This window comes from Perissodus microlepis, chromosome 4 (genome assembly GCF_051167445.1).
Source record: "Perissodus microlepis isolate ML-2025 ecotype Zambia chromosome 4, ASM5116744v1, whole genome shotgun sequence".
Taxonomy (NCBI): Eukaryota; Metazoa; Chordata; class Actinopteri; order Cichliformes; family Cichlidae; genus Perissodus; species Perissodus microlepis.
Window position 1 is genome coordinate 25,794,641 of NC_140464.1, and position 116,476 is coordinate 25,911,116.

General features: G+C 42.2%; 7 protein-coding genes, 1 long non-coding RNA gene, 1 other non-coding gene and 1 pseudogene across 17 annotated transcripts; 4 read left to right on the top strand and 6 right to left on the bottom strand.

Annotated features, from left to right (window-relative positions):
• Nucleotides 1-1,664: 1,664 nt before the first annotated feature.
• LOC146389085 (dynein axonemal heavy chain 6-like) lies at nt 1,665-5,098 on the top strand (annotated as a pseudogene).
• Nucleotides 5,099-15,762: 10,664 nt separating this feature from the next.
• Nucleotides 15,763-32,779, top strand: hook2 (hook microtubule-tethering protein 2). Of its 2 annotated transcripts, XM_084926743.1 has the most exons (23): nt 15,763-16,012; nt 18,025-18,107; nt 18,596-18,668; nt 18,804-18,854; nt 18,941-19,073; nt 21,455-21,522; nt 21,845-21,910; nt 22,042-22,122; nt 24,590-24,756; nt 24,984-25,124; nt 26,018-26,219; nt 26,373-26,483; nt 26,941-27,028; nt 28,167-28,233; nt 28,588-28,725; nt 29,463-29,550; nt 29,976-29,981; nt 30,172-30,206; nt 30,305-30,387; nt 30,469-30,572; nt 30,693-30,794; nt 30,884-30,955; nt 31,063-32,779. In XM_084926743.1, exons 1-23 carry the CDS (start codon nt 15,968-15,970, stop codon nt 31,189-31,191), a joined length of 2,133 nt encoding a protein of 710 aa, XP_084782869.1. In that variant the 5' UTR covers nt 15,763-15,967; the 3' UTR covers nt 31,192-32,779. The 2 variants fall into 2 exon arrangements, with proteins under 2 accessions (XP_084782869.1, XP_084782870.1); XM_084926744.1 differs by lacking the exon at nt 29,976-29,981.
• A 1,181-nt stretch (nt 32,780-33,960) lies between these two features.
• Nucleotides 33,961-35,952, top strand: trir (telomerase RNA component interacting RNase). The gene is made up of 3 exons (XM_084926749.1): nt 33,961-34,829; nt 35,200-35,271; nt 35,346-35,952. Exons 1-3 carry the CDS (start codon nt 34,536-34,538, stop codon nt 35,451-35,453), a joined length of 474 nt encoding a protein of 157 aa, XP_084782875.1. The 5' UTR covers nt 33,961-34,535; the 3' UTR covers nt 35,454-35,952.
• A 1,044-nt stretch (nt 35,953-36,996) lies between these two features.
• Nucleotides 36,997-50,337, bottom strand: ubn2b (ubinuclein 2b). Of its 3 annotated transcripts, none has more exons than XM_084926746.1 (17): nt 49,681-50,337; nt 49,004-49,132; nt 46,959-47,060; nt 46,374-46,505; nt 46,150-46,253; nt 45,151-45,640; nt 44,948-45,018; nt 44,728-44,857; nt 43,614-43,720; nt 43,422-43,532; nt 42,558-42,701; nt 42,367-42,417; nt 42,243-42,285; nt 39,972-41,258; nt 38,423-38,630; nt 37,859-37,927; nt 36,997-37,604 (listed from the first exon to the last, which is right to left on the bottom strand). In XM_084926746.1, the coding sequence occupies exons 1-17, from the start codon at nt 49,990-49,992 to the stop codon at nt 37,558-37,560; spliced, it is 3,537 nt and encodes a 1,178-aa protein (XP_084782872.1). In that variant the 5' UTR covers nt 49,993-50,337; the 3' UTR covers nt 36,997-37,557. The 3 variants fall into 3 exon arrangements, with proteins under 3 accessions (XP_084782872.1, XP_084782871.1, XP_084782873.1); XM_084926745.1 differs by having other exon boundaries at nt 46,150-46,256; nt 49,681-50,336; XM_084926747.1 differs by lacking the exon at nt 37,859-37,927 and having other exon boundaries at nt 46,150-46,256; nt 49,681-50,336.
• A 25-nt stretch (nt 50,338-50,362) lies between these two features.
• LOC146389089 (uncharacterized) lies at nt 50,363-53,849 on the top strand. 2 transcript variants are annotated; one of them, XR_014800115.1, is made up of 3 exons: nt 50,363-50,453; nt 51,567-51,611; nt 52,107-53,849. It is a non-coding gene; the product is annotated as an uncharacterized LOC146389089 (long non-coding RNA). The 2 variants fall into 2 exon arrangements; XR_014800116.1 differs by having other exon boundaries at nt 52,319-53,849.
• Nucleotides 53,850-55,198: 1,349 nt separating this feature from the next.
• rpsa (ribosomal protein SA) lies at nt 55,199-57,970 on the bottom strand. The gene is made up of 8 exons (XM_084926748.1): nt 57,894-57,970; nt 56,957-57,127; nt 56,728-56,846; nt 56,241-56,486; nt 55,845-55,973; nt 55,573-55,735; nt 55,432-55,467; nt 55,199-55,339 (listed from the first exon to the last, which is right to left on the bottom strand). Exons 2-8 carry the CDS (start codon nt 57,087-57,089, stop codon nt 55,242-55,244), a joined length of 924 nt encoding a protein of 307 aa, XP_084782874.1. The 5' UTR covers nt 57,090-57,127; nt 57,894-57,970; the 3' UTR covers nt 55,199-55,241.
• LOC146389091 (small nucleolar RNA SNORA62/SNORA6 family) lies at nt 56,555-56,693 on the bottom strand. Its single transcript, XR_014800153.1, has one exon. It is a non-coding gene; the product is annotated as a small nucleolar RNA SNORA62/SNORA6 family (small nucleolar RNA).
• A 2,023-nt stretch (nt 57,971-59,993) lies between the features above and the next one.
• Nucleotides 59,994-65,409, bottom strand: LOC146389092 (mitochondrial glycine transporter A-like). Of its 3 annotated transcripts, none has more exons than XM_084926752.1 (8): nt 65,314-65,409; nt 63,626-63,735; nt 63,034-63,158; nt 62,751-62,835; nt 62,460-62,639; nt 61,474-61,642; nt 61,202-61,362; nt 59,994-61,083 (listed from the first exon to the last, which is right to left on the bottom strand). In XM_084926752.1, exons 2-8 carry the CDS (start codon nt 63,638-63,640, stop codon nt 60,961-60,963), a joined length of 858 nt encoding a protein of 285 aa, XP_084782878.1. In that variant the 5' UTR covers nt 63,641-63,735; nt 65,314-65,409; the 3' UTR covers nt 59,994-60,960. The 3 variants fall into 3 exon arrangements, with proteins under 3 accessions (XP_084782878.1, XP_084782876.1, XP_084782877.1); XM_084926750.1 differs by having other exon boundaries at nt 65,147-65,393; XM_084926751.1 differs by lacking the exon at nt 65,314-65,409 and adding an exon at nt 64,992-65,138.
• Nucleotides 65,410-66,134: 725 nt separating this feature from the next.
• Nucleotides 66,135-95,346, bottom strand: LOC146389093 (myosin-9-like). Of its 3 annotated transcripts, none has more exons than XM_084926754.1 (41): nt 95,151-95,346; nt 84,545-84,876; nt 82,569-82,725; nt 81,533-81,560; nt 81,330-81,423; nt 80,707-80,727; nt 79,484-79,576; nt 79,336-79,399; nt 79,117-79,215; nt 78,766-78,909; nt 78,568-78,663; nt 78,211-78,482; nt 77,836-78,009; nt 77,580-77,753; nt 77,351-77,465; nt 76,033-76,220; nt 75,538-75,659; nt 75,362-75,431; nt 75,109-75,269; nt 74,884-74,992; nt 74,617-74,748; nt 74,061-74,267; nt 73,830-73,967; nt 73,602-73,725; nt 73,313-73,484; nt 72,986-73,198; nt 72,740-72,884; nt 72,454-72,660; nt 72,182-72,286; nt 71,550-71,702; nt 71,159-71,407; nt 70,827-71,039; nt 70,489-70,701; nt 69,955-70,116; nt 69,736-69,864; nt 69,553-69,641; nt 69,330-69,453; nt 69,009-69,217; nt 68,713-68,821; nt 68,258-68,430; nt 66,135-67,759 (listed from the first exon to the last, which is right to left on the bottom strand). In XM_084926754.1, exons 2-41 carry the CDS (start codon nt 84,869-84,871, stop codon nt 67,642-67,644), a joined length of 5,892 nt encoding a protein of 1,963 aa, XP_084782880.1. In that variant the 5' UTR covers nt 84,872-84,876; nt 95,151-95,346; the 3' UTR covers nt 66,135-67,641. The 3 variants fall into 3 exon arrangements, with proteins under 3 accessions (XP_084782880.1, XP_084782881.1, XP_084782882.1); XM_084926755.1 differs by lacking the exon at nt 95,151-95,346 and adding an exon at nt 94,398-95,106; XM_084926756.1 differs by lacking the exon at nt 80,707-80,727.
• An 8,286-nt stretch (nt 95,347-103,632) lies between these two features.
• txn2 (thioredoxin 2) lies at nt 103,633-109,722 on the bottom strand. The gene is made up of 4 exons (XM_084926759.1): nt 109,615-109,722; nt 106,668-106,945; nt 104,650-104,773; nt 103,633-104,485 (listed from the first exon to the last, which is right to left on the bottom strand). Exons 2-4 carry the CDS (start codon nt 106,943-106,945, stop codon nt 104,369-104,371), a joined length of 519 nt encoding a protein of 172 aa, XP_084782885.1. The 5' UTR covers nt 109,615-109,722; the 3' UTR covers nt 103,633-104,368.
• Between the last annotated feature and the right edge of the window lie 6,754 nt (nt 109,723-116,476).

Genomic DNA, 116,476 nt, shown 5'->3' on the forward strand with positions numbered 1-116,476 from the left:
GAGACCTTAGTTTTCACTGGAGCTACAGTATCCAGAGTCGTACGTAGTGAGGAGGTGAAATTATTAACAAATATGCAAGTTTCATTTTATATATGCAAGTTTCATTTTATATATGCAAGTTTCATTTTATATATTTAGGTTTCATGCTATATCTGCAAACATTGCCACTTTTTGTTTCCCGCCCGCCACCGTGATGCCTTTAAAAGCTTCACACTGTCGTATTAATTGACCGAGAGGTTCAATATAGGGCAAAAAGGAAGGAAGGGAGAGATCGGGCAGCCCTCTCCAGGATGAAAGAATCCGAAAGATCCACATTTATCTTTATGCAGGCCCTTGTCTTGTTGTACAGAGTCTTTATTAAAATTATAAAATTGGGCTTGAAACCAAATTTTTCCAGTGCTTTGTAAAGAAATAACCATCTAACTGAGTCGAAAGCCTTCTCAGCATCTAATCCCACAATCATAGCCTTGATTTTGTCCCTAGCTGTTTGTTCTAGTGCATGTAGTGATCTTCTTATATTCTCAAAAGTTTGTCTTTGCTGAATAAAACCAGTTTGGTCTTTGCTTGCCTTTAATGTAGGCAGTGCCAAAGAGACTTGTAAAACCAAAGAAACCAAGTCTCCAAAGCCTGAAAGCCTGTGAGCAGTCATTCAAAGCAAAGATCTGAAGCAACGGCACCATGAAGCTATCCACCTACCTCCTCTGCCATCCACTAAAAATGTCGGTGACCAACAGGTATGAGATGAGGTATGATTTTAGAAAAGCTTGCCATTAAAAATTGTGTACTCTAGTCTGGCATTTATAAGTTAAAGTTATTTAAAGTAACTAGTGTGTCATACTTTGAAAAAAAGAGGCTGCTAGAAAGAATTTGAGGAATTTGTAACCAGATCTTTGAAATTTTGTGATCATGGTATTTATTTTACAATAAAAAAGAATATAGTGCTGTAGTGCATCAGTAAACAATATATATAGTCTACAGTGATAAGGTAGTTCCAAGTATGTCTAAAGCAAATTTCTGTCATAATTGCCACTATAACTTTAACGTTCTCCCTTCCTTTCTCAGCCCTTAAAGGATGTGATGTCAACCCCTCCTCTCCCCAGATGGCTGTTTCCCATACAGCGGGACCCTACCTTCAAATGTCAACTTCACGAGTACATCAGTACTGACCTCGATAGTCAAGCTGTGATTTTGCAGTGTGATGATGATGCAGTATTTCTAACTGTGAAGCAGTGGGAAAATATCCAGTGCAAGTTGCTATGCATCCCCTTCTTTGCACGCTACAGACTATGGAAACCCTTCGATGTCTGGCACAAAAATGTTTGTGCCAATAAGATAACTTTGGCCATGGAGTCACTATAAAAAAATTTGTGTTTTGTATTTCTATTTTCAGATGCATTGAAAAATTGTCAGATTTTTGGATATGATTGAACTATTCTGGTTATGTTGAATTTTAATTTGAAATTAACATGGGATTTTATTTGTATATTTGTATGTTTTTATATGTGTCTGGAAGGCACATATAAATAGGCAATAAATATAAAAACACACCCTCTTTGAAAGTCAACCTAAAAAATGACGTCTACCTGCAAAGTATCAAGCAAAGCATCCAGGTGGTTTTACTGCATTGTTTTCCTTAGATGCCTGACAGCTTTGAATTGCCCTGATGTATTTTTCTCCTTCAAAAGCCATTCCAGATTGTATTTGCTGCAGCAAACGTGTACTCACACATGTTTGAGCACTTTCTGAGAATCTATAAGGAGAATGAAAGTTTGGATTTGGATGCAGTGCTTATTAACTTATTACTTATTCCATTTTTTGTCATTATTGTTTTGTTTTTTGTTGTTTTTTTTCCTACATTTTACTGTGGATTGTTTTTGGAAATTTGGAAAGTTTTTGACCATAAAATGTGATTTAAGGTCATCAGTCACACACTCACCCAACTCGCTAAGAGGAAAGGTGAGGCCATAATCACTGAAGTTCATGAGACCAAAGTTGAAGGACAGATCAGTCCCTCTACTACAGCTCAGCTGGCTGACTTTCTCACATTTCTGGATGAGATTGAGGAGACGGTGAGATGTTCCTGTTTAATAATTAAATGTGATAAACCAACAAAACACAGCAGCTTGTTTTCTTTTTTCTCAGCTTTCTTTTTCTGATTTACTCGACTCCATATTTCCATTTCTCGTTTTGCTAACAAAGAGCTGAAATCAGTATCCAAAATGTACGATCTGATCAACGTGCACTTAGTCCCCACACCACCAGAAAATCTTGCCATGCTTAAACTCTGTGATGACTCGTTAGATGATATCATGTGAAAGGAAGCGGAAGAATGGGATGCTACTATGAAAAGGTTTTGCAGCTCCCTGAAGAAGGATATAAAGGAACTCAAACAGGAGAACATGGAAATCCGGTTTAAATTGCAGGTATGAGAAGATGATTGTTTTATTTTTAATTTTGTTGTTCTTTTTCTATTTAGTAATTTTAACTAATGCATAATTAAAAACTACATTTGGTATAATTAAAAGCTTGTGCATTTTAATGTGCAGGATCCACAAATTCTTGACATCAGTGCTGATTCATCACAAGTGCATCTGCTGTTGGGGGAGATCCAGATTTCCATAGAAAAGCTACAGGCCAAAGTTTCCTCCTGCACATCCTACCAGAAGAAACTCAAAGTACTCTAATTCTTTCAATGTAAACATATTTCATAGAAACTAGATCAAGCCATAAAAGTTTCAATGACCAACCTACTCTCACATCCTGTTTTTAATTAATAAATGGTAAATGGCCTGTATTTGTATAGCGCTTTACTAGTCCCTAAGGACCCCAAAGCGCTTTATACACTCAGTCATCCACCCATTCACACACACATTGGTGATGGCTACATTGTAGCCACAGCCACCCTGGGGCGCACCGACAGAGGCGAGGCTGCCGAACACTGGCGCCACCGGGCCCTCTGACCACCACCAGTAGGCAACCGGTGAAGTGTCTTGCCCAAGGACACAACGACCAAGACTGTCCAAGCCGGGGCTCGAACCGGCAACCTTCCGATTACAAGGCAAACTCCCAACTCTTGAGCCACAATCGGGGGGAATCACATCCGAGTCATTGGAGGAGCGAACGGCAATGTTAAAGCTAAGGCAGTTGCTCAGGTCCCATTGCTTCAGGATCTGGTGCAATGGGACCTTTTACAGAACGGATGGCAGCAGGTGAGGTGCAAACATTGAATTCTGTACCTACAGCGGTGAAAGCGATTATTTCACCCACCTGCTAAATTTCTACATTTCCTCACTTACAAAGGAATTATCAGTCTAAAAATTTTTATGGTACTTTCATTTAATTGAGAGACAGAATTAAATATCAAAAATTGCAATTCGATTTGCATGCCATTTGGTGAAATAAATATTTGATCCCCTACAACCCAGCCAAACTACTGGTTTCTATTGATTGACTGTGTCCACTAAGATTGCAATCAATCACAGATACTCCTAATCTCAACTCGTAATGTGCATAAAGCCCACCTGTCCACAGAATCAATTTCTTCCATTCAAACCTCTCCATCACCACTGCAGCTATCAAGGGAGATCAGGGAAAAGACTGTAGACCTGCACAAGACTGGAAGAAGCTTGGTGAGAAGATGGAAGAAATATCAAATGACCATGTGTGGAGCTCCATGAGAGCTCTTGCCTCATGGAGTGATGATGATCATGAGAAAGCTATTATCCCAAAACTACATGGGAGGAGTTTACTAATGATCTGAAGGCAGATGGGACCACCGTCACCAAGAACAGCACTGGTAACACACTACACCATAACGGATAGAAATCTTGCAGGTCCCCCTGATCAAGAAGGTCTTAAGCTTGTCTCTGAACATATAAATAATTCAGAGAAGACCTGGAAGAAATTGTTGTGGTCAGATAAAAGTAACATCAAGCACTGGCATTAACTCGACCTGCCATGTTTGGAGGAAGTGAAATTCTGAGTATGACCCAAAGAACACCAACCCCAGGTAGAAACATTAAGCTTTGGGCTGTTTTTCTGTAAAGACAAGATGACATCACCGCATTGAGATGCCAAGGACAGGGGCATTTACACAAAATCTCTGGAATCTTTTTCCCTCAGCCATAACACTGAACAACACTGTGGATGGATCATCCACCATGACAATGACCCAAAACATACCGCCAAGGCAACAATGGAGTGGCTAAATAGGAAGCACATTAAGTTTACTGAGTGGCCTATCCAGCCTCCAAACCTTAATCCCAATAGAAACTTTATGGAAGGACCTGAAACTTTTAGTTCTCATGCAACAGTCAAGAAACCTCTAAATCTCTAGAGGATTAGAGAGTTTCTGTAAAGAGAAGTGAGCCAAATTCTCTCCTGTGTGCAAACCTGTCAACCAATTACAAGAAAAAAACATTTCATGGATATTTGGATGATATTCTGTCTCTCTCCATTAAAATGAAACTACCATAAAAACAAGAGACTGTTCATCTCTTTGTAAGTGAGCCAATTTACAAATTCAACAGGGAATTAAATTATTATTTCCTCCACTGTATAGCAAGTATATCCATACTATAAACTACAGAAATATGTATGAATGTCATCAACTCTACTGTGTACTTTCATTTTACCCATCGCTAGAGCACACTTCAGCAACTGGACATGGAGCAGTTTAGTGCACAAGTCAACAAATGCAGCAAGTATTACAACCAGCTTGAGAAGGGCCTGCCACGTAACAACATAGTTCCCTGTCTGAAGAACAAGGTGCACGTGATGATGCACAGAGTGGGTAGAAAAAAGTGTTATGAAATATCTGATATTTTTTGTGGCATAGATAATGTTGTCAGCAGTCTCTTTTTAAAATTATTACCTGAAAGTAATTCATTATTTTTGTGACTGCCCAAGTGGTATTTATGTGTTCTTTCTTTAGCTGCCTGTGATCGCTGATCTTCATTACCCATGTCTGAAACCAAAACATTGGAAGACCTTGGAGTCTTTGGTGGGGACTTCCCTCAATGTGGATAAACTTACCATAGCTGGTTTAGAGGAGCTCAGTTTTTCATACGGCAAAGAGGATAAGGGTACTACTGACTGAATACACAACACATCCTAACACCTAATAAAAGTTACAGATTGATTAGAGGTCCAAAATCATATTTATCGGCTCATCATTAAATTGCAACTAGAGTTATTAAAATGCAAACTCCTTAGGAAAAAAAAACAAACAAAAAAACATCTAACACAATAAATAACTTTTAGGTTTCAGGACAAGCTTCAGAAGAGGCTTCAGTGGAGACCACATCTCAAAGGTATATGGATTACATATAAATATTTATACAGATATTATATCTCAGTAAAAGTACTACAATAAAAATTACATTCACATATCTCTCTATTTAATATTCTATCCCTCATTTTATACCCAAATATGAGTCAAAGTCACTCCAATGTTACTTGATTTCAGAGAAAACAAAGATAATCTATTCGTGTAAAAGGCAAGACACAGTTAGCTACATGTGCTTAAGCATCAGTGTGACATCAGATCAGATTTGCTGGGTGTAGGTGTTGGGCGTGGCTCGACACGCCAGGGTGCGAGGGCTTTAATTGTGTTTGTAATTCAGCTGTAATGCTGTAACTTCTAATATCTTGCCCATATGTTTCCATGAGCTGGGCTAAAGATCCAGCTGAATTTTCACCTCTTTAACACCTCTTACACCTTTGCACTTAAATCTTTGCAAAGACAGATTTTATGACCAACCACTGAGACTTCAGTACTAAACAAACAGGTAGTACAAGACAGTGTTACCAAGAAAGCACTTTTTCCTTCGTCTGTAATCGAATATTGAATTTTAATTTGATTTGCTGTATATCAGGTGCCGGCACCAAGTGCTGAAAATTACGCTGCTTTCAATTTAACATTTTCATCTGGGTAATTTATGTGGATGCTTGTGCCGTGCATGTCTGTGCATGTGTGCAGCCTAATTTGTTGCCTTGCTTGTATGACTGAATCCGCTCTGATGTGGAGGAGGAAGGACAAAGCTTGGGGGATAAGCTTCCCTTCTTCTCTGCTCCCCCCTCCCCCAGTTCTCTGTCTCTCTCAGCAGTGATGAGGTTTACGGTGGAGTTACAGTCAGCCCGTACGCAGCAGTGTTGATTGTGGTGGACAGGTCCAGTAAACATCGCCTGCATGATGCTGAGTCAAGTAAATTGTCACTGTGGGTGAGGAGCCAGGGCTTCACTCAAGCCGCACTTGTTGACAACCTCTATCTCTCTGCCCTCGAAGGCCGGCTGTGTAATTTAGGCTGGCAGGGCAGGGCATCAATTAAGTTAGGCTGGCTGCAGAACACAGAGTGAGGGACAGAAGGGTGAGGATCGTTTGGGCGTGTTTGCTGGGAGTGTGTGCAGCAGAAGAATAGGGAAGTTGTGCAAGGTCGAAGGTGTGGTTGACATTTTTGGCGTGCAGTCACAACCCATTAGGATCTTGTCTCACACCCAGCAAAAGGTCAAGAATCGTGGTTTTTGAGATCAGTGCTAATAAAGTTGATAGGTTCTTATTTATTGTGGTCAATACTAAAACGGTGCTAACATGCAATTTAAAACATTTGTTGTTCCTGCTGTCTGTACTGCAAGTGGAGTGCACAACTTGATCTGCAACTAAGCAGTCTGCAAATTGAAGGATCACCACTTGATTTGAGCATTAAATTCAGTCAATTGTGCTGTCACTTAAACTAAAATTGCATTCATTCTGTTTTATTTTTTTCAGGAAATGATGGAGAGGAGAAACAACTTTTGGTGCACGTGAGGGTGTGTGAGCGTTTTTCTGTTTTCATTTTATTTAAGGAAATTAAAAAAAATGCAAGCCAGACCTTAAATCCTGATCTTGCAAAGCACTCGATCCAAACACAAATAAACCTGACTACCTTGGCAATAACTTCTCTAATTCTCTGGATTATTGACACTGATTGTCAGCTTTACTGGCATAACAGGACTTGTAGCAGGCGCAGTCTTGTTAACCACACACCCTTCCAATGTCAGTCCAGACAGCCTCCACCTGCATGACCGCTCCACCGAGTCCACACGCAGCATCCCTGTAGGACACACTATTTTGCTAAAGGGTGTGTGAATTATGTTTGTAAAAAGCAAACAGGGTGTAGGAAAGGCTTGGCTGGTGTCAAAGAGGTGAAGAGTACTGCACGTTCTGCTATTGTTACAGTTCATCGTGGGTATACGAGGTGTGTTGGCAGGTTTGTGATCATGTGATGGGAGGAGCAGGCTTAAGAAGTGTTCCTCTAACCTGTTATTAGTCCAGGATGGTTATTATTGCACTTACGACCGCAAAATAACACCGTATTCAAACTCCTTTTAGCCACACTCCAAGATGGAATAATAGCTGTTTTTATATAGAACACATCTGATGACAGCAATGTGATGTTGGTCCTTGTAAGCAGTGAAATAGACGTGCAAATTTGCTGGCCTAAAAATATATGTATATATATATATATGTATAAGAACAGCTGATGTTTAAAAGTGAGCAAAGCAGCTGTCGTCTGTAATTGAAACAGTAATGCAACACAGACTTTGACAAATACAACAACAGGGACTCATCACAGCTACAAGTGTATATTTCCAACACAGCTCAAAACCAAACTCAGACTATACGGTCGTTTATTTTTATCCATGCTAGTACTATGAATGAATGAAATTCCCAGGAAATGGTGTATTGCCATTTGTGTTCCCCAGAGGATGAACCCTAATGACTTTGGTACCTTCCTAGCTTTAACACTTCTGCCTAGACAGATTGATTTTTTTTTTTTTTATTGCCTTTCTGACCTTCCATTTTATACATTTTGGCTATTCTAAAGTATCAAAACACTTGAAGGACTTCTGACTCACAAGTCATAAGTTTTACAGTCAGATCCCGCTTTTATACTGTCTATGGTTCTAACTAGCAGATATTAGCATGCTAATGCTACAAATTAGCAAATTATAGTTGCTGATTCACAACAGTGTTAGCATTTTGGCCAATGCAATGTTGGTTTTCTGGTGCAAGAACAGATCATATGCAGAAGAGCTGAAGCCTTGGTTAGTAAGCTGTATTCATAAATATATTTATGTGTCTTCAGAGACTAGAGACTTGCAAATTAGTGCAAGTGTAAGCAAAAACTACATTTTCAAACCAAATCTAGACAACCACATCTTATTTACTATACGCCAGGCCATATTATCTATTATTTATCAAATCATATCATTAAAAAACACACAATGCAACAAATAGTGTGATACAAATAATGTAGCAAGGTAAGGCTTAATAGACAGCAGCTAGCTACAGCTGCTGGTGTTTATCACTCAGGCTGTCATCCTTTAGTAAAAACCAAACAAGTGCTTAAAAAATCCCCTTATATTTTTATTATAGGGGAAATTATCTACAGAGGCTAAATCAACGTTTGGTTTTTAAAACACACAAGTTACAAAGTTGAAGTTGGGTATTTTAATGTGGTGGTTTATGGGGACTTTAAAGGAGAAGGAGGAAGAGGAGGGAAGGTGTTTGGCACTTTTGCAATGGCTTCATTTTTCAGGTTGCCACTGGGGTAAAGATCACACCTGCTAAAGCCACGGAACATTTTCATTGTAATAGTGAGAATATCAACATCTGTCTATGTCTGTGAGCTCACAGAGCTGGAGGTCCACAACTGCACCCAGTATGTTTTAGTGTGTGCTAATACTAGTGCTAGACACAGATTTTAAGAACCCACTAACCCACTATCCGTTTCTGCTGGTTTCGATGGAGTGCAAGTTGCTGTCTCATCCTTCAAGTGCATTGTGAACTTGCAAACAATGGAACCAGGTCTCACGTTGCCCAGGAGGAGCTGCGCACCTGATCCCCTCCAGGGGATTGGCCCTAATCACAGGGACACATGGAGGGACTCTCCCTGTGAGGAGGCACTTGTTGCCAGTCCACTATGACTCACTCACGCTGGCCATGTGCTGCCTGTTCGTGTGTGCGTGTGTATGTGTGTGTGAGGGAGAGGGTGAGGCTTGGAAACAGAAAGCGAGACTGAGAGAGGGACTTTTCAGAAACACAAGAAGGGAGTAAATCAAAAATTAATAGCACAGGCAGAGCAAAAGCAAGCAGAGCACACCTGTTTTACAGATACAGTGCAGGACTGCGAAGGGTCTCTGCTACCACACCACTGCTGATGCCTCCTCCTCCTCCTCGGACTCTAGCTTGACATTTACAGTGGGGCAAACTTGAAAAGAACAGAGTGGGGTTGCAGTCCCTGCAGTTGTAATGAGTCATGTTAACATTCAAGTGTGGAGGTCATTTTAGAGGCTGTTGCATAACATGAGTGAAAATTAGCTGCTTTTAAGCGGCACCAGCATAACAATCACTCAATCACCTGAGAGCTGAGCTGACAAGCTGTGTATTTTGGAGAAATGTGTTATTTCAAGAGTGGCTTATCAAAGCAGACACATTTTAATGGTTCAACAGCCAGAGTTTATTCCCATGCAAGTGTTTTGAAATTTACACTCCCTACCGTGCTCCTGAGGCGAGTCTATTATTGAGTGGCTGCCTTTACCAAAGACATAAATCTGTGGTTAAAGACCGAGGGAGGAGACAGCTGATAAAGCAGGGAGGGATATAAATCTCTATTTTTTCCTTCTCTCTCTCTCCTCCAGTTTTACATGTTCTGGCAGCACGTACCTATATGGGTGACCTCATGTCTAGAGAGGGGCTTTTCTAGTCAAACTCTGCACACCCTCTGTTATATCCGAGGCCTGTCCATCTGTGTTCCGTGGTTTTGTTGTTTTCCTCTCCATGTAGCACCTGGAAAAGCTGCAGGGGAAATCAAGTGCTGCCAACACATTCCAACACATTCCTGCTCTAAATGCCTGGGCACAGCCGCAAATTGCTGGCATTCTCCGATTTAAAGGTGCAGCAGTTTTCTTTGTCTCGCCACACACCATACAACGTGTTCTCATGTAGGCATGGGTGTTCACAATTTATCAGTAACTTAATGGCTAATGTATGACATGGAAGTGTATCCCAATGTTAGGTCCTTATATTTGCCTTCACTTTATGATTTACAACACATGTGACACTTCCAGTTGTAATTTTACATTTTTTTCCTTATGTACAAGGTCTTGAATAATCAGACCCTATATTATCTTAGATGCGGCATATCACATCAATAAAGAGGAAAACTAGAATGGGAGATAAAGCCTTATGCTTTCAGGCCACAATTCTGTACAACCAGCTTCCAGTTTGAATTTAGGAGACAGACATCCTCTCTGCTTTTAAGTTTAGGCTTAAAACTTATCTTTTGGATAAAGCTTGTAGTTGGGGCGTGACCATGAACCCTCACTTTGGTTGCAATGCAATAGACCGGGGCTGCTGGGGGGTTTCCCATGATGCACAGAGTTTTTCTTCTTCACTCACCTTTTTCACTCTCTGTGTTTATACACCACTCTGCAATTAATCATTAGTTATCAATACTCTTTGGCTTTCTTCAACAGTGTGTCTTTTGTCCTGCCTCCCTCCAGTTACCCCAGACTAGTCACAGCAGATGGCTGACCCCTTCCTGAGCCTGGTTCTGTCAGAGGTTTCTTCCTGTTAAAAGGGAGTTTTTCCTTCCCATTGTTGCCAAGCGCTTACTCGTAGGGGGGTCATCTGATTTTGGAGGTTTTCTCCCTAATGTTTTCTCCTTATATATAAGGATTTCTCCTTACATTTGAAGCACCTTGACACAAGTAAAATTGAATGTAAGTGAATTAAATGAAATGCAGCTTTTCCACAAATATTTGAATTACAATCTCAGTATAGTACACCCTTTTGTTTATTTTACATGATGAGTATTTTAATCTCAGCTGTCAAAAAACTGTCAAAAATTGTTTTGGCTTCGATATTCCTTAGCATTTCTGAACATAACAAAACCATCAGAAAGATGTCCATTATTTCAGCTGGACATGGGGTTTACCGTCAATGAGTCATCGGCACTAAGCCTGTAAGGTTGTTATTAATTGGGGAAAGAGGAAGAAGAATTTCTTGAAAAAAAAAGGCCTGTCAGATACACAATCTATTTGATATGAGGAGAGTATTGGGACTACTCTGGGGGATTAATTAAAGAACTGTTGCTGGGGCTTTTGTTGGGGGGGGTGTTTACAGAAGGGTGTACTCCTTATGGAGCCACTTTGTTCAACTACTCATTAGCATAAATGTGTAATCATCCAATCACTTTCCAGCAACGCAATGTGGCATCCTGATGAAGTTAAAAGTGAGCATCTGAATGGGAAAGAAATGTCATTTAAGTGACTTTGAGTATGGCATGGCTGTTGTTCTCTAGGTGGTCTGATCTGAGTATTTCAAAATAACTGCTGATCTGCTGGGATTTTCCCACACAACCATCTCCAGGGTTTATAGAGAATGGTCTGAAAAAGAGAAAATATCCTCTGAGCAACTGGTCTCTGGGTGAAAATGCATTATTGGTGCCAGAGATCAGAGGAGAATGGCCAGATAGGAAGGCAACAGTAACTTAAACAACCCTCATTAAAACCAGTCCATGCAGAAGCATCTCTAAAACCACAATACATCAAGCCTTGAAACACATGGGCTACAGCAGCAGAAGACCACATCTGATGCCACTCTTGTCAGCTAAAAAAAAGGAAACCGAGACTATGATTTGCACAGTTGCAGTAAAATTGAACAATAGAAGATTGCAAAAATGTTGTCTGGTCTGATGAGTCTCAATTATCTCAAACTGGTTTCTTGAACAATCGCCAGATCTCGATCCAGTAGAGCGTCTTTGAGATTTGATGAAACAGGAGATTCATACATATGCAGCCAAAACTCAGCACCAGCTATGTTATGCTACGTGTTAATATGGACCAAAATCTCTGAGGAATAGTTGCATTAATGAGACAAAACAATATTTCTTCACATGACAAAAATATATTTTTACTACTATAGCGATTCCTGTTCTAAGACTTAACTGTAACAACTTATTATTTGCAGGTGATAAACTATTTGACCATATTTTTTGTTATGACAGAGATGTGCCATATATTTCATTATGATGTATATTTTTGTTCCTGTTTTTTCATTGTTGATTGTCAATTGGCTGATTAGACTCCTTAGCGGGTTGTTTACTACTAGCAGGGTCCTGGTGTTGATTTGTTGGGGGTCACACCCATAAATGTCTCAGACATGCATCTGTTTCTGCTGCTATGCAACAATAAATTTCCTATACACAATTTAATTATGTTCTGCTGCTGATTTGGTGATAAATGTGCTATTGTAGAGAACTGCTGAACAGAGTAGGTTTAGGGGCTCTAGAAATGTGTATTTTGTTAACCTGAATATTAATATATTTTTTTCTCATATTTGCATTTTAACGATTTAATATCAAGATAAACTTTTCCATACACATTGTCCACTCTGTGTTTTGAGCACTGGCGCTTGATTTGCAGTGCTAAATTAAGTTGGACATGTTGTCAGTTGAATTTGGAAAATAACCTTCTCGTGCAAACTCTCCCCACACACACACACACGTATACATCATTCTGAACGAAACAGGCAAAAGATCAAACCATCAAACAATAAGCAATAACTGACAGCGGAAATATGAAACAACTGTTGTTTCGATCTGCAATTCATAAGAAATTGAGATAACTGTCTTAGCAACGTCGTAAATTGTTTAATCATTGCACTTTAAGACTTTTTTTCTTTTTCTTTTTTTTTAAAAGAGGAACTATCCTCATTTTTTTTTCCAAACAACAAAACCACAAACTTCAAAAAAAGAAATAATTACTCAATCTTAGCTGCTGGTCCTCCCACCTCCACCCTCCCAGTTCCCCCCAGAGGGAAGCAAGTGCGTCAGTGGAGGGTTGGAAAAGAAGAGAAGTAAAGCCTTTTGACTTTCAGGAAGGAAACACATCTGGGGAATAAGGAAAGAGAGAACGGGTGAAAAGAGGAATTAGCATGGAGGAAGAGCAGCTGGCCAAAAATAGTCAGCCTCTGTTTGAGCCTTGCTTTGCCAGAGCCCCTACCACACCTCCTGCCACTTAAGCATTAGTCAGCCCTGAACGAGCCTTCGGTGGGTGACTAACTTCTCCACTGAACCCCCCTCAAGTCATGGACTGCACTTCCTCCCAGGTGTCTTAATCCAGCCCAGGGTTGCTCAACTTGAGACCCCCAGTCCTGTCTTTTTTGTCTTCTTCTTCCTTTGAAGTTAAAACACAAGTGCTCTTATAGGACTCCACTGAAGGGTGTGTGGGACTGGAGATACAGATCACTGTGGGCGGCCGGGGAATAAGGTAAACAGTGATGGAAACCAGTGACATGATGCTTTACAAAATACATAAACAAAACAAAACCATGAAAAACTGAGATAACAGGATTTAATATGATTGAGATATAAGTTATTTTAAGAGAAGCCAGGGGAAGGGAATGAGCAAACATGTGCATTCCTATGGGCAGAAACCCATCTATAAAAACAGGAACTCTGGTCAAGCAAATATGGTAAAGCCAGATGTAAGGCGGTGTTGTGACCAGACTGGTTTTGGATGGGAAGGACCGGATGTTTGACAGACGTTTCATCTCGTCGCAGGTGTTCAAGTATCACGGTGGACTTATTACACAGTAACTCACTGAGTTTGCCAAAGCAAACAGGAAGCAGTGGCAGAGTTTCACTGTGATTGGTCACTTAGGTTTGATTTGTGACGATGACTAAGAATGCAGGAAGGAGACGGGAAGGGACTGGGTGAATTTCAGAGTACCAAGGAGAGGGTGTACGTGAGTGACAGCATGGTAATGATACCAGAAGGAGACTTCACCTGCTTATGAACGACTAGAAACAATCATGACATTCCCACTCTTTAGCAAAACAAAAACAGAGGAATATCTGTACACATTCCCAAAGGCTGGATCAAAAGTCAACAGGCTATATATAAAGAATTGAGCTACCATTATCCTGCTATTTTAAAATATGTGTGTTCATTACTTAGAAAGCATGTCTTATTGGATACATTTTGTATTAGAGCAGTCATGCAGCGTGGATTGTAGGCTGTGGCGTTGCCAGTTGGGCAACAAGCTGTTCTCTATGGCTATTTGTCAACTAGAGCCATCCAGTGGTGCTTTGAGGTAATCTGAATAGTACAATAAAAAAATCAGCAGGGCTTTCAGCAGAGACGCTGGACAGCCACTGCTGGAATTTTTTTTTTTTAATGAAATGCAGCAGCTAACAATGAATAAATAAGCTGTTGCTAGTAAAATATGCCAACATATTGCTAATTAGTGCACCAGATAACTTCACATTACAGGTAAACTTGTTTACAAGTGGATACAAGTACTAAAGTTTCAGCATTACATCCTAAGACAAAGTCAACAACACTTGGCCTTGTCTGACCCTGTAAAAGTTGACTTTAGACATCTGAAATTAACCAGGAGCTTCTTTGTACAATAATAGTAGTAATACATTTATGTGGTTGCCAATGTGGATGGACCCACATGTTTGATTTGGCACATAGGATGCCCTTCCTCCCCCTCCCGTTTATCTGGGCTCAGGGCCAGCACTAGGAGTATATTAGCTTTTCTTGAATTGGCGATCTTTCATATGTAAGACCAATGTGTTAACAACAATAGAAGTAGTAGGAGATGTAGTGCTTTTGCATCAGCCTCAGTCCTTGGATGGACTCCTGCCACCCATCCTCACTTCTCAACAAACTCTTTGCCTTGGCTTTTAGAAGCTGCTTGCCAACAGCAGTAGCCATAACTGGGATGCACTGGTTGGATCACAAGTTAAACTAGTTGAGAGTAAAGCACTGAGACTCTGGGGCTTATGTATTAGATGAAAGAATGTGGTTATGTTGATTATATGGGACAACTAATTTATTTATATAGTTAAATAGCGGTGCCTGAAATTACAGGTGTGCTAGCATGTGAGTGCCAAGCCAAGGATAAAGAGCCGTCATGGAAAGGCTCTGAAGACATTGTGGCCATCTATGGCCCTAAATTTGCAAATTTGAGATCCCTTCTATAGCAGTTTGATGGGATCCAACACAGTTTTCCATGTGCAACCAATTGAAAACAATTGGTTAATGGAATTTCTTAAATTAAAAGCTCCAGAAGGACAAACACATTTTGGTGCTTGTAAATAAAATAATACAAATAATATGCATAAATCTCAAAATGCAAAATGCATTCTTGCCTTTAAGTGCTTGTGAATCTCAGTCCAAATAGTAAAGGGGTGATCTCTTTCTATTTTTAAAATGTTTAAAATGTTAAGATACACACTAATATCAGAAAGAAGGGGGAAAGCGCTCATTTAGAAAAATAGGAGTTTGGTTATATAGAAAACAGAAAACAGTGTAAAAAAATCAATGAAGTAAAATTGAAATGGAGAGCATAATAAGTAAATTCTTGCAAATTAAGTAAGTTTGAGGGTACTGAAATATTTTTTGACACAGTTGGAAATTATGAGTCTTAACATCACTAGTACACTAGTGACTTAAAAAAAATTCTGATATATTTTCTGTATCATGTCTATCTAGCTACCTTGACCTGAACCCTACTTTAAAAGCTAATTCGTCAGCTCACTAGCATCCCCCGGCTGAATAAAGGGTAAATAAATTACACTCGGAGATGGTCAGCATTTAAGCAACATCATTATGGGAGATTAAAAGAAAAACAGCGTATTATCGCGATAATTACTATTTTTGACTGCGACTAGACAAGCTGACCCAAAGTATAATCCATCGTCTTGGAAACGCTCTAATACGGAAGATCGCGAGGCCCATAGGAGCCGAAACGCGAAGGTTGTCAGGAGCAGCAGTAGGAGGCCACGGCTGGACAGTGTCTGACGTGGAAAGTGTCAGCACTGAGTAAGAAACTTCGGGCCAAAACAAGCCTCGAGAACAAAATCCCCGCAGTTCTCTGTAAGCTCCTGTGGGTTTCACAGAGGACAGCACAATGAGTCTGGATAAGGCGAAGCTGTGTGATTCACTGTTAACCTGGGTAAGTTTGACAGTAGCAACATTTCGAGCAAGGCTAACCGCCGGCTAAGAGGTGTCAGCAGGTGTTAGCAAATGTGGAGAATTACGGCTTTACTTTTGGAAGTTGTGGGCTCACGTAATTGATAAGGGGCATCTTTACCGACTTGGTCAATTAAACGCTTGGTGTTTTAAGTTGTAAGCTAACTGTCACTAGCCAGCCGAGCTAATTGGCTTTGTAAACACATTGGAGGTTTGCTCCTGGTGGTCTGCTTTATCTGTTATCCATGTTAGCAAACTGACTGCGTTGTCAGCAAATTAACTGCCAGAAAAACAAACCCAAATAGCTTAGTGTAAGCTGAGAGGCCTAAGGAGTAATGTTAGGCTATCCAACACAGCCACGTTATTTTCAAAGCTCAGAGCAAATCCACCTGTTTGGCTCCTTTCTACAAAGAGGTGTGAAGACTTGGACTGAACTAAGACACCAACTAATAATAGCATGCTAAGCAGGGCTGTAATCCCCCATTGCTGCTTAGTTTTTTTTTTTTTTATTTAAGTTATGTTTAGAAAGCTTGAGCAGCTTTACACAAAATACCCAAATACATAAATCCCCCTTCTTTCTTTAAATTTGGGTTCCAAGGAGCCAGGCTTTCTTGGAAGTTTTTAAAAATGATCTTGAGCAATTGTTCTTTAGACTTTCTGAAGGTCTTTCAAAGTTTCTTTTAACATCGGCTACTTTTTTACTCATTGTCCAGTCCAGTCCTCGTATCTGACCATTCTCAAAGAAATGTTTTTGTGTTTTTAAGCCACTCAACACTGACCTATGAATTATTCAAGCATAAAAAGACACCCAACTCAACGGATGAGCTAGTGTTGTCTACACAGACAAAATAGAGAACCAGTTTTAAATTGTATCTTTAGGCTTTACTAGCAGCAATATAACTTGTTCCTATTCCCAGTGATAACACAGGTTGACAGGCATAAAATGGTATTTATATAAAGAAGGTGATTCACAAAGAGCTGTTGGCTGAAAACTTCACATCTCAGCATGGTGTGCAGTGTTCCTTAAAAATGTAAGGAAACTGAACAGGTCGTGGATGAAAGATGTACCAAGGATCAAAGACTATATACAGCAGAGGAGCAGAATATAAAATCGTGGCCTTTAACAATGGAAAAAATTAGATGCATCAAGTTCCTCAGTTGACCCATCTACTGATTACTGATCAGAAATAGTCTCAGTGGAAATGTGGAGGTCAATAAGCCATTCTTAAGGGAAGAAGGCAAGGACAGAAGGCTGAGCTATGCCAAAGTGGAACTGAATTTAAAATGGGTGGTAACAGATCTGGTGGAGTGATGAATCCAAATTTGAAAATGTTGTTCAGATTTAGGCTGCTCTACAGAGGAGATCAGGAGAGAGTACAACAGTGAGACTCTACAGCCTTCTGTAAAACACAGGGAAGGCTCTGTATGGTATGGTGTTGGCTTTCAGTCAATATTTTTGGGATCTTTTCAAAATTGATGGAACTATGAATGCAGAAAAGTGTAATACCATCTGGGAACCATCTAATTGGTAATCATTCTATTTATCAGTATGACAGTGATCTCAAACACCCTGGCAATGCAATGAAAGCATACCCAAATAGAAAAACACACAAGACAACACCATCAGTCATGGATTGGCTTCCCTAGAGTCCAGTCACCAAACATTAAAGCATTGTTCTGTTCAAGATGATTCCACAAACGGCAAATACCAAATATGTATTTTCAAGTTTGTTAGAATTGTATAAATCACGTTTTCCCTAACTTACATTTATGTTTGTCGATGTTTCAATAAATCACTGCACCCATTTCCCATTTTCCTAATGATTCAAGATTTTTGCACAGTGCTGTTTAGAATGGGGATATTAGATTCATTTATTTAATGTAGTAATGTTTTCACCCTGGTTTAGTTTAATGTAATGTTGCTGTACATTAAATGTCAAAACATTGAAAGGTTTCTTTCTTTAATAACCAGCTCTTTAATGTCTTCACTCTCAGTTACAGACATTTCAGGTGCCATCGTGCAACAGCAAGCACGACCTGACAAGCGGAGTGGCCATTGCACATGTACTGCACAGAATGTAAGCACAAGCAGTATGTCACCAGTGTTGTTTCCACTAACTGCACGATTGTCTTCTGGAGATTTATTCAGAACTTACTCACTGAAATTTGCTTATCTGTATAATTTTGAATTGCCATTAAGTCCATTATCTATGCAAAATGTAGCCAGTTAAACAGTAAATGTTACCCAGACATGGCTCTGAATACCTCAGGCATCGGTGTGATTTTGTTTTTTTTAAATAAATAAAGTGATGTGTGCAGGCTTAATCACATCAACCAATTATTGGAAAATACACATTTGGAAAACAGATTTTTAATCAACCTATTTTAGCTGTAGCTTCTTCTTTATCATTATTCCCATGCTGTGTAGCTTTTAATGAATAGTTTTACTCTGTCATTGTGCCTGAAGGGACAGAAACACAGGGTCTCACTGCCCTGTGGCCTTGTGTTATCAATCTCAGTATCCAGAGATGTCGTCGTTACAATTCTCTTGTGCTCTCATTAACAGAGACCCTTCTTGGTTTAATGAGACATGGCTAGGCAGGATCAAGGAGGAGAGCGGGGCGAACTGGCGCCTCAAGGTAATTTGTGAAACGGCATGATATGACAGAACACCCTGTAGTTATCTAGAATGACTAAAATCAAAGATCTTTTTTTAAATTCTTCTGCTTGATTAATGAAAGTGTTATGATTGTAACCCCATTTCATTCTTTCAGGTCAGCAATTTGAAAAAGATTCTGAAAAGCATGATGGAATATTATCACGATGTAAGAAACTTTTGCTGATTTCGCCTTCATTTTTCATGTGCTGCTTGACTCGAGCCTACCAGCTCACTTTTCTGTTTCGTGAACAGGTGCTCGGTCACCAGGTGTCTGATGAGCATATGCCAGACGTGAACCTGATAGGAGAGATGGGAGATGTCACAGAACTGGGAAAGCTGGTACAGCTCGTGTTGGGTTGTGCAGTCAGCTGCGAGAAGAAACAAGGTAGGCCTGTACACAAGTACATTTCTTCTGCTTTCATTTAGGAATAAATGCCTCATAATCACTGCTGAGAAGATATTTGTCAGCATGAAAACACAAAAATGCAATTCAGTGATCTCAAGTCATTTAGAAATGCTCACACGGATGGCAACTTTATTTGGACTACAGCTGTATTTAGCAGCTGGCCACTCACTTTATACCCAACTGCTTGCAAAGCATAATATGACATGACATACTATCATGGTGGCCAGATGGCCTTGTTTTCCTCCTCCATCCTTGAATAGACACTTTCTGGATTTTTTTTTTTTTTTTTTTTATATTTTTTTGTAAATGTTTTAAAAAAATGGACTGACCTCTTGCCAACATAAACATTCATTAGGGGATTAGGAGTAACATTAGGAGACGAGGCTGCTGGTTAACTGCTATATATGGCAACTGTGTTGAAGCACAAGATTAAAAGGTGCTAGAATCAGCATTCTTGTTATTATAGTAAATACATTTTTATTCTGCTGAGTCGTAGAAGTAAAGAAGATGTCTCACACTTGTGGGTTTGCTTTTCAATAGCTGGGAAAGGCAGTGACTAAACTGCTATGAGATCTAGAAGGAGGGGGAAACAAATTTTTCAAATGTGGAAATTAATTGCTGCACAACTATACCAGTAATTGGCACAGAGTGTGCAAGTGTGAGCACCTCCTGAAAGTTTTCTGGTCTGCAGCATTCGGGTGTGTGTTAACACAATACCACAGTCTTTCCAGTGTGAACATCCTATCAAATTCACCCCAAGGACAGACTGTTCAGCACTCAGAGAAACAGCAAATAACCCAAGATCTACATCTCAGACACTACAGAACTCAGTCAACATGTTAAATGTTGATGTTCAAGACAGCGCAATTAGAAAAAGACTAAAGGAGTATGGCCTGTTTGCAAGGGTTGCAGCAGAGAGCCTCCTTCATCTAAAAAGAACATGGCAACACAGCTCAGGTTTCCAAAGCTGCATCTGAAAAAGCCTTAACGATGTCCTTTGGACAGATGAGACCAAAGTGGAAATGTTTGGCTATAATGCACAACACCACATTTGGCGAATAGCAACAACCGCCTCATACCAGCTGATAGCACGGTGGTGGAGGGGAAAATGTTTGGACGTGTTTTACAGCCACAAGACGTGGTTAACTCAGTCATTGAGCTGACCATGAATTCCTCTGTATACCAAAATATTCTAGAGTCAAATGTGAAGCTTTTGACAGCTAAAGCTTCGCTGAAATTAGGTCATGCAACAGGACTCTGATCCCAGACAATCTACAACAGAATGACTGAAAAGGCAACAACAACAAAAAAATCAAGGTGCTGCAATGATCCAAAGTCCAGAGTTCAACCTGATTGAAATTCTGTGGCAGGACCTTAAGAGCTGTGCATAAATGAAATGCTCAATGAAATGCAACACTATAAAGAAGAGTAGGACAAAATTCATCCACAGTGATGAGAGAGTCATACCAGAACTGATTGCTTCAAATTATTGATGTTAAAGGCTATTCAAGCTACTGCAGGATGGAGTGTATTAAGTGTTTGGCATAGACTGCTGCATAGAGTACTAACATAAGAAGACTCATTTAATCATACATGCATATACTGCAGGTGTGGGGGAACTCCAGGCCTCAAGGGTAAATTCTAGATCTGTCCTTGATCCAAAACAGCTTGTTTAAATGGCTAAATAACCTCCTCCTCATGTCTTAAAGTTCTCCAGAGGCCTGGTAATGAACTATTCATTTGATTCAGGTGTGTTGACTCAGGGTGAGATCTAAAACCTGCTAGACCCTCGAGGCCTGGAGTTCCCAACCCCTGGTATACTGGATAGTTGGCTTAAGGTGGTTCATTAGTTATCAACTTTCCTTTGAAAATGAATATTTTTTTTATTCCTCATTTCACAAATGGCAGAAAGATTGACCCATCCAGATGTGCACTCTTTTTACTTCCTGTGTTCTTCCTGTGAAATAAGCAGTGTTGGACATTTTGCATCTTGCATACAGAAATACACATTTATTAAATTGGTGATAATGATGGAGACATGTTGGCATTCTCAAAAAAATAAGGTGTATGCGGTGCTCTTTCTTCTTTGGAGAGGTAAATGTTGGTGGCTTGACACAGAAAAAGTTGGAACAGTTGTTTTTCTCTCAGTTATGGTCTGATCAATTTGTTGACAAGCTGTTTTCCCGTTACTGATAACAGCTCATGAGACAAAAAATGGTCAGGTCAGTTTCACAGAAAATTGACTGTGAAGCTGAGTCGATTTTTACAGCAGTGGTTTGACTTTCATGGGAGCGTGCGTGTGTGTTAATCTGTATTTGGCTGAGACTTCACTGGTCTTTGTTGTCTTCTCCTAAACACAGAGCAAATCCAGCAGATAATGACACTCGAGGAATCTGTCCAGCATGTTGTGATGACTGCCATTCAGGAAGTGAGTGAGCCTCTTTTTCTTTCCTCTTGGTTTACCCTGATTTGCATTAATCTAATTCTTAGTCACGGTTAATTCAAAATCAAAGAAGTCTGGATAAACATAAGACTAAAGAGCATCCCACAGACCCCTACTCTATGCTATTTACAAAGATGCGTTTAGTGTTTATCACCACCAAAGGGACTGTAAAAACCTGGATCATCTTCCAAGGTTTTTACCAAACAAGGTTATTCAGAGAACCAGATAAATCTGCCTTTGGCAAAAGACTGTTATTTTATTTTCCCTGTGGTTGCATTCATTGACTCACTTTCCTGTTTTGTTTTAGCTCTTATCGAAGGAGCCGTCATCTGAACCGGGAAGCCCAGAGACCTACGGGGATTTTGACTATCAGGTAAAAACCCACAACATATTCATTCCCCTACTTGTTTTTTACTTAGATTTGCTACATCCTCTGTTTGTGTTTACTCTCCACTGCTTTGATCAGTGTCAAATCTCCTCTGTCTGCACATCTTTTATTCGCAGTCCAGAAAGTATTATTTTCTGAGTGAGGAGGCAGACGAGAAGGAGGACCTGAGCCAGCGCTGTCGACACCTTGAACATCAGGTTGGTTTACTAAACACGGTTTTGATCATACTTGGCAAACATTTCCTGAGACTTTAAAGATACAATCCTAAGATTTCACTTCAGGTCAATTTGGCAATCAAGTCGGTGGAAACTGAAGAGAAACTCTTTGAGCACACATTGGTTCAACAAATGGTTTTGTTGCACAAGCATCATCTGATTAAGGCCAGTGCTTTTCACACAAGACACAGTAGAGTTACAGCAGTATGTCAGCAGTGCTGGCAAGTTTAAGGTGGATGTTCTGTGCAACCCTGCTAAAAGTGCTTTAAATCTATCATTTTGGTCCTTCACGTCTTTTTCCTGTGAGTACTTGAGTATAAATTCCACTTTTGTTTAGTTTGAACTCGTTTAACAGGAGTTGGAGCAATAAGCATGATTGAGTACAGAAGTACGCTATAAAAACACTGAGACAAAAACCATATAACACTAATGTTGCAGTCCCCCTGTACATGTTGGCCTACATTTATTGGTTAAATTTGATGGGTGTACCAAGTTTGGATGGTTCCCACCTTGGCCGGAGGGGTGTACTATAAAGCAAGATTATTGGATTATTCAGGTTAAAATCAGCGTTTTCAGTGTCTGGAAAGTGGCTCCCTTTTCCCTGGCTACAATACTCTGGTAACTTATGTTAAACATACAACCTGGTCCAGAGCACATTATGTTCCTAGTTGAAAGCGCCACATTTTTACTTATTCCAGCATGCTTTAAGTGGGATAGAAAATGGTATGTTACAGGTTGACAAATTGCATCTATAAACCCTAACACAGTGGTGTCCAAACCTTTACTGTTTAAATGTATAAGGTTTACGGTTTCAGAGTTGTGTGCAGCTCTCACATTAGAAATAAACAGCGGAACGCAGCTATAGAATGAATTCAGTAAATATGAATTTACTTCAAGATGATATATTTACTACGTTGCATGCTTGTGATGATATCGAGTTTGTAATATTAACAATAATGTGTTTAATTGTAGTAGTAGAAGTAGTATAACATTTCATGTCAGACAAGAGAAAGTCTGACTTAACAAAGAAAGTTGATTGTCACTTTCTGGGGTTTTAGGTTTAGGCTTTAACAGAAAGCCGGGCTTTTTTTGACTTGCCTCATAGGACACCCCTCAGTTCTCACTTGTAAAGAAGATTTTGAGCTCAGTGTGTAAGAATATAAAGAGTGGATAGCAGAATAGCTGTTGCTGGGGAGAAATGGTTTGATTGCATGGAAATCTTGAGGATTATAACTTTAAGATGAGTCTCGGGTTTGTTTTATCAATCTTTGAGCTGTTGACTTGAAATTTGAAAAAATAATGCCATTTCATCTCTGCCTACCAGATTTACAGACTCTCAGAGGTTTAGTTTTGCTGTATTTTTTTAGAGAAGCATGTTGTGTGTGTCTGTGCCTGCAATTTTTTTGTGCTCTGGCCTTTTATTGATTAGCCAGCCAAAGGCTTTGTTTGTGTTCCCTTGACTTGTTTTTGCACCACTGAATGTGAGCAGACTAATTCAGACTTTTTTCTTTTTTTTGAAAAAGAGGATCCCAGTCGATAGTTGCATAACATCAAGATAAAACTGACACGTTGCCTTGGGATGGAGCAGTAGCCAACTATAATTTGTACTGCTCCCAGCCCACCTGTTTGTTTACTTACTCAGCCCACGCGTTAGGGATTAGTCATTTGTGTTGTTTTGAAAGCTATTTACTGTTACTGGTTTGGTGCTAAAGCATGCAATCTGTCCTTAAAGTTCAGTGTAGGGTTTTGCTGTATTCAGACTGGAAAGATATCCTGCAGGTAAGTATGCGCTCCCCTCTCTTAATATTGGAATGCAAGCTTGTTTAACTATGAGCGCCGTTCAGTCTGACACAAACATTTAAAAGTAATGCAGCTCTAAACCACAGCCGGCCCTTTCCTCAAACCAACCACCGTCATCGATGTAGATCTATTCTCCTGCCTACTATTAATGTTACACATGTATTACTTACGGTCCTCAATGAGCTCTGCATACTCGTCTGCTCATATCACGAGGATCTGCTTTGAACCCTGGGGGTAAAGCTAACAACTGCACTACTGAGAATGTTCCATCTGCTTGAGATCATTGCACACCAGCTGACTAACACACATTTTACAAAAGAGCTTGTGATATTACAGCAAAGCATGTGTTTAAGGTCCTCTTTGCACTGAAAGCGGTGAGTTATCGCTGTTTATCTTGTTTTCTTTCATGAATCTGTCGTGTCCTTGCACTGTGGCTTTTTTGTATATAGGCTGTTTTTTTGCTTCTTTTTGTTATGCTTCAATCTCGACCTTTCCTCTATTGTGTCTCCTTGTCCTGTTTTTCACCCCTTTTTAAAGCTGTAGCTCACCTTCCATCTCTTCTCTCTCAGCAGTCCACTGCACACTCAGTCTTTACACCTCTTTTTGCAATGTTTGTGCTCCGTTTCTCTCTCCCACCCCCCTCCGACAGCTGTCAGTGGCTCTGGAGGAGAAGATGTCCCTGCAGGCAGAGACACGCTCCCTGAAAGAGAAGCTCAGCCTATGCGAATCTCTGGACGCCTCCACCACTGCCATCACTGGCAAGAAGCTGCTGCTGCTGCAGAGTCAGATGGAGCAGCTTCAGGAGGAAAACTACAGGTGCAAGTGGTACATAAGTACTTAGGAAAACAACACGGGGTTTATAATGAGTGTCTCAGTCATCAACTCTTTAAACAGATGTGGTAGTGATAGTATAAAATTTCAGCCCTCGTTCATAACATATGAGTCAAATTTATAAAGACATGCAAATCAGATGCCGTTGAGTCAGCTGTTCCTTTGAGTGTCTTTCAAAGTCATCCAGTTATATTAACCACTGTATATCTCAGACTGGAGAACGGCAGAGACGACATGCGTGTGCGGGCAGAGATACTGGAGCGCGAGTTGGCCGAGCTGCAGCTACGGAACGAAGACCTGACCAGCCTGGCGCAGGAGGCCCAGGCCCTCAAAGACGAGATGGACATCCTCAGGTGAGAGCAGCTCGAACAGATCGAGTTCAGTTGATCATGAAAATGTAAACAAGTCAGTTATACAGTGGTTATTATGTAAGGAGTGGTGCAGGCCTTTTTGCAAGCTCACAAGTTTGTAGTGAAAGAAACTGCAGAAAGTTGCGCTTTGTGGGCGTTTGGTCACATGGACACTAAGTGTTTGTGTTCATGCTTTGCAGGCTTTTTTGAATGCATTACATTCACAGTTTACAAGTGTTTTACATATAAAGGTTTTCCTTGTGTCAAAACGGGAAATTGTAAACATTTGCTAACAACTTCTGCTGAGCTACTACTTCAGGAACTGTGAATAAAACAACTGCTAAAGCCAACAATCAGAAGGTCCTGCTAGTAAATATTGTATGTGTATTACAGGGTGCAATGCTTCTTTTATTATACAAAGATTGTTTTAAATATATTTGCTTCTGTCCAACAAATTCAGTGTTTCCTTCTGTTTGAGTAGTAGTTGCAAAAAACAGTGGATGAGTTGAAGTTTCTTGGCATATTTGAAGATTGATCTCTGTAGAAGAGGCAAAAACTTTAAACAGTCTTGATCCTGAGTCCAAAAGTATCGATACACATACTAATACAGTGTTGGTAAATTCTTAATATCAAGAATGTTGATAATGACGAGCCTTTTCCTTTAAGTAGTAGTTCAAACTGATAATAGATGAACTCACAGAAGCAACCCCCATGCTGCCCACACACAGATGTCCATTCAGCTCTCTCTGACATCTGTGTTGATAATACAAATTTTCATGCATTGACACCGGCTTGCGTCAGAGTACACATCTACATGGACGCATTGTGTTAAGTATAACTCATATTCCTCTGCTGGTGCTCGATGCCTCCCACGCTATGCTTTCCTTCCCCCTCAGGCACTCGTCTGACCGGGTGAACCAGCTCGAGGCGATGGTGGAGACGTACAAGAGGAAGCTGGAGGACCTGGGAGACCTGCGCAGACAGGTGCGCCTCCTGGAAGAGCACAACACTGTGTACATGCAACGCACATGCGAGCTGGAGGAGGAGCTTCGCAGGGCCAACGCTGTCCGCAGTCAGCTGGACACCTACAAGAGACAGGCAAGCTGTGCTTTTGCCTGTTCCTGTGCTGGGACATCCAAGAGATGTGAAACACATTCTGGCTCGTACACGTGTTTGGAAACCCTTTTCATTTATTCATTTATTTATTTTAAATAGAGCACTCTGGCTGACTGTATGCTCTCTGACTTGCAGGCTCATGAGCTTCACACCAAGCACTCAGCAGAGGCCATGAAAGCTGAGAAGTGGCAGTTTGAGTACAAGAACCTTCACGACAAGTACGACGCACTGCTGAAGGAGAAAGAAGTGAGTCGGAGAGCATTTTTGAGAAATTAAAAAAAACAGTTTTTATATGGGGGGAAATGTGCACATCGTCTACAGAGTGTTTTTGTACACTGAGGCCCTCTCATTTCCCTCTCGGTCTAGTAATAGTTTTGATTTCAGTGATGACAAATGATGTTTAGATTGGCGTTTGTTGTGATCATTACAGAAAGCGCTTCCCTACATGGAGAATTGTGTCCTGGTAGATACTGTACTATTCTTCAGCGGACTCCTACATCCTGTGTCAATTCTAGTAGCTTCTGCAGTCAAGGAGTGATTAATTTTCTCGCTTACTTGTGGGTGTAATTAGGAAACGTGCTAATATGACGTGGATACTTGCATTTGCTCTGTCTCTGTCTGGACTGCATTGCATCCAAGTCCAGATATAGAAAACCTGACGCTACATGGATCTTAAGGTGTTTTGCTGTCCTTTGTTTTCCAGCGTCTGATCGCAGAAAGAGACACACTGCGGGAGACAAACGATGAGCTCAGGTGTGCACAAGTCCAGCAGAGGTATCTCAGTGGAGCAGGTGAGTTGAAAGCATAGGTATGGCTAGAAAACACCTAAAACAATGGGCTTTACTGAGAAATATGTCACACACTGTTGAAGAAAAAAAAAAACATAAGGAAACTTGGAAGTTGGACCCTTAAATCTCTGTGGCACAGATTCAGGAAAGTGTTGGAAACATTTCTCAGAGATTTGACATGATAGCATCACACAGCTACTGCAGATTTGTCAGCTGCACATCCACGATGTTAATCTCCCGTTCCACCAAATCCTAAAGGTGCTCTAGATCTGGTGACTGGACACTACTTGAGTACAGTAAACTCGGTGTTAAGGAATGGTGTGTCATCCTGCTGTAAGCAGCCATCAGAAGATGGTCATAAAGGGGTGGACATGGTCAGTGAGACACATGAGGAGACTACACAGATCACTCCTAATTAAACTAAAATCACTTTTCTTTCCCATTCAGATGTTCAGTCCACATCTACATACATAGATGCTTTTTGTTGCTGTCATGTGATTGGCTGATTAGATATTTTTGTAACTGAGCAATTAAACTGGTGTACCTAATAAAGTGGCCAGTGAGTGTAATTGTAATACTAAAGAGTTTTGGGGGGGGATTGTAAACATTTACAGTGGAAAAATTTCTCAGGCTGAAATCGGCCTTTTTAGTAAACTTGGTCAAGTGTCCAGCTGACAGTGTGTGCGAGTCCTTCATCCAAATGCAGTCAGATAACAGTGGTTCTGGTTCAGAGGTCATCATCCTCTGCACCGCTTACTAGAAAGGAAGCCAAGAACCTTCTCTAAAGAGTGATTCAGCTCCACAGCCATAATTCAGTTTAATTCAGTTTAATTTCTCTATCACAACAGTCGCCTCAAAGTGCCTCATATCATATATCATATTTTTCATTATTGAGCTCCTTATTTTATTCTGTTAATCGTTTTAAATGTAGTTCAGTTCTATTGAATTTGGGATCTTCAGTGTGATTTCTGTGCAACTATTTTGTTTTAAGGGGGGGGTTGTTTGTTTGTGCTGTTTCACTTTATCAAACTGTTTTGGGGTTGGGGTATTTTGTTTGGTTTTGTTGTTTTTTTTGGGGGTAACACAGGAATTACTCGACTTTTGCGATGATTTGTTTATCTGACTGTCTTTCTCTCTGCAGGAGGCTTGTGTGACAGCGGTGACGCGGTTGAAAACCTGGCTGCAGAGATCATGCCAACTGAGATCAAGTATGTCTGTTTGCACATTTCAATGTTTTCTTTTGTTTGGTGTTTTTTAACCATAATAAGAAGGCCGTTTTATTTTAAGTCTACACAAACATGCCTCGGTGTAACTTTCACTCACGCACTCACTCGTGCCATGTGTACATTCTTGCTAACACAACCACAAAAGTTTATTTTTAGAAAGTGGACATTGCGTGCCAAATAGCGACACATGGCGCGTTTGGCCTGGGCGTTGGTGGATAGAAGTTTCGTTCATGCTTCCATTTGCAGCCGCCATTCTCTAACCCATTTATTTTATCCCCACCCCTCTTTTTCCCTTCACCTCCTGTCGCCCCGCTCTTATCATTGCTGCTTTGACAGGGAGACAGTTGTTCGTCTCCAAAGTGAAAACAAGATGCTGTGCGTCCAAGAGGAGACCTACCGACAGAAACTTGTGGAAGTTCAGGCTGAGCTGGAGGAGGCTCAACGCAGCAAGAATGGGCTAGAAACTCAGAACAGGTAGGGGTGTGTGTGTGTGTGTGTGTGTGTGTGTGTGTGTGCGCACACTCTTCTTTCAGCAGTGTTAAATAACCAGTCTGCTTCTAGGCCACCATACTGTGCGTTCCTGGACATTAAGCTGGTTGTTTGGCTGATAGGAGGAGTTATATCTGCCTAAATGTCAACTCACCCTCTGGACTGTGTGTTTAACTGAACTGTGTGGGCTGGACTGGAGGACAGACAAGCAGAAAGCCAGATTGTCCCTCGACTCAGTGTGTGTGTTTGTGTGTGTGTGTGTGTGTGTGTGTTTACATGCCTGTGGGCATGTGGACATGTGGGTGGACTGTGTGTGTGTGTGTGTGTGTGTGTACGTTTGTGTGTGTGTGTCCATTGCAACACCAGGCCCAGGGTGTGGGAAGCATCCTCAGCAACAGTACCAGGAGGAGAGGAGTGGAGTGAGCATGCTCAGTAGAGCAGAGCAGTGAATGGCCAGGCGGCACAGTCGGTGCCTGCAGCAGATGTACAAGGACCTACTTGATACTTTGCAAACATCTTCCACCCACAGTAGCAGCAGCTTAATAAGTTTGTGTTGCATCTTTCACGTCTTTTACCATCTGCCTCTCTATAAACCCTTTTCCTTCTCTAGTCATGCCCTCTCCCCCCACACACCTCCCTCCTTTTTGTTTTTTTTCCTCCTTCTCTTCCCAACCTTTCCTCTCATTCTTACCCCGTGTTTCCCTTATTTTCCTCTTTCCAAGGCTGAACCAGCAGCAGATCTCAGAGCTGCGTTCTCAAGTCGAGGAGCTCCAGAAAGCACTCCAGGAGCAGGACAGCAAGAACGAGGACGTGAGTAGAAAGACCGGTTTGCTTCTCATCTGCCCACTTCTGCTATTACATAACTCAACACAATCAAGCTGACAGAATATTGGCAGCATATACACAGTGTGCAACTGACTTTTTTTTTTCTTATCAGTTTTACCTTGAAGAAGTGAAATATAAGATGCGAGATTAAATTTTAACCAACAAAGTCATTTATTATGTATATGCTCAAGTTATTAAAGGCATGGTATTTATATGGCACACTGAGTATATTGAAACGATTAGTTCTGAAATCACTCTGCCTTTGAGGACCGCATTGTTTGTTCTCCTACTTTGATACATGTTGTGTGGGAATTTAACCCGTGTTTGCTGTGGTGATTCACCGGTAACGCCTGCCCCTCTGTGTCTGTCTCTCTCCGCCTGCCCCCACCGATCAACTCTGCCAAAATCAGGCCATCGTAAGTACGGCCCGCCCTCTCTCCAACTGGCCTATGATTTGACTCTGACACCTTGACTTTCACAGCTTATTGTGTGTGTGTGTGTGTGTGTGTGTGTGTGTGTGTGTGTGTGTGTGTGTGTGTTTGTGTTTAAATGTGCCATTTTAAGTACAATGGATTTTAAGTTTCTTTCTTTTCTTCTTCTTTGAAGTCGTCCTTATTGAAGAAAAAGCTTGAGGAGCACCTGTGAGTATTATTTTTCTGCTGCTTACTGATGTCTGTCTGCCTTCTGTGCTGCAAACAAAAGTGAACTCACACAAGTATCGATGTGTGTACTGTTCCAGGGAGAAGCTCCAGGAGGCCCAGTCAGAACTGCAAAAGAAAAAAGAGGTCATTGATGACCTGGAGCCCAAAGTAGACAGCAACAGTAAGAAATGTCATGTAGATGGTATTCAGAAGAAGTTCAGCTTTGTTCCTTTCCAAAACACAAATTTGTTGTTCCTTCTAGTGGCTAAGAAGATTGATGAACTCCAGGAGATCCTGCGGAAGAAGGACGAGGACATGAAGCAGATGGAGCAGCGATACAAACGCTACGTGGAGAAGGCGAGAACGGTCAGTGGTTATAGGAGTACTGCACCTTTTATTTCACACATTTTTAAAGACTTCTACCTTTTTAAATATCAGAAAAAATTATGTTCTAAGCGCTTTAAATGAATATCCTGTTGTGTGCAGGTGATCAAAACCCTGGATCCTAAGCAGCAGCCAGTGGTTCCTGACATTCAGGCCCTGAAAAACCAGCTGACAGAGAAGGAGAGAAGAATCCAGCATCTGGAGGTATGAACCTCTGACTCTGAGAGACAAGTGTGCTTCCATCAGCGCTGTAAATCTCACTTATGCATGATGATGGTGTTCCTTTTATACAGCATGATTATGAGAAGAGCAGGGCCAGGCATGACCAGGAGGAGAAACTCATCATCAGTGCCTGGTACAACATGGTGAGCGAGCGTGTAAATACACAAAAGCTCAAACAGGAACTACATCCACACCACCCAATCCCTCACTCCTTCATCTTTCTCTTTCCTCTGCTCTCTTTACCTGTCAGGGAATGGCGCTGCATCAGAAAGTGTCTGGTGAGCAGCTGGGCTCCTCCAACCAGGCCATGTCCTTCCTCGCTCAGCAGAGACAACTCACCAACGCAAGGAGGGGCCTGACACGACACCACCCGAGATGAGACACTGAGGCGTGACAGTTAGCCTCAAATGAAAAGCAAAGTGCACACAAGGTGATCCATGTGATCTCTGAGTGTCTTTTGCCTTTTTATGCCTTCACTGGGATCACTGCGCCTCAGTTTTTGTCACGCTGCTGCTGCCCCCTGCTGGCTCTTACTGATATGAGAAGATTTCTTTTCTCCGTTGGGCTCCAGAGCAGAAGCTCTCTGCTCTGATAAAAAGTAGGAGTTATAGGCCTTAAGAAGAGGCGACTTCACCTTTTAAGGTGACTTTTATTTCCCCTGTAGCCTCTTGGACTCACTTCTTTTTTTGTTTTCCTTGAACATCTATTTAAAATCCTTTTTTTAATTTTTTTTTTTATGTTAAACAGTGAAACAGAACTGGAACAAGTTTTTTCAGGTGCCAGTTTAAATGTGATAGATGACGGAGAAGTTTCACTACTCCAAGTACTACAGAACAAAAGCTGCACAAGCTGTCCTCATACCTCCACTACAGCAGATCGTCACGTTCACTACATTTTGGGTTTTATGTGTTTGCTGAGGATTTTTCTTCTTGTAGCGTTTTTATTTTTAGTCTAAGTTTGAAGTACCTTTGGGAAAAAATTTAAAAATCAAGCGGGTGTGTAACAGCTTTAGTCTCGATTTCTTCTGTATTCTCTTTAAATGCTTTTTTTTTTTTTTTTTTTTTTTCCTTCTCAGCCTTAAATCTGAAACATGTCTTTTGTAAATATTTTCACAGTGTACACCAAAGCACTTTCTCTCTAGAGGGGTGGGTTTGTTCAGTGCCTCGCAAAAGTCTCCCATGCTAGCCCTTTATAGATGAGACTGAACACTGACATGTTTGCAGCGCCAACACTGTTTCTGTCACACTGCAGGTACGTGCTCAAGTCTGGTGATATGACTTTTGTGTATTTTTCTTTTCTGTTGCCTCTAAAAAAAAATTTTTTCATTTTTTATTCCTATCCATAAGACCTCCCCCATCAGGGGGTCTGATTGTGGGTCGGACCTAACTGCACTCTCCACTTTAAACACAAAAACTGGATAACACTATGCGAGAGTCTCTAATCATAAAAACACTAAAAAATATATTAAACTGAGTCAGCTGATGTGCTGTTTGCCGCTGCTAGGTGTTGTTCACGGCTGAGCTGAGCTGGAAGGAAACGTGTTCTTCAATGCGCTGGAATTTTTCCTGTGACAGGAAATCGACAGCAGATTAAAAAGCCTGAGGCACATTTATCAGACACTACGTCTGCCTTTCTTTACAACCGTTGATCAAGTTGTTTTTGTGCGTCCCATGTCAGAGCTGCTGTCCTGTGAATTGTACTTGCCTCTAACAGTTTGTGCTATGATCTACAAAGACCAGAGTCCTGCTGTTGTGTAAACACTTTTTATTTTTTCGTTCTACTGATTTTTTTTTTTTAAGTTGTTTTTTATGGCGTAAAATTATTGCTCCACATATGCATGGTAGAAAGGTTGCATCATGAAATGGTCTCCTAGATTATAGCATAATGTACTTGACACAGGGTTAAATTATTTGTAGTCCTCTCTGTTCTACTTTTTGTACTACAAATAAATGGGATCTTAAGTTAAAGATGGCATTTTGTGTTCTTCTTTTCAGTGCATTCAAAGACTCACTTTCACAGTCCCTTCTGATTTAGACTCACCCAGAGAGGTCTGAGAAAGCACGCCACCCCAGGTTTTATCACTGTGGGCCCTTGTTGTGGGTAGACTTTCATTCTGTCACAGTCCTAAAGGCCAAACCGATTAGTCAAACTTCTCACATCCTTTGTGCAACTGTCAAAACGGTGAAGGCATTGTTTATCCGTCGCACCACTTTTCCACAAGCACATCTCAACGGATTAAAGAGAGGTGGCACATTCAAACATGATGAACAACAGCACAATGTAATAGAATGGCATGTTGGGGGGGGGGGGGCTGGGGCTGTAAGATTCACCTGAGATTTGTTAAGTCTGTACTATGTAACAACCATGAACCACTCCTGATTTCTTTATATTTTTCTGGGAAAATGGGAGATGCAGCAGCTTAAACATTAAGGATTAAAAACAGTTTCTACAATTCAAACAAACTTGAAGTCAGTTTGTATGACCACCTTTATTCTTTAACACACCCTCAACTCTAAGGTAAGATAGCCACCCACTGAGACCATTTCTCATGAGGCTTCACTGAACTCAGATCCTGTGTTGGGTCTCCACTATTTTATTTTTATTTATTGGTTAAAGCCTGCCACGTTGTCTTTTGTCCACCACTTGTCCAGCTTCCACCCTCCATCCATTTTCTTCCACTTATCCTTATCAGGGTTGCGGCAGGGGAGTGCTGGAGCCTATCCCAGCTACCATAGGAAGAGTTCACCCTGCACAGGCCCCCGTTTCCTTCTTGGAATCAACACAAAAACAAATAAGGGGTGGCTCAAGACTTTTGCACAGGACTGAAGTTTGAAATAAGCTTGCATAATGTGAACTGATCAGCTTGACCTTTTAATACAAGTGTAAATTGAATGGATTAATGACGGTGCTCCTGACAATCCTAATCAATATCTAAAAATAATAAATACAGTGAGGTTTTATTTTAAGGGATATAGCACAGAGTATCTTTTACATCACTGACAGAGTTCATGTTCAGCTGTGTAAACGGGGTGTATTAAATTGTACCGTGTCAACTGAAGCAGACCTGAGAGCCAGCAGTTTCCAGCCAACAACCGTCTGTTATGTAATTTTTAGTATCAATTTCACTTCCGGCACAGCAGGAGGCGCTACACAGCTGCCACGTGATGTCACCAGAGAAAATGAAACATGGCGGAGCGAAGGTGACGGTTTGTGAAAGTTGGCGATAACTGCTAGTAAAAATTTTGACCCTTCTTGTCTTTGTCGCAGGTGTTTGAACCTTTAGGTGAGCCGCAGCTGTATGCTTATACCTTAATAGGTTCCGCACATGAACTGGGAGGCCGTAGTTGAGTTTGTTCGTCTGCAGTGGCCTTACCGAACCGGGCATTAGCTGTTAGCCGCGTTAGCAGCTAAACCAGCGCCTGCTTTTGTTTTTGTCGGGGCCCGGGGATTGTGTGCTAGAGGGCTGACATTTTTAAAGCCTTTTGGCTTTTTTTTTTTTTTTTTACACTTCGCCTTATTTTTCAAAGACCATATCCCCACATTGGACTGTGCAGCTGATCTATTTTTTAAATACACTTTAGGTTTTCGTATTGCACTGCGGGTGGGGTCCAGCTCGTCTTGAGGCGTGCTGGCAGTGCTCTCCGCTAAGGCCAACCACACAACAAAGCCATACGTGTTACACAGCTAACACACAGCGGGACTGTGTCTGCTTGCCCAGGAACTATGGATCCGAAACGCGCACACGACAAACCTCAAACGAGCGGTGGCGGCAGCAGCGAGGACTCCAGCTGCGGGAGCCCCGCGTCCCCCTCGAGCAGCCCCGCACAGCCATCGAGCAAACCCCTGATGCCTGGGGGCAACGTGTTCGCTAACGACGGCAGCTTCATGGAGCTGTTCAAGAAGAAGATGGAAGATGAGAGGAGGAAAAAGGAGATGCAGCAAACAGGTGGAGATGCCAGAGCCACCGAGCAAGGACAGACACCAGTGGAAAAGAAGGCCCCACCCGTGACGAGCTTTGTAAGGGGTTTAGCAGTTGTAAGATGAGATAGCAGTAGTTCCACTCACAGCCAAAGTGAAGCACTATGCACTGATACAGCAGGCGTACTGGCACCATAGTTATTACTCTGATGGCTGACATGTCATTTTTATGAGTGTTTCATACATATGCCGGTGATTGTATTATCCCTGAGATATTTCAGTAAAATCACCCACAGTGATGGTGTAAAACAAACAATAGCTTAGTAAAGTGTAGGGATGATCCTCACTGATGGTTTCGCTGGTGGCGCGAGACTAAGTGTAGACCTTCTGCTCTGGTGTAGTCTCCTTCATTGGCAGTCCACGTGCAAGAGCTCGTATAACGGTTTCAGTCTTCTATCCCCTAACCCAGGTGGGGAAGCGCCGAGGCGGTGTGTTCCTAAAGACCGGCATTGTTGCGAAGAAGCAGAAACAAGACACAGAAGTAAGTGGGATGGAAGGTGGCAATATTGATTGTGTTGTTCCCACAGGTGATAACCTCTGCCTCCTCCCCTGCAGGCTGAGCCAGGCAAGAGCGATGCTTGGTCTAAGTACATGGCTGAGGTGAAAAAGTACAAAGCCCACCAGTGTGGCGACGACGACAAAACCAGGCCTCTGGTCAAGTAGGCTCCAGGAGGTGGAAAGTGAAGTGCTTTGCTGGTGGGGGGCAACTACCTGGGACAACCTCAACGAGGGCCTGCCAATCCTTGCCTCCTGTACTATCAGTTCGAGTTGCCCTTCATTTTTACATCATTCACAAACTGCTTAGATTTACCCACCCCCTTTTTTTGTTTTTTTAAATTGTTTTTGTCTTGCTTGTTACTTGTTGGACTCTGTTCATTTGAGTTGATGTCAAAAAATGTTTCAGACACTTGAACATTTATTATTGTTGAGGACCTTTTGCATTTTTCATGTCTGGTTTATTTGGGGTTTCATTAAGGACTAAGTTGATTTAATAGCTAAATCAAGGGTTCAATTAAATCTACACTGCCTATAATTGTGTCATGTTGTGTTTTGACATTCTCAGAAATACCACTGTATAGACATCTGAGGAGCAGAGACTGTATGTAAAAGATGGCTGTTGTTTGCAGGTCTGAAAAGAGAAGGCAATGTTGAAATATTTTAAGCCTGCATTCTTTCTTGACTCTGCTTACAAAATCAGGTCTGATTGTATTTGCTTGTTAAGGATCCAGGGACACAGTTTCTGGGCTCTTGCCTTTTTACCATGTTGCAGTATTTTGCCATATTATTAGCCATAATCAGGTAGCAAGTGTTTAAACAGTTTGATAAAAGTCCTGTGTTCCAGACACTCCTGTGCTGAGTAAGACTGCAGAGTGAACACAAGGCTTAAGATCAGGCCTTTTAAAAAAATTCTATTCTTTTATTAGATAATCCAAATTGTGTAGCAATATACCAATGGCTAGCCTTGTAATTTCGATTGTGGGTGGGGTTATCTCAGGCATTGTTTTGACTGAAGTTTGTTTTTGGTATCATCTTTTTGCTAAATGACCTTTGTCTTTGCCACAATATGTACTTTCATCCAACATGTTCTCTCTACTAATTGTATCTCAATTGGACCAATTTCCCTAACCCTTCCAGACATCACTGTTATTTACTTTTTTCTTTATGCCCAAAATTACAGGTGTGTTGTATTTTATTTTTAAGATAACTCCAGTCACTGCACAGTATATAATTTGTTTCCTAGCTAGCTCACATTCAAACCTAATCTGTGGATGTCTGGACATTAAACCTGGGAGAGACGCCACATTAATCATTCTATTGGAGGCAATAAAAATAGCTAATGATGCTAACAGAGAGTTAGAGATCTGGGAAAACGAAATCAATTCTAATGATGTCTGTAAACACTTCGATTAGTTTATGGGTTCAGTCTCTACTTCAGTCATACAGGATAAAACATGTTTATTTCCCAAAGGATGGTCTCCATTAAAGCCAGAGCAGTGGATAAAGTAGGTACGCTGACACTGCACAAGTCTGCATTGTCTTCAGCTTCCAGTCAGATCCACCTCTCATTTGTCACAGCTGAACACCAAGATAGTAATGGCCAAAAATGCTGTTTTATGTCCAACTTTTATATACAGTCGATGGTCCAGGGGTCAACATGTTATAGAAGCTTCAGCTTCATTTGACTTTCATAATGCAGCTTGAATGATTCATTTGAAGAGAAAGATTTTAATTAAAAGTCCGTTTGAGTTCTATACAGGAACAAATTTATCCAGGAATTCAAGTACAATTAAAACATGTACAGCTCTCTCTTAAAAAAAAAAAAGAAGCTCAAATTCAACAATTTGTTTACATTTCTTACAGGTATCAGTGATAATTACATTATGATAAAAACAGCACCAAGTAGACACACTGACCATGCATCAGAAAGGGAGCCATACAAAAGGCACACAGTCCCAGCAAGCACACACACACACACACACACCTCAATCAACTATAAATCCCGTTCACTCATTCCTCCCTGTCCACAGTGATATAGGTCTATTGTGTAAACATTGGCAAACTGCATTTGCCATTTTATTTAACAGCTCAAAGATTTAAAAGTTGTCATTGTTTTAAAAAGGTTATTTTTAACTGGTAGTTGTGGATAGCTGAGCTGATCTTAAAAGCAAAAGTCTGTCATTCAGACCCCTGTTATGTGCGGTCTGTGCGTCCCGGCTGTCCCAACGTTTCCTCGTTTGATTGGACTGCATCAGCTGGGTCCGCTGGATCATAGAGTCTTCCTCTTAGCATCACCTCCCTGGCTTTGACTGACATCTAGACAGGAACAGCACAGTGTTTGAAATCTCAACAAAAACATTACAAAGAGGGAAGGAAAAAAAAATATTTTTTTTTTAAAGTAAGGCATGCTGCCACCAACAGATGAGAACAGGACCGGACAGAAAATAAATAAATAAAAAGAGGAGGAGGGGGGGACAACCTGAGACAGAGAACATCAGACACTTGAAAGGAAAAGCAGAAGAGCAAAGGAGCAGGCTTTTGAGGTGGAGGGAGCGAGGGTCAGATTTTACCTGAGAAAGCGAGCTGCAAGTGAGGAGGCAGAGCAACCTGAGACCCTGACTGGAGGCTCTTATACAGATCTGAGGAGACAGGACAGGGCGACAAGAAACAAAGAGGGAGAAGATGGGAGGAACAAGTACCAACGGAACGGGGAGGTTAGAGGAGAGACGTGTGAGAGGTAGGAGCAGGAGGAGAAAGGAGGGGATAAAGGCAGAAGTGTGAGGCCAAATGTGAGATAGGAGAGGAAGCATGGTGTAATACAGAGTTGATGGGGGGAGCAAACAAAAATGCAATGTCTTACATTAATTACAAAGCTTACATTTAGACACAAAACATGGTGATAAATGAGAACGCACTACAACACAAAAAAAAGGCCTACACAGGAAACACCCACACAAAAGCAGACACACACCCAACAGCCTCACACATACACAGTGCTTTCATGATGTCATATTGTAAAGAAAGCAATGCTCTTAGTTAAACTTGCAGCTGCCATCAATGTCAGAGTTGCACCTGGTGCATAATCTAAGCCCCCCCAGTACAATGAGCGCTTGTGACCTGTGTGCATCACTCACTCTGGGTCAGGGTGGAGAACGGTGGGTTGCTACTGGCTGCAGAGCTGCTGGGTGCCGTGTTGGAGCCTGCTGCACCCAGTGAAGGCAGGTTTAACAGTGAAGGGAACTGGAAGGGCAGGGACACAGGCACCAGCCCCCCCAGCATCCCAAAACCGAGCGGAAGAGACGAGGCTGAGCTGAGCAGATTGCTGCTTCCTGCCGCGGAGACCTGAGCAAAAAAACAGGTTAGGAGTTTTTAACAACAGGAAGAAAGCGGTTTCATTCAACAGATTCAGGGTTGAAAAATCCACCTGTGTACATGTGCTGCAGACAGTGTATCCGCACAGTATTCACAGAGCTTCACATGGTCCACATTGTGTCATGTTACAGCCTTATTCCAAAATGATTAAATCATTTTTTCACCTTAAAATTCTTCACATAATGACAAGTGAAAAAATGCTGGTAGTAGTCAGTGGTACCCCTCAGCCTGCTGGTAGATACATATGGTATCAATTTCAAAATCCTACCTCGCCTTGTTCTCAAGTTATTGCGTTCACAAGCTTGTCAGGAAAACTTGACCTCTGACCTTTAGGTCGAGGTCACTGAGACTTTAGTAGAAACATCTGTCGTATCAATTTGAAAATCCTAAGTGACTTCCTTGTCAAGTGATCACATTCACAAGATTTTCAGAAAACTTGACCTTTAGGTCGAGGCCACTTAGATTCTTTTAGTAGATACACCTATGGCATCGAGTTGAAATTCCTGCATCGCTTCGTTCTCATGAATTCCAAGGAATCGCCTCTAGAGCTCTGAGACAGGATTACATCGAGGCACAGATCTGGGGAAGGGTACAGAAAAAATGTCTACAGCATTGAAGGTCTCAATGAGCACAGTGGCCTCCATCATCTGTAAATGGAATCTGAGGAATCGGGGTAGAAGGACCTTAGTCAGTAATGCGACCAAGAACCCAATGGTCACTCTGACTGAGCTCTAGCATTGCTCTGTGGAGGAAGAAGAAACTTCAAGAAGGACAACCATTTCTGCATCATTACAACAATCAACTGAATCAGTTAAAGGCACATGATGTTTGCCAAAAGCCAGTTAAAGAGTCTCAGACCATGAGGAACAAAATTCTCTGGTCTCATGAAACAAAGATTTAACACTTTGGTCTGAAGCATCATGTCTGGAGGAAACCACGCACTCAGCCAAGATAACAAAGAGGGGTTTCAAGATCACTTTGTGTGTCCTTGAGTGGCCCAAACTTGAACATGACTGAACATCTCTGGATCTGAAGATGAGCGTCGCTGCACAGCTATTTAATCTGAAGACACTTGAGAGGTTCTGCAAAGAAAGATAATAAGAAACTGCCCCACAATAGGTGTGCCAAGCTTGCAGCGTCATTCTCAAAAAGACTTGAGGCTATAATTGCTGCTTGTCATTATGCTGTACTGTATGCAGAGGTAAAATATGAAACTAATCCATTTTCGAATAAGGCATGTGAAGCACTGTGAATACTTTCCAGATGTACATCCTACATGTTCCCTTATCTGGCCATACTGGCACTACAAACCTGTGGCAGCTGAGAAGAGACGGATGACATTGGGACAGATGTGACTGGCTTGGCGCCCTGAGGTGTCCCGCCCCCAGACCTCTGGCGCTGACCTTGATTGGCAGAGGCCGTCGTGGGGGAGGCACTGGATCCTGAATGCTTGCTTATGGATGAGGTGTTAATAAGGCTGGTGTTGGTGCTGCTGCTGTTGCTGTTGGGGGTCTTCTGGCTGCCTGGAGGAGTGTAACTGCCTTGCCCCGGCTTGTTCACTCCTCCTTGGGCACCTGAGAACGGCGGGCGGAAACCTGCTGGGCTTTTGTTAGGGTACTGGTGTAGGGACGGGGTTGCCTGAGACCTGGGACTTTGAGAAATGGAAGCTGAGGATGAGGTGGCAACGGTGACGATGGGGTTGGGTGTGCGGGGAGTGAGTTTGACGATGGGTGGGATGCTGCTGTGGGTGGACTTGGTGAGAGTGGCGTGCATAGGGGTGATGAAGTTAGACTGTGGTTGTGGCTGTGCTTGTACGCTGGGGAGTGTTTGCGAGAGGGAGGTGGAGGATTTACTCTGGGGAGTCTGGGGCAGGTGAGGTGTCTGAAATGTTTTCTGGACTGTGACTGAGGGCGATGAGAGGGTGTGTAGCCGAGGTGATGTGATGATCAGAGTGTCAACACTGTTGACTTTGTTATTATTGCTGCCTTTGAGGAGCCCAGAAGGGGCAGTGGAGACCCCGGTCTTTGATCCTGGTGCCACTAGTGGAGACGCAGTGGGCGGTGGACGTGGTTTAGGTGGAGACACTGAGGCAGGCATGTTGGCTTTAGTCACACCGACACTCAAAGGTCTCTGCGTGTTCAAAAGTAAATGTCTGTGCGCCTGCGCAGTGCCCTTAACAACCCCCATGCCATCCACCCTGACCAAGGGCAGAGGAGAGGACGTGACGGAGGGAGACCGAGACAAAGAGGTGGAGGATGACGAAGAGGTAGAGATGTAGTGAGGTGCTTTGGAGCTATTGGGAGTGCTGACAGAGTTCTTTTTCTGCTGCTGGATGACTGGTGAGGTGTGGAGGCCGGAGGGGGTGGTGACAGTCTTGGGTTTATCTGGGGACGGGGGGCTGTCCCCCTGGGCCAGGCCCTTAGCTGCATTGCCAAGGATGGCCAAGGCCTGAGAGATGGAGTCCAGAGAGGGAGCTTCATCGAGGGAATCGAGACATATGGGCTCAGACGGTGACTGAGTCGGACGCGTGGCGACCTGGGCAGCAGGGGAGGGAGTGGCACCTGCTGAGGGTGTGGTGTGACGAACCCACACAGCCTCCTGGAAAATAGAGAGGACACAAATATACTTTTAGCGACATTTAAGAGCACCGTCATGTTTCTTCAAGTTACTCTGAAATCATCATTCATATACTAGGAGTAGCAGGTGAAACACAACAACAGTATCACAATATTCTGCATGGCGATACTGTATCAATACACAAACCCAAATATTGATATTTTATCAAACACATTAAAATATTAAATACATTAAAATACAAGAGGGCTCATTTCACGCATCATGAGATAACGTTAGCCGAGCACCGTGAGAGAACTTTAACCTTATTGACAAAGTTTCACTTTGAAGAGATCATTTGCATAACTTGTGTTTTTCACAATTTACTGTGCAGTTTCTGCTCCAACTTCCAGCTGCCGTACAGTTTCTAATGAGAACACATTTATTATCTAAACCTTTAAAAAAAAAAAAAAAAAAAAGAAAAAAAAGAAGAAGAGGCGTCAAACATAATGGCCAGAGTTGACCCAGTAAAGATTCAAATCTGGTGCACTTGACACAGCAGGGCATGTCGACATTTAACTGTATTTGAATAAGTTTTACAGTTTTTCCCGTTGATAAAAACCTCCCCCATGGCTATTCATGCTACACCAAAGTAATTAGGAATAGCAGGACAGTCTGGGTAGTGCACTACCAGAACCCTTTTTGTAATTTTACATTTATTTCTTACAAATTGCTGACAGATTTCTTTGGTTTCCCATAGCTGCATTTCTTTATGATGTAGAAAAACTAAGAAGTATGGTTGAAACTATGCTTCTTTTTCTCATTTTAAGTTATCTCAGAGAGTTATATTAGTCACTAAACTTCTTTACACTGACAAAAAGGAGTGTTTCACTGGTCCAGCCCACTTTAGATCAAAGTGGGCAAGTGTAGCAATGTGTAGCAATCATCCCTTCTATATCAAGAGCCCTTCCATTACAAAGTCACTCCGCTGACAGATGGATTGCAGATTAACTTGAAAGTTCAACTAACCTTTGGCTTGGCTTTGGGAACAGGGAGCATCTTCTTCTTTGCTCTGGAACAAAATAAAATTGAATGAGTTATTAGAACAAATCAGTGATGAGAAAATAGGTTAATAATAAGGTGAAAAACGTACGTGTAGCCAGTGAGATGACCGTGAGCCATGATGCTTTCTTTGAACAGCATCCTGCAGATGGGATGGGAATATTAGGGAATTACTTCTTCATTACCATTCTATTTAAGCCATGATTGAAAACATACGAGACAGATAGCCGCTATTATAATCACTGCACAACCACAGAAATCACATTAGCTGCAGTCACACACCTGGCCTGCATCCACCCCTTAGGCCAGAGGGGTTTGACTTCAGTCTCCATGAAGGCTTTGAGGTAGTCTTCCAGAGACAGCGTGTTCTTGCCTTCACGCTCGTAGCAGGTTAGCTTCACCCGCACCAAATTACACAGCAGTGACCTGGAAGGCAAACAGCATTAAGTTGACCTCTGATCTTGAGGTTGAGGTCGCTGAGATTCTAACTCGTCTGAGATTTTTAATAAATACACCTGTGCTATCAATTTGAAATTCCTACGTTGCTTAGTTCTCAAGTTATCGTATTCACAAACCTTGATGTCCACATCACTCACCCACCTGGCAAGGTGACAACAATACAATATACCATAAAAGGCTGATGGGTAAAAACTGGGGAGGATCTTTTAAAATGAAAAGCCACATCATGTTAATTTTACAGTAATTTTTGTTAAAATTAAATAAAAGATTTTTTGCATGTACTGCAATGTATTCACACAACCAGCACTGAGTGTGTGATGTGTGAAGCACTACACAGTGTCACACTTGATGACTGCCTGCAGCTTTCCCTCTCCAGTAGCTTCCAGAAACACTGGGCTGGACCTGGCTGAACAAACACCTCGCATGATCGACGAACATGGCTTCTCATATGCAAACTGTGCAGATCCAACTACCAGATGTGTCTTGATATATGATCAATGACGGCTGGTTTTTGTGTCCTAGAGTTTCCAGAGGCGTGGGATCACAGCAGATGCTCTCGATATGGATAAAGCGCCCTAGATCTCAGCTTTATGCAACTCAGAGCTACCAGAATGCACTGAACTGCTGAATAAAGCAAACAAGTAGAGTGGAAAGGATGGATCCTGTGAGCACAGAGAGGAAACTGACCTGAGTCTGTCATCCCACACAAACTTCTTCCGAGGCCCTATCACCCTCTTCCCCGGCTTCTCCTCATCGTCATCCTCCGAGCCATTTTTCTCTCCCTCCTCAGACTGCTGCCTGCGAGCAGAGAAACAAACATTTCAGATCAAGGAAAAAAGGTATGTGAGCTCAGAGTAAGAGCCCAGAGCGAGTCCTTACTTTGCAACTTTGGCGATGCAGTCCATGTTGTATCGAGCGATCTGCTCTGGCATCACACTGCACACCGCCAACTTCAGCTTCAGCAGGGGCGTTCGTAGTCGGTCATCCTGGACAACAACAGAAATCAACACTCATAAGGACAATACAGAAATTAATAATGGACACACAGACACAAAACAACAGCTTTTGCACAAATGCAGCAGTTGCCTCATAACAGGTTTAGCCCATTTTTTGCGACTGCTGTCAGTCCTGCGTGAACACCCAATCGGGGGATAAGTGTGGGTTTGCACTGCCTACACAGCCCCGCAGTTCACCCACAGCTATCCATTGTGGGTGCATATGGGCATGTTTGCTGAGTGTGCTGAGGAGAGCATCATAGCAACACAGGTGCTAAATGTACTGCTGTGGAGATCAACAGCAAAACATTCTGGCCAACAAAAAACAAGTCAGGGCCTTAAGCTGCTGTCGGTCTGCTCTTTGTGAATGAACTGAAGCGGCTCCCTTATAAAAAGTTTTAGATGGGACCACCGTGTTAGCATCTAGCAGGGTTAATGTCACTAACATAAGGTAAGGTAAGGTAAGGTAAGGTAATGTAATGCTTTAATCGCATGCACACAGGTCAGAGCTCTGGGCAGAATGTTATTCTGAGGGACATCCATGAACTGAGGAAAACCTAAGAGCTGATTTAGAACAAAATGAGTAGTACTGGGTGTGTTACTCTGCGTTTGGGCTTCAGTAGAGTTAAACTCAGTTAGCTTTTTGCTCCATTTGCTGCTGTCGCATTTTGATACAGCCAAATTCACACTAAATCTGTCTTTGTGAATGAATGATTAAGCAGTTGTCAACATTGGGGAGGAAAAACTCCCTTTTAACAGGAAGACACCTTAGGCAGAACCAGTCACTCATAGAAGTCTTTTCCTGAAAGAAGGAAGCAGCTGTTCCAGTCTGACTTAAAGCCACAGACACTGAGACTGGTAGAAATGGTGCTCATAGCATCTTCACTAAGTGGAAGGACATGGGACCTTTAAGTGATGTCAAATGCAAATCGTAGGCCTCTTGGGATCCCATTTTACCAAAGCTCATTCTAACAGTAAGAACACTTGCTGCCACACACCTGTATGTTGAGGCTGAGCTTCTTCAGTCGTTTGAGCAGAGCATCTTTATTGCAGGGCACAAAGGCCTCCAGGTGAGAGTAGACAGCTGAACGCACCTCTGTGGGCTGCTCCTGAACCTGCAGCTCGATGCTGACACACACAGAAACAAACACAAATTTACATTTAATTGATTTTATACAAATTAATCCGCACTAATTCAAAATTAAGGAATGTACTCACTCCAGTAGGATGTTATTCATGTCCAGTGTGAAGAATTTCTTTCTGCCCTCTTCATCAAACAGACGGGACGCCTGTGACAAACAGACATCGCAGCAGTGAATAGGACTGGTTATGTAGGCAGTCTACTCCACATTTAATTTACACTCTTACTAACAGTTATTTAATAAAAAAAATAATAATATGAGCTGGTAGAAGACTCATACCGCCCTCAGGTCTTCAATGCGTTTCGCGAGTGGGTCTGGAAGTCCGCAGGGCAGAGGAGGAGGGGTAATCACACTGCTCTGCACCGCCCGGCTACCTCCCATTTTGTGTCCCATCCCAAAGGAGCCGTTCTCTCCCTGAGCCGGGCTGGAAGGCTGAGGCGAGTCCAGCATCCCAAAGTCCAGGTCACCCATCATGTCCTGCAGTAAGTCGTTGTTGGCCGAGCCGAGCAGCGACATCACAGCAGGGTCTGCGGAAAGGTCGGCCATGTTGCAGTCGTTGCTGCCAGCGGCCTTGGGATGGGTGTTCAGGAGCGCACTGTTGGTGTTCGGCACTTTGGGGCTAGGTCGCGGCAGACCGGCGGCGGCCATGTTCTTCTTGCGCATCTCCTCCTTTTCCCTGGTGAAGCGTCGCAGCATGTTGGCCAGGTGCAGGGAATCCTTCATCAGCTTCTTCCTCTTCTTCTTTTCTGGCCGGTTTAAAGCTGAAACGCTGCCGAGACCAAAGAAGCACCGAGAATAAAGACGTTTAAGGCACAGGGTAGCGATAAGGTCTGTGGTTACAGCAGTGTTTCACTGACATCACTGGACAACAAATTCTTACTAACCGTTTAGTATATTGTAATTAAAGTGGCATAAAACGGAACTAGCCTCCTACCCTCCTTTCAGCCAATAACAGATCAGAACACACAAGTACTACAAAGAAGTTTAGGCCAAGTACTACTTATGCCTTCTGGGGAAAAACTAGTGGTAAAATAAATTATATAGAGGACTTTCACCTCAGAAATTAAAGTTCAAGTCCCATGTAAAAGCCAAAAAGTAGTGTTGGAACTATTTTTAAATAAATGAATAATGTAGATATTCCTTTATTTGTCTGATGGAATGGGCACAACGAGGAGCAATGCCTATTCTTAAACGAACACCTCATGTTAATTTATCTAAGGAACGAATTAGCTACTTATTGAAATAACTATAATACAGGATTACAGGTCAAAACCTCACCCAGACTTTGGTACTTTGTTTTTTCGGGGTTTCTTTTCCTCCAAAATTCCACCATCTTGCTTTTTCCGTCGCTTTTTAATCACTCGCTCTTCACCGTCTTTCATCTTCTGCAGATAAGACACAAAAGGTGAAAAAAGGCACAGAATAATACAAGGAGCAAAGCAACAGCTTTTCTTTTTAACTATTTGTTCATATACAGAGTGCACAGAGAACCAAGCACCTACCTTAAAATGATTATCGTTTCCAGCCGCGTTTTCTCCCTCAGAGTCAGACGCAGCTCTGAACTGCAGAGTGCCCGTGTTGATGTAAAAGCCTCCATGTTTAGTGGTGAGAGAGGCCGGTACCAGCTCATCATACTGAGGACCGGGTAGAATTACAATTAACTGCTTGTTTTCTTACGATGCAACAGTCTTCTTCCACGGTCAGTCTTCCAAACGACTACACATAATAATACTAAACTTTACTAATATTATTCTCAGTATTAAAGCTTATATATTTATTTGTTTAATGTTTTCCCTCTTATCCAGTTTCTTTTATTCTTCTGTTTCTACTGCAGATCAAAAGCATCCACTGACAAAAGGAAATGAAGCAAAGCAAAGAACCATGACTTTATATTAAAGTTACTGTAATTTCTCATTATTATTTTAATACAACATGAATGTTTATCATCTTTTTACTACACTTATTTTTTACTTTCGTTACAAATAAGGTCGTTACTTATTTTAATCTTTGGCAAAGAGACCTGAAACGGAACCTATTCTGATGAACACCAATAAAGAAGATTCATTTTTTTAAAAGATTAAACTCACAGCTTCTGAATTGTCAATGAAGGGATCGGTTTCATCGTAGCCGTAGCCGATGTCAATGAGATCCTGCATTCTGTCCTTTTTCTTCTTCTTCGAGCTGCCGCCCTGCAAATGGACAGTAAACACAAAGATCACAAAATATTTAAAAATACAACAGAAACACGCAACAATAATCACCCACACAGATTCAGCTGTAACCACAATATGGACAGCAGAACCAGCGCTTCAGTACAGGGAGGCAGGGGCGCTGCTTGTCCTGCTGTGGTACTGGGGGTACAGGAGGCACCAAACATGGAGTCACAATAAACATAAACATGAGACTTTTACTTTTGAAAAGGACACTTCATCATCCAGAGGACCCTGTGGGGGCCTTTATGGCTGAAAGAAAAGTCATGCTCAATCATCCAGGTAAGTAAATCTCCAAAAGTTGATTCTGTCTCAGACTGAAGAAGTCACTTGGATGAGTGACAAAACGTTTCTCCCACTGAAAACGCTGCGTCCAGACGAACAGAATCAACTTTTAGAGGTTGAAAGAAAAGGTTTGCAGCTCTTAAACAGTTCGAATCATGTAGGCTAAAAGAATTGTCATGTCAAGCAAAACTAGGAATACATTAACTGGGAAAAAAATATTTACTTAATTTAAAAATGATATGCATGCTCAAACACAAAAACCAACACGTGTGTGTAAGTAAAAGCCTGTTTAACCTCGTCTTAACTACAGAAGTCACCTGGAGCAAGAAATTAAATTAATAATGATTTTTTTTAACTCCAAGATTATTTATTAGATTTCTAAATTGTCTGTTAGTTTTAAAAGAAAACTGTATACAAAACAAAATCCTACCAGTCACAAAATTTAGAAATTATTTTTAAATTAATTTAACAGAAAAGATACAATCGAACACAACAGCACACATATCAGTGACTCTTTAACAACAAGACATCAGAATGTTTCTATTCTACATTGTTACCATTTTGTAGACCTGCCACTGAACCATCGACCTGTGTGAGTTTTAGTCACCGTTTGATTGGCCGGTCAGTCAGTGGAAGAAAAACGGCACCACTGTAACTAACTAAAACTGAACTAAAACTAGGTATGGTAAAATAATAATAATAATAATAATAACAACAACAATAATGATGATAATAATAGATTACTAAAATAAAAACAAAAATTAGACTAATCAAAAACAATACTGTGCAATTGAAATCGTTTCTACGTTTAGAAAGTTCAGTCTGATTATTTATTGAAACTTAGGATTTCTATGACAGTAAATCAACCGCTGACATAAAGCAGTCTCACTATGCCCTCTATTAAATAATGATGTGAAGGAAAAAAAAAAAACAAAAAAAAAAAACATCTCTCATGCAAATAAAAACTAAAACTGAAAGTAAACTTTTCAAACAATAAAAACTAAAAGTAAACGAGCAAATTCTCTCTCTCTTAGAACCAATTCAGAAATGCTAAATTATGATAACTCAAACTCCAGAGAAGGTCTCTCAGTCACATTATCATTCAACTCCACTGACCCCTGCGGTTATTAGATAGCAGGCAGCCAAACAGAAGGAAGGGAAATCCAGGACAAACATTTTGCTACCATTCAACAACTTCAAATATGGCTTCATAACTTGAAACATAGCATTCAAATAGCTAGAATTTCCCTAACATGACTCTGACTTTAGTCTCGTTTCTGGCTGTTGTGAAATATTCAGAATCGCCACCAATTTGCATGTTATTATGGAGCCTGCTTCATTTGCGTGCTTGTAAAAGCGAATATTAGAAAAGACTTGTTATCAGTGATAACATAGCTTTAACACTGTTTCTCAACCCTGGAACTAAGCCTACATTTTTGAAGCTTCCAAAAATTAGATTTTTAAACCATGAAGGGTTGAATAATTCCTCAAACGCCTGACTAGCAGTCAGGCAGGAAACGCTAACATTCTTCACGTTTTACTCTAGGGTCTTTACCTTACAACATAAAGCGACTTTGGACGACTGTTGTCCTCAACTGGTGTTATGCAAACAGGCCCGAGTTTACTTTGCTACTTACATATTTGCTTTCAAATTTTCTGGCAAGCTCTTCTACCTCCCGCCTCTCCTTCTCATCATCTGCAAAAGGGTCACTGGGGTCCAGCGGAGGAGTGAGTCCTTTGGGTACAGCAGAACCCACGGGCTTTACCTGAGGAACACCAGGATAGCAACTTGAATTGTAAATACGTAAGGCTGACAACAACATCAAAGTCATAATCGCACCTGGCAATACATGCAACCAGCATAAAAGATAAAAATAAATGAAAAAGTAGGGAGGTTCTCACTACAGCAACTCTTTGTCTTGTGTGGATTAAGTAGGACACCTCTATATCGGTCATAACATAAGATGTAGACATAGGAGTAACAAGATAGGATGGTAATAATAAGAGGATCCAGTGTCCCTGACACTTAAAATACTTCAGCCTGCATTCAGGCTGCGTTTTTACACTGCACTGCTTCAAACTCTCCAAAATCTATCTAAAGGTCATAATAAATAAATACATATGGAGCATGAACATCAAGTATTTATGAGCTCAGTGTGATCTACTTTATTTGCAAATCCTGTCAGACAAAAGTTCAGCAGCCACAACAACAACAAAACAACAAGTGCAACATGCACGCGGGTTCAGCACCACCGGAGTTGTGCCCGGTTAGCCCCCCCGCTAACACCACCGTGTCTGCCTCTGCTCTCCTAACCTGAGAAAGAGATGAGTGGACCAGCTCGCCGTAGTTGAACTCGGAGGACCCTCGCTCATTCGGCTCGCTCAGCGTGAGGTTGAGGCGGACGGTGGGCTTCTTCTCCTCCCTCTGCGCGTCGCTACCTTTCTCGTTGCCGAACAGACCTCCGCCACCCCCTGACCCGACCGCACTCCCACCTCCATCTTTCCCAAAAGTGATGTCGACGGCCTCATCTTCGCGGCGGCGTTTCTTGCTGGTCTCCAGGGTCGGCGGCGGGGTGGTGTTGAGGGTGGAAATGGTGACGAACGGCACTTTCCTCGGCTCTGCCATTTGACGCTCTCCTTCCGACGTCCGGGCACACAAAACCTGGAGCGCCACGCTCCTCTCAGCCGCCAGTGGCAGGGGAGCTAAACTGGAGATGGTCGACAAGTAAGAGCTAGCTAGTTGCTCAGCTAGTTAGCTTCCTCGGAATGAGTGCTACGGGCAACACAATGACTTTTATCGCTCCTCGGCCCGTTTTAATCCATACAGTATTATCCCTGGAACAGCCCCCGTCGCCTACGAGTGACTTAAACTGCAGGAAATCGCAGTTTTGACAGCTTCCATGAAATTGGTGGTTAGCTACCGCAAGGAGGATTCTGAAGTAGCCATCTTGATCATTATTATCATTATTCAGAGGCTGGGCGTGCATATGAAAAGAAAGCGGAAGGCAGAGAGGAAGGGGAACCGCGTTTGTCCAATGGCAGCGCAGAAACACGCCCACCTGACAGACTAGCGCGAACGTGGAGGAGGTGATTGTTCTGAACAGCCAGGATATCTCAGCTGTTTACTACAAAGAGAAAATATAATAACACATTTAAGTTATATCTTTAGGCACTTTGTTGTTTTTCATCTTAATGACTCTTTCTAGGTGCTGCACACTAGACAGCTTCTTCCTTTGTCCGACTTTATGTGTCCAGGGTTTTTAATCTTAACTCTTTCCTTAACGCTTTATTATCCAAGTCCCTTTCAAAAGTACGTGTTTATCTCTCTGCTTATCTCTCTCTGTTTTTCTCTCAATCGCATTTATCTTCAAAATCTTTTCATTTCTTCTCCATAGACAGATTTATTCCTCATATTTGTTGGTCTCAAACGTCTTCTCCGATTTCCGGAGGAAAAGAATTTGTAGTTTTTCCGCTTTTGACTGTTGGATCTCTATTTCATTTTTAAACTTGGCAGCCTCATCCTGCTCTTTTTTTCAACGATTTCTCCACCAGTGTTAAAATCTTAGTTTTAAGCCGTTTAACTTCATCCATGAGACGCCTTTCATTTTCTTTCGTTTTTTCAGGCTCATTTTGGAGTTGCAAGAAATCAGGTTTAATGATATGAGAAATTTTTTAATTGATGTATGTCGTTTGTATGAATTTTTAAGTATTAATTTACTAATATTGTGCTTCACATATTATCTGCGGTGTCACTTTATAGAATGGAATGTCACAGTGTGATGAGCACAGAGCATGCATGTGTTGGACTAAAAGACATCATGTTCTAGTTGTTGTGAGGCCGTGTTGTGTTTTAGATGCAATTGTGCCTTTTTATTTTTTTATTTTATCCTTTTGATTGTTTGTCTTTATCTTTCTCAGTAAAACTGTGGCGGTTTTCACTGACAGTACATAATATGGTACTTTAATTTGTGTACTTTTTCACAAGTAAATCTGGAGTTACTACAGATTTACTCCAATATTAAATAATCTGTATTCAGATTTAAGAGTACAGGAAAATTTGTTTGTCACTGAGTGGTTCTGCCTCAGCACTGGACAACATATATTAATGCTTTATATTATTTCTCTCAAATCAAGTAAGATGTACAGAGGACTGTGTCAACACACTAGCATTAATTATGCCATTTCTTTACACTTTTGCAGGATTCTCTAATATGGACTGTACATCATTAAAATACTTCAATTTCAGTAAGTATACACATTTCATATAATCATAGTGTGTAACTTTATTATTGGCATTAGCCCAAGTAATTAAACATTTTAGTTAGTAAAAAAAAGAATGGGCATTTTGATTGTATGTGCACCATAGTCTACGTAACAAATAACCATATAGCCCAATAACTATATAATAAGGTGGATCCAACTTCAGTTTCACACTCTTCGTTTATCAGAAATACACTGCTCAAAAAAATAAAGGGAATACAAAAATAAGACATCCCAGATCTGAATGAATGAAATATTCTTATTAAATACTTTGTTCTTTGCATAGTTGAATGTGCTGACAACAAAATCACATCAAAATCATCAATGGAAATCAAATTTAACAACCCATGGATTTGAAGCCCCACTCAAAATTAAAGTGGAAAAACACATTACAGGCTGATCCAACTTTCATGTAATGTCTTTTAAAAAAAAGTCAAAATAAAGCTCAGTAGTGTGTGTGGCTCTATGATCTCCCTGCAGCGCCTGGGCATGCTCCTGATGAGTTGGCGGATGGTGTCCTGAGGGATCTCTTCCCAGACATGGACTAAAGCATCCGCCAGCTCCTGGACAGTATGTGGTGCAACGTGGCGTTGGTGGATAGAGCGAGACGTGATGTCCCAGATGTGCTCGACTGGATTTAGGTCTGGGGAACGGGTAGGCCAGTCCATAGCATTAATGCCTTTGTCTTGCAGGAACTGCTGACACACTCCAGCCACATGAGGTCTAGCATTGTCTTGCATTAGGAGGAACCCAGGCCCAACAACACCAGCATATGGACTCACAAGGGGTCTGAGGATCTCATCTCGGTACCTAATGGCAGTCAGGCTACCTCTGGCGAGCACATGGATGGCTGTTCAGCCCCACAAAGAAATGCCACCCCAAACCGTTACTGACCCACTGCCAAACCGGTCATGCTGGAGGATGCTGCAGGCAGCAGAATGTTCTCCATCGCGTCTCCAAACACTGAAACGTCTGTCATAATGTGCTCAATGTGAACCTGCATTCATCTGTGAAGAGCACAGGGCACCAGTGGCAAAGTTCCCAATCTTGGTGTTCTCTGGCAAATGCCAAACGTCCTGCACGGTGTTGGGCTGTAAGTACAATCCCCACCTGTGGACATCGGGCCTTCATACCACCCTCATGGAGTCTGTTTCTGACCGTTTGAGCAGACACATGCACATTTGTGGCCGGCTGGAGGTCATTTTGCAGAGCTCTGGCAGTGCTCCTCCTGTTCTTTCTTGCAGCAGGAGGTATCAGTCCTGCTGCTGGGTTGTTGCTCTCCTATGGCCTCCTGTAGCTTGATTGACATGGAGTTACTTTGTGTCTTTAAGTTTTCCAGTTTTCTGTTTTTTAGCAGTGGATAATCAAAAGTGTGTTACATGCTTAAATTTACACAGAAAAGTCAGAAATCTGCTCTTGTTCCATCTTTGTTCTGTCCTCATTCTCCATTTCCCTCTCTGTTCCTCTCTCTCCCTCTCTGTTCCTCTCTCTCCCTCTTTGTGCTGACAATCAAGCCAAACACCAACATCATCAAATATACAGTTGAAACCAGATATTTACATACTCTTCAGATAAAAACAGATACACTTTTTAATTGTAACATCAAATCAGACTAAATGTTTATTTTTTTTAGGTTGATAAATATAAAGAGTAAAGAGAGAAACTATCTGTATTTCTTTATTGTAAATGTCACCAAATTGTATTCAAAATTAAGCCACACTTATGGAGCTCCACAATTCTTTTCCTGGTGTTTTGGTTGACATCTCTTGATTTTCCCATTTCAAAGAAACAGGCTTTGTGTTTTGCCTTGTATGCATCTGCAGGTATGCCACAAATTTACTCACATGGACTCTACTAACCTATCAGAAGCTTCTTCAGCTCAGAATGGAATCGTCTGGAGTTTTCTTATTAATTAACAATAAGCTTAGTGTATATGTACTCCTAAATTTGATGAAAGTGATAAAAAGAGACAGCACTGTCTCTCTTTATTCTGACATTTAACTAATTCAAAAGATATTTCAATATTTATTTATCCAAAACAAAACAAGTTTACTCTAAATTGATGTTGTACAGTAAAAAATGTTCTTGTGTTTTCCATAAAGTGCATGTAAATATCTGGTTTAAACTGTGAATATACTGCTGTGTATTGAAATTCCTCTTGTTTTGCATAGAAATTTACTGAACAACATACAAAGCATAATATATAAAATAACATCTACCAGAGTTTTTTCTTTGAAAGAAGCCCCTTATGTCCATTCTTGTATATCAGTACAACTGAAAACTGATTTATTTAGCCGTGGAGGGTAACAACTGAAAATATGAAATAAACACACACGTAAGCTAAGACTCTCTAAAGAAACAGCATTCGGCTTTTGATTTCACCATTTGTTGATTTACTTGAAGAACAAGTAATGTAATATGGGTCAAGTGATCAGTTTGATATCAATCTTTCGTGATACACCGTCATATTTACATTATTTGTACAATACGAATGATTTGCTTTGGTACCTGGTCGAACTTCAGTTCTCCTCTGTCTGCCTGGCTGCGTTTCTCTAACAGCGCACTCGCAGGCAGCAGCTCCCCCCGCCCCCTCGTGTGATTCGAATATTTTGTGTAGTTTTTGTTTTATACAGTTGTCAGCCAGGCATCTAACTATGAAAAAATTACACTCCAAAAGACCCCGGGCTTCTGAAAAAACAACCCGGGCTTAAGCCCAGTAAGCTGCCACCCCCCGCGCGCCACTGGCCTGAACTATAGAACACGTAACATAATACCCACTGAACAGTATCAAGTTCTTTTTAATCAAAATTAAACTTATGAGAAAGTAGACCCCTTAAACACAAATCAGTGTGATAATAACTACTAATAACTGAAAGCATCTTTGGGAAAACTAACATTTCCATGTATGGTTGGACACGTCAGCAAACTGCCGTTCCCATTTCTCCAGCCAAATATAAATAAATGAGTGGTGCAACTTTTAATGATGCCACAGATTCCCCTTATTGTTTTTCTGGGTATATAATCCAATGCATTTCATCCTACTCCAACCTAGTCAGGGAAAAATAACTGCAGGGGCCCTTTTACTTAAGGTTAGGTTCCAGCTGGCTAGTGAAGGAATATGACCCACTGCAGGTGGAGCTGCAGAAAACCAGGGTGTAGTCTCAAACAGGAAATGTTTACTTCACACATGAAGGTGCTACAATTGGTACAACCCATTCCACATTTGCAAACCACTAAGTTTTTAACATGCAATAGATTTGGTATGATTAATGCCAATGCATAATCTGATTAGCCATTTTTTTAATTAAGCCTAGTCCACTGGATCTTTAAATCACAGCCAATATAAAAAGCAGTGAGGTGCAGTTAGACAAAGAACCCAAATAATTTCCAGTCTACCTGTATTGCGATGTTATGATTCAATGAAGTCGCATTTTCCACAGCTGTATTCATTTTGTGGAAAACCCATCAAAACACTGACATAAGAGTCTTCTTAATTGGTTATATAGTGCAATTTTTCGTTACTTTTAATAGGGCTTTTCGTTGTAAATATCGGATGAAACAGCAAATCAAAGTCAAAGTGTAAAAAACACTTTATTGTTGACATGAGCATCAATTTTAAGACCAGTCAGAAGCAGCGCCACCCCAGTCAGAAGCCTGAGCAGTGGGTGCTGTGGACCAATCCTCTGTGGCAGGCTGAGTACTCCAGTCCTCACCTAGAATGGAACAGGAAAAAAGGTGTTAAGTTCAGAGACTATAACAGCACACATGATACACAAAGGTAATGAAGATCCATATAAAAACTCACCAGTATAGACCTCACCAGGCTTGACAGGGGCAGGTGCTGTAATAAAATCCCAATCAAGTTTAAACCATTAAGTGTGAAAAAGAGAATGAAAAATCTTACACTGCATTTACAAGTTAAACACAAAGCAGCAAATCATCTCACCTGCAGGGAACTGCTGAATGGGCACAGATGGCACTGCAACACCCTCAGACCAGTCAGCCACCTCAGGCTGGGCAAACTCAGGTGCAGGGGTGGTCCATTCGCCCTGGAACTCCTCCTTTCCAACACCAGCCTTCTCAGCAGCAGCCTGCTCCTCCTTCTCAATCTACAAGCACATAATAAGCATTAGTGAGTGTATCAGCAGGATGTATGCCTCATGCACTTGGTTCTAGCCACTTCAGTACTTTTAGATAAGTTGAGTGTGCCAGTCATACCTCTTCAGGGTCCCTGTAGAAGTACAAATCTGGCATGACCTCCCATGGGTGCTCCCTGGAGATGGTTCCCCTCATCCTGAGGACCTCCCGGGCCAACATCCACCACATCAGACCCACAGAGTGGTGACCCTGAAACAGACAAATAGGGTCAAATTCAAACCTGTTGGGGCTGCACTGCGATTCATTACATTCAAAAAAGGCATAAAGCTGTAGAAAAGAGTTTGTGGCAAGACCTCAACTCCAATTCCCTGGTGTGGTTCAGAGAAAAGAAGTTGGCGATCAGGCACTTTTATTTAGCACACATTCTACACCACGCACTGCACAGACAAAACAGCAGGGCTCTAGCTGTGTGTGCAAAGACTCATTCGTCATTGTTTTAAACTAACTGAATTTTACCTTGTTGTTACAGGGGATGGCAATGTCCACATATCTCAGCGGGGAGTCAGTGTTGCACAGGGCAATGGTGGGGATGTTTACGTATGAAGCCTCAGTCAGTGGCTGATGGTCAGCACGAGGATCTGTCACAATCAGGAGGCGGGGCTCCCTGAAAGCAGCCTGGATCTGATTGGTGAATGTACCAGGAGTGAAACGACCGTGGAAGGTAGTGGCACCAGTGGCAGAGGCAAACTTCAGCACTGCTCTCTGAAACAGACAGTACAGGTTTTACTTGAGATCGCAACAGAAATAATAACTTAGATTTAAAAAAAAAGAACTGTGGCTCAGGTTACTATCAAACCCCATTCATGGGACAGTTGTCCTTATGGTGTTAGCGAATCCCGGCCTGATTACTCTTGCACACTTCCGACACCTGAACACCAACGCAAGTGCCAGGTTTTAACAGTGTGCACATAACAACAATGAGTCCGTTTTACCAGAACTTTACCTGGCCAGTGTTTCTGGAAGAGATGACACACACATCAGCTGGGTTCTCAATGGCAACAATGGCCCTGGCTGCCAGCAGCAGCTTCTCCCAGGTCTTCTTCAGGTTAATGATGTACACACCTAGTGAGCAAAACACGACAAGTTTTGTCATTTGCATGTAAATCCGCAGCAGGGACAAAGTAATCAAAAAGCTTCATCGTCAGAGCGCAAATGACTGCTACACCACTCACCGTCGCTTTTTCTCTTGTAAACGTACTGCTCCATCTGGAAGTCCAAGTTGGTACCTCCCAGGTGGGTTCCCGCTGCCAGGAACTTCAGCACATCCTCCTCCTTCATCTGAAGGACATCCAGACCTCCGGACATCGTGACCGCTTTCCCTGCGTTACGAGTTAGTGGGAGAGCTGCGGGAAAAAAGTAGACTTAGAAAAACTACAAGCTGCAAAAGAGACAAAATAGTACACCCATGACCAGACAAGAAGCATCCAAAAAATTAAATTTACATCAGTGCATTTCTAATCAGACACAAAACCACAAAAACCCCATTGCTGAGCACAAGAACAGTAGCTCTTAGCAAAGTGAAGATGCTCCCTTAGTGTGTGCTCTTGCAGCAGGCTACAACAGAGACATGTTCACCCCACAAACGCGCATGTGTCAAGTCAATTTAGCCTCCTGATTAAATCATCAACCATTTAGGGAGCGCAAACGATATGCAGATCTCGTTAGGAAGGTCGGGAAAAACAACTACGAGGGGTGAAGGCGCAAAAGCTCGTATCTTACTAAAAGGAAGCTAAGCAGCGAAGCGGGGATTAAGTTGAGGTATCTCAGATGCAAAAGGCCGCTTGGAGTGTAAAAAAAGTCATGATAACTCATGTGTATGGTTCCCATCGTCTTCAGATATCAATTACAATCATATGAAATCTCGTCACTGCCGCTGTTCATTGGATGGAGGCGAGGCGCACGAGAAACAGAGGAAGAGCGCGTGTCAGCAGCTATCATGTTAGCTACAAAGGTTAGCATCATGAATGCGTTGAAAACTAAGAAAATTAGGGCACGGTAGTCTGCGCCTGTCTACCCCACGGTATATGTTCTTTGTCCTCGGTCATAACTTTACGATTTTTGACTATTTCTTTCGATTTAAAATGACTAAATAGGCCGGTTTAAACTCACCACGAAACAACGCCGTATGGAAATCTGACCACACGGTGAAAAAGAGGACGCTTGAAGGAAATGACGTTGTTTTTATACCAAATTTCCAAGCGTGTGATTGGCTGGTTAAACCGAAGGCGGGAGGGAGGTGAAAAATGAGAAACTTCCGCATTTTCGCCACTAGGTGGAGTTTTAATTCCACGTGCTTCAAAGGTAGGAGCAGAGGTAACCAGAGGTGGGCTCACGGGTCGGATGGGTATCCCATATTAAGACAATGGAGATGGAAAGACCATATTAAGACAATGCTGAGACGCTGACTTCTCGGTGAAAGACTGACCTGTGTTCCTAACATATTTGCCAGAGATAAAGTGTTCCAGGCAAAGGGATCATAATATGTACACGATTGTGAAATTGTTTTAGTGAAACGTATCTTGTGTGTAGAGAGCTCTGCAGTTGTTCCCTCTTTGAAATGGTCCTATATTTGAAATTAAGTTACAATAGATTACCGAGGCAATACACAGACAGAACAGACAGCTGATTAGTTTTCTGTGGGACTAATGGGCTCACCGAAAAATGGGGTTTGGGTACATTTCAAGGGCATTAGAGGTGATGGACATGGGCCAGATGCCTGAGATGTTTTGGAGCTGTTTTCTGGGAATGTGACCTAAATGACTGGGTAAAAAAGGTGGGATGTCAACACCCCTCACAATCATTGGATTTCCTTTTTTAAATAACTTCATAACCAAAGCAGTCCAACACACATGCAATAAAATATTTTCACAACCCCCTACCAAAACAAAAGCCAATTGTCATGGCTGTAGAAAAAAGGCACAAAACAAAAACAGACTCTGAAAACAGTGCCGTGTAACTTGAGAGCACCAAATAATACATAACTTTAACAAACAGCATAATTGGACATAACTCTGACATAAAGTCAAACACTATAAGTCGCCGACTCTCAGCTTGTACATGACTGAAGTATGCAACTTGTTAAAATTATTTTTAATATAATGAAGTATTTCAAACATGATCGATCACTCCTAAATATGAGTGGAAAAGTCATAAAAGTCAAAGTCAGGTCTGTTAAGTGTGTTCTGTATATCATTTATAGATGTTGATCTACAAACCCAACCGTTTTCTAAATTCATTAATTCAGTTGTTTATTTCAGCCTAAATAGCCTTCTTACTTTAGACTGACAGTGCTACACTCTTTGTACCGTCCTATTTCATGTCGTGCCACCCCTCCCTGTGCACTGGTACAGCGCTTATCTCTAACAGCCCTCATGTTCCTGCAGTGCGTGACAATATTCTGAGCAACAGCTTTGTAATCATTTAAAAACACTCCTATTTTTTTATAGTTTTACACCTGAACTCTCACAGCTGATTATTCTTTTATACACCTCAGTTAATGAAAGGAAAGAGTACACAGTCATGCATGTCAGGGGCGTGTTCTTGTGTTAATAGTGCTCTTATTTTTGTCAAGCTGATCTGAGCACTAATTAAGAAAAATATGTACACTCACCAGTCCTTTTATCAGACACTGCTTGTTAACACAAAAATATCTAATCAGCCAATCAAATGGCAGCAACAGGGTACAATTTGTCTGGGCTCACCAAAATGAACAATAGAAGAGTCTGATTTGTCTGTTTCTTCTGCGCAGTCTGATGGTAGGGTCAGAATTTGGTGTGAAAAGCATGAAAGCATGGATCCATTCTGTCTTGTGATATGAAGGCTATTTTCATGGTCCCTTAGTACCAACTGTGCATCATTTTAATGCCACAGCCTGTTGTTACTGACCATGTCTATCTCTTTATAACCACAGTGTACCAGTCTTCTTCTTCCCAAAGGGATAATACACACCATGCCACACACTTCAACTTTTCATGAACATGACAGCAAGTTCACTGCACTCAAATGGCTTCCAGTCACCTCATCATGGAGCAACATCTCTGAGGTAGGTTTTCTGCAACCTGTTGCAGAATTAATGCTGTTATAAAGGCAAAAGGGGTCCAGCCTGGTACTAGCTTAGGTGCACATAACAGAGTAATCAGTACTGAACTCGAGCTTAAATTTCAGGCAGTGACTTTTGGTCATTTTCTCCTAATAAAATTAACACCGAGATGAATTTTTCCAATAACTTTATTTTGTTTGACATGTTTAAAAAGTGAAAACGTCTGCATGAAAAACCACTTTTAACAAATATCAAAAAACTGCAAAGACATTTTAAGGCAGATGAATTTTTTGGCAAATGCACATGTCAAGTGAGCACACACTTAAATAAAGAATCAGAATATAAATAACACTGTTACACATGGAGACTCACAATCTTGTCTTTAAGAAGCTCTCTAGATTTTGAACATATGCTGAGGTTAAAGTGCATAAGTCTGGGCTTAATCTGGCTCACTGCCTGTAGTAGTCATGGGTGAGTCATTGCACACAGCATGCAAACATCTGAGGCATTGGAAATCCCACTCAGACCAGGGTTTTCCCTGCCATTCAAAGAGTTTTAGAGCACTGTGGAGAAACACAGACATTGTTTCTGCATACAGTCCAAATCTTATTTGTAGCCCTACAACACCAGGCTAGTGTGTAGTGAACATTTCCCAGTTAATCAGCACTCAAAAGCATTTGATCTGCCCAGTTTAACCTGCAGATTGTGAAGACTCCTAAATGTGTGGAAGTGAATTTACAACAAGAAGGAAGAAACCATTTGTCACAAAAAGCCCCCCAGGAGCACACGCAAAACTCTGAAGGGATTTCTCAAACATGGTCCAAATAGTTGGAGCAAAATCACCAAAGTTTGTGTAATTAGTAGTGCAGTAGAAAAATATCAGAGCATTTTTGTATCATCTTGAAAGTCTTTTTAAAGTTATATTGCACATTCTGACCTTCAGACACACCCAGTAAGACACTAAATGTACAGGAGACCTCCCACATGTCTCTTAGACTCTGAGTGAAATCGGTCACTGAAAGCTTCTGACACACTAACGAGCACTGCAGTAGTTCCAGTTCCTTCCTGTGCGCTCATTCACTGCAACTCCATCTATATCTCTTCTTCCTTTTACAACCTTTTCAACATTGATCACTTTCAGGACTTCAGCCCGATGTGCGCCATCATTTGTTCATAAACGGTCCACGCCATGGCCGCCATCATGGTCCTCCTCACAGACCGAGGAACGGCCCCTCTGAAGAAGCCCTGGAGTCCATATTCCTTAGAGAGTGAGAGCAAAGTGAGGCATGCAGCTGATTAAAACCAGCTTATTCAACACGATATATGGAACGCAATTTTAAAAACACAGCAGAGCAAGAAGGAAGATTGAGACAGCTACCATATAGATGTATCTGATGGCCTCTGCTGTCTTGAGTTGTGGATTCACTTGGACATGTGTTTTGACCACATCAGCAGGCTGAGTGATGAGGGAGGCCAACACGCCAGCCAGAACCCCGCAGCTGAAGTTAGCCACAGGAGCCGCAGGAGACGTGCTGATCTCTAAAAGGAAGATAGGCCAGCATGTGTATTTAAATGAACACCAAGAAGAATTCCAAATGCGAATATTTCTCGTTCTTAAGCTACTAAATGTCTCTCTGAGTCCATACTTACCTTTGGGGAGTGAGGCTTTGGTCTGGCTGTAGAACATGACGTAGATGCCGGAGAAAGGAACGTCTCTGAGGAGAGTGGCCATGAGGCCGGAGAACAGAGCCGCAGGACCTTCAGTTTGGCACACACTGCGCAGAGCCCCTATCACACTCCCGTAACTGTACCTGCCACACTGAAACACAAAGACGTCTGGTTCAGTTCATGCATAAAACAGCACAATATGAACGCAACGCTAAAGTGAAAGCACGCTGCACAGGTCAAACAATAATATCAATGAAGTAAACATTTATCTACATATATTTTTTCTTCACATACAAGCTGCACAGATGCATTTTTGTTTTAAAGAACTTCTTTCACTTCAGAAGAATAATCAATTGAAATTATACCAAATTGTATCTATTTTTTTAACACAGTATTATAGAAACATATTCTATTTATTTTAGGCTTTTCAAAAAATCTTATATTCATGAATTACTTCATGTAAGTACACGCAGAAGCTCTGGGGTTTAGCTCATGTGAAGAGAGGGTATCTGACACACCTTTTTCACCCTTCTTCCACATACAATGAAACGACTGAGCACCGCCTACTTCAGTTAGTCATTATCAGAGTTACACGTGACTGAGGTCTATAAAGAACAGGCTATAAAACACATACACCAAAAAGGCAACACTGGTGCTGTGAATAAAGCAACTGAGAAATATGCAGCAGAAAATCTACACTGCTGTATCTATAGTTCTATAGTTAGTACGCGCTGACTCAGCATCACTTTAAGCATGGGAAACTAATCAGTGAATACACAGAGCCATGAGACAATTTTAAACCTAAACTGAATATAACCTGTTCCAGACAGATTATGTGTTCAGAACCAGGTTTCCATGGCAACCTAGAGAGCCACCAGGTGACACTGAAATCTCCGACTTGAAGTTCGACATACCTCACTAACCAATTAACCTCGCTTCGTAGTACACCCCCTCTGGACACTGCTTACTTCAAAACGTGTCTTGACGACAGTAACCGGCAGCATCACTACCCCCGCCACCGTCCGGGCTCCGCCCCCCAGCAGCACAGCCTCCGCGGCCCCTGGGCATCTGTCCTGTAAGAAGTGCTGCTTCAGAGAGTAGTAGGTGCTGAAGTAGATCCCAACTCCTGGGATGGTCCGGACGAAGGACTAAAGGAGCAGACGGAGGAGAGAGACTGTCAGATGCATTGTGGCTCACACAGGAGGAATTTGTGACTAAATCTGTACACGAGGTAGACTCGAGTATACAGAAGCTCTAACCGGTGAAACTCCTTTCCAGAGTCCCAGCAGCCTCTCTGTCCGCACCACACTGAGGAGCACCGACACCATCCCCACTCTGCCCGAACTGAAGGAACAATAAAGGCATCAGATAAGATGACCGAAAGCCAAAAACAGTCAACGCTGCTGCTATGTGTGCGGCCTATAAAGGTCAATCAATGTCATGCTTTTTGAGTTCACCCAGTCAATAAATAAATAAAATCAGCTTTTGGATCTTATGAGACAGGAAAGCATGCAACACTGACAACTGTGCATGCACACTCACCCAGGCTGCACGCAGGTCTGCAGAGTCTGCAGACGGGTCTTGACCAGGTCGAGAGGCTGGAACAGCAGCGTGGAGCAGGTTCCACTGAGGGAGCCACACATGAAGGCTTTGATGGCCGGGTGCACCTGAGGGTTGTGGGGGAGGGGGGCAAATTTCATTTGCATTTCTAGTTAAAGTCCTGTCATGACTATGCCTACAGAGCATATTTCTGTCTCTTTAATGCACACTTACAACAACAAACTACTAAGATGTAATCGCCACTGACAGTGACTCTATTAAAGCATGTTTATATTTTGTAAATAAATAATTTAATACCACTTCAATATTCTAACCGTCTTTTCCCCTATAACACCCAGGCTCTCAGTACCATTCACATGTGATGTAACAACAGAGTTTGCTCCCTCAGCTTAATGACTCAGCAGCTCTTCTTCACCTTAACCGCCGTCAGACTCTCAGACCGTCGATTAGTTAATCAGTATTTCAAAAGGTTATCAGTCAGACAGGACGCCCTGACCTCAAGTTACCTACTAAGGATGTATGCACTGATAAGGATGGAGCTCCTGATGTAACAAAACGGAGATCTAATACTCACCACTAAAAGTTCCATGTTTCTTCTCGAGGGTCACTTCTCAAGACGTTTTTGCAATACACTAAACCTTCTGTGCTTCCTCCCCTCGTTGCCGTCCACTGAAATGTCTCTCCCTGATTAGAGGGAGAAAGAGGAGTTACTCACACTGGCCTTCCAGGAGCAGGGATGGAGAGATGGTGAGGGAGCGCAGCTCTGCTGTCTGAATGAGGGGACAGTGCGCACACAGAATAGATAAAGCTTGCCTGACCAACACCGTGTGTCCTATTTGCCCCCACCCGATACACAAGGCCACTCATTAACTGACCAAAGATCAGCGTGCTACAAATTAGGATAGACCCGGTGCATGAGACACTGCTGCGTGTCCTTCACGAGACTGTGAAGAGCGTGAGCGAGTACGTCAAAAGCAAAGACTGTTCGCACTTGTTTTGAGCACAGTGTCCAAAAACAGTTTCACAGTGTACATAAGAGACACAGCTACCGCTGGAAAGCCCTGTGAGCTGGCATTCTGCACTTAAGTATAAGCAAAGAAAAGACTGGCTGTCCTTAGAAATAAAACCCTTACATCACTGTTTGCATTTTTTCAACATAAGATGTTGAGATGATGAAATACAGCACAGGGTGATAAAGAGAATGAAGCACCATCAGGTAGGAGGGAGAAGCGTGCATAAAATTAATAGGAAACAAACAACCATAGACTGTGCCGTGATCTCATTCTCAGGAATATTTCGGCACACACAATTACTTTAAATCTCCAATTTCTGTGTGTTCCACATGTGTGTTAAGATTCATTTACTGTCTATCCAGGGCTTCCAAGCAGGCTGCTTTGATGATCAGAAAATAATAAGCACTTATTTAAGATGAAAGAAAATTAAAATACATCGAAAGCAGGCTCCAAATGTGCAATGTCCAAATTAAGTCAAGAGCCAGAGACATATAAAATAAGTTATAAAGACAGAGATGTAACACTGTTTGATATGCTAAATAACATTAAAAAAAAAAAAAAAAAAAAAAAAAAGTAAAGAGGACCGAGGAGGGATCCTTGTGGAACATCTGTACTACTGGGCTTTCAGACTAAAATCTAAGGTCTGCAATGAAGATAATAAATAATGTAATTTCATCTACATGGAGCTAGCACACATCCTTTCCAGTCGAATTTACTGATTTTACTTGAATCACTTAAGTCATGCAAATCATGCAAAGTTGTGGATTTTATGCATAATAAAAACGCCAAAAACAAGATACTGTAACCCAACAATCTAATTACACCAACAGTTTTTATAATCGTGCCAAAGACCAGATGTGCTGATTTTTGTGTTTAAAATACATTTCGTCTTCCTACTATGGCTTTTATATTGAAAAGGGGGCCTACTTCAGGTGTCTCCTTCGACTTTCCGCAGGACTTCTGACAGATTAGCTGACAACACGTTTTCAAAAACATTTTTAAAAAAGAGCGCGTTGATGAAAATCGTGTATTGTTTGTAATGTTGTGTATTGAGGCTCTGCTGAGCTCTCCCTCTAACGCACCTTTAACTATAGTCCACCAATTGTTTTTCTCTCCCCGCCGAAGTCCAAATAAATAACACCAACGACGTTACGCTTGAGCGCAAATTCTTCTAATTGACTACTCTAAGCAGGGCGAAGACAAACCTCACCACCACTCCCCACTAAAGTGCTGCAATGTACCACCAAACCTGACAGCCGCCTCTCTATCTCTCTGCGATAAGCCCAAACCGGCCGGTTCCTGTTCTCAGACTCAGCGTGTCTAAACTACGCGGAAGCACCGCCCACCTGCGATACAGCCTTCTGATTGGTTAAACAGCTTCTGGCTGTTACGTACGCAAGAAAAGGGCGCCTCTCCGGGAAGCAAGGGTGAGTAAAAAGAAAAGAAGACTATTTTTTAAGTTAATTAATAATAAAATTTAGATTTAACTTAAAAAATATTACAATGTATTTATTTAAACGGAACGAAACATGTTTTGAGTTTTAAAATAAGCTTTTTATTGAAATGAAACTATACCAAATAAATTGAAAACAAAAATGGGTGAGGTAATTTTCCCTCTAAATTAGAACCAAGTCAATTGTAGGATAGATAGTATAATAAAAAAAGTGAAATACACAAAAGTACAACTAGCAGTCATTTAGCCAACAGCAGTACTTTTGTAGCATTTTCACAGTCAACTGTTTAGGATACCTTTTCTCTCCTTTTAAGTTACCGTCTATTAGTGTCTAAACTAGAAATAAAATAAAGTCTTTCATCCACGTTTACTCTTACTCAGTTAAACCGGTTCTGACCTGCTTTTGCTCCTCCTCACGAGCATGATGGAAAACCCTGGCTGCCCTCTGCTGGTGGGGACAAATGTGATCCACCACTGAGATGTCTGGTTCTGACCTTCAAACTTAACCCTTGTTCTTTCAGTGTGAACTCTGATGTAAACAAAGGGGTAAGCATTAGAAAAAAAAAAAAAAAAAAAAAAGAACAAAAAAAGAAAGAAAAACACAGACAGACAACACGTGGCAGTTTAGAAAGCATCTTTAATCGTAATAATTCCAACATTTCACAACATGATTTCCATTCCAGAGGTGCAGACAGAAAAACATGACAATAATCGAGATGCAGTTTATTTTTTTTCTCCTTTTCCCCCCTCTTTTGGATTTCCTTTAAGTGCCAAAGATGTGATTGTTTAAACTGTGAGCTGTAAGTCTTAAGTTACGACACATTCCTCTCACTTTCCAGCAGTGTGAGCCAAAAGCTACCTCGGGCACAGCTTGTTGGGGTTTCTCCATCATTTAGACACAGACTGCTCGTTTATCTGATACATCTACTCAGAACCTGGCGTATATGACATCTTAAAGGCCAGTCAGACTTTAGCATACAAGTGATAAATTACAATCCGTATCACATGAATGTGCCTTTGGTTTGTGATAAAAATCAGCAACTTCTGTCAACAAGCTGTACCCTGAGAATACAGTGTGTGCTGTGAGTAAAGAGACTACCCCACCACCCCATTTAAACTTTACCCTGAACATTAGCAAATAAACAAAACACTGATGGGGATAAACAGAAAAATAAATGACCCTGCCCAGGAGATTTCTGCTGCATTTAAGGCCTTTAGTGTGTGTTGGCTGTGTGCGCACACATACTAAATTGGGATGTGCACCGTGTATTCAAAACTTTCAAGCTTTTCGTGTCAATGAAACACTCAAATGCAGTGGTTTATGATAATATCTAGGCTAAAATGCCCCCCCTCCCCAACACAACCCAAATGCAGTGCTAAAAATCAGGAAATTTCAGCACAGTCGCAATCAAATACCTTCAATAGATTCACAAGTTGCCAATTTGTTGCTTGAAAGCCTTCAAATTTAATGTTTCCACATGAAATGTGTGTAACAAAATGATCAAGCCCAAAAAGCATAGTCACGAGTGCTAACTGCAGCTAAATTGCTAGAATACATTTCAGCATATAAACCACCTTTATAGACCAAGGCAAGAGCATAACAAACATGAAGCACTTCCTTTCTTAACCGTTATAAAAATGTCTGCATACAAAAAAGAAAAAAAGAAAACCCAAACTATTCTATAGATTGAGATATTACTTTGGTCCCCTTCCAGTAATCTGTCTTCATTTATCTATACTTCTTTTTCTTCAGTTAGAAAAATAGATCCTAAAGGGACTATTACACGTGGAATGTTTCCTTATAAAAATATTTTCATTTTTCCAAGAGAATGAAAAATTAAGCAACAGAGAAATTTGCCCCCCCAAAAAACAAAAGTGTGTGTTTGTCAGTATGGTGATTGTCCCAGTTTAATGGCGTCTGGTGTGTGTGTGTGCATTGAGAATGCATAGATCGTCACTGCGAGAGAGAAAGAGCGAGATCAGATGTTAATCTGCATCCCTGTGGCTAATCTGGACAACATTTGTATGTTTGCGTCTCCGTTTTGGGAGTTACAGTAATGTGTGCTCATGTGTGTTTTTGGGTCTATTTATGGTGTCATTTTTAAACAAGTCAAGAGGCGCAGTTCATTCAGGCTTGGGCTCGGGGGTTTCGCTCTTCACCTCGCTCTCCTCCTCACTATCACCGCCGCCACCACTGCTGCGAGCAATGGTGCGGCGTGTGGTGAAGGGGAGGTCACCACGCCTGAAAGAGAGAGAAAGGAATTTATAAATGAGAGAAAAAAACCCCCAAAGAAGACATAAGTAATGTGTTTTTCGAACTAAAGTGCAATGTCTACAAAGAAATGTAAGAAAAAAAATTAAGAACAAATATATTATGACTTATTTTGCAAATGGTCTTTAATTGAGGTTCAAGTCAAAACACTATCATGCAAAGTAAAGCAAAATGTGGAGATTATAGTTGTTTCAAGACAAACTGCCCTGTGTAGAGTTAGCAGATATCTCATCGTGTCTTGTGATATATCCTCATGTTTATTGCATGAGCGTGTAACCGTCAATATCCTGTCTACTATGTCAAACCCAAATGGCTGACACAAGCAGAAGAGGGCAGCTGGGGGGAGGGCAGGTAGGCAGTTTGCCTGCTTCCTGCACTTTCAGCTGATCTGTGCAGGACTGCTACAGCTAGCTCAAGATGAGTGTATAATAATGAAAGCTTCTGCTGTGTTACAGGTGCTTTTCTCACCTGAGCTTGCTCTTGAGGCTGTTGACTTCACGGTTCATGGCATCAGCAGACTCTGTGGCATCCTCCAGCTCCCTCTGAAGTTTTCTTCGGCTGGCGTTGGCTCTCTGAGCCTCCTCCTCAGCCTCCTCCAGCTGACGCTTGAGCTGCTTCATGCGAGAGTTCAACTTGTCGACCTGAAGGAGAAGAGAAAATATAAATAAATAAAACAATTAAAAACTTTCGCTTGAGCCCAGATAAAGTTAGAAGCACAAAAACGTCTCCCTTTGATGAAGGCTACAAAGCTAATGTCAAAATAGATCTGATTTCGATTTGGAGCATTACGTTATTTTCAATTCATTTAAATATTTGACTTGTTGCATAATGCACAGATATTCATAGCCATCATTGTAAATACTCAGAAAAGCCACAACAGGGAGACAGATGACCCTCTGAGTTTACTGTAAAGAAACTCTCACCTGGTCCTTGTACTGCTCCGTGTTGCGCCTCTCGTCGTCCACCTGCAGGATGACTTCCTTTAGTTTCTTCTCGCTGCGTCTCACAAGTTTGGTGGCAGTCTGCCTCTCCCTGAGCCACAAACATAACAGTCAGACAAAAGACACTTTTTTTTTTCTAATATGGTCATCTCAGGCCCCACTAATCTGTGGATCTAACCTATTTACAAGAGATAAGCCAGCTTTCTTCTGATTGGCTAACTGGAAGCAAGTCTGAAATAACAATTGTGTCCGTGTGGTTCCGCTTCAGTGGCTTTTACCTGGTTTCTATATCCAGCTGTTCCTCTAGCTGAGCAATCTTAGCCTCTAGGGCGGCCATGTTGGCCTTGTACTTTGACTTGACCGTTCCCTCGAGCTCCTGCAGCTTCAGTTTCAGCTCCTTGTTCTGACGGTCGAGCTGGGAACGAGCCCCCTCGACACGCTGAGAGGTGCTGCGCTCTGCAGTCAGCTCCACGTTCATCTGGTCAGTCTGAATGTAAAAATTAATCAGTTATTTCCATTCCACATATTAAATGTTTAAGCATCTTTAGTCATCTGAACTTCAAATCAGAGTCTAAAAATGTTTGCATGTGCATACAAACCTGAAGCATTGCCTTCTTCAGCCTGTCGTTGACCAGCTCAGTGTTGCATTGCTCCTCCTCCAGCTCTTCCTCCAGCTGAGCAATACGAGCCTCCAGTCGCCTCCTCTCCTCTGCAACCTGAGCGCTAAGAAGAGGAAGGAGGGAGAGCAGAGATTAAATATGGCACAAGTAGAGATACTGAACACTTCTGGTCTGCTCATTTTACTGATGACTGAAGTCTTACTTCTTGGCGGCCTGGTTATTGATCTCATCCTGCAGCTCGTCTCTCTCCTGCTGGGCCTGCCTCTTTACTCGCTCTGCAGCCGCCAGCTCCTGCATAGCAATAAACAAGAAAATGCAGTGAGTTAAAGTAGATCACAGAGCAGGGGCACAGAACACAGAGGTGAATGAATGAGTGTATGCCAACCTCCTGCATCTGGAGCATGTCAGCCTCCATGCCCTTTAGCTTCTTCTCAGTCTCCTTGCTCTGGGTGAGGATCTCATCTCTGGACAAGCGAGTGTCGTCCAGCTCCCGGATGAGATCTTTCATCTGGGCCTGAATACAAAAACACGAGAAGAGTCAAAAAGCTGAGACCAAACCCCATTTTTCCTATTCAAAGATCAGATATAAAAAGGTAACACTCACCTGAAGTTTCTTCAACTGTTTCAGGGCCTCGTCACGGTTCTTGTTCGCCATGTCGATGGCTGCCTCAAGCTCCTTCAGGTCCAGCTCCAGCTTCTTGCGTCCAGCCACGGCAGCAGAACGCTGCTTCCTTTCATCCTCCAGCTCCATCTCCATCTCCCTCACCTGAAAGGCACGTCGATTTGATCAAAGCCAAGAAAAACTACACGTTCCTCTCCACTGATAACTTTTAAGCCCAACTTCAACTCATTTCTGACTTTATGCTACCGGGTGCTCATTCTGGTTCTTCCTGAAGTTCAACCAGCTAGCATTGAGACCTAATCAGAACGTTTTTAAGGTTGTAAGTACTTTTTCCTCCCGGAACAACTAAAAAATGCATTTTGTTATGAATTAGCAACAGCCCCCTCCTATTCCCAAACTGCCAGATTGTTGGTCTAAAACGCACTCGCTTTAGTCATGAGAATCAGAACACCCCTGCTTTCAACAATGCTGTACCTATATGTAGCAGCTAAATGTTGGATGGATGAATATTTGTACCTGTTTAACCAGTGCCCTCTTCTTCTCCTCTCCCATCTCATCGCGTCCTGCCAGATCTCTCTCATACTGGGCTTTCATGGCCTGCATGTTGACCTCCAGGCGCAGCTTGGCGTCCTCTGTGGCCTGCAGCTCGTCCTCCAGCTCCTCCAGCTGAGTCTTCATCTCCTCCAGCTGCTGCTCCATTGCACGTTTGGCCTTCTCCAACTCGTGGACCTGCATATAAGAACATTTATGATGAAAACCGAAGGATAGACAGCACTGGAGCAGAACATACCTCTACAGAGAAAAAAAAGAAAGAAAAAAAAAAAAAAAGAGAAAAGAAACGTTTCTTGACTTACGTTCTTGCCAACATCATCCTTGGAGGATACGAGGTCCTCCATTTCGGCCCGCAGCAGCTTGTTGTTGCGGTCCAGCTCTTCTTTCACCTCTCTCAGGGCTTCCAGCTCCCGGGTTAAAGCCAGTGTCCGGGTCTCCTTTTCTCTGGCTTCAGCTTCAGCTCTGTCACGCTCCTCTGCATAGCGACCAGAGATATTCTTCTCTTCTGCCAGCATCTACAAAAAAAAAAAAAAAAAAAAAAAAAAAAAAATCAGCATGCAGCAGTGTTTTTATTTTGCTTTTCCTTCCACAAGACATTTTAATGGCTCTCTTATCTTGTGTATACTTGGCCTACCTGGTCAAACTTCTTCTGCTTCTTCTCGAGGTTGGACACGATCTGTCGGAGGTGGTCCTGGTCTACCTGCAGGTCATCCAACTCTTGCTGGAGACGCGTCTTTGTTTTATCCAACTTCTCGTAAGCGGCGCATTTCTCCTCCAGGCGCTGGTTCACTCCCTCCAGGTCCCGCTGAAATTTCTTCTTTCCCTCCTCAGCACTTTCCAGAGAGCCAGCATCCTGCTCCGCCTTCTTCTTCAATTCAGCAAGCTGAGGGGGGGTAGGGATAAAGTCATGTCAGCTGTGTGATGGATTTGCGATTCAAACGACTGTGAGCTCCCACAGAAAACTAAATGCAGGTATTCTTTGCAGCAGGTTTGTGTCCTGCAATGTGAAGAAGTCGATGTTTTACCTGAGCCTGCACCGTTTGGAGCTGCCTCTCTACGTTCCTCTTGGCTTCTTCCTCCTCCTCCAGCTGTTCTTTCAGGTTGTTCTGTTCATCCTCAAGCTGGCGCAGCCGTGTGTTGACTGATAATTTCTGGCGCGTCTCTTCCTGCAGTAATTCCTGTTGAAATGACGGACAAGCAGAGTTACAGCAATGTTGTCACAGAGTCAGATGTTTATAACAGCCAATACTTTCATTTTTAAATATTTCTGCTAAAGGTTGCACTAAAAAGCTCTTCATACACTCTTCTTTTGTTAAGACTTTTAAACAACATGATTTAATGTGAAGCCAGTGCCTTCACAGTCAAGTCCGTCTGCTACAGTTCAACTTAAAAACTTCAAAGACGACAAATACTTCATTGTTATAGTCTGGGGCTTTTTATCTCTTTAAAATAAAGACTTGTATTCATTGTACTTTCCCTACATGTCTTAAGACTGTACATATTAAGTAGAAACTAACAAACTTTAACTTTACAGAAGATGTCTTCAGGTTTAGTCTATGCCAGTTTGCTCAAGAGTGATTATTATAAAAGAAACTAACAACAAAAGTATTAAACACTGTATTTGTTATGCATGCTGAACATCTGTGTGGCAGCGTACCTGAACGTCCTGCAGCTGAGATTCTACAGTAGAGCAGTCTTTGGCTGCCTTAATGGACTTGCCCTCCACCTCACTCAGCACGCTGTTAACATTCTCCAGTTCAGCCTGTGGACAAAAGAAAAACCAAAAACATGAACCACTGACAAGGACACACCATCACTCAACACTGAATAGTTAATCCCTGGCCTTCTATAAAAATGCAACTGCGATCATTCTGACAGCTCTCAGACGGAATCACTATATCTGTTCTTAGTGCCTTCTAAGATTTGTACCTGCACTTTTGAGAGTTTCTCAGCCAGCTCCAGCCTCTGGCGCTCGCTCTCTGAGTGTTTGAGCTGCAGCTCCTGGACCTGGGCTTCGGCCTTCTTCCTGCGATGTTCTGACTCTCCTTTACCCTGCATCAGAGTCTGCAGCTCGATGGACAGCTCATTCCTCTCAGACTCCAGGGCTTGTTTGTTCTTCTCCACAGATGCTTTGTTCTGTAGACAGACAGTCAAACTGTAAAGGAAACTGACAAATGAGAAAAATTGAATCTGAATACCAGCTCTGAAAAATTACCCTCTTAGCCTGCTCCAGCTGCTCATTGAGCTCGTCAAAGGCCTGACTGTGTTTCTGTCTCAGGTCAGCAAGCTGCTGTTCGTGAACTTTGCTTTCGTCATCAAGAGTCTTTTTAAGCTGGGCCACCTCGGTCTCACGTTTGCTCCTACGGAGGAAGAGGAGAGATTAGTCGACTTGTCTAAACACCACCCAACCAGATGTGTTGAGGTTTAGCTGTTATACTTGCTCCTATACTAATGTCTGTACCTGAGCTCTTGCTGAGCGGCAGTGGAGTCCAGAGTGTCCTCTAGCTCAGTCTTGAGGGCCTCCAGCTCTTCTCCCAGATCCCTGCGGTGTTTCTCTGCCTTGGCGCGGGCCTGCTTCTCCAGCTCCAAGTCCTCTTGGAGCTCGGAGAGCTGAGCTTCCAACTCACGGATCTTTTTCTGGGCCAGGTTCTTCTGTGCAGCCTCTTCCTCAATCCTTAAAGGGAGGAAGAAGTCAGGAAAAAAATAATTAGTGAAGAATTCCTAAATACACTGTTCAAATTAATATTTTTTAATCTGCAGGGCAAACATCTTAAGTGTTTACACAGACCTGGCCAGAGCTGCCTGGAGCTCTTCTTCCTTCTTAGCCAACTGGGCACGGAGCTCAGCAATCTGGGCCTGCAGCTCAGAAATCTGATCGCTTGTCTCAGTAAAGTCACTCTCCATCTTGCGTCGGTTCTTCTCCAGCTCCTGACGCTGCTTCTCCTCCCTGCGCAGACGGTCTGGCAAAAAAAAAAAGAAAAAAATTTAAATTACAGGGATGATTGGGGGGGGGGGGTGCTGCTGTATTACACACAACTTGCACGATGCTCTCTGCTACTTTTGGGTTTTCTTCTCACCCTCCAAGTCTGTGATCATAGCCTCATGTTTGGTCTTGAGTTTCTGCAAGCTCTTGGATTTCTCCTCCTCCTCTGCCAGGTTGGTGGTGGACTCAGAGATTCTCTCCTCCAGCAGCTTCTTCTCCTGTGCTCACAACATGAAACTATTAGTTTAGTATATTATCTTCAGAACAAATTCCCACTGTGCTTGATTTACACAGCTATCGTTTCCAATTCATCCATCCTGACCTTCATTAGTTTGTTGTTGTGGTCATCTAACACCATAACATCCTCTTCTATCTTCTTCATCTTTGCTTCCATGGTGACCTTCTCTAGCTGGAGCTTCTGTCTGGCTGCTTCCTCCTCATCCAGCTGCTGCTCCAAGTCCTGTGTGCAGATAAATGACGAGTTGGAGGTTTAACATGGCAATACACCCTCCATATTAAGATTTAAATTACCATGTTTTGTTTTCCTGCTTACAGAAATATTTTGCTGCATCTTTTTCTTCTCCGTTGCCAGGTGAGAGGCACGCTCCTCCTCCTCCTCCACTCGGGCCTCCAGGTCGTGGAGGATCTCTTCCAGCTCCTGCTTCTTGGCAGCAAGACGGGCTCTCATTTCCTCAGCTTCGGCACAGAGTTCTGTTTCTGCCTGAAGCTGCTCCTGCAGGGCCATCTTCTCAGCATTCAGCTACAAGCAACAGGAAATAGGTGTTTAAGAGACAAGTTCAGAAAAAAAATGTCACCTAAAAAATTCAGAGCGATGTTATCCCTCATCACTGAATTCACCGCCTATATTTAAATCCTCTAATAGACCAAAACTCTGTCTCTTTCTGTGGGTTTATCTGATCCAGTTTATTGCTGTCCACCTAAATAAGTTGAGTTTCAAGTCGACTAGCTGAGCAGTTATTTTCTGGCATGACTTTCCCCACATGAGATTCTTTGACGACATGTGTAAATTATAGCTAAAGAAATAAACCAGGGTCACTGATAGAAGCCCTGCAACAGTGCCAGAAAGTGGACGAATGTTCAAAGTTTACCTGCTGGTGTTTGTCCACCATTTCCCGGATCTGCTGCTCAGCATGAAAATGCTTCTCTTTCACCTTATTCAGCTCTTCATCCTTGGCCTGCATCTCCTCCTCCTGCCTGCTGACTTGGAGCAGAGGCTTCACCTGAGGACAAACAAAAGGTAGAAATGTGAAGAGTAAGAAAAGCCAAAACAAAGGAGGAAAATTTAAAAAAAAAAAAAGAAGAAAAAGAAAAAAAAAAGAGTGCTATAAAGTTGCAGAGAGGACACCGAGGCTCACCTTGGTGAAGAGCCTCCACCACTGCCAGTTCCTGAGTTTAAGATAAGCAGCGCAGTTCCTCTGGATCACCCTCATTGCAGTCAGCTGCTGCTGCCTCTTAGCAAAAGCCCTACAAGCAAACAGCAGTCACAACTCATATTCTCTAGAAGTGTAAAGTAACACACTTAAAGACAAGAATTACACTTTATATGTATATAACATATATAATGACAAAAATGTTCTTACTTGCGGGCCACATAGCCTCTGCACCAGGCCTGGAAGCTGATTATGATGTCTGTGATCTTCATGTCCCTTTCCTCCTCCAGGTGAGCCAGGACTCCTGCTCGGAAGAAAACTTTGCTCTGGCCAATGCGGTAGAGGTTGGGATCCAGCTCCAGGCTTTTGATCTGTGAAGAAAGGGAATGCACTAATGATCAGTCACTCCGGCAGAGGAAGCAGGCATTATAAGGGTGTGATTAGAAGTTTAAAGCCTACTTACCATGAGCACACAGGCCTGCTTTCCATCCATGAAGCCCTTGGGAATAGCATTGGGGGTAAGGATTTCATACCTGAGGGAAACGCAGGTGAAGAGCATATTGGGTTGTTTTTAAATAAATTAAAATGTGAAACAAACAAAAAAAAAAAAAAACCCAGTGGGAACATTTATAGTCTTACCTCTGTCTGAACTCCTGGAAGACGATGCGGTTGGGGAAGCCCTGTCTGCAGATACGGATCCCCTCAAGCACACCATTACACCTCAGCTGATCCAGAACCAGGTGGGGGTCCAGTTTACCAGCCTGAGAAGAGGAAAATTTGCTGATTAAGAGTATGCTCTATTCTGCATATTAAAATCTCTTCCTTTCCCAAGAGGAAAGACATTTGAGCCCCTGCTGATGTTTCAGCTGCAAATGAAAATATGAGAATTGGGCTGAGTCGATCTGTGACAGCTTTAATAAAATAAAAAAATAAATAAAAAAATGATGACAGGTAAACCTGGTCAGAGTGCAACAACTCCTGGGTTCCTGACTCAAAATAAAATGTGCTCAGTGGTGTATTCTAGTGCAGACGTAACTGACAAACTCTACAATTGAACAACCCCATCTGCTAAGCATTTTCTGAGTTTCAGTTGCAGTGGCAACTGCCAGTCAGATGCCCACGTTTCTGTAGTACCTTCTTCTCGTGGTTAGGGATGATGCAGCGAACAAAGTTGGGGTTTGTGTTCCTCAGTGTGGCCATCAGTTTGGACAGCTGCTCCTTGTACAGCTGGCCCACCGTGCGGAACATCCCTTTACGAGTCTTGAAAGCGCCATGCATCTCAGACATGCCAGTCACCTTATCTAGACCCACAATGCTGTCCACTGAACAAGGGGGGAAAACAGAAAGGAGAAGACATTATGTACAAAGTCAGCATGATTTGAATATTTAACCAGGCAAACTCAAATCAAATGCACATCAAAAAGGAGAATGAATATGAGCATTGTCTCTCCACTTCCTCTTGGTAAACACACCAGGAGAGAGAAGAGGTAGTTCACAAAACCAGCACCAGTGAAACGCCACACAATCACACACAAAAGTGCATGTGGAGAGGGGAACAAATCAGGAAGGAGGCTGACAGAGGGAGTCGCACAAGACCAGTGAAGTGTGGAAAGAACACACCCAAAATTTAAAGAACAAAACATGTATAAAGTGCAGTGAGTGGAGAGAGTTCATTACTGAAACTGACAGCTTGTTGCTTTTGAAAATGTGTGTGATGACTGATTTAAATATGTATGTGCCTGAGAAGGTGACAAACATTGGCGGTTGCAGTGGGCATGTACTTTTGTGGTGACATAAAAAAAAAAAAAAAAAAAAAAAAAAAAAACACCAAACCCATGCAGGATATACCCATTGCTGCAGTACCCATGACCAACACCAGGAGTCCCCAAACAACACTATCACACAGAGGGAGAAAAGGAGAGTTCAATGACAGACCACCAGAAGATTTTGCTACTGCACACACAGCTGATTTTAGAGCAACACCAAATACACTTTTGGTTGATAAAGCTGGGAGAACGAGGGGATGAAAACACAGTGGATGATGGATTAATGGTGGAAAACATTTTTGAGAAAGAGCAGGACCAAAAGAAGGAAGAAATACAAAAGAAATGAAAGAAACCTTTTTTCACCTGGATCTGAGTGCAGAATAGGAAAGCGCTGATAAAAATAGGCTCTCTGACAATTATGTACCTCTGAGATGCAGTAAAAGACAAAAATAAGAAAAAGTGGGGCCACACAGGGGAAGGAATGGAAGGAAAACCACCAACAGGATTTGAGGAAAAAATTTATTTAAAAAAAAAAAAAAAAAAAAAAAGGTAAAAAACAAAGGTCCACACACCAGACAGTAAGAGAGAAAAAAAGCACTATGAAGCAACATGATTATATTCCCATATCTTACAGGGGCAGCGATTCCTGGGTTAAAGGCAAAAACAAGGCATCTGCCTCGACTCACCATCCTTCCAGAGCTCAGACACAAACTTGTCTGTGGACTGGTTGAGCAGTGAAGCCACATTGTCATTCAAGGGATCCATGTTCTTCAGCAGCCATTCGTCTGCCTTGTAGTCCACCTGTAGAGTGACACCAGACAGGAAGTGTCAAGTTTTTGGTTTGTGTTTTTTTTTTTTTTTTTAATGATAGAAATATGTTGATGTAAACAGCATAATGAACTATGCGATGTTTACCTTGCCAGCATAATGGATAATGCAGAAATCTGCTTCATCCTTCAGTTTCTTGGGCTTGAAGAATTTGGGATGTGTTCCCTGCTCCTGGAGCACCTTCTCCACAAAGCTCTTGTCTGTGGCCTTAGGGAACCAGCACTCCTCATCCAGCAAAGCCAGGATACCCGGGGGGCTGGCCTGGGACAGACGAGAGCACATGAGTCAAACCAACAAAGACGCTCAGAGGACCAACATAGTTACAGCAGATCAGAAAACTCACTGGCTTCTCAATGAGTTCGATACAGGGCTGCAGGTCGAGGCCAAAGTCAATGAAACTCCACTCGATGCCCTCCCTCTGGTACTCCTCTTGCTCCAGGATGAACATGGTGTGGTTGAAGAGCTGCTGCAGCTTCTCGTTGGTGTAGTTGATGCACAGCTGCTCAAATGAGTTCAGCTGGAGACATGGAGGGAAAGAAAATGCTTAAGAAATCTCGTGGGGCTGCATGCTGTTACAACAGACGGCCATGAACATGAGTGCTCAGCTATCACATAGCTGATATACAATTAATATACATTAATTATACAATTATCTGCAGCGAGTGTGGTGCTTGATGGAGAGGTAATTATATTTTTAAAAACTGCCTTGTGTGTTTACCTCGAAGATCTCAAAGCCAGCAATATCCAAGATGCCAATGAAAGAGGCTCCCTGTCTCTTGGTCTTGTCGAGTGCTTTGTTGATCCTCATGACGAGCCAGCGGAACATCCTCTCATATGTGGCCTTAGCGAGGGCTTCCACGGCAAACTCTGCTTGCTCCTGAGTCTGAGCCTTCTGGACATAGTCTCGACCCACCTTGATTCTGGGTGACAGGATGGCCCTGGTGAAGTCTGTGACATTCATACCCATGAGGTGGCATACCTTCTGGGCAGCTGTTGAGAAAACGAGGGAAAGAGAATGAGTAGTGCAGGATGGAAGAGTAACATTTTAAGATTAATGTGCAGAGTGCTCGCTTACCTGTGTTATCAGGCATGGAGGCTTGGTCTGTATGACGCTCCTTCTTAAAGCTCATGTTTCCAAGCTGCAGAACAGATGCCACCACCTTCAACAGACCTGCACACAGAAAACAGCAAAATTAATTAACATGGCAAGAGTTACATTAAGCTGGTAATACATAGAGACACACATGCACAGAAACAAAAGCTGTCGTCTTACCAATTTGCTCATCCTCTGGAATACCCATGATCCTGAAGGCGTCCATGGTCTCTGTGAACAGATCCTTGTCCTGCTGGCCCGGGATTGTGACGTTCCCATTGGAAAGAAAACGGTAGTTGTTGTAATTTTCCAGGAGGAGATCACCTGAAATCAAACAGCAAAGGAAAAGTTAAAAAAAGAAGAAGAAGAAGAAGAAGAAGAAGAAGAAGAAGAAGAAGAACAACAACAACAACAACAACTTTGTAGCAAAAGTCTTGATAAAGTATTAAAAAAAAAAACCATCAAGTCACCAAATGCTTGAGGAAACTGCACCATCTTTAAACAGAGATTTTTGTTTAATGTGCTGCTTACTGCGCAATTTGTCTCCAGCCCCTGTGAGCAAGTAGTAGAAGATGTGAAAGGTCCTCTCTTCTTTGGCCTGGCGAATGGCACGGGATTTCTCCAACAAGTCTACAGGTCGGTGTGTCAAGGACAACTTCTGATACTACTACAGCAAAGCTCTTGAACCGGTTTAAGACTTCTTTAGTAATAATAACATAAAAGGCAACAACCTGACAGCATTAAGGATACAAGTTTCAATATTGGCACCAACGATGTAACCATTGACGTCAAAATTGATTCTGATGAATTTTCCCTGGTGGTGTGGAGGAAAAAATGTTTAAGTGAAAGAGGCATTTAGAAGAAATCATAAACAAAGGATGTAGCAGTTAATTCTTACAAATCTGGAGGAATTGTCATTTTTGACAGTCTTGGCATTTCCAAAGGCTTCTAGAATGGGGTTAGCCTGCAGCAGCTGCTTCTCCAGCTCCCCCTAGTGGAAAGGAACACAATTGCAATGCAAAACATAAGACGCCGGTACATCCATACAGGTAATTTCTCAGCCATGGATTCATATCTAACAAGACCATAAATCATTAAAATTAACCTCTTAAGCCCCAACACCTAACCAATCTCCTGCCTTTTGCCCCCATATCTGGGGTCGTTGGGGCTTAAGAGGTTAATTTGTGTATTGTGAGGGCTTCACATGCTAATCTGACATTTACTATAACGTTACTTATGATTACAAAAAAGCAGAGGCGGGCGTTTTGCATATACCCATAATATACTTACATCTGAGGCGGCAACATAAAGAACAAGACATTTAAACAAAAAGCAATAAGATTGATACCACATATACATACACCAGCAGCACACATCACACCCATGTTAGCGTTTAAACTGACAAAGACCCCAAAACCCTGAGACTGTCAATAACCCGTCACCTGTTATTCAAAGCAGAGGAGTCCAGTGAACCGCAAGCACAAAACAAGTTGTAGTTTCTGTTTCAGTACTTTAATAACTCTTTCCTTCAAAAGAACCCACATATACACCATGCTTAATGCAGAATTAAACCTTTGAATTTTGAGTCAATCTTAACCAGTTCTCATATTATATCACTGTCAGTTAGCTTTTTATGAAAGCAAATGGTGTCCCCCAGCCAAATGACTACAACTTCCTCAAGTGCATGTTAGGTCATTACACAACATGTATGCAGCTTAGGATATCTGTCCAAGCAAAAAAAAAAAAAAAAAAGCGACTTTGGAATCATCGGCACGTACAAAGTAGCAACAAAACCTGTGAAAAGTTCAACCAGACAAATGTAAATACATCCATCATAGCAAAAGTAGCTCAAGCAAAGACCCCACCCTCTTTATCCTGCCATTGTCTGGCTGAATTTTTCATAGGAACACATACGGCTGCTGCTGAGCTGCAAACAAACTTCCTCCATACTTCCTATTGGCTGGCAAGACATGTAACCCCTGCCCTCGATACAAAGTGACTCCCATAATAGTGCGGTCCAGCGAGGGGGGAGAGAGAAGAGGATGGGCGGGGTAGAAGGAGGACGGTGATGACAGAAGCAGGTGGGGAGGAAGAGTGAATGAAGGGGGAGGGTTAACTCACATGTGACAGGACCAAGTTGTTCTGTTGATGGGAGAGAGAAATACAACAACCTCAAAAAGGGACGATAGATGCGGTTTTCAGTAAACCCCAGTGGGTTGTTTTCAGCAGCATCTATCGCAGCACTGACAGGCCAGATAACAGTAGTGTGACGTAATGCTTGACTGCTTGGCAGAGTTTTATTTCTACTGACAAGTTGCAGTAAAAAGTGAAGTAAAACCAAACACATAGTAGATTAAGTTAGGTCTCTGGTCTATATGAAGTGTGACAGGAGGGCCTGAATGTACACTACTGTTTTCTGTGCCTGCAGGGTCGTTATTTTCATTGCCACACATTTTCCATTGATGGTCTTTCTGTGCAGCTTTACCAACGGCAATTTTTTTCCTCTGTTTCCTGTAGAAAATGAGCGGCTTGAAGGCAACAATGTAATGATTGATTTACAATCAGATAATGTGTTCATACTAATTACAGTTAAAACGAAAATAAGTAGATCCAGGGTGCACGGAGGAAAAGGATGATTACTTGAATTTACAGGAGTAAAACAGCTGGGAGTGAAGTGAGATGAATGAATGTGATAAACAATGAGGTCTGAAGGTTCGAATGCAAGTATGAGCTGCAAGACTGACCTGATCTTTTTTGGTCTTGTGAGAGGAGGCGATGTGAGCGAGATACTGGATGACCTTCTTCGTGTTCTCTGTCTTACCAGCACCAGACTCGCCTCTACAGAGACAAACAGGAGAAAATAAAATAGTCAGTGGACTGATTCAACACTGAGAGGACAGCTTCTGTAATGTGATCTCTGTTGATGTGTTCATCATCTATAACTTACGTGCACAGGATGGACTGGTCTTCACGATCTGCACAAAAAAAAATAAAATAATGTGCGAAATGTTGAATATGTACCCACTGAACAACAATTCTGCATATACAAAATGAACATACGTTATCGTCACAGTGCAAGACGTTTTTTGTCTATACGACAGAAAGTTCATTGACCACAGAGAGGAAATGAATATCCGGCTTCCTGCGACAGTGAAGACGTGCTTGGGTCTAAGTAACCTTTTTTTAATTACTGCAGCGCCTCCTCAAATGAAGAGCATTAAAGGGACAGAGTGTAGCTTGGGTGGATTGAACAACAATATGCACAACAGTGGCCTTAATGTCCAGCTGCTGCGGTGCATGCAGGAGTAATTAAAACATACAATACAATTGCTATGCAGGAAACACCGAGAACTGTCTCGATGGTAATTCACAGAGTCGCAAAAACACTGCATAATTATGTGACACGGCAGTAGTAAGGGGGGGGGCCCACAGGAAATCTGCACTAGCAGAGTTTTGTCAGGAAATTTGCTCAACATAATGGCTGTAAGCTACTGTACAGGCTCAAACATGGTGTAAATTCATAAATGTTGAACATTTATTTTATATCCCATGTGTATATTTCCAATGAGTGAGCAACAAATTTTATTAGCTTGAGCTGAGAGATTCTGGTGGGACAAGCTGGAAAAGTGCAATTCTCAGAAGGTCTCAAACAACATTCTGCAACCAGTGGTCCCCTGGGTCTTCCATGTGGAGCCAAAATACAGAGTACTCTTATACCCTGCATTCATTGTTTAAAAGAAGTAATGACACAAACAATCAGCCAGTGTTGATCAAAGCTGTACCACTCAGAACACCAGTTTCACAATGTTATGTCTGGGAATGTTAGACAGGAACTGTATTTTTGGTGTGGAAATGTTCGAGAATTTCAAACATTTAACAGCAAACGAAATATATTTTCATGATAGCACGTCGCCACCACATCCTTTTCTTTAAATGCCGTCATACAATTCTCATCTCGACAGGCAGCTAGGACCGTGTCTTACCCTGCATCATGCTTCTGTAAGCAGTGTCAGTGATGGCGTAGATGTGGGGTGGCATTTCATGCCTCTTTTTGCCCTTGTACATGTCAACGATCTCCTCTGAGTAGATGGGCAGGTTCTTGTAGGGGTTTATGACGACACAGAAGAGGCCAGAGTATGTCTGCAAAGTGGATGAGAATTAAACAATTAAAGAAGCGCTCTTCGCCTGAACTGGAGAAAGAAACCTGTGAAACAGAGTGGATGTGTATATGTGATCAGAGATTTGCATCCCTCTGCATTACTGAATTAATATAAATGGCCAGTTCGCATTAAAGGAAAGGGCTTCCGCAGCTTCTCGATAACAAGGACTTCCCATCTTCAGTTTAAAAATTCTCATGAACTCTTATTTGTAATCCTCCTGTGTTATGTAATATTAACCCCACCCTGCTGCAAGTTTAAACTGATGACTGACCTTGGCATTATAAAAAGTACAGCTATTTGACAAGCAAGCCAAGTCATATACACAATAAAACAATGTTTTCTCAGAGTCAGACATTAAAATTCCCTGTTTATTCATTTCTATAAAACTAATAAGTCATGTATCTTGTATATCTGGACTCATCTCTCCTTATACCATAACAAATAAAGTTGTTGGTTTTTTTTTAAATATTTCGCATTCCTGAGCTGCCCTCCCAATTTCTTTGTACCAGGCATCTCTCCCTCTGTTGTACACCCGCGTTCCCCTGGGAGATGGTCAATTTCATGACTACAGAGCCTGGAGCCACTCAAACCGACCGTAGCCTGGGTGGGAGGGGTACAACGGGCTGTGTTGATATGACCGGGTCACACATCACAGAGTCAAAGAGGCCAAAATCACTCCCAGCCCAGATGGAGTAAATAACATTCATTATGGGGGCAGCAAGAGCAGTTACAACATAATTTACATTCCATGTTCATCTCTGCCAAAACTGTTTTTCATATCTCTCACACTCCCGACTGTATTGTTCCCTACAGCTTCCTGTTTACAAGACTCCGAAACACACACACACACACACACACACACACACACACACACACACACACACACACGGATCAAACAAGAGAGACAAAGTGGGACAACACTGAGGGAGAAGACTGCTGAAATACCACTAGTATGTTAAAAGACTGTTCACATTCTTTATAAGAAGAGCCGGTGTGTATGATTTGTCATTGCACTGGAGCTTAACAAGATAATTAGGAGGTTAGACAGGGTTCAAGAGTAGATTGTTTTCTATAAGCCAGTGGGGAACAGCTATGCTCTTCCTTTTTCCTGTCATTTGTTTTCTATAACAATAGCAACCTGGTTAACGTTTGACATGATGAGGCAAGTCTATGAGGAAGTAATCCCCACGAGCTAAAAGCAAAGTTTTCAGAGGGTTTCTTTTTGTGGTTTTTCTCCTGCTCTTGGGTCTGTATGATGTCAGTGACAGCAGCCATCCCTAATATGGTCATCTCATGCACACAGCTCTGGCTGTGGGCGCAAAAGCCACACCCAACTGCTGATCAGACCTTTTGTTTATGAGGGTAAGCCAATCAAAACAAAGCTTGTTTTTTTTCTTCAAAGGAAGAAGAGCTGAAACGGCTCGCTTCAGGCAGGATGAGGTCAGGCGCTGCACCAAAGCCCAGTGTAATAAACTATTCTGAACTGTGATTCATAAGAAGTCCTAGAATTAAAACACAGTTTGATGTGAGCATAATGGGTCCACAGTCAAATAGTGAACATAATGATTGCAAAATGTATTTTCTTTATTAGAAAATCAGCATATTAGTGCATCATTTAATTGAATGTCATTTTCAATTGCAGCTTAAACCTTGAATCTTGCAAAGCTACTATAGTAGGATCCAAGATTAATAATATGTGGGTGAATATAAATAGAAATCACATCTAGTATATTATTGTGATGTTAGATTTCAGCAGACAGAATGAACAGAGCAACAGAAGGTCAGTGCTCCATACTTACATATATAAGACCAGAGTAATATCTCTCTTTCAGGTTATGCAGCACGGATGCCTCATTCAGACACGTGAGCTCGGCCATGTCCTCGACCTTGCTGAACTTCGGGGGGTTCATCTTCTGGATGTCATCCTTGTTCACTCGGATCTTCTTTCCAGAGTCTGCCAGCTCCACAACGCACTCGTCGCCGTGCTCCTCCTTGATGGAGCCGGCCTCGAACCCCAGGCGCTCCGAGGGCACCCATACCAGCTTCTTGGAAGCCCAGTCAGCTTGTGCCAGTGGGTTGTTGACCACATTACGGTCCACGTACAGAAACTTGTCTGCATCCGACATGGTTGCTGTTTTACAGAGAGAAAAAGAAACATTGCTTGTTGTTAGCGGTGCAGGGAGATTACTGTCACACTAAAATCTAATGAGCAGTTTTACATCTTCAAAGAAAAACTATTACATGTAATTTCCTGTTTAACTCCTTCTCTATTTGGTATCCATCTGTCTACACGTGTAATCTCTGAGGAATGCACAGGTCACCACTAATATACAAGAGCAATACGGATCTGCGTTGACATAAAGGAAACAGTTCAAACAAGGCTCTGTTACTCCGAGGCTAAACGCTGTGAATACCTAATCAAATTTCGAGTGGCAGGGAAGAAACATGTGTCCGGATCACAGAGACAGCAGTACCAACAGGGGGGGGGTTCCAGTTTGGCTAACTGCTCCAGTACAGTCTTTTACTGGCTGGTCATGGTGCTCGTTTGATTTTAGAGATAAACTGGTTGATGAATTATAGCGCTTATCAAGAGGTTGCAGGAACTAAAGGAAAAGTCCATTTTCACATTCCTGCTTGATTGTTTTGGTTTATTATTTAAAGTTTAAATATTTGTGTGGTGCCACCCACATACATGTCATTCGTACTTTCCCCTTTCCAATAGACACCGAGTAGTCACCTTGAGGCCCATCCAAAAACGCCTCCTCTCTCACTAATGCGTTGCAAAACTATCAAGTAGAAGGAGAACTACCAAGTTTGATAAAACTCATGAATTATAAATGAATACAAAACAAATGAGATTCGCACTGAATGTTGCAGTTCACATTACACACAAGTGCATATAGATAAACATCAGATCTAATCATATAGATTGAAATCACTGCTCAGCCTAGTCTATACACGCTTATAAATAACAGCTTGCTGACAGGGAGTGCTGTGGTTTAACCCATATGGAAAGTGACTAGACTAGTACAACCAGTAAGGCAAGCAAAAAAAAAAAAAAGAAGAAAAGAAAAAAGAAAAGCACGAGCAGGCTACAGCCAAACCGCCCAAACAGTCAGTGCAGAGACGCTGTGAGCAATTAACCGAACGTAGTTTGCTTTCACCGACACCAAAATTATCATTCTAGCAGAGCAGGAGACCCACACCAATTTTCCCAGCATCACCAGGGTTCTTGGTCTTTTCTAGTGTTCCCTCACCTCTAAGGGTAACCAAGCACACAGACAGTTTGCATTTGCTTGGTCACTTATATGCAAACGTCAAGAAAAACACAGCAGAGGTCAGGCTCACCAGGTAGTCATGACTGTATCTGAATGAATATATAGAGGCAGTCAAGTGTTTGAGGAGAGCAATTTCACACTGCAGGTCCAGTGGGACAAGGTTCAAATTACTCATGCTCAGCATAATAAAATGCTGCTTGTACACACCACTGATTTACAAGTCTTACATTTCCAGAGCCTTACAAAAAGCCATGTACGTTTTCCTTTAGCTGTAAGCAGTTCAACAGCAGTGTAACTTCACAGCTCACACATTTCCCCCTAAAGCCCCAAATTTAGAGATACAGTGAATTTGTGTATAGTTGCTCTTGCTTTACAACAGCGGAGACTCTCAGCCAGAGGGACACAACCTTTAAAAACTGAAGCATTCATAAATTGTTCTCAATGTGACAGACTCTGGAGGACCTAAACCAAAAAAGTACCAAGATACTAAAGTGCTGCTTGTTCCAGCACATTAACCCTGAGCTCTGAGAAAGAAAGCAGAGGCAGAGGCATTCTTCTCATGACCCCTGCGGCTCTATGTCCTCCATCAACACTCTGTCAGACTAAGCCACAGCTGACGTCCATCACTGTGCACCACGCCCACTAGCTCATCTGTGGTCTACAGACCCCATCCTCTAATAGAACGTGGGGCAAATTTGTCCTGCTTTCTCTCTCAGCTGGCCACAAGCTTCCTCCTCTGCCTTCAGACTCCCTGTGCACAATCCTAACACCAGCACCCACCCTTCTCCTTTTGTTTTCCCAGTCTTTTCAGGGTCACATTCCTCCCATACTCACTCTTTATCAGGGAGAGACAGCATCTAAAAGCATTCCACAAATTTCTGTCCTATATACCTCTCCCCTTACATCTTCCTCAAACCCATTTTCTATGGCTTCTTCCTGTCACATTAGCATGTCAAGTGTGCCTTTAGGGGTTTCACAAACATTGCTCCATACTTTTGAGAGCTCTTCATTCCTTGTAGTGCATCTCTGACAGTGCTCCCATACTCCTTTAAAATTCTTTTGGCCATTACTTGCCCCTCTACATTCAGATCACTTGGCCCCGTGCAGAGTTTGTATACGAGCCATAACTGATTATAATCCCTGCAGCTTTGTTGTCTGGCAAAAACAAGAAGTGAAACAGAACACACCCAGCGCTCTGGTTTGTTTTAGCTTGCTATGATTCAAAGGTACAGGGAGACATGTTTGCCAGGCCACTATAAAAAGTATCAAATAATCTTAACAAATACACACACCATCTGTTGCTGCAGTCACGTTGCTTAAGGATCAAATACTTGCTAGTTTATTCATTTTAAATTAATGTTAACCAGAAGTCTTTCATACGAAACTGCAGTTTAGACATTTAGTGTGTGGAAACTGCTGCAAGCAGTTGTTTTTCTTACCAATTAATCCACAGATTCTTTTTCTATTTGTTCATTCCCACTTACATTATGTCTGACTTACTCAAAATGTTTTTGTCCTAACCACATAAAGTCAGTTTACCGTCACCTATAAAAGAAAGAATCAGCCAAGCAGTAAAAGAGGACTAAAGTCCAATCTAACAATGACGTCTGCCATAGTCCGACTCACATGCCTGACACAGATAACTGTGACATACTTCAAACTAGCTCTCCAGAGAGCAATGAGGTCTAAAATTACTCCCAGTAGCTATTCTAGCTTGGCAAGGCCTGTTCTATATAGAAGGTAGAAAACTAGGGATAAAGAACAGCCAATTTTAGACCTTGGCTTTTCCCCGTAGAGCTTAACAGTTACAGTAAGTCTTGGATGTTGATTTGACATTGAGATAAAACACTGTGCATTAAAGCTCATGAAACCCAGCCCCTGCTTGAGGATCACAATTCCTGTTCTTGAAGCCCTGCTGCCAATGCATCCATAATCCTGTAAGAATCAAGCATTCTCTGAATCCCTGTCTGTGGAGTGACACTTGGCTGCAAAAACACCGTCTATTCTGCTTAGCCCGACTTCGACTCATCTAGATTTTCATAACACAGATTACTTATTAAGTGATTACATGGTGGCAGACACTTGGACAGTCATCCTGAAACCAGCACGGCACAGTTTTATGGGCAATGACTGAAAACCCATTCAAAAAATATATTTAAATAAAAAAAAAAATCAGAGTTAGTTAGCTCTACCCCATTAGACAATCTGATTGGAAGAGGAACCAAAAGACAACACAAGGACGAGAACAAAGGCCGGTGTGCAAACCTACATCACAGAGCAGTGTGGTTCCAAACAGAGGAAGTAATGCAGGAGCCAGGACATTTAGAAAGAAGTGCAGGAGGAACGAGGAAAGGAGAAGGGAAACATAATGTTTAGAAAGAAGGTGAACTCAAGACCTTTAAAACTGAGACCCTCGATTCATCAGTTAAAAACACCCGTCTTTCTTTTCCACCTCACCAAGTTACAGTTTAAAAAAAAACAGTTTAAAAAAAAACAAAAAAAAAACTGGAGTCGTGACAACCTCCGCCACAGCTTGACCATGTAGAGTCAAACCCTCCTGCTCCAGCTGAAAGGAACCCATAAAACCAGCTGTGCTGAGCTGACATTGGCAGGATTATTAATAGAAAGGCAGCAAAGTCAATAACACTGTACTCCCACCAACAGCATCTCATCACAGCATCCCACTAGCATAAGCTGAGCCAAGCCTGCTCGTCCTCAGTTGCCTTTCTCATGCTGTGGACATTGTTTTGCCCCGTTGACACCCTTCATCCGTTTATGTTACTCATTCCAACAAATACTACTTTGTCTATTTTTACTGCATCAATGCCTCCTCTGTCATAGCTTTACTGCATTCGACCCCCTCACAGTTTGAGCTGATCACTGCGAGTCTGCCCTCTCATGACATGAGTGTGTGCCAGACAGGAGCCGCTAAGGTACTGAGCCAGTCAGTCAAAATTCATTATGGGCTTACACGTCAACTCTCTCTACTTCCTTCACCCTCCTCCTCTGAAAGTGGCACAAGGGTGGGGCAAGGAGAAGGGAGGGGAGGAGGAAAGAGGAAATGACAAGCTGAGAAAACTATTTTGCCATTTGAGGAACTTGTTGTGTGCAAGTCTTTCGAGGAGAAGAAAGGTGGCGCTTTTCTTGAGCCCATGCTGAGCAGATCTGAGGACTGAGGAGTAAATTAAGCCCTGGCTGGAAAAATAACCACACTGCATGACAGACCTACATCACTTTCCACATTCCTGCCCCAACCAGGATCAAATTTCACTGCACTGTAAGCTAGCCACTGCCATCTACCACTTGCAGCTAGGGGCCCCTACAACATCATATGACCTCAGACTTTAGTCTGACCCCCCACAACCTTTTCAGATGAGCTAGTGAACTTCTTCACCAACACCACAGTCATGTTTAAGTGTGTTCATCTGAATTAGATTTGACTGATAGCAAAATAGTGGATATAACAATTGAACTATGAGTGTTTGGGTATACCTTCCTTCATAAATTTAGTGCCAAGCAGGCCCTTTTAAACTATACACTATATGCAGAGGCACACACAGCCACCATTATGTCACCTACTGGTTATGAGGTTCTGTTGTGAAGATCTTGCTTGTGCATTTTGGCCATCAATTTTTTAATATCATTATTTTTAAACTAGAAATGAAGAACGAGAGGTGATTTTTTTGTGGAATCCCCATGCAATAGCTTTCTCAGACTTCTAAAGTAATGCATTTGTTTTCACAGACAGAAGTCAGGCCCTTTTGAGCATTAGCACAAGAGTACAGATTTAATGCACTTGCACAGTGACTTCACTTTTCAGCAGATGGACTGTATACCGAAGATGGACATACTTTTCTACTGGTCAGCAAAGGGGCAACTCCTTTGGTTAACGTAGAAAGTAGTATACATTTTCTTTTTAGTTTCTGAATGGACGACACCAACAGAGCATAAAAATATAAAGAAGTGTATGCTTGGCATGGCTTACATGTGTAGGTAGACAGATAAGCTACTATTGTTTCTCAGTTTCTTAGTCAGATCCACTCAATCTTGCACATTTTAAAACACCAAGACGGTAAAGTCGCAACACTACAACTACACATCATTCTAGCTGACCTTTTCAAGCACTTCTTTTACTTTAAGTTAACTCTCTTGCACTTGATCACAACACAAGTTATTACCGTGGAGACAGTGCAAAAAAAAAAAAAAAAAAAAAAAAAAAAAAAAAAAAAAAAAAAGAATTGGAGAGGGAACGTGATCTTTCCACATATTGCCTCAAGTCAAGCATTTCAATGTTACTTTTAAGTCATCAGTTTCCAATATATCAATTTCACCTCCACCCAATCCAAGCAATAGTTAAGATTAAATGTTGATTTAAATGACAAATAGGGCAGACCATTTGAAATAGGTCATCTGCCTGACAACTGCAACAGTTTCAGGGTCACAGAACAAATTTCACAGTTATCTTTGAAACAACCACCCTGTTACACCACAGCCCAAACGACTGGTTACTTCGCCTGCCCTTTTAGAAAAACACTCCAACAGTATTGACTATGTGATAGCTCACAGATCGTTACGTAAGCCTTTTAATAGACAGTGAAAGAATGCAGAAGGGAGTTAAGATACACATTTCTGTTTGTCAGCAGCAATCTTTCTTAGGAGGAAAGCTGCACTGGAACAGCTACGCATTAGATTTCTGACAGACACAGTGAAGGAAATCTGCTACTTTTATTGTTTCACTTTTCGTATGTTCTTATACATTTAATTCTACCAGCAGACAGCCTCCATCCGCTGCTTCTACTTTGCGGATTGCCATGCGGTTTGTCTCAGCCTTATCACTTGTTATCGCTACTTGGGTCACTCCCTTTGAGAGATTCAGACAATACAAAGCTGTCTTCTTTTAAAAAAATAATAATAATCATCATCTCATAAAAAGACACATTAACAGTCTTTGGAGAACCACGTGACAATCTGACAACCTGGACAGCTGGCATGTAGTCAAATTTTGGATTAACATGTGAATAAACTGTCCAACGGGAGTCAAATATTAGGCATATTACTCAGCACATTTCAAAGTTCATAGTGCAAAACTGTCTCTCACTTCGTCCCAAGTATCAATTGCCTTTCCGCACAGTTAAAACAGGTGTGTAGGTCGCACACGCCCACCCAACCACGGACAAAGTACATTTAGGTCATATGCAGAAATGCAACTGAGCTTTACTACAGTCACGGCAGATTAGAAACCTTCCCTTTTTCAGGCCTTTTAACCTCAACCCAGCTTTTGTCTTGGTTCACAATGAAAAAAGTACATTTACATGAATAAGTAAAGCCTGCTAACTAGAACTTTGAAAACGTTTTTTTACAAGACAAGATTTTGGACAGCCATTTCAATAATCCCAGAAAAAAAAGAAGAAAAAAAACAAAACTCTGTATGATCATTAACTGGCACTCTGAGAAGGCTCAACTGTATGACTGTAATCTCTAATCAAACAATACCTCATAATTAGCGTTACTGAACACAAAGAAGCACCATCTGCTGAGCCATTGCCACAAGGAGGCATAAGTCAAGGTCTGTCCTTCAAGACCTGAAATCTCAACAAGTCTTTTGTTTATGTAGACTAAGTCAGAGCACAGTCATTTCCTGCCATTGTTGGGCTCTATTGAAACCTCACAGGTGTGTGTGTGTGTGTGTGTGTGGTGGGGGGGGGGGGGGGGGGGGTAATAAGCATAGGAAAAGAGACAGGGGAGGTAAAACGAAGAACATGCACTGTGAACAGAGGTCACAGAGAAAGGTCTGATAAGAACACTGACACAACAAGGAAATACAGAGTGGTTTAAAGAAAGAAAGAAAGAAAGAAAGAAAGAAAGAAAGAAAGAAAAGAAAAAACCCACGGTCTGCATATCCTTGAGAGTAGTCGGGTCAACCACTAACTGAGGCAGAGCTAAATTAGAAGAGACATTCAGGAGAAAGCAGCAGTTTGAATGACTTGAATTAAAGGCCAGCATTAATGATATACTGCATTCAGACTCCACAGGCTAAAATGTGTTAATGTTTGATACTGCCTTTAATACATAAAAACGAATTTAAGCCAGTGTCGCTCGCAGCTGACACTGCTACATACTGAGAGAGGATACGATCGGCTCTGCTATGCTTAATGAAGAAAAAAAAAAACAAACTTGGCAATCTCCTCTGACAGGAATGTTTTGTTTATATTTGTGAATCTTGTGTCAAAGACACACACGATTTTAAACATTACCATTTTACTGAACATTAAAACTATTTCAAGAAAAGTTAAAAGCTTAAACCAAAGTAAAGTCACATTTTAGAAAGCCAGAACCTTTTTTTCCCCATCATTTTCAACAGACAGGTATCATAATTAATTCAAGTATGCCCCATTACTCTCAGCCCTAAAAAAAGACCAGCACATATTCCAAACTGGTTTTCTTGGCAATCTAAACTGCAGGAATTACTGCACATGCGAATGTAGTTCAAAAAGGCAGAGTAGGAATACCTGACATCTCTTCAAAGAACACTGAGATAGGGTAAACGATCGCAATGTGCCAAATAATGTCACACTGCCCTCTCCACAGAGCAACAAAAGCAAGGGGCCTGCAAGTAATCTTCCCCAGCTGGGACATCCACCCTTCAATGAAATCTAAACATCCACAGGCAAGTTCCCTCAGACCGTATCACTCTGAAAAGACTGAACAGCCTCACACACCAGCACCCTGTTCACATTTTAAAAGAGGCCTGCATTCAATTTTGTCAGGACTACGGTACATAACTGCCGCCCCCCCAGGAGGGCCTCGAGTATGGACATTGCTGACACATGAATGATGGAATGTAACGATCTCTGCAGGGGGCTCCGACAGCACCGAAACTGGCAATGGGAGAGGAGAACTGGCCTCCAGAGAAGATGTTGCACAATGTATTAATTTGCCAAAATGACTCTTGCGAATAACAGGATATGACATACAACATGTGACCCTTCAAGCATCAGACTTTATTTCTCAAGCATCGCAGCACATGACTGCTGCTCTCAGGGAGACTCATCCGGAGAAACGTCACCCTGAGATGCCATTTATAGAAGAATTCTGCACAAGCTGTGGCTATTCTTCTGCTACTACAATGACTAATACTGATCACTGCTCAGCCTGCAAGCATTGTTACTGTAGTAACCTTGCACTGTGGTTTAAGACTTTCTTGGCAGAAACCAACTGATATGAAATAAGCGTTTCTGTTCAAAAGCAAAAGGGTGCCACGCTGCCTCCCTCTGAGACCACTAACACCTTCTACAATGAGAAGCAGGTTTGGGTGGAGGAGTGCCAGAGCTGCTGGGATGCCCAAGTCTGATTTGATGCAGACTTTGTGCATTCCTTCCCCCAAAATGCTGAACTTTGGTGCTTGTCATAGCCTAAATGACTATCCACAGTCCCTGAGTGCAAACAACTATGCGTCATCTAACGGATGCAAACAAATGATACTGACAAAGCACATCACTCAGGAGGATGCACACTGGTATGACATGATTGGTCCTGATTTGAATGGAACACTGAAAATCTGTGATTGGCCCAAATGTTGCCGTAACATGCATGTTCTCTTTGAGCCTGAACTAACTAGAGATGCTTTTTTGTAATCTGTGCTTGCAGATCAACATTTCCACTGCAGACGCATGCACGCTTTGCCTGAGCTTGAACTCAAAGTTTCCCGTGATGACTTTCGAGGCTCTAAAATTACATGACGTCTCATGTTTTACAGTTCGTAAAGCCTTTAGAGGTAAATTTGGGTCACTGGGTTGCACAAATAAAAATGCACTCAGACTGAGCCGATACCGAGCCCTTCCAGCTCTTATGTAAAATGGAAAAAGTCACGCTGCCCAGCTAATGTTCATCAGAGTGGACCGCATTGTAATTACAAGACAAGCCTGGTCATTTTAAGCTGGCACTGCAGGAACCACTCTGACTTAACATCTGGCTCATCTACATAACAACCACATCTTTTATCATCATGCCCATCTCACGCTGCAAAATACTTCCTTCTGCTTCACCCCTTAATGACTTTAGATCCTCTATGTGGATAACATTCACTGCATTTTTTTACATGCATCTATATTTTCGTTCTTCACAATCTTGGCCTGGAATAATGCTGACTGGAAAAACTGCTTTCATATCAGGCAATCAATGAGTATATGAAGAATGAAACCTTAGCCTTACTGGAAAGCCAGTGGACTTTTATCTTATGAGATAATAAACGTTAAGTGCCTCCCAGGTGAACTAGAATATTTTATTAATAAATCTATCTAGAAATATGTACTTCACATAGTACAGACAATCACATAATACAAGTTAAGCTTCTGAAACATCCATATTAGCCCACCTCCTATGAGTTTGTCCGACTTCTCTATGCCTCTCCCAAAAATCACAGTAAAATGTGTTCCTCATGCCACCATGTTGGCAGTAGCAGTGCACAGACATGCAGGTGACATGGTTTAGTATGGGTAAAGCTGGTCAGTGGCGGAAACGCTCAGCTCGGCGATCCACTGACGTCATCCTGCCAGCCAGACATATCACCGGCTCAGTGTCTGTCTCCCACCGCTACACACCGATAAGTTCAACCACCACAAACTAAGCATTCATATCTTACACCGAGCCGGTGTTCGGATAGCCTGAACTTCCACCTCTTCTCTTCAGCTCAAACTCTCCCCCGGCTTTTTTTCTCTCTCTTTTTCCTTCCACGGTGCCATTCATTCAAGCGAATCACTTCCTGCCTCTACCGTTAAGACTTTTAGCTTCTCGCGAGCTGCCACAACGCTGAAGCTGTACTCTGAGACCTACGCTTCACATACTGCACACTCACTCGTATATTAAAAGTTTATGGTCAGTATATTATTTGAATATTAAAGTGCTGTGAAGTTAAATAAAGCTCGGGTTAAAACTCTGACGGAGGTCCCACTCCACCCAGAGCAGCTTGCTCTATTTGCAGCCCTGAACTAGCCAAAAAAAAGAAAAAAAAAAGGCCCTGCTTCCTGGTTCACTGCACTTGCTGCGGCGACAAGCGAATTGCACGAGTTAGAAACGAGTACATGGAGAAAGCATGGCAGACAAAAGTGTTCAAGTTGAAAGAAATTACCTGCTTTTGGGGTGCAGGCTGCCTTTTTAAGAGGTTGGCTAACAACAACCGTGTGGCTCAGTCAGCGTCGCAGTGAGACAAACTTATCTTCCTGTCGGCAGCAGCTTCGAAGAGTTCAGGCTAAACTACAGAGCTCGCTTCCTCCACTTCAGTCAGTCGCTCTTTCTATCTTTTTTTTTTCTCTCTCTCCCCCCCTCTTCCTTTTTCCCTCCCTCTTCCACTGGCTGGTCTTTGGTTTGCGTAATTTTAGTCAGCGAACGGCCCGCCGGAGCCTGGGGTGGGGTTCAGGATGAGGCGGGACCCAGCTGTCACATATCCGCCCCCTGGCCAATGGCCGCCGTCCTTTGTTAATCCTCGACACTTTTGTCCAATCGGCTTCTTCTAAAGGCGGTACAGGGCGGAGGGGTGACAGCGAATAGGCGGGACAAAGAAAAAAAAACTGAATTTGAAAGCGTTGAGAGGAGGGAGGAGAGACTAGAGAGGTTACCGATAAAGCTGTGTTTAATGAGAGAGGTATGTGCATGCTAAGGATTTTTATGACCATATAAGTACCAGTCACTCTCAGGATGAACTGCATCACTTAGGATCTCCCCTCGTGTGTCAGCGAGGTCTAGTCTGCCCTGAGCGCCGTGCTAAACAACTAGTACGGATGGCTCCAGATGTTTGATTTCGTTTCTGCTGTCAGATAGCAGACAAATCATGCACATGCAGGCTTGCCTGCTACTCATATTACTAATCTGTCTGTCTCTTTCTTTTTTAAGGTGTAACAAAAACTCAGGCAGCGGTTTCTTGAAACTCTACACCCACCTCTGTCTGCTTAAACACATAAGATGTATTAATATTGTGAAGCACTCCTCTCTGTAAACAGGCTGTCTCCACTCTAAAAGGAGGTCAGGAAGGCCAGTGTGCAGCTGAGTGGCTGACCCACACTTTGGCAGCATGGTTGCAGAGGGCCTTGAATTTTTCACTGTTAACCAATTTTTAAAAACTCAGTCATCCTGTCACCATTACATACAACTAATTTCAGCCTATTGGCTCCTGCTTCCACCAGAGGGATTTTTTAAATATAAAAGCTTTATCCACACTTTCCCAAGCTCTTAGATGCGAGAAACCAGGTGATGTGGATTTATTTTTGTGATGCATTTAACTAAATTGTGTAATTTAAAACGCAATTACCCTTTTAAAAATTCCACCTGAACCTTTGGGCCAGTCCCAACAGATCTCCAGTTTTTTTTTCTCCAATGAGTTTATTGAAATGCATCCATCCACCTGTCAGATATGAGATTAGATCTGAAGAACAAAGTGGTGGTGTAAGATAAAGTTCAAAACAGTTATGTGACTTTTCACTCGCCCAACAAGTGAGCCGAGCTTCATGATCAGACGTGTTAACACTGCATGGGAACCGCCGCAGGTGGTGATCTAATTAGTGTGAAAGGAGAGAAATACATGTTGACATTAGTTTTCACTTGGCTGTTTTTTAAAAAAAAAGGCTCTAACGTTGCCTTGTGGAAAGAAATGAAGGATAAAGAGAGAATGGGGGAATGGAGAACAGGAAAGCAGGAATGTGGTAGGAAAGGGTGAATGATGTGGAGATGAAAGTCCTGTGTTACCGATGCCAAAGTCTACGCCGGAGAATGGAAAGTACAATATGAACCTGTTTACTTCAAGCAGCCCTCCGGGATTCAAATCGGGTGATTTGGGTCCGGTTTGCTGAACGGGCCCTGAAGGCACAGGGCCAACGCACATGCCACAACCAGCAGGGAGACGTTAGCGGTGGAAAATAAATGTTTTTTCACTTTCTCTGTGTCCCCATAAAAATGCCATTGGATGTCTTCACTTTCTGCTTTAAGGGTTTGTGTTTTCACTTGAATTTATCACCCATCGGTTTGTGGGCCCTGACTATTATGCTTTGGCTGTCAGTATATGCTGCTGCATTGGTGGATGCTCAAAATGACCAAAGCTACCAGTAATGCAGGTTTCAGGCCCTTTTTTTTCTACTATTGACTCTGTATGATGTCAATGAGAGCCAGAGTTATTATAGTTTCCCGTTTTCAAAAGACTTTTATTTAATTTAGTTTAGTTTCAGTTTAGTTTCTTCTTTCAGTTTAGTTTTTATTGTTTGAAAATGTTCCATATATACATACGTACATATATACATATATATATATATATATATATACATATATATATATATATATACACACACACACATATATATATATATAGATATATATCTAGATATATATCTATATATATATATATTAGTTTTCCAAAATTTCATAAAATTATTTAATTTAGGTTTAATGAGCAACACAGTGGTGCAGTGGTTAGCACTGTTGCCTCACAGGCCGAGGACTTTCTGTATGCCATGTTCTTCCCACCTCTGCGTCGGTACTCTGGCTTCCTCCCACAGTCCAAAGACATGCAGTTGGTGAGTTTAGGTTAGTTAGTGTGAATGGTTACCCGTGTCTCTGTGTTAATCTTGCAACAGACTGGCGATCTGCCCAGGATGGACCCCGCCTCTCACTCTAATTACAGCTGGGATAGGCTCCAGCTCCTCGTGACCCTGAATAAGTAGAATATAGATGCATGGATAGTTTTAATATTTTTCAGAAGATAATTTTTTTTAGTTTAGTTTCACTTAATTATAATAAGCTTGATAAGAGCAGATAACTCTGATATGGTCATTTCAGCGGTAGTGACCGGGGACTGCCCGTCTGCCTGCAGCGAGCTCCGTTGTCAGATGGAGGCAGTGTACAAAGTATGTGGTACAACCGGTCTGTGGGCCACTCTATGTGCTGTTGTTGCTCTGTCAACTAACCGCGGAGAAGAGCGAAGTTATTACATACAAATAGCTGAAGTGAAACCGAGTTTCAAAAACACTGAAAAGTGTCACTGCAGCCACCGTTTGTCTTTTCAAGCTTTACTTTTGATCCTTGAAGAGTTTTTAGTTTTTTCCGGGGTTCTCCCTTGCCCAGTATAAAGTAGATAAGGATTATTTTGAACCGTGATTCATGCAAAGCCACTAAATCAGCACAACAGATCCTTATTTATGACCAAGTGCTTGAGGTTAAAGTGTCAGAGCTGTGGATTATAACCCGAACTGCACATTTTTGATTTAAAGCAAGTTTTTCTACTAAGACAAGTCTTTCTGTTTTTCCTGTTTGGAAGTAATCCCTGATAAGAGATGGCAACACAAAACAGATGATGGCATTCTGAAGAGAAATAACACATATCTATATATATATTTCAGCACAGGTATACTTGAACTACACATTCGCTGCACAAGGCAAACTATTATGCTCATTTATCCCTAGAAGTTGCCTTATATTGCAGCAGGGCCTAAGGCATGACAGGAATCCGCTGACAAACACAGGAAAATGGCATTTTCAGTACAATGTGTGATTTATGTTCACTGCGTGTCACTATGAGTGGAATGTGTCTGTTTGTTTTCCTATATGTTTTAGCAGCTGGGTATCGCATGTATGGAGAGCAAAATGCTGACGATTCAGCGTGTCTGCATGGAAAAATCAATAAGCCCCCACATCCCTACTTTACTAGGATGGACGGGAAATATCTGAATTTTCAGCTAAGAGGTCAAAGGTCACGTGTTACTTGAGAGGGACCAGATGCCAAAAGAGGAGAGGGGCAGAGGCGAAGACAACAGGGGAATAAGCAAGAGAATCAGGCTTCTGACATACAAACAGATCTGAGCTCAAAGCACATTTTGTAATATGACAACAGCTTCTCATATGATAAGAATCTTGGATCTAAAGGGGAAAAAGAGAAGCAAACAGAAGTGGGAAGCAAAATAAATGTGGGATTAAAACATAGGCAGAATTACCAAATATGGACAACTCTGACCTCACCACCTCCCTCCCTCCCTCTTCCCTTTCTCTCGCTCATTCTCTCTCTCCCCCCCCTTCAGTTGGTTGTAATAGCAGCAGCAGGGTGTGTCTGTAATTCAGGGTGTGTAAGGCCATTATATCATCCAGTCAGAAAGAAAGGAACTCATTCAGTGACGGCACGTTAAAAAGGGTGCCATGTTAACTCACTGACCACTCTTGGTGTGTAACCGCTTGCGTGAATTTGTGTGTGTGAGCGTCAGTGTGTGTGTCTGTGCCCTCAAGCAACACACGGGCCTACATGTCTGTACATGCAAAAGCTCAGATGTAGGTCAAATAATAGAGCAAACAAATTTACCTCTTGTACTCATTTCCTACTCCACTCTTTCACTCCTGAAGTGTACTAGAATCACAGTTCGAAATAATCCTTATCAACTTATCCTGGCTGTTGACACAGGCCCTCAGTTTTATTTATATAGCACCAAATCGCAATAACTCCCGCTTCTGTATTATTGTAATGTAAAGACCCTAAAATAAAACAGAGAAAACCCCAACAATCAGCGAGCAAGTATTTGGTGACAAAACTCCCTTTTAGCAGGAAGAAGCCTCCGGCAACAGCCAGGCTCAGGGAATGGCAGCCATCTGCCGCAACTGGTTGGGGGTGCAGCGAGGTAAAGGATGTCTTTTTTCGTATGTCTTGAAACAAGCTGTTTGCGTCTCCTTCACCCTCCCTTTAAGGCCGACTTTCTCCCTATTTGCTGCAGCTTGCAAACAAAAGGTCTGAACAACAGGTGGGAGGGGCTTCAGCGCTCATGCAATCACTGGGATTACTTGCACGTACATTGAACTCATTGGCTATTTTTATGAGGAGCATCTACCATTTTTACAGCACATATATGACAGAAAATTGGGAAACCTCTAATAGGGTCAATTTATTGCTACTGTCTGAGCCACATCCTCTAGCTCTAACCGGTCAACAACACTTATTACAGCCCATGCGGTTTGTTCATCACCACCTCCCTGTCTGCCGAGACTATGTACCCAGCATGCTTCAGTTAACACAGCCTCTTGACATAGTTAAACAAAGTGTTTGTTTGTGTGTATTTGAATAGCACGAACCGCAAAGAATAATTAAGAGCTTCCTCAGCTTTTATGATAATGCAATAATAAGCACCGGTGTGTCCAGTGGCTATTTATTCTGTCTTTAGTCTCACCCTGGGTTCCAGCTCCTCCATCCTCCTCCTTTTTCCTTAGCAATCAGTACACAGGAAGGAGTGATAAGACACATGTTGACTCACAAAACTAGGGAATGTGGAGTAAAAGGGAAAACAGGCACAGCTCGTCTTCCTTTGTCTGTCTCTCTCCCCCCTTTTTGCGTTGCTGATAAGACAGCATCCCTAATACATGCTAAGTCCATAAGGTATTGCACTGATGGGAGTGAGCGAAACAGCAACAGTGGCTGCTTTGTCTGGAACAGAGCGCAGATCTAACAAGGTGGAGAGGGTGTGTGTTTAAAATATAAATACAGATATGTATTTACTATAAACACAGAATTCTCAGGCCTGTGCCAGATCGGCTCTTTCTCCCATAAGCACCTCACCCAAATGCACACACAGGGCAAAAGCGTTTGGCTCAGAGACAAGCGATGCCATTTCGAACAAACAGAGAGCAAACATTAGCAGTTTGGGGCTCTAAAGTGGGACAGACTCACTGCAAGAATTCTGGCAACTCTGCCTCTTGCCGTTTACTCAGCAGCAGCCGCCGCTGGCTTCCCCTGACTTTTTTTGCCTTATATGGTCACAAGAGGTGGTTGAGTGAGTGTGAGAGAGAGTGGGAGAGAGAGCGAAAGAGAGAGAGAGAGAGGGTGGAGGTGTGGTCTATTGTTTTTGGCGGAAGACGTGTAGGGTTACATGTTGGTCTTTAACCTCTGGTGGCTGTCGTCATCTCTTCAGTCACCTCTTTTCCTCAGTCTGAAAGTATAGGAACTGCATAGGAAGTCATGTGGCCCGGTTGCTGATTATCAGAGGCAGAAGGGGACAAAAGTGGCTGAAATGGTAGAACATTCACAGACATCTCAAAAACTATGCAGGAATGTCTTTCATCCATCTTACAACAATTGTGTTTGTACATCTGGGCCTTTAGCTTTACGCACACCTGCTTACATAATGCCAGTGGAATTCCTCCTCCTCCCCCTCCTCCTTTTTAAATAATACAAAAAAAAAAAATCACTTGATCTCTGATCTGGCTGCTACTGAGTAACTATCGGTGAGCACATCCTTGGGCTTCATTTGCAATGACCTAATCCAAACCAGGACCCGCTGAAAGTGCAGATGACAAATGATGTGACTTTAATGAGCAGTTATGAAGGCCGTCACTATGATTCTGTCAGCTGTGGGCTCTCTGTAATGACACGCCAGGATGGGAAAGCAAGCGGGCAGGGCTGGGCATGTTTTCTGCTGAGCAAATTACGAGAGATAGAGACGATGATGAGAGAAGGGCCTTGTAGGCAGGGCAGGTCATCTCCTGTCTGCTTTACCACGAAGCACTCGATTCTTTGAATGGTTCATTAGTGATACAGACTTGCCTCACTCTTGCACTCCAGTCTTTATTGGGCAGGCCCCTCACATTAAAAGTGTTTATATGAGTACAGAAAGTAACATTTTACTTTCTATCCCTTGTCACTGTGAGGTGCAATGCTACGTAAATAAAGAAATAAATAAAAGCAAGCCCAATCTTACTACTCTGCTGTTAATCATTAACCACATCCAGTGATAAAACAGCTATTTATTACTTTCTTTCCTGTCACCATAGCAACTTACAAGCAAGCAAAGGCTGAACTCACACTCATTCGGACTGGAGAGAGGTAGATAGTTTATGAACAGCACGAATGTGACAGGCTCGAGGGTCAGAGTCCGTCTCCCAAGTCGCAGCACATGTCGAGAACATCTCAACCGCGACAGAGGAGGGAAAGGTGGCTGGGCACGGTACGGTACTCTGGCCCAGGTGCAAGAATGAAAACATGCAAAGGTGAAAATTAGAGACACAGACGAGGAGGCAGACACTGTTGATTTGAGGGGGTGACAGAAGGGGGGTAATTTAAGTAGAGGGTGGTGTGTAGGTAGGCATTTCGGTAAAGACTGGATTGTAACAACATGAGTAACACCTGCATGTTCAGACAGAAGGCACGGGGAGATTTGGGGGGATGACGCTGGCATAATACAACTGGAAATCCTCCAGTTCACAACAACAGTCCTTTATATAGTAATTTAAGACCCTGTAACATTAGAGAATTCCCAACAATCCAACATCCTCCTAACTTCCTGAGGGCACAGGTTAGTGGGATCCGTATCCACAGATCAGGAACATGGATGTCTGGAGATACAGAAAGGAAGGGAGAGAAAGAGAGGACAGAAATTAAAAGGATAATGGCTTTTAATGATGTCATTAAAACGCAAAGGGAATAAAAGAGAGGAGAGGTGCTCAGTACGTGATACCAGGTCCCCCATCAGAATCTCCTGATCCAGCCCAAAACACGTTTATCCAAAAAAACTAACTTTTAAGACTAATCCTGAAATCAGAGAGGGGGTCCATCTCTTGATCCCAACCTTTAAGATAAGCCATCCCTCCCATTCTATTCTAGAACTATGGGACTAACAAAGCTACATCCTATTGGTACATGATGAAGTGTAAAGACTGCGAGTCGAGTATAGATATGTGGTCTCTCGTGTTAATACTCATTAGCACCTCTTGCTGCATTGTTTTGGATCAACTGTAGGTTTTTCGGGAAGCCTTTGGAGCAACCTGGCAATGAGGAAATACAATGTTCCAGTTGGGAATATATTCCAGCATTGTGTAATTATTTTAAAACAAGAAACATAAATTGAAAACAGGCACTGGGTCAAAAACAACACAAATGTTAAAAATCAGCTCCCACACAGCGAGGCTCCACTTCTGTCTACAACATGGAAACTGATGTTTCCAGCACTCCGGCCCTTCGTCACTTTAGCATCACCATCTTTAGAGAAGAAGGTACATTTGACTGGTCCCTTATTTCCACATCAAACGGACATGTCCACTTTTCTGATTTGGCACAGATTTTTATACTGATACCCTTCCTGAAGAAACCTTCCCATTTACCTGAGGTTGAGACTGGTGCTAGGTTAACTGTAGCCTGCGACTCCCTGTGGCTCGGGTTGTGTCCCTCCTGGAGATGAATCCCGGATGTTTCATGTTTTTGATTCATGTCATAATTATTAATTTTTGGTCCCTTAACTGCCAAGTCTTTGGAGACTTGTGGGGGAGAAGATTCTGACACAGACACTGATGATGACTCGGACTTCAGAGTTTAAAGGATGTGTCTTTTTGAAAACTGACCCCAAGGTTCCCAGATAGGCGAAGTAAGGAGATCCAGAGCTACTTTAACTTCATCCATTAGGTAAGGAAAACTTAATCCCCTTTAAGTAAAAACAACACAAATATCCATCTGGAGCTTATAACTGCATCCCCCGGGTGCTGTAAAACCAGCTGAGGGAGGGAAACTATGGTATTGCATCAGTGTCATTAGGGACAGCACAGCTCCAAGCCTTTGTCTCTATCTCAACCCCACACACAACCACAAACAATCCGTATACACAACATCTTTTTACTCCTTTATTACTTCACTTGGTCATGTTTCTGGTACACAGAGTTCATTTTAGTAATAAACTAAAAATCTTCATCGCAATTCCCGCTCGACTTCAGTTTTACAGTCAGGAACAGGAGAGAAACACATGCGCCTTCCTTTCTCACAGTATTAGGCATAATGGTGTAAAATGACTGTGTGCGACTCTGTGATGTTAGAGAAACGTTGCCCTCGTGTGGACACGAGCAGGAACTACACGTAACACTGTCACCAACCTCATTCAGTATTGTCAGGTTGCAAGTTAAATTCCCTGCACCGCTAAAACTATAAATGTTCATCCAACATTGTGTACAATGAGTGCAGTAGACCACATTTATTTTCCATCCAAACTTAAGAGTTTTTACAGAAAACTGTTACACACCAGCTTAGCGAGAGTAGTCACATTATGAAAGAACATGGAACTGCTGCAAAATGGAGCACACACCCATCGCTTGACTAGTAACAAAAAACACAAGAGGGAGACAGAGAGAGAGCCCGAAGAGACAATGCACAGCCAAAGCAACATGTCAAGGGATAGGTGTGAGCATTTGAGAGTCTGCCAGCTGTAATTGTGGTTAGGTTTTGTTTACTTAATAGTGATTGCTAAACAGGCTCAAAATGGCAGCCCAGGGCTCGCCGGCCGTGCCAGAATCAGAGAGAACAGCATGAGAACGACGATGGTGGGGGTATGGCTGGGTGAGGACAGGTGGATTTCATTGTCCAATGACTTTGCTGACAAATGAGTCCAGCTCATCATCATCTTTGATCCCCACAAAGTGATCGACGACGTCACCTCCCCGCATGGCGATGACTGTGGGAACAGCAGAGACCTGAGGGCAGACAAGGTGACGCGTTGTAAGACAGAACTAGTGACACTTTGACTTAATAAAACATCATATAAATATAATGATAGAATTCTACATCCAAGCACAGCAGAAATTAACCAAACAGGAGGACAGGAGTGCCATAAAGATATACTTAAACTAGGTCTCACCCCATATTCAATGGCCAAATCTGTGTGCTCATCTATGTCAACTTTTGCCATGGCAACGCGACCTTTCTGTTTTGCAACAGCTTTCTCCAACCTTGGTCCGAGGATCTTACAGGGGCCACACCACCTAAAAAACACAAAACAAAAGGAGACAAACAGTAGTAACTTACTTTAAACAAAACAATAGAGCTCTCTCCCACAGCACACATTAAACTAGTCAGAGAATGAAAAGCACAGATGTCGTTAACACCAATAAACATCTTTCAGTGCAAGGGCATAGTTAGACTTTGAATACTAGGAGAAGCACAGGGCAAGAAATGCATATAAAAGCTTGTAAAAGGAGCAGGTTTAAGGACTTGGTATATTGCATGCTGGCTCACTGTAATGGCATGCTGGGAAACCTGATGAAAATGGGCCAATGCTTACACACAGTTACACTTTGCCAGCATTAATAAATAAAAACTCTGAAATTCTGAGGTAGAAAACAAAACTGTGCCATCCTCACATCCACCATCTGATGACCTAGAAACTAAATGAGGTCTGCAGTTTGTTTTAACAGACCTTTCTACTGAAGGATTGTTGATTTGATAGACAGCCCTAGACTGTATTAATCCTTCTTGTGACCGCAGCACAAGGGTCAGAAAGAAAAAAGTGAATCAGACATATATTAAAAAGTAATAAAAATAAAACAGAAATCAATAAAGTATAAGATTAATTTATACCATGTAGAAGTGCTATGTACTACAAAAACATGTCACAGACATTTTTCTGATTGGCAGGTATTTCTCCCGTGTGGGTACGGTACAGTGTGACTGCAGCCAGGATGAAGGATCTGTCATTTCAGTGACTTTAACAGAAATCTGATGCTATACGATGCATCCTTACTGCAGCAATTTCTGTAACTCGGTTGTTCTAGTTCTGGCTGCAGACTTGACTGTTTGTGCACTTCTAAGTGTTTTGTTCCATTTTAAGGCTAAAGATCAGAGTCTGATTACAAAGATAATGTTGTATCAATGTTTACATACATACACTTACATCTGGATCAGTCACCGCACATTTACGTCGAGGTCCTCTTATGCTCACAACTACTAACTGCACAGTAGTTGGAGCCAATAAACAAAAACAAAGGAAGGACGATACTACTTCCAAGAGTTATTAGAACCATGAAAACCCTGATGCAATTGAAAAGTGCCAATAACACAGCAGAGCCCGAGCTAACAGCCTTTTAAAGATTATAAAATATGAGTAATAATGCATCGTGTACTTCCCTGACATCATTATAACTGGACAAGCCCCCCCCAAAGAAAAGCTTTGAGATGACTGTGCTGAAGAATAAAAGGTGGCCATGCCAAATACTGACTCCATTTTTGTTTCACATAGTGTATTTTCATATATATTTGCATGTTTCAATAAAGCACTGCATCCATTTTGCACTTTCCTAACAACATGCAAAGAAATGAAGGGAGACTCAAAACCTTTGCACAGCATCGTATTACAAGGGAAAGGAAAAGTAGGGCAGTAAAAAGTCCCCAGTGTTATTTCAGTAACTGCTGTGAAAGAGAGCTCGTATTTAGTAAAAATGTCTTGTGTGAAGAAGGCCTGTGGGCTGCACTGTATTAATGACAAACAACCTAACAGCTGTGAAGATGCACTTTTGAGCAGCTGTCGTGTAAGCTTACAGGACTTGAGAGTTTTAGTCACCACTGTACATGTATATATTTTTAACAGCACATGCTGTATGTAACACTTGCAGTGTTTTAAAGAGGCAGGGCAGCTGTGGAACAAGGTCTTTTCCACAGAAAGCGTGTACAAACGGCAGCCACACGTCAGCACTGATACAGATATTTTGACTGAACTGAATATTATCTACATTTGCAAAGCAAATCTGTATCTGCATAACTGCAAAGAGCTTTAGCACCAAGGTGACCAGGGTGGGACTGTTTTTCATCCATTTATATTATCCCTAGTTTTATTTAATACGTCCATACAGTCACTCTCCTTGGGCTCCCTGAGGTACTCACTGTGCATGAAAGTCCACTAGCACGGGCAGTTCGCTGTTGATGACCCTCTCTGTAAAGTCCTCGCTGTCCTGCACATTGAAGGAGACTTCTCGGCGGGAGGTGTGAGGCAGGGCGCGAGGCAGACTTCGTGATGGGGAGAGGAAGGAGACCCGGGTTGTACTGGACTGAAGCGATGTGGAATAACAAGAGGAAGCGACGGAGGCAGTGGATGTGGGGAGGCAGCGGATATCATTCACAGAAAGTGTCCAGAGTCTTCGTAGCACAAGCCTGTGAGCCATCTTTGCACAACAGGCAAAGATACAGAAGATAAGTGTTACTTATTATAATATTAATATTGCATTTCAGATACTTCTGATTATAAGATTAAAAAAATAATAAGAAATGTATCCAAAACCGCTATAGGTCCCATATGTTTAAAACTAAACATAATGAATCCACTCTTAAACCCTGCCTGAGCTTTACAAACTGGCACCAGTTACTTGTCAGGACTAAAGTTAGAGATATATGAATTACATGGTGACACCCACAATGTTTATTTCCAGCTCCATAATTTCATTCTTGACTTGTACAAAAGTAGTTTTGCATAATTTACTATTCTAAATAATCTTTTTTATAGGCTTAAGATCCTTTTTTCCCCCTTATGCTGCACTTGGTATAAACTAACGATAAAGTGATACTCCCAGTTTATCCAGTACCTGAAACAAGGTATTTAAGCTCCTCCTCTTCCTTTAAGCCCCCCCCCCTTTAAGCCAGTGGTTCTCATACTATGCTGTGGTGTTCCTGCTGGGGCACCTAATTAGTGCACATGGTGCAGGTGGGGCATGGATACAGTGTAATAAAAAACAAATAAATCATATTTATGTGTGAATGTGAGTGTGAATGGTTGTCTGTGTCTATTTGTTAGGCCTGCGACAGACTGGCGACATGTCCAGGGTGTACCCTGCTAGCTGACAAAGACTCATTCACACTGATTGCAACATGTTGGCAGTCTGTCTGTATTTATATATTAGACAACAGTTATCCCCTAAACTTGAACAATCTCTCTCAGTGACTGCACTCAGTCCAAATCAGACTGCAACTGTTTGCAGAAAGGTTACTTCCCATCAGGTGACCTGCACAATCAACTTCTGATCAAAAGTGGTTGTGTGGTAACCATTTAATCACCACCAAGTTGCAGAACATGAAAACAGAAAGCCACCCGTGTAGATGTAAGGAGGTCGCTGTCCTATTTTTGTTTTTGTGTGACTGAGCCATTAGCTTGCTCTGAATTAGGAGGCATCTTTGTAAAGCTAAGTGTAACCAGCGTTTGATGGTTTATCAGTTGGGCTGATTTAATGCAAGTTTGCTCGGCTCATCATCTCATGACGTGAGCCTTCTTGTTCATAGTATTTTAATTTATTAATTCATTTATCAATACTTGCTGTTCCTGTATCAGTGCAATAATGCCACACAAAATATCACAATACAATGTTGTATTAACCCCCCACCACACACACACACACACACCTCTACATGAGAATGGTGATATGATCTGCTTTCTTTGACATCATATTGTCATCATTGCTGTTTGAACTGAGGTTTTGGCTCCCAGGGGATTACCTGTATATGCACTGACCTTTTTATTTGAAACTTTGGCCGTGTTAAATATAACCATTCGCCAACAAATTCAGAAAAAGTACAATAGGTTTGCTTTTAACACATAAGTAAAAAAATTAAATTGGGCTAAACCAGGTAATGGATATTTTCTTATGTCAGCAAAGTGCCCATTTCAAAAACTGGAACTACTGGAAATGGTCTGTGTGGTTTAAGCAAAGGAGCTGTCTGGATAGATGGGATAGGAGGCAACAAATACTGGACTGATTTGTATTCGTACACACCTGTCAGGCAAGTTGGAGAAAAAAAAAGTTCAAGGAATAATCATTTGGACTGCTTTTAAGGAAAATTATATATTTTTAAAAAAGTCAGTAGTTAGAGCTTCTGTAATGCTACTTTCTGGAGGATTTTAGATTCAGTATTATTTAATTAAATATCATTAGGATCTCAGCTGCTGGCCCAAGAACAAGCGCTGAGGTCCACTTGGGTTTAGATCGGGGTAGCGAACTCGAGAGCCGATGTCCTGCAGGTTTTCGATCTCACCCTGGGTCAACACAAATGAGTCAAATGATTAGTTCATTATCAGGCCTCTGGAGAACTTCAAGACATGTTGAGGAGGTAATTTAGCCATTTGAATCAGCTGTGATGGATCAAGGACATCAAAAACCTGCAGGACACCGGCCCTTGAAGCCTGGGGTTCCCTACCCCTGGTTTAGATGATTATGACATCTTTTCTCCTTTTTTGCAGAAAAAACCTGCAACGTGCTGTGTGCGGGAGAAATAATCACTTCGAGTATCCTCTATAATACACTCACAGCTGACATTGTTTTGAATCACTTAGTGAAAAACTTCTAGTCTCACACGGTTTAAGCTCTCGAGCACGAGCTGTTTAATGAAGAATCAGCGCTAATTAACGTGATTAGGGCTCGTGAGCGTCATATAACGAGTGACGTGAACAAACGAGTTTATTGGCAGAACACACTCAGCAATGTTGCCTTGTTGAGACACACTTTCTTAATCCCACGATGGCTAAAGAGCTTTAAGTATTCAGCATTTCCCCACTGAGAACGGCCCACTCCCCTCCAGCTCTCTGAGGGGTTTTCTTGGCCTAACATCTAGTGTTTGACGCTTATCTACCGGCAGCTCGCGTGCTCCATTAATCTACGTTACGCATGAGTTTGCCCTCTTCGTCCTCCTCCTCCTCCTACTTCTCTTCCTCTTTCTCCTAAACCTTCCCCCGCCGTTGCCTCCTCGCGTAAAGCAGCACGCGAACACCGAAACCGGACACTTTGAGAATAACACGTTCTCAAATGTCACACACATTAAAACACGCGCCCGCATTTTCACAGCTTACCTCGCTTCTTCTGTCGGCGCTGGTCTTGATCTTGGCCTCGCGGACCAATGAAGTGCTTCCGTTTTGGTGCCGCAGAAAAAAAGGGAACGTGCGGCTTTTCAGACGACACAGATCAGTGAGTGGCGCCACCGGCTGGCCAGGTTGGGAAGCACAGGGTCGGATTATCAGCGTAGCATACTTTTATCTACTATATATTAACCTGACAGCTAGTTTTAGTTGTAGTTTATAGTAGGTCTATGTTAAAATATAATTAGAAGCATCATTAATATTAATATTAATATTAATATGAAGAAAATTCATTAGTAAAGATTAGCAAGTGTAACTTGTAACTTCCAGTAACAAAGTTTGTATGATGTTTGTGTAAGATGTTTAATTAACCATCGATTTACTAAACAGAGGAACAGCCTGTCTATGAAAAAATAAAATACACTAAAAATAAAATAAATTTGCTATTTATTTTTTTATGTATTGTATGTATTTACATACAGGTACAATGAAAATAAAAGGCTATTCTATTACTGAGCTTAAAAATAAATGCTGCTGCTGGAACTCAAAGACAGACATGACTACTTTAAAAACACCTTACTTTAAACTTTATGTACTTGTCAGTAAGAATGCTGTAAGAAGCACAGATTGATTCATATTTCTGGCGGAGCTCAAATTGAGCAGTCCATTTCTAATGACTTGCAGCACAATGGATTTTGCACATTGTGCAAGATTTGACTCTACACTGGTCTGACACCGCAGGTATAGTGCATAACCCCCATCTAACCCTACTGTGTGTTGTCCAGCCATCTTCTTTCACTATTGCACTATTGCAGAGCTAACACAGAGAGGCAGATAACCATTCTCCCCCTACCAGCATTCAAGAGTTGCCAACCAACCTCATCCATGCATGTCTTTGGACTGTGGGAAGAAGCTAGAGTACCCAGTGAGAACCCATGCAAGCCGGGGGCGAATATGCAGACTCCATATAAAAAAGACCACCTTGCTGTGAGACATCAGTACAAACCATTGCACCACGGTGGTGTTGTTGGATGAAGTCTGTCAGACATGGGCAAATGGTTTCCCTCGTTTCTAATCACTCTGCTAAGCTAAGTACACAGTCAGCTTCCAGTGGCTTATTTACACAGACCTGACTCTAAGTCTCTCCAAGGCTTCCCAAAATATCCACACAATGAGACAATGAGCAGGAAAATATAGTTTTAGATTAACTGGAGAAGCTTTGCTCCTGTGAGCCATGTCTGCTGAGAAGCATCATCATTCCTGTAGTTTTATATAGCAGACACATCCATGCTTCACCTTCCTTTATTTTTCACATTTTATCACATCAAAAGCCATACTTCCTCCAGGTGGACACCTTCTTTTCTTTCAGTGGAGGGTTTTCCTGATCTGATCAAGGATGTAGACAGATCAAGGATGTAGACTGATCTGTCTACGGGCCTGTTTGAACAAAAGCACTGACAGGAAAGCCAGACTGTCTTCAGCTCTCGGATCTCCAGCACTGTTTTGCAACATCAACCACCTGGGCTCTTAGCCAGCCTAGCCCTGCACAAACTGCTCCACTCTTTATTCTGCAGCTCTGGAGCCGTGTTGCCTGCAAACACACACACCCCTGAAGCTTCAGGTAGCCAGTTGCAGGTGTCAAACATACGCCAGGAAACCATGTGCAAACAGCAATGTGCTCAGAGGTTCAGTCCAGCACCACACAACTGGATGCCATTGAGCCTGAAGTGCACTCAGATCTCCACAGATCAGGGGTTTAAACATAAATGTTTTCTCTAGTTTTAGAATGCCCTGAAAGACAAACTGCACATCAGGACAGTCCATCTCCAACAACAACAACCAGTGGGAGAACCAGAGGTTGGCGGTCCAGACTGGTGACCCCACTTCAGACATCAGAGGAGCCTGTGGTTAAAGGAAAGACACAGCAAAAGAGGAGAAAGAGGAGAAGAGAGAAGCAGAAATATATCATGCAATGTCAGATGTTTCTGACACGATGTCTCAGTGAGTCAACAGAACATCTGGAACAGGACAGATGTGATGAAAGGGAGGAAGTTTCTACAAACCACTGCACCCAGGAATCTATACCCATCTTGGCCCTGATGGTCTCCCACACACATTTTTCCCCAGGGTGAATGTATCTGTTGATAATAAAATGTTCCTGTTACCAGCCTGCAGAGCTTTCTGAGTGTATAACCGAATGTAAATGTGTATAAATTTTCAATTTGTTGAGATCATCCTCAGTCTTATGTTAAAACCTCAAAGGGTCAAATTTAATATACGTATAGTAGCTGTAGGCCTCTGTGGAGTGTGTATGGATGACGTCATCACTGCGTAGCACTCCCCAACAAGAAGCCACTTTGATCTTAAGTGGGCCGAACATGTGAAACTGCCCTTTCTGTCACTGTAAAGATGTTGAAGTACACATTTAGAAAAACATAAAGTGCAGTTTCAAAAGTACTGTCTCAGTTTTTCTATATGATAACGAAATAGTGCAGTAGTAAAAAAAAGAAATCTATCATCATAGATAAATAAATGTATAAAACTGCAGAGGAAGTTATGGTGTGTTTTTTATTTCCTCTGTGGACTTATTGTAAAAAGTAGACATTTATAGTACGCAATGGAAAAAACAGGAACTTTTCTGTGATTTAACTCTTTATCATTTACTTCATTACTTTGGTTTCTAATAAATGGGCACGGGGGAGTTCTTTATCAGTAGGAAAAGCTGTAAAAGCAAGGAATATACAGTAAAAAAGTCCAAAATTGATGCCTTCCTATTCATTTCTCAAAGCTGTCAATTGGAATCTTTGCTGGGCCGATTCTGGCCCCAGGGCCTTATGTTTGACACCCCTGGGCTAGAGCCTCTGCTCATATATGGATCTGGATTTTTTCCCCCCTATATATCTTATTCAGAAAAAGACATTTTAGGTTCTTAGTTTGTTTGATCTCAAGTTTTCTTTTAACATCATGTATCCATTTCTCCAGCAGAGGGTGCTGTTCATAGTAGCCGGGGTGGGATGTTGATCAGGCTGAGGCGGTTGGGGCCTGAAACAGAGCGTTGCTCTGTGTGTCAGGACCAGAACACATGAGCCTCAGTCCCGCTTACCGCTCGTTTCACACACACCCCGCCTGCACATGTTTACTCTCAACCAACCCAGACTGTTTGTGAGTGAGGCCCTTTTTTCACCCCCCACCCCACAAGCCCTCTCTTCCTGCCAAATAAACATTGCACCGGAAATTGCAGGGATTGCTGGGATTTTTCAGGGGGTCCTGGCAGAAAGGAGGAGACGACCAGAACAAGGCTGCTCTCTGTGACACCTTGGAGGTGATTGGTAGGATGCACGTGCGAGGATGGGGGATCCAGAGTGGAGGGCGTGACCCCTGCTTTAGGTGGTTGATGGGTGTTATCATTACGATACAAACAGGTAAAAGTGACCCAGTTTCCTGTGACACCCTCCTCGACTTCAGGAAGACCAGGAGGGTGTGCTAAGTTAGACCTCGGTGAGCTAAAGGTCAGGAGGGAAGTGATATTCTTGTGACCTTCAGTGGACTCTGCCGTGGATCCAGTGACGGTGCACCTGACCATTCTCCTCCTCTCGTGGCTGTTTATTCCCTCTCCTATCTGCACAAGCCAGCAGTCGAGGGAATACAACAGCCGCCGATGGAGCCGGGCTTTCATAACAGCCCCCTGACAAAGCACACATGAATGGCAGGGTGTGTGCCCTTTGCGTACACAGAACGCTCCCCTCCCGCCTTTGTGTGTGAGTTTTGTCCCAGCTCGCTTCCCATAAATCCCAATGTCTTTACTTGATAATAACAGCCTGGAAAAGCACACAGTATAAAGCCTGTTATTGAGCAGATTGCACCACAAAGATTATTCCACTTGATGACCTTCTGTTTATCTCAGTTAGTGTGAGAGAGTATCCTCTGTGGACAGTCACATATTCTACAGCTGATGAGCCATCACATTTTAAACACTCTCGCCGCCGGCCTGTAATTAGGATTCTCTGCCTATCCACCACTTCTTAATTATGGTCAGTTAGATCAGATGCATGGTACATGTGCTGTATACACATATGCAGCAATGATATGGCACCAAAGGAAGTTCAAACGAACGCTTTCTCATTTTTCACCAAAGGTTTGAGCGCGCGAGTATCTTTAAACTGAGCAGTGCGCCGTGTTTACAGGACGACGCGTACACATCCTGGTGTGAGTGTGGCTGTGAGACCATAAAGCATGCCAAACGGTGGCAGGCGTGTGCTTAGAGGATGCATGTGCCTGGATGTACACGCACATATGGGATGACGCACTTGACAGATGCATGAAGCGTGTGTATATGTGTGTGTCTATGTGTTTGTGTATATAAGCTCCCTGTCTTCTTTTCCCAGCTCTGCTCCTATACCAATCTATGATTCTGTGTTTGGGGAGTCAACAGTAGAGTTCCTGTCCTTAGTTTAAAAATAACTTTGGGACTTAAATTCCTTGCCCCCTTCTCATCCTTGCTAACTGGTACTCTCCTAACCTCGCTCTATGCTTGTTTTTCTTTCCCTTTTCTCCTGTTTTGGAACAGTCTGTACCCTGGTCTCTTTTTTTTCTTTTCTTTTTTTTGTCAGTTATCCTAAATCCGTCTGTGGCAACAGAGAAATGCCTCAAATTACCAAGGGACTGCTAATAAAAAATTCTTTGACTTTTCCCAAAGACAGCCCTATTTCTGTTACAATTTTTAAAAAAGAAACAGGGTTCTCAAGATTAATAAAGCTAATATACATTATATAAGCAAGATCTAGAAACACTGCTGCCTACTCTGGACCCAGTTCAGCCAAATGGACTGGCTTAATTCTGAGAGCGGTCCGTCCATCAGCCACAGGCTAAAGAGGAGAGGGAGCGTTCGGTTGGCAAGGGTAACTTGCTGTTCTGTGAAGACAACGTGAACACTGAAGAGTATATAGAAGGTTTTGGAGCTGCTATCCAGCCTCAGGAGGTAGGTCGTCTGCTAGCTGATTGGTAGTTTGATCCCCTGGCAGTATGTCCTCACAAGTGTGTGCAAGTGTTTTGAGTGCACCTTATACATCACTCATGCTCAATAAAGTTTTTGATACTTTGCTAAAAAAAATCACAACTTTATTGCGTTATGCTGAAAAATAAACCGATTGCCCCCATATGATAAGAAGCCATGGTGACACAAGTGTCATCGCCCCTTTACACATTGAGGAAAGTTTCTGTTAAAGTTTCAAAATTGACTCTCCCATAGTTTTCCTGGCAGTAAAAATGGGTCTGGGCTCTTATGAGTTAAACTTATCAGCTCCAAGTGATCCCAAATAAGTAGGAAAGCTCTACTCAAACTTCTGAAAGGGTACCTGATGTTAAAATATGCCAAATAAAATATGTGGAGCTGTGCGCTGTGGCGACTCCTTGTGGATAAGGTGAAAGAATCAGTCCATTTGCCATTCAGCGGGTCTCTTTTCAGAGAAGGCCTTGCTTATTTCAGCAAGACTATGCCAAATCCATATTCTGCATGTTTAATAATAACATAGTTCTGCAGTAAAAGAGTCGGGGTATCAAATTAGCATGCCTGCAAGGAGCCCCACCTGCCTGCGGTTTAAACCTTCTGTTTGAAACAGACAGCCAATCAGAAGGAAGCTGGCAAAGGGAGCGTAGCCTAAAAGGTAAAGGAATTTTAAAAAGGCTTGTTTCAGACTGAGGATGAAAAGACGGCATCAAGGCCCAGTTTGAGATATATATGAAAATTTTAAAAAAAATTCCGCTGGAAAAGAGCATAAAGGAGTCCCTGTAATACTCAGTTTACCGTGTTAATGAGATCAGACACCTTTGGCTACACCCTGAGCACCAGCTGTATCTCGAATTTCTCGGAGTGTGTATGTCCACAATTCTGTGAGTTGGCCGCGCCACTGAAAGAGTAAGAGGAGTGTCGTGGCAGGTGTGGCAGGAGCTCTCCTAAACAAACACTCCACACCTGTCTTCCTCCCTCCTCGTCCTCCTCCTCCACTTCCATTCCCCTCTGTGTATAAACACACGCTTTCTCACAGACACAGAAAGTCCCCCCCTCTCCCCCCCGCCACTAAAACCACCACTTTTCTTCCCGGCTCATGGCGTTTCGTTCTCTGCAGCAAAGAATCACGTGTGAAAAGCGAGCTGCTTTTGTTCCACTGACCTCACACTATTATCCTGTTCTATCTTTTATTTCTCACTGTTTAATATTTCCTTGGCCCCTTCCATGTGCCTTACACCTCTCTCTCTGTCTCGCACACACACCCTGTCTGTCATTTATTTCCACTGAGTTGTTTTTGAAGGTTTGATGTGTTTCTCACCTACCATGGCTTGCCTTTTTTTTTCTCTTTTCCTTATTACCCTCCTGTCCTTTTGCACCTTCCCTTTTTTAATAGCAGCGACAGGGAGCTTTTCCAGCCAACTCTTGTAGCAGTTTGGGTGGGTTTATGGGCTGACGTTCACCGTTGAGCTCAGAATACAAAGGTCACCACTTGCTTTGGTGACTATGCCTTCCATCTCCAAGAGACCCAACAAGTTTGTTTATTACATCTGCTGCAGATGAGACCGAGACCAAAGTGGAAAGTACAGATTCTCTGATGAGTCAATGGAACCTAAAAATTCAGAACAACAACTGTATTTCTCAGACTGCAGCGCATATGTGTGTGTGCGTTTTTGTGAGGGTCGGTGCACACACAGAAGCTTCAGCAAAATCCCGTGTTTTTTTTCCTCTCTTCATTTTCTCTCACCACGCTGGGCTTGTTTACACGGGCCTGTTACATCACCTCCATGCCCTGACAGAGAGAGATGGATTGTGTGGGAAGAGGATGGAGGTTTGGTGAATACATAATTT

Coding starts and splice junctions, on each gene's coding strand:
- trir (XM_084926749.1), top strand. CDS start 34,536: ATGGATCCGAAACGCGCACACGACAAACCTCAAACGAGCGGTGGCGGC. Junction 34,830..35,199: donor CCCCACCCGTGACGAGCTTT/GTAAGGGGTTTA, acceptor CCCCTAACCCAG/GTGGGGAAGCGCCGAGGCGG. Junction 35,272..35,345: donor AGCAGAAACAAGACACAGAA/GTAAGTGGGATG, acceptor CCTCCCCTGCAG/GCTGAGCCAGGCAAGAGCGA.
- txn2 (XM_084926759.1), bottom strand. CDS start 106,945: ATGGCTCACAGGCTTGTGCTACGAAGACTCTGGACACTTTCTGTGAAT. Junction 104,774..106,667: donor CTAGTGGACTTTCATGCACA/GTGAGTACCTCA, acceptor TGTGTTTTTTAG/GTGGTGTGGCCCCTGTAAGA. Junction 104,486..104,649: donor ATTTGGCCATTGAATATGGG/GTGAGACCTAGT, acceptor GTCTGCCCTCAG/GTCTCTGCTGTTCCCACAGT.
- LOC146389092 (XM_084926752.1), bottom strand. Junction 62,836..63,033: donor CAGACCTGCGTGCAGCCTGG/GTGAGTGTGCAT, acceptor TTGTTCCTTCAG/TTCGGGCAGAGTGGGGATGG. Junction 62,640..62,750: donor TCTGGAAAGGAGTTTCACCG/GTTAGAGCTTCT, acceptor CTGCTCCTTTAG/TCCTTCGTCCGGACCATCCC.
- rpsa (XM_084926748.1), bottom strand. CDS start 57,089: ATGTCCGGAGGTCTGGATGTCCTTCAGATGAAGGAGGAGGATGTGCTG. Junction 55,736..55,844: donor TCTACAGGGACCCTGAAGAG/GTATGACTGGCA, acceptor ATGTGCTTGTAG/ATTGAGAAGGAGGAGCAGGC. Junction 55,340..55,431: donor GCCTGGTGAGGTCTATACTG/GTGAGTTTTTAT, acceptor GTTCCATTCTAG/GTGAGGACTGGAGTACTCAG.
- LOC146389093 (XM_084926754.1), bottom strand. CDS start 84,871: ATGTCGGATGCAGACAAGTTTCTGTACGTGGACCGTAATGTGGTCAAC. Junction 79,216..79,335: donor TGGTGCCAATATTGAAACTT/GTATCCTTAATG, acceptor ACCGACCTGTAG/ACTTGTTGGAGAAATCCCGT. Junction 75,270..75,361: donor AGCAGGCCTGTGTGCTCATG/GTAAGTAGGCTT, acceptor CTTTCTTCACAG/ATCAAAAGCCTGGAGCTGGA.
- ubn2b (XM_084926745.1), bottom strand. CDS start 49,992: ATGGCAGAGCCGAGGAAAGTGCCGTTCGTCACCATTTCCACCCTCAAC. Junction 43,533..43,613: donor TGCATCGCCAAAGTTGCAAA/GTAAGGACTCGC, acceptor CTCTGCTCGCAG/GCAGCAGTCTGAGGAGGGAG. Junction 41,259..42,242: donor TTCCCAAAGCCAAGCCAAAG/GTTAGTTGAACT, acceptor TCTATTTTCCAG/GAGGCTGTGTGGGTTCGTCA.
- hook2 (XM_084926743.1), top strand. CDS start 15,968: ATGAGTCTGGATAAGGCGAAGCTGTGTGATTCACTGTTAACCTGG. Junction 18,108..18,595: donor GCACATGTACTGCACAGAAT/GTAAGCACAAGC, acceptor TCTCATTAACAG/AGACCCTTCTTGGTTTAATG. Junction 26,220..26,372: donor TGGACACCTACAAGAGACAG/GCAAGCTGTGCT, acceptor TCTGACTTGCAG/GCTCATGAGCTTCACACCAA.